General features: G+C 38.7%; 1 protein-coding gene and 2 pseudogenes across 1 annotated transcript; 2 read left to right on the top strand and 1 right to left on the bottom strand.

Annotated features, from left to right (window-relative positions):
- The first annotated feature begins 68,185 nt into the window (after nt 1-68,185).
- Nucleotides 68,186-77,420, top strand: LOC136391262 (E3 ubiquitin-protein ligase Topors-like). The gene is made up of 2 exons (XM_066362823.1): nt 68,186-70,221; nt 77,354-77,420. Exons 1-2 carry the CDS (start codon nt 68,186-68,188, stop codon nt 77,418-77,420), a joined length of 2,103 nt encoding a protein of 700 aa, XP_066218920.1.
- Nucleotides 77,421-78,131: 711 nt separating this feature from the next.
- On the top strand, nt 78,132-94,006 carry LOC136391261 (small ribosomal subunit protein eS25-like; annotated as a pseudogene).
- Nucleotides 94,007-94,456: 450 nt separating this feature from the next.
- LOC136391258 (WD repeat domain phosphoinositide-interacting protein 3-like) lies at nt 94,457-112,653 on the bottom strand (annotated as a pseudogene).
- Between the last annotated feature and the right edge of the window lie 31,526 nt (nt 112,654-144,179).

Raw genomic sequence — 144,179 nt, 5'->3', positions numbered from 1 at the left:
GAGAAACGCAAAGCATGGCATCGCTCACATACAGTACTACTTCCAGTGACGTGGGATGCACACCTCACGGCTCAGGAAGCACGTCACATCTCTTGTTACATCTGGCAGTGACAAATATGGAACCGGACATTGACCATCTCATTAGCCAAAAGCAGGCCCGTAGTTCCCATTGAAATACTGGTCAGTTTATTGATTTAAATTTATTTGTTCTTTACTTTAAATATTGTATTTGTTCCTGTTTTGTTTTTTTACTTTAAAATAAGATATGTGCAGTGTGCATAGGGATTTGTTCATAGTTTTTTTTATAGTCTGGCCCTCCAATGGTCTGAGGGACAGTGAACTGGCCCCCTGTGTAAAAAGTTTGGGGACCCCTGTTGTAGAGGCTATATAGGATAGCTACCTAAGGAGCCCTAAAAAACCTGTGCATGAGCCCACATCGAACTGCACTGAAGAGGTATGAAACTGGGAGAGTTTTCCTTTTATTTGGTGAAGATTTCAGATTTCTATCGTCTTTTGTTGCTTTCCTGTGACCAGTCAAAAGTGCACCATGACTTTACGGACACACTGTATATAAACAATAATATAAGAAGTTTATTCCTTCAATAGATAGCAAGAATTTAAAACATTGCTGTAAGTTAGTTTTCTTCGATATTGAACTTTGTAAGAGATGGTATTTTTTTTTCCCTTCACCACAGAGAAGCTCAAATCAAATATGATCAGACCTCTAGTACATAGAAGATAGAGTGGCTTGCACTTTGAATTGATTATTATCCTGTCTTTATTTCTCTATATACACATTTACCACATTTCTTTGTCTTTTTCATTTGACTACATGTAAAATTAGTCAGAAATTAAAGCTGAAATCCCACTGACCAGACACAACGGTTGGTGTAGGGCTCTGGCCCCGAGTCATTCAGCAAGCCATGCTAACATTTCACCAACTACAGCTGCACTGTCTGGATCAGGGGTAGTCAACTTTTTTATACCTACCGCCCACTTCTGTATCTCTGTTAGTAGTAAAACTTTCTAACTGCCCACCGGTCCCACAGTAATGGTGATTTATAAAGTAGGGAAGTAACTTTACTTTATAAAATTTATAAAGCAGAGTTACAGCAAGTTAAAGCATATAATACTAATTACTTACCAAGTACTTTATGTCAGATTTTCGCTAAGTTTGGCAGAATAAATCTTTATAAAACAATTTACTATAGTTAAATCTATCTTTTATTTATACTTTGGTTGCTCTGCTACCGCCCACCATGAAAGCTGGAACGCCCACTAGTGGGCGGTAGGGACCAGATTGACTACCACTGGAACATGAAGTCTCTGGTCATTATAGCAAGAGAGGAGATTCTGGAAAGAAACACATGCTGTTTTTGCTGTTTCAGTCAGCAGGTGGCATACTTCAGTTCACCTTTTTGTTGGTTCATTGGCCAGAACTGGCTGCAAGCCCCACCCACCGAACCCCCAGAGCCAGGGTGTCAGAGAATGGAATGGTTCAAATGAAACACCTGGTGAGCATGCTCTCTCTGTCTCAGTGTATTTTCACCAGGATTTTGAGAAGTATTTTTAGAATGAGAGAGAGTATAAATAATTTACATATTGCCATTTTCATAGGTCAAAAATGGTTAAATATCAGCAGTTTTATATCATTTAGCCTAATAAATAAATGCATCATGTCCTACCTTGTTTACTGAGTTAACATGGCCCCAACCCTCAACAGTCTGCCCAACAGCAGGAGCAAGCCTGTGAACACATGATTGCAGTTCAGCCTCCGGAGAGCTATGACAGACAGAGTCATACTCAAAGTGAGAAGTATGACGGGTTGTGTGAGAGTTTGTGAAGGGGGTGACAGTTGTTAATCATTGATGGGCATGGCAAAGAGAAAGTTACCAACTGCTAGATAGAAGGGACGACATACAAAGAGACAAAGAAAGAAAAATAAACAGCCATGTTTAGAAAAACCCCAGTAACATAAAAATAAGTAAGAAAAAAGCTAGTTTGAAATGAAGTCATAGGCTCTGGCCAGTTGGCTCAGTGGATAGAGTATCGGCCTGGTGTGCAGACACCCCAGGTTTGATTCCCCATCAGGCCACACATGAGAAGTGACTATCTGCTTCTCTGCCCCACCCTCTCCCCTTCTCTCTCTCTCTTCCCCTCACACACCCAGCGGCTCGATTGATCCAAGCATCAGCCTCAGGCACTGAGGATAGCTCGATTGATTCGAGCATTGGCTCCAGACGAAGGTTGCTGGGTGAATCCCTGTCGGGGCACGTGCAGGAGTCTGTCTCCCTATGTCCCTTCCTCTTACTTAAAATAAAGAAAAGGAAAAAAATGAGGTCATAAATATAGACGGGATCTGGCAAGAGATGATGTTCTGAGTCATGCAAAAGAATTTTCTATTTTGGCTGATGGCAGTCTGAAGTTACTGAAGGCCTGCTGTGATGGGTCAGATCTGTCATTAGGGGATGAGGAAGGAACGACACTGCAGGAAGCACTGGATGCCTTACGGAAGAGAGTTTCTTGGCTACTTTTGTGTTCCTTTTCAATGTAGACATGTTCTCTAAATTTCATGCAGTAAAACTCTCACGGCATCTGGTAATCAAGTACTACAAAAACCTAGGCAAGAAGAAAGATGATGGGTATGGTATAGAACAGGTCTCTGGCTAATCATATTAAGGAGGAAAATGTCGGGTGGAAATATTTACTGTGCTTGTAGCTTATTACCTGAACCCAGTGCACTGACATTTTCCTAGACTCTTGCTATACTAAACAAGAAATACTATTTTTGGAATCTTATGAGTTAGATAGGACCTTAGAGGTTTCAAGGGTCTAGACTTGTTTGTTCTCTAGGTGAGAATTTTCTTTATATTTAATAAAATTGAAAGCGGCCGAGTCTTATGCTTGAATGGGTCCCTAAGAAACTAATTTATTCTCAAGACAGATCATTCCATTAAAGAAAAGTGAAAGTGTTTTGCTGTTGTTTGCCATTACAAAGAACAACACTTGAAAAAAGGAAAAAATAAAAGGAGAAAAAACCCCCCACAAGAGTCTGGCTCACAACCTCACATAGAGCCTTTTCTATTTTAAACAGAAAAACCTATCCTGACACATGACTCACCATAATGAGAATAAATGTTACTTAAAACTATAATGAACAATAACCACACCACCCTTTTAATATTTTTGGGTGTTTGGGAGAGAATTCCTATCAGCATGAAAATAAATCTCTATACTGACCTCTTGTGTGGAAAAGTTTATTAGGAAATGTCAAAATGAAAGAATAATATTTCAGTCTTTCCCAGTTGAGAATAATGACACTAATGGATCTTTGGATGTGAACAATCAACTGGCCCACATAATAAAGTAAAGGGGATTGTATTTGAGTGCAAATATCTGAGGATGAGCAGCCTTAATTCTTCATTAAAGTCACTACACATTCAAACACCCACGTTCTTCATTTCTAGTGAATTGCTGCTCCCTCCATCTCTCAGCTTTAAGCCTGAATATTCCTTCACTTGTTACCTAATCCTAATTAAGTGGCATTTGCTATCGCAGGGAGAAAAGTCGTCTCTTTTTTATTGGCCAATAATCGGTGTATTTAGTCAGCTTACATTTATAAACAAAACAAGCATTTAACACAATTCCATCCAATATAGCTCCATCCAATTAATCATTAAAGCCAATACTTTGGGGCATATACTCTGCACCTAGAATGGTTTAGTCATTAAGCCCTTGAACTCAGGAATTAAACATTTCATTTAACATCTCTACATCTTACTATTTTTCTCTTTAAAAAATGAGAATAACTGTGTCTATGTCACAAGAGAGTTTTGAAAATTAAAAGATAATTCTTTTTTTATATAATTTTTATTTTTTTTAATGGGTGACATCAATAAATCAGGATACATATATTCAAAGAAAACATGTCCAGGTTATCCTGTCGTTCAATTATGTTGCATACCCATCACCCAAAGTCAGATTATCTTCTGTCACCTTCTATTTAGTTTTCTTTGTGCCCCTCCCCCTCCCCCTTTCCCTCTCCCTCTCCCCCCTCCTCTGGTAACCACCACACTCTTATCAATGTCTCTTAGTCTCACTAAAAGATAATTCTTATCATGCATTTGTGTTGGTGGCTTTCCATCTGCCGCCTTCCCTCCCTGCCCCATCCCACCCATTCCCTGCTCTTCTCTGCCCTTTTCTGGGCTTCGAGGCCGATCCCTACCCACCACACCATCCAGACTCCCCGGCACTGACCAGACTGGAGAAAAGGGGAAGGAAGTGTTTGGTCTTTCTTCTTTGCTTTCTCCAAACTTGAGTGTCCTGGTTCTGGCACATTCTAGCAGCAGATTTGACCCTCCTCTTTCCGTTCCAGGATGCCTCCTCCACCGTGACTGCTCTCATCCTCCACCGTGACTGCTCTCATCCTCCACCGTGACTGCTCTCATCCTCCACCGTGACTGCTCTCACTGAACCCAGCCACACTATTCTTCCTCTTGTCCTTCAGGCCCAAGGCCATAATTACTGGCTTTCACTCATTCTAATTCCTGGTCTTTTTGGCATCCGTTGTTGATTCTCTTAACTTTGCACAATCTTCTATAAATAATTCCTTCATTGAAGGACCTTCCGTTGAAACCACCTGGGTAAGTTTTGTTTCTTGTGGGAGCTTGATTGAGGTGGCCTGTTACCAGCTGAGTGAACACCTGGCACATAGTTTATGCTCACTAAATGTTAGCTATTTCCACCTTATTCGTACTTTTGTCAGGCTTGTTTGGTTCTTCCCATTGCTCAGTTCAATGAAATTTTTTAAAGTTTATTAAATGTTACCTGTTGGGCAGATAAAATGTATTATGCTCACTTTGTTAAAGATGGAGGCCGTCGCCCAGGTGATATTAATGTGTGTTGAGAATCCTTGTAGCCTGGGGCTTGGTTTTGGGATTAAGCCTTTCCCACCCTTTTTGATGTGGGGAGGTACAATCCCATCATGCCTCAGAGAAGTGACTTTGTATTAGAGACTTCCCTATTTTGTATATTGGATTAGAGGTTGTGAAGCTACAATATAAAATGGGGACGGAGCGGGAGCTTGCGCTCTTGGTTCTTGGGATGATTAGCATGAGAGAGCAGAGGGAGCAGAGCAGAGAGCAGCAGAAAGAGGCCATGTGGCCAGGAGAAGCAGCCAAGATGGCAGAGTGCTGAGTGAGATGCCAGTTTGTGCAGAGTTTGTATCTGGGACAAGGAAGGAGATGGGGAACTGAGGAGAATAAGGCTGGTGAGCTAGAAACCTTTGATTCTAGGAAACTCGGATAAGTCAGTGGCTTTGTAAGCACTGAATGTGAGTGGGTTTTGGAGCCCAGTGTATGTTTTTACTTGCCCGCCGGGTGCAAGCTAGGATTAAAGACTATGGCCCACCAGTTTGTGGCTCCGTTGTTTCTTTACCGACTGTCCGAATCCAATGCAGACCTGCATGGGCCGGGCTGCTATGATGGTGGCCCTGGCCGTGGCTTCTGGCTTTACATTACCTCATTTGATCTCAAACATCCATGTACTGTAATTCTGAGGCTGGTGGATTAGGGACAGACACCCACCAATCTGAGACTTACACCAAGAAGGCGACAAACATTTGTATGGAAGACTTTTCTCCCTTACCTTTCTGAACTAGTTGAGAAATAGAGTCTGGAACTAAGGATCAAAATATCAGGTTTATTTTTGGTAAATAGTAAGCATGACTTTTTAAAATAAATTTTTTATTTTTGTTTTGTTTGTGAGATTCATTTAAATGTGAAAAGACCCGCATGTAACAGCAGTTCTTTCATTGTCTTTCTGTTCTACTTTATGAATATACTGTACACCCACATTCCACCATTTATGGATGTTTGGGTTTCCAGCATTTGGGGGCTTTTATGAAGAAGGCTGCTCTGAACATTTCCATATATACATGTATGTATATTTCTGTTAGGTATGGAACTGCTGGGTATGCATATGTGAAACTCTGATTCTGCCAAACAGGTTTTCAAAGTGGTTGTATCAATGCATGAAACTTCCAGTTGCTCCACGTCCTCGCTCACACTTGGTACTGTCGCTTCTCCCTTGCAGCCATCCTCCTGAGTATCTGCTGGTGCGCTATGGTGGTTTTAATTTACTTTTTCATGATGGCTGATGAAGTTATGTGTGCTTTTGTTCCAGTTTTCTGGTGTTGTATAACAAATCATCTCAAAATTCTGGCATCCCTATTGGCCTCTTCTGACACAAGCAACGAGGGGAAGGGCTGCTTGGTTGCCACTGGGGGTGTGTGTGTGGAATTCTAGTGACTCTCAGTGGGGAGGTGGTCACAGAGTGGAAATGAAATTCCCAGCCCCGTGCTAGGTCTTCTCTGACACCACCTAGGCTGGCCTGGGGGGCAATGGGTCCTTTCTCTCTCCACTTTTCAGAGTCTTCTTGTGTTTATTTTACCTGTAACACCCAGGGTTTTTCACTGTACTTAGTAAGAAGAAACAGAAAGAAATGCATCTATTTCCTCCTAATCAACCAGGTTCATACTTTTGGTGGAAAAAAAAAAAAAAAAAAAGAGACCATTGCCTGCATTCAAGATTGAATGGGTTTCTTGATCCTTGTCCTCAAAATTGAATTTACTTACCATGTCAAGGACAGAACAGCTAAACAATATGAGGCTTCCATACAAGTACAAAGCCAGCCCCTGCTAGGCTTAGTACAGGGAAGAGCCAGGTGAGAAGGGGATAAATGTGTGTAACCTTGTAGAGTAGCTGGATCCTTACAAAAAACCAAGGACTTTCCCCCTGGTGACCTTCCTCCATTCAGTTCGGGCCTTGCTCCTATGGGTGGCCTGAGTGATGAGGAGAGGACAGACTATTTTCTCCTAATAATTTCAAGACAGTGGTAGTTCCTATTTTATGGTCAGATGCAGGGGCCGTGAAGAGAGTGAAAAATTGTTCTCCCTTACAATCAGGAATTGAGGAAAAGTGCTTTTGATATTCAGATCATCTCAACAAGAAAAAGCCTTTTGGAAATCTATGTTTATATAACTATATACCACTGAGCTGGCAACCACCCATTTATCCGTACTGGGCTAGAAATTGCCCCCTGATGGACACTTAAAAGTTTATACCATGGTTTTATACCACAGTCCTCCTAATATACATTAGACTGTTCTGCCCGCCACTCCTCTGCCTGTGACTCTGAGGCATTGTTGCTGAGCTAGTTCATGCCCAAGGGCATAAGGTTACACTCTTTTCAGAACAGTAAGAAAAGCAGGCCCTTGGGAGACTGTTCCACTGTGCAGCAAGGCTGGGGGAAGGAGCACAGTGCTGATGACACGATGGTAAAGATGACAGGGATGCAAGAAGAGACTCGGGCACCTGAGGCAAAAAGATGAAGGCCGAGCTCAGGGGGAAAGTGGCCTCAAGCTCAACACTGGAAAGTCCACAAGGCTGTCTGATGCTCATCCTTGAAAACCTGAAGCTGTCTTGCATGGTGCATACTCTAGGTGAGAAAGTGCACATTTTTGAATACCTTAAGTAGGTTGGAATTCTGAGGTTCCTTTAGACCTATGTTCTTCAGGAAACCATTCACCACATTTGTGCAATCATCATTTCACATACCACACACATGGTATGTAGGTATATACATATATACAAATGTATGCCCCTATATGTATCCATCACACACACACATATACTTTTTTTTCTTTTTGTGACAGAGACAGAGAGAGGGACAGATAGGGACAGACAGGCAGAAAGGGAGAAAGATGAGCAGCATAAATTCTTCGTTGTGGCACCTTAGTTGTTCATTGATCGATTTCTCATATGTGCCTTGACTGGGGGCTACAGCAGGCCAAGTGACTCCTTGCTCAAGCCAGCAACCTTGGGCTCAAGCTGGTGAGCCTTGCCCAAACTAGATGAGCCCATGCTCAAGCTGGCGACCTTGGGGTTTCAAACTTGGGTTCTCCGCATCCCAGTCTGACGCTCTATCCACTGTGCAACTGCCTGGTCAGGCCACATATACTTTATATAAAAATATTACTATAATCAGTGCACTGTTATGCAACTTGCTTTTTTCATTTAACAATAGTACACAGAAATTTCTCATAGTTTTTTAAATAATTGAATAGTATTTTATAGAAAAACTGTTCTATTGAGACTAGTTTGTGCTTAATTTCTGTTTTTATTCATTCAACCATTTAATAAATTTTTATTGATTTCATATTATGTGTCAAATTTCTGCTAGATTCTCAGGAGATTAGTGAACAAAACAAATACATTCCCAGCCCTTCAGAATCTTAGATTCCAGTGAAGAGAAGGGGGGGGGGAGTCAACCAACAATTAAATAACAAACTACAAATTGTGTTAAATGCTATAAAGTTAACACAGAGGGAATAGAGATTGATAAAGTATTCAGGAGAGATTTCTCTAAAGAAGTGATATTTGAGATCCAAAGGCAAAGAAGAATCTATTTGGAAAGAGAATATCAAGCATGGGGTAATGTGCAAATGTCCTATGGCAGAAACTTGACACACTAAAAAAAGGGGAAATGCCATGGTCGCTAGATGCTGAGAGAGGTAGAGAGCAGAACAAGCTATTCCAATGTTGCGAACCAATGCAACTAGTATTTTCAAGTCCTGAGTGAGAATGGTGTGGAATTAAGAAAACAGACTTAAAGAATTAAAAGATGGGGCCAGAGGGCTCTGCAATTGCTGCTAGCAGAAACAGATCTCCCTAGCAGAAAAAATAGCCCTGCTAGCAGAAACAGGCTGCGCCCAAAACCCCCGCATAGTTCTTTATTTATAAGGCAAAGTGAGACATTAGCAAATCAATAAGATCTTTTCTGATTACAGTTTCTAAGGCAACCCAAGAATTCTATCTACCATGTGCAGAAAACCTCCACCATACATTAACATATACAAAGAAGCCAGTCTTTCTGGTGGGTAGGATGAGCAAATACAGCTAACATGGAGGTGTGTGGAAGGGCTTAGCCTTTTGCAACTTAATCAGGCAAGTGAGGTGGGGGGGTTGGGCAGCGGCCAGTTCCCAGCACCTCTGTCCCCTAGAAATCCAACCTCTAAAAACTCTGTTGATTTTTCGGTCCCTGACATTCCAAAGGAACCACATTGTAAGAACCAGATGATGTAGCACCTCATATGCTACAGTAAGATGTTTAGAACTTACCTTCCATGAAATGAAAAGTTATAAAGTAGTAAACTGACACGGCATGTGTTATGTTTTAGCTTTATTGAGATATAATTGACATATAAATTGTGTAAGTCTAAGATGTAAAATAATAGCACACATTTAAAGTATAGAATTTGTTAAGTTTTGGTAGATGCATCTTGCATGATTGTAACCATTATTACAATCAAGACAATGAACATACCCATCACTTCCAAAAGCTTTCTTATCTCTTTCATAGGCCCTCTGCCCTGCTCCCCCACCCCACTACCATCCCCGGCAACTGATGATCTGTTTTCTGTCTAAAACTGTATATAAAGGGTATTAGTCAGTGTGTACTTATCTGTCTCCCAGGATGAGGGTGCTATGTACAGGCTCTTCTTACTTGTTAGATGATGTTTTATGACCCCAGCTGACCCCGCTGACTTCCTTATAAAAGAAAACCAAGGGGAGAAATAGGGACCCAGAACACCCTGGGAGCAACCATTAACATCACATGGTTACAGCTTCATCATTTAAATTTCAAAAATACCTGAATCTTATTTTAAGAGACGACTACTTTGATCTTAAGGGTAGAAAAGTATGTACACTGACAAGTGTGAAGGTCTAAGAATGTCAATGCAACTTGAAATGTCCAAAAGTAACTGAAAAGATTTTATGCTCATGAATAAGTAACTGAGTAATAACTTACCACAATATAAGGATATATGCTACATATATTGCCATTAAAATATTAAGGATATATGCTACATATATTGCCATTAAAATATATCGTGAATTTAATTTCTTTTTTAAAAAGCAAGCTGAAAAATAGAATACAGGACATGATTTAATTTATGTAAAATTATCCACAGAAAACTCTTAAAACTTCTTTTTTTTTTTCAGGATCCACTTCTTTTTTTATTTTATTTTTTATTTATTCATTTTTAGAGAGAGGGGAGAGAGAGAGAGAGAGAGAGAGAGAGAGAGAGAGCAAAAGAGGAGGGAAGAGCAGGAAGTATCAATTCCAGTATGTGTCCCGACCAGACAAACCCAGGGTTTCAAACCAGTGACCTCAGCATTCGAGGTCGACACCTTATCCACTGCACCACCACAGGCCAGACCCACAGAAAACTCTTTACTAATATAAATATAATATTACAAACTATCTACAAATGTATAATGTATCCTAGAAGGATAACCACCCAATTGTTAATAGTGGCTCTTTTTATATTTGGATGATGAGATTCATGGTAGTGATGGGGGGTTCTTTCTACTATACAGCCTTTGAATTTTTTACAAAACTAATATATTCCTTGAAAGCAGAAAAATAAACTTTGCAGAATGGGGACGGAAACCAGCAGACAGTGTTTTGTTGAATTGTACACTTGAAACCTGTATGATTTCGTGAACCAATGTCAGGTTACCACAATAAATTCTATAAAAACGTAATAAAAATTCTCCCTAAATGCATGAAGAAGGGCTTTTGTACCAGCCAGACTGACTCTCAGTTCAGCATTCAATTTAAAGATATAAGCATAGAAAAATGTTTGTAAAGAGTTCCATGTAAAAGTATTAACAGTGTTTATTTCTAGATGATGGGATCATACAATTCCTTTACATTTAAAATTTCTGTATTATCAACATAAAAAAACCTGCAAAACCTATATCAGTAATACCAATAAAAAATGTCTTCCATTTTGAAAGTAAAATAGGCTGTAAAGGCATTCTAACCTGTACCTCAAGTCAATAAGAGGAAAGAACACTTCTGTATCTTTAGATTGTAATAAAGAGAAAAAAAATTGTTTTTAACTTCTTCTGGTATAATAATGGACATATCTATGCTTCAAACTTCTCTTTCTAGTCAGCATTTAAAGGCTTCTCTAAATATAATGGTTATTTTTGTCACAGAAATGCCAGCAATTGTCATAGCATGGGAAATCAATATCAAACTCTCTAATTACAGCACTAAGAAACTCATTCGTTGTAATGAATCCTCTACTGTTATTGAAGAACCAGTGAATTTAATAAGAGTATCTATTCATAGTCAGTTATTGACCTCAAACTGCCAAGTCATTTAGGACAAGAATATAGGGCAAATAAAGAGAACTTGTTAAAGACGCTATGAGTATGAATAGCCATCCTCTACCTCATTTAAGCCTATAAGAGGAGTTTTAAACATAATGAATATGAGAGCATATCATCAAATGAATGAGAACCCTCTACCAGGGTGCAGGATTGGAAAGGTATGTGACAAAGTCAAGCCTTAACCTCATTCCTTACTGAGTAAAGCATCAGGGAGGTATACGATTTTAAATCATCTTTTGGCTGATACAATATTCAACAACTACAGAAAGATTCCCAGAACTGAATGATATAGATATATTCTTGAGATTTCTGAGAGATTTAAAAAATAATGTCTTCAAACACAGGGACCATCACTTAATTTCTTTACAATTATAGTTTATAGTTAGGCAGAACAGTAAAATGACTGAATATATAAATTGTGGATTTATTGACTAAGTAATATGCTAAATAGGTACAATAGCAGTGTGGTGCTATTGCCAACATTATTAAGGTGTTCCTGCTTTGATCTACTCTAATTGAGCTTCCATTCTTTCTGGTCCTGACACTCCTTTGCCATGATCACCAATGACCTCCAGTTCGCGAGAACCAATGGTCCTTATTTTGAGCTATGTTTAACAGTTTTGTGTAGCTTAGATTGCTGTCTTTTTAAAAATTATTTTCTTTGCTTCACAACTTTTACTGATTTTGCTTTCAGTCTCCTTTGTTGGCCTCTCTTCTAATTAATCTATAAATGTAAATGGGCATAGCAACCAATCTTGGCCCTTTTTCTTACCTTTCTCTTCTTTTTTTTCCTTTTCTCACATCCCCTTGAACTCAACTATACACTGATTACTCCCTTTTGTTTTCTTACAGCCCTGGTCTCTCCCTGTATACTGAACTCAGTTACCCAACAACTGTCTACTTGACATCTTCAGCTAGGTTTTAATAAATACTTCAAACTTAACACACCTCAAAGAGAGAAGTTTTGACTTCTGACTCTGCTTCTAACCCAAACTGACTGTACTCCCAATACATGATGCCACCTCCCACCCTCTTTCTTGAGCCAAAAATGTAGGAATCATCTTTGATTCCTTTCTTTTCCTCATTGTCTCACAACCAATCCTCCCTCAACTCGTGCGAGAATTAAAAATATGAACTATGTCCTCTCTTGTTTCTCTGCTTCCAAATTATCACTTTAGTTCAACTCACCATATTTCTCCTACTCAGTGGTCAGCAAACTCATTAGTCAATGGAGCCAAATATCAACAGTACAACGACTGAAATTTCTTTTGAGAGCCAAATATTTTAAACTTAAGCTATATAGGTAGGTACATTCCTTATTGAGGTAGTGCCCGCACGTGGTATTTTGTGGGAGAGCCACACTCAAGGGGCCAAAGAGCCGCATGTGGCTCGTAAGCCACAGTTTGCCAACCACTGTTAAAATGATAGTCCTATGCCTTTTCTGATTAGCTGATGTTTTGGTTTGTGAAATAGTTAAATGTCCTTTTTTGGGAGTTGATTAAGATTTGGAGGGGATGGGGAGACAAAGCCTTCTATATCTTTTATCTCAGTTATTTTTTTTTCTTTACTGCCACTAAATCTCTATAAAATGCCTGCATCCAAGTGTCAAAAACACTTCAACATCTCTGATTTAGTAGAGTTTTCTTTTTGCACCTGACACCCCAAAGCTAATGAATCAGCTACACTTTGTATCTTCAGGTGTTAAAGCTATTGCTATGATTAATGACACTATAGCATTTGCCCTGGATGGATCCTCCCAGAGAGTCTGGGATCTGGAAGCATATGGGCAGGCTGGGGTGCAGGTGGAAGGAATTATTCACTCTTGCAGATCACCCCTAAATGACCCCAATGGTGTTCATCCGTAAAATGAGCCCAGGTTGTTAGAAACCTAGCTTGTCACCTGTGATCATGTGATGCTGATTTTATAAGAATTATGATGGCATAGTAAGTGATGAATAATGACCTGGAACCTTCTGGCAGTGAGACATATGGAATTTATCTTAATGCTTACAAGCAAGCTCAAAATGCGACATGATGAATTTTATAGATGATAAGAAAATTTAAATTCCAAGAATATCCCAGCATCAGGTCTTCTCCTGGACTGAACTCAGATACAAACTACAGATCATAGGAAAATGAAAAGAGGAGGCTAAAGGAGATGGACTTGATGTTTATAGCTCTCTGAGTTGAGACTGCTTGTTGTTGATTCTGCTCTGACCTAGCTACCTTCCTTTCCCGTATCTCCCCTTACTTCTCTATAAATAAAAAGAAAGGGAAAAGTTTTTAAAAGTTCTGAGCATCTATCACATTACAGTAACAACTAAGCCTATATTTTAGGTGATGTTATTTCATCTTCATCACATTTCTATCCATCCAGCTTCATACTATCCATGTCAGTAGTGAAAATTTAGGACTTCCAGAGGTTCAAGAGTTTTCTCAGTGAGGTAGACCTGGAATTAAGACCTCAGCAATGCAAAGCTGAAATTAAGAGCAAATACTAAGGTTTTATAGAAAAGTTCTGCCTCAAGCCTGCAGTGTCATTTCTTATGGCTGAGTAGTAGTATTCCATTGTATATATGTACCACATCTTCTTTATCCAATGATCTAGCAAAGGACACTTTAGTCATTTCCATGTCTTGGCCACCATGAATAATGCTGCAATGAACATAGGGGAGCACATATCTTTACAAATTAACATTTTCAAAATTTTCAAGTAGATATACAGAAGAGGGGTTTCTGGGTCATATAGTAACTCTATTCTCAATTTTTGAGGACCCTCCATACTCTTTTTTTTTTCATAGTAGGGTACAGAGAGTCAGTAGGGTACATATGTTGACAGAAGAAAACTTGACTTTGGATGGTGGGCATACAATGAAATAGACAGATGATGTATTACAGAATTATACACCTGAGACATATAATCCTGTTAACCAATGTCACCCCAATTGGTTTAATTTAAAGAAGTCTTCAGTGTCAATTTCTGCCAGTTTCTAGCCTGCCCTATAGATTTCAACCTTAGGACTGCAACATCAACTCCTACCTGAGTTTCTGCCTGCCTTGCTTGTATTTTACTTGCCAGCCTGTACAATCTCATGAACCAAGTCCTTAAAATCAATCTCTTTATCATCTATCATCTATCTATCTATCTATCTATCTATCTATCTATCTATCATCTATCTATCTATCTATCTATCTATCTATCTATCTATCTATCTATCATCTATCTATCTATCTGTCTATCTATGATTGGTCTGTTTCTCTAGAGAACCCTGGCTGATTGAGTGTGAAAGTTTTTTATTATAACATCATTTCCCAGTCTCTGACTTATGATGTTAGTTTTGTAGCCATATTCAGACTCCAGCTTGACCCAATCAAGACAGTCTGTTTGGCCCACTGGCCCACTTTGTTCTGATTAATCCCATAAAGACAGGTAATGATGCAACCTGCTCAAAACCAATGCTATATTGTCCAAGGTTACCCTGTGCCTTTGTGTATACTGCACTAATTTTTATTTGACATCTGTCAAATAGGCACACCCTAAAAGAAATTCAGCAAGAAGGAGGTGGAACAGACAAAAACCAATGTATGAAGCATTTTGAAGTAAAACAGTGACAAATCTATAAAATTTCTGGTTCATATTTATGTGGCAGTGATTTGTTTTACATAAAACCCTCAGTTTAGGAAACTTTATTGAAGAAATTCTCCTCCTTATTTATCATATTTTATGAAAGTTCAAAAGTGATTCATAATACATCAACTAAAGGTTAATTAACCCAGGTTAACAGAAAATTATTGTCATGATGCTTACTTAAATTGAGAATTACTTGTTTTATTTTTAGCCTATATAACAACAAGACCCTGCTACATTTGAACTAAGAACTCTTTTTTTTTTTTCTGTAGATAGGTATGACAGCATGTTTTGCAGTTTGACTGACTCCTTCAGTCATGCATTTCTTCCCCAAATGTTTATTGGGAACTTTTGCTGTAAGCATTGTGCTATGCTCTAGGACTACCACCATGAGCACCAGGACCTGGTTCTTTTTCCTTTTCCCTCATGGACCTGACCAAATGAGATACAGCCCAGCAATCAGACATTGAGGGGAGCAAATGTTGTGGGGAGGTTATATTGCTTTGGTGACAATGGGAAGGTGGCTAACACATACCTTGGGGATCAAAAAAAATCTAAGAGTAAATAAGAACTGAACTAGGAACTGACAGATGGTAACAGACTGGTGAAGAGAGAGGGATATTTGTTTCAGGAAGAGAGACATTGACTGGGTGAAAGCCAAGGGCTGCACGAAAGAAAGTCATAGTATGTTCGAGAAATGAAGGATGTATCTGGAGCATATAGAGCAATGGGGGGTAGGGGGGAAAGTGGGTAGTAGGAAATGAAGCTGAAGACATTACTTACAAAGCCAGGTAAAGGCGTTTGGAGTTGAACCCGATGGTGATCTAGCCTGGAGGGCCTTGCATCTCAGACTGGACCAGCAACATGAGCATGGAAGCTTATTCCGTGCTCAGCCCCGCCCAGCCCTAAGTAATCAGAATGGCATGATGACAAGAGTCTCCTGTAATTCATATGCACATTAAACTTCAATGAGTACTGATCGAGAGCCACTGAAGGACATTTATCAGGACAGGTTGAAACAGAGCCTTGATCCAGCGCAACTCCTGCTGTGGGTTCTGGCCTGACTTGGAACTTGGTGTTCCAGGACCTTCCCAGGCAGCTCCACCTGGAAGACCTCATGTGCTCCATTCCCCTTCACCCTCACCCCCTCATTCTGCTGTAGACTCACCTGAGTCAGTAAGGTACCTTCTCAAGGAGCTGTTTCTGAATACAGGAAACATGTTTTAGCTTCAGAGACTTTTCCATGGCTCAGGATTCTGCCTTGAAAACTCTGCTCCAGATATCTGCATGATTGTTGCCTCACTTCATGTTACTTGATGCTCAAATAGCACCTCCTTAGAAGGAACCTCAAGACCTCCTATCTAAAATACCTGCCCTTTACCTTACTTAATTTGTATCATAATCTATATCACTATATATGTTATATAGTCATTGTTGTTGTTTTTTTTTAATAAAAAGGTGCTTATTTGTTTGCTTATTATTGGACTCACTTATTATAAATCCCATGAAGGCAGGGAATTTTCTCTGTTTGTTGCTATATAGCCAGCACCTATGTACTCAATAGATTATTGCAGAATGAATGAATGAATGATTAAACAATTAGAGGGTTAGTTAGAAAAAGAAGAATCAAACACTAAATTATGTAAAGCCTAAAGTGATCTATCACTGACTCCTCCAAACAAACCTTCTTCACTCCACATTGCAAATGAACTAGATAGAAACCCTCTTATGCTTAAGGGCAGAGTGGGAGTGACAGGAAATTTTCTGACACTCAGAAAGTACTGTAGAAATCCTCGGAATATTTAGGGATCCTAGGGTCATGAATAACTGATGAGTCTTAGAGATTAACAGGAGAAAGTTTTGCTTGATGGAGTAGAGCTGTAATTTGATATAAAATGCAATTCACAGATCTTAACTGTAGATGCTGATGGATATAGATGTATACACCCACCTAACCACCACTTCAATGAAGATACAGAACATTTTCATTCCATATTTATTATTTTGATGTCTTCCAGATGAACTGACCCTACTATCTTTATTAAATGTCCTCTTTATTTTAGGTAATACTCTTTGTCTTAAAGCTTGGTTTGAAAAGCTTGGTTCAAGTTATAATTTATGTAGAATGGCTAGGGGTCTCTTAGTATTCATCTTACACCTAAGAGTTTAACATCAAAGACCCAATACCCAGGAGGACAATGCTCTTGGAAACTCCTCCATTCAACACAGGTAAAGTTAGGGATCTCCACGTGCCTTCTTCAATCCCTCCTTCAATTCTTCAATTTCACCTCTGTGCATTTATGGCTCTGGCCTGTCTACTCCCCTTCTTATATTCAACCCTATTTTTAATTTCGGATTTGATAGCTGACATGGTATCTCTGTTTTTGGCCTTAAATATGATCATTTTTACCCTTTAGGCTCAACTGGTTTCTGGTTTCTCTAGGTAATTACTCTGTTAGATTCCCCATCAGCTTGTTATAACAAGCTAATATTGCTCTAAATCAGGGGTCCCCAAACTGCGGCCCGTGGGCCGCATGCAGCCCCTTGAGGCCATTTATCCGGGCCGCTGCACTTCTGGAAGGGGCACCTCTTTTATTGGTGGTCAGTGAGAGGAGCACATTGACAATCTCATTAGCCAAAAGCAGGCCCATAGTTCCCATTGAAATACTGGTCAGTTTCTTAATTTAAATTTACTTGTTCTTTATTTTAAATATTGTATTTGTTCCCATTTTGTTTTTTTATTTTAAAATAAGATATGTGCAGTGTGCATAGGGATTTGTTCATAGTTTTTATCTAGTCCAGCCCTCCAACGGTCTGAAGGACAGTGGACTGGCCCCCTGTGTAAAAAGTTTGGGGATCCCTGGTCTAAATAGACAACACAGCTTTAGCAGGGTTCCTGGGAGGAAGGATGGCTGTTGGAGACAGTCAGCCCTCGGTTTTGCAGGTGAAGCATGACGATCTTTCCCCTAGGTCAGGGGTCGGGAACCTATGGCTCGTGAGCCAGATGTGGCTCTTTCGATGGCTGCATCTGGCTCACAGACAAATCTTTAATAAAAAAAATAATAATGTTAAAAATATAAAACATTCTCATGTATTACAATCCATTCATTTCCTACTGCTCATGTTCATAGTTGCGGGTGGCTGGAGCCAATCACAGCTGTCCTCCGGTACAACACCAAATTTTTATTAGATAATGTGTAATGTACACGGGTTGTTGTATGGCTCCCATGGAATTACATTTTAAAATATGTGACTTTCATGGCTCTCTCAGCTAAAAAGTTTCCCGACCCCTACCCCAGGTGGTATTTAGTGATAGTCCTAATCTAAGCACACATCCTGGTTCCCATGATTGACTTTGAGTGTTTTCCAAGATTCTCTTAAAACATATCTAAAAATCAACTTGTAGGCTTGGCCACACCAAATCTTGATTCTTAGTGAACTCTCGTAGAGTGTGATTTTATGTCTAAGTTCTGAGAGTAATATACTTCATTTCACAATTAAACAGATATTTGGGGATTTCTATTTTGCCAGACAGTGAGTTAAACAAAAATGGCATCAGTTAAGACAAAAGAGATAGGCAAACAAGTCATTATAATGCACTTTAAAGAGTCCTATATAAGTAAACACCAGAATATACTTATTCTGACAAGCACCAAAGTTTTCCAGTGGTGCCAGGGGCAGCTTCTGGTTTTGTTTTTCAGACTTACACTGTATTATATAAAATCTCTATGTGTATGTCAGAAAGCTCTGTGAAGACATGGAATGGTGGAGAGAACACTGAACTAGGAATCAAGGGGCTCAGGATACTGTTGCAACTCTATAACTAAGAAGCTTTTTTTTTTTAATCTTCCATTGATTTGAGAGAAGGGGAGAAAGAGAGAAGCACAACTCATTGTTCCACTTAGTTGTTCCATTTAGTTGTGTACTCACTGGTTGCTTTTCGTATGTGCCCACCACGAGGGTAGAACCCATGACCTCAGTGCACCAGGACAATGCTCTACCCGCCCACTGAACCACCTGGACATGGACTAACAAGCTTTTTAATCTTAATAACCTTGTATTTCTGTCTTCCCTCAATAACTAAAATAGTAGGGGGTTGGTGGTAAACTAAATGCGCACTGACCCCTGGTGCATCTATTTTTTCTGTGGCTTTAGCACTGCCAAGTCTCCCAGGAAATGTTGAGGAGAGTCTTTCATATGTCTTCACAGTGACTTTGAGGCACAGAAAGTTGTTGCTCAGCAGTAACTGTGTTTCTGGACACAGACACACTGACAGACTAGGATTCCCAGCCCCCCTGCAGTTAACGAGTCTTTGTAACTGAATCCTGGCCAAGGAAATGTAGGTAAACAAACATGAAGTACACTTTCCAATCCTGCTGGCTTCTAAACTTCGAGAGTGCATTATCTCTCTCACTCTCTCTCTCTCTCACACACACACACACTTTGCTTATCACTTGACTGTTTGTAGGGGCCCAAGAAAGGATGTCAGTACCTTAGAAGATAGAGAACCTAGAGGGAGAGAAAGAACACACAGCCTTGGTTCCTAACTGACCATGGAGAACGGAACTCTCCATGTGCTGTCCCCTAGACTGTAATGTAAGTGAGTAATAAATCTTTACCTAATTTACCATCTGAAATGTTGGGGTTGTTTGTTACAGCAGTTAGTCTAATCTTTTATCTAAAAATAGTATATAAGAAGAACTGAGAATTCCCTACTTTTTCCTTACCCTGAAGGGGAATATCGAGTTAAATAATTTATATACCACTTACTCATTTTCAGAGATCTCCTCAATTATAATTAAGAAATTGTCACAATCCCTCATGGGGAAAGATGTACTTCCCTTCTCATTTTAGGCTACAGAAATTTGGGCGATGACAAATGAATCGCAGCTTACCCAACAGCACTGCATATTCTGCCAGGGTATAGGATTCATTTTTAAAAATCCAAAGTTAGAACTACCATTTTTTTTTGAAAAATGCCCAAATTTATTAGAAGTGCACAAATGACAGTTTCCTTTGCTCAACATGTTTTAACTTTACTAAGGTGCCCTTCTTGATTAATGTCACTTCTCTTTCTGACCACTGTGCCACATTTCTAGATGAAGCATGTGACTATGGAAATAGCACAGTCATATAAAAAAAATCAAAGAACATAATTTTTAAATGTTTTTTCTTTATTTTAAAGTCCTTACATACTTTCATTTCTAAAACAAAATTGAAATGGTAATTTTACATCTATGAAATGGAATGTCTTCTAAATAGGGCTTTTTGTCTCTGAGATATATTGGAGATGAAAAACTGAAACCTTCATATTAATTGATTATAAGTTCTTGTAAACAGTCTTCAACGCCAATGAGAAAAGAAAAAAAATACATTATTCAAGTCTCCAATGCCTTCCTAAAAGAGTGGATTCTGGTAACAGGAGGCTCTTTTCCTTGCTAACTAAATGATGTCTGAGGTCAGCTCAGCGAATAATCCTGTGTATATTTCCTGGAGACTATCTTGGCCCGTTACTCAGTCAGGCCTGTACCCTCTGATAGACTGGGATCTTGCTCAGTCTTCCTTCAGCCCACTGACTCTTATTTCTTTAGGTTTAATTTATTGCACAATTTATAACAAAGAAAATTGAAAAAGAAAACAGAAACCATGCCACCATCTTAAAATGTTTCATTTCTCTCTGGTCCTGTTTACTCCTTATCTTCATAAGTCAACACTATATATAGTTGGAACTACAGTATACATACCTTTTTTTTACAGAGAGAGAAACAGAGTCAGAAGAGGGACAGATAGGGACAGACAGGCAGGAAGAGAGAGAGATTAGGAGCATCAGTTCTTTGTGGCAGCTCCTTAGTTGTTCATTGATTGCTTTCTCATATGTGCCTTAACTGGGGACTATAGCAGAGTGAGTGACCCCTTGCTCAAGCCAACGATCTTGGGCTGAAGCCAGCAACCTTGGGCTTCAAGCCAGTGACCTTTGGGCTCAAGCCAGTAACCATGAGATTATGTCTATGATTCCACACTCAAGCCAGCGACCCCGAGCTCAAGCTGATGAGCCCGCGCTCCAGCTGGATGAGCCGTGCTTAAGCTGGCAACCTCGAGGCTTCAAACCTGGGTCCTCTGTGTCCCAGCCCGAAGCTCTATCCACTGCGCCGCCACCTGGGCATGCTACATACACTTCTGTGTTCTGCTTTATACATTTTCTTTTTCTTTTTTTTCTTTTTTTTTCTTATTTTTTTGTTTTGAAGCTGGAAACGGGGAAAGACAGTCAGACAGACTCCCGCATGCGCCCGACAGGGATCCACCCGGCACGCCCACCAGGGGCGACGCTCTGCCCACCAGGGGGCGATGCTCTGCCCCTCCGGGGCGTCGCTCTGCCGCGACCAGAGCCACTCCAGCGCCTGGGGCAGAGGCCAAGGAGCCATCCCCAGCGCCCGGGCCATCTTTGCTCCAATGGAGCCTTGGCTGCGGGAGGGGAAGAGAGAGACAGAGAGGAAGGAGGGGGAGGGGATGGAGAAGCAAATGGGTGCTTCTCCTATGCGCCCTGGCTGGGAATCGAACCCGGGTCCCCCGCACTCCAGGCCGACGCTCTACCGCTGAGCCAACCGGCCAGGGCCTTTATACATTTTCATATGTGTCATGCAGATCTTTTTGTTTAAAGGTGGAGTCCTTAAAACCACACAATTAAATGTTGCCAATATTCCAAAAGATTGATATAAACCTCAGGTTCTTCTTTTCTTAATATAGTAAAGACTGCAGTGTTTTTCTTAGAACTAGGCTCTGTCTAGTTTGCTGTGTGAAAACTGTGATCTGGTGCCCTCTTCTGTCTGTCTGGTTTGGAATGTGCCTTCTAGCTGATGCTTCTACATAAGGTCTTTGTCCTCAACAGCCTCCTGCTTATTTCTTCAAGTTTGATTTCCCAGCCCATACTCTAAACTTGGCCACAGACTAGATTTTTTTTTAAAAAGTAAAATTAAAAATCTTGGTTTTAATCACTTCCTATGGTTATCTAGAAGCTCATAATTAACAGGTGAATTATGAAAATCTAAGTTTTTAGGTGGGGAAGATTTACATTAACTATCACAATAAAGTTGTTGCATTGAGCATAGAATATGAAATCTCATTGAATTCCATAGAATGTTAAGAAATAGGCATTTTTCTCCTTCCTTCCTTCCTTCCTTCCTTCCTTCCTTCCTTCCTTCCTTCCTTCCTTCCTTCCTTCCTTCCTTTCTTCCTCCTTTCTTCCCTTCTTTCCTTCCTCCCTTCCTCCCTTCCTTCTTTCCCTCTTACCTTTCCTCCTGTTTTTTTGAGAAGAAAATAGTGCCACAGGATTTCAGATGTATGAATATATATCTAATTTTCTCTGTATCTCCCACAAGATCAAACAGATACTAATGAATGATAGCGGGAAGAATCTTGATACTGTTAGTTGTGTGAAGCTTATAGCAGCCATTGAGAAAATAAAAAAGAAGTGTATTGCTGAGAATGCTGTTGAGAGAAATGTTCGCTGTCAGTTATTCTATTTTGACACGATAATCTCCTTTAAGAAGTGTTCTGAAGGTCTTGCTAATTGTTGAAACCAGGAGTTGAGCACAAGAAAGGTTCATGAAAATAGTTTGTTTACTTTTGTATATTTTGGAAAATTCCTTAGTTAGATATTTTAAAAATAAGTTATGTTAAAGACTTGATATTCACGATGTGCTTAGTGTGTTTAATTACTTAAATTGTGTGTGACAACTCAGACAGTGATTAGTTATGGAGTTCTACTTTGTGCCAGGTACATCGTCTGCAGTGTTCACAAAAATTAAGGGATCAGGGAACATGCAGATACTCCAGTACTTTCAGCCTTTTGTAGAGTGCATTTTCACCAATGAAATAAATGTTGGTTTTGCATCTAATTTGCATAATCCAACAACTTTCTTTGACTTGTTGTTTGCCTTTCTGATGTTCTTGTTTAATAAAAAAAAATCAAATGATTCTTTTTTTATTGCTTCATATTCATTTTGAAATATCCCCTAATTTTTGTAAGCAGTTTATTTGTGTTGCTCTCAGAGAAAAACTGCTTCACTGTTGTCCCTCAACTCCTGGCAAGAAAGAGGACATGGGGGAACGGGTCAGATCCTCATGAGACGAGAACAGAATGGCAACCAGTTAGCAGACAGCAGTGGCACAGGTGCTCCTGGCATTGCAAACAGAATTTTTTGTTCATGGAATATCTCCTCGGCTTAGTGGATCTGGGAAGTCTGTCAAAGTACTGAAGAAGTATCTAAATAATGAGAAATAAAACATCCAAGTTGTGATTATTGGTATTTGGATGTGAAGTGTAAGTTTCTAGATCCAACTGCCAAGAGACCAGTTGGTGAAACTAGAATACAAGATAAGAGGACAAGTAGCAAAAAGTAAAACTTAGGGGGGAAAAAGGGCAAAACATAATAAATAGTAAAAAGCACAGGAAAATATATATAAATAGTAAGATAAAGCACCAAGGGTAGCTATCATGATAAAGTAAAATGCATTGTTAGGCAGGGAATAACATTCTAAATCAACAGTGAGGGCAAAAATGATGCATAAACAACCTTTACTTACTTAACTATATAAAATTTATAAATTTTTGCTCCCATATTATATTCAAAATAGTAATGGAAAATCAAATTAGGAAGAAAAAAGATATATAATGCATATAAAAATATGGTATATATGTTCTTAATAAAGAGATATTATATCTCAATAAGAAAAAGACAAACATGGCAGTTAAGAAACTCAAAGTCATGAAGAGAAGAAGCCATTCACATAAAGGAGATGTGCTAACAGCCAACATATAATATATATGGGGATATTTTCTTCTTTACCAGTGAGGTTGTCTGTTGTTCTGTATATTGTTCCCTTTGGAGAAACATGCTTCCTCTATTCCACAGGGTCTTGCCCAGACTGTGCCCCTCTTAACACAAACTAGGACAATCAACACTCTCTCCAGAAGAAAGTCCAAGCTCAGCTGTTCAAACAGCATCACCTTCAAGAAATTCTCCATTGGTTCATGTTATCTATATCTCTAGAAACACCCAGTTTCCACAAAGATCAGATTGTTCAATTTTTTTTTTAACAATTTTTTTATTTATTCATTTTAGAGAGGAGAGGGAGAGACAGAGAGAAGGGGGGGGAGGAGCTGGAAGCATCAACTCCCAAATGTGCCTTGACCGGGCAAGCCCAGGGTTTCGAACCGGCGACCTCAGCATTTCCAGGTCGACGCTTTTCAATTGTATTTTTAATGTTGCAAGCTATCTGGTGTTCTTTTAAAAAATGTCTTCCCTGGAATGAAATATACCTAATATAGAAAATAAGAAAATACATTAAAAGTAGGGCAAAAGGTACTACTTTATAAGTATTAAAATAAATAACAGCCAAGAGTTATTAGGATCCAAAGGACAAAAAAAATGTACCTTCTCATAAATCTCTAAAAACTGCTGCAAATTTTCTGGAGATTAATACCTTATGATTTCCTCTTATGTAATATTATTTATATTAATTTATAAGAATAAAGTTTATAAATGACTATACAAATAATACATTATACATAAAGATTTATAAAATTGAAATGTTACAAATGAACCAAATGTTTAATGCTACAAAAATAATTAAAACATCATTATTTAGCTATCTGATTAAATACATTGTAATTATTAAAACAAGTTTTAGAATAACATTAGAAACTGTTTACGGTGTACCGGTGTACCGTTAGGGAAAACCAAACAGATTCTAAGATATGCAGTATGATCTCCAGTTGGGCAAAACAGCATATATTTGCACAAAAAATACTGCAAGAAGGAAATATGATATGCTAATACAGTGTGTCCATAAAGTCATGGTGCACTTTTGACCGGTCACAGGAAAGCAACAAAAGATGATAGAAATGTGAAATCGGCACCAAATAAAAGGAAAACCCTCCCAGTTTCTATAGGATGATATGGCAGCATGTGCGCATGTGCAGATGATAACATAACACCGTGTATACAGCGAAGCAGGCCATGCCAGTCGAGATGTGGACGGTACAGAGAAAAGTTCAGTGTGTTCTGTGGCTTGCTAAATTCGAATCCGTGACCAAAGTGCAACGTGAATACTGGCACGTTTATAACGAAGCGCCACCACATAGGAATAACATTACTCGGTGGGATAAGCAGTTGAAGGAAACCGACAGTTTGGTGGAGAAACCCCTTTCTGATAGGCCATCAGTCAGTGATGAGTCTGTAGAGGCTATACGGGATAGCTCCCTAAGGAGCCCTAAAAAATCTGTGCATGAGCCCACATCGAACTGCACTGAATAGGTATGAAACTGGGAGAGTTTTCCTTTTATTTGGTGCAGATTTCAGATTTCTATTGTCTTTTGTTGCTTTCCTGTGACCGGTCAAAAGTTTGCACCATGACTTTATGGACACACTGTAGTTTTTGTTTTCTGTTCGTACTTTTAAAATTCTATTTTTCCTAAAAGAAACAAGTTTCACTTTTAAAATCAGAATAAAATTAAAAAATTAAAAAATTAATGAGGATAAAGGGATAAATGATGATGGACAGAAACTGGACTTGGGGGTGTGAACACACAGTATGGTATACAGAAAATGTGTCTCAGCATTGTGCACCTGGAACCGGAATAATTCTGTTAACCAGTGCCACCCCAATAAATTCAATGAAAAATAAATAAGTAAATAAATAAATAATGAAGATTCATGGGGATAAAGATATCCATATTTTATTTAATAAACATGCAGTTTTGTGGTCAGATAGTAGTACCACTAACTTCATCTTTTTAATCTTAGTTTTCTTATTTGTAAAAAAGAGATAATAATTCTACTAATCTCCTGAATTGATGAAATGAGATAATACACTAGTCATTGTGTCTAGCATCTAATAGGGTCTCTCAAAATTTTAGCTGCTATTATTCATTATAGTGGCTTCCTCATATTTAGATAATTAGAACTATTTGGTATGTGGAATATTTGGTTTTTATTTCTCAATTCCCTGGTTACAGTTTTTAGTTAACTTTGATGCAGTGCTTTGAAAATGTGTCAGTCCTATTATAATAAATCCTGCAGTGTTTTGAAAATGTGTCAGTTCTAAGATAATAAATCCTGCGATAGTGTTTAGCACAAGTGCAAACAAAGGCGTCAGCCTCCCCTGTGGGTACATCTCAGTAATCATGGCATCAGCAGCAACATGCTTTTTGATTAGATCAATTAATTCAGGCAGACAAGATATTTATTTTGCATTTTTCAATTTTTATGCTCCCTGGTGACTTCCTGTTGTTAAATGCTTGCTATTGCTCTTACACTTTTTTCATCTGGACTACTGAATGGTGTAATGAACTTTAGATTACTTATACGAGAGTAATTTATCCAACACCAACTCACAACTGAAATCATGATCTATGAGAGATGAAAGAGTGAGGTACTAAAAAGGGTTAGAGAAAACATGATCACATAACTTTTCAAACCTTTTTTAATACTAAGAAGTATTATACAATGATGAATTAGAGATTGGGAAAACTGAACAGTTTTTTATGCTTATTATCCACTTGAATTTTTCATCTTTGATTTTTATGCAAGTCATTTGTTTGTTTTTATTGACCTCTTCCTTTCTCTCCCTCTTTTTATCCTTCGTCCTTTCCCTTCCTCCTCTTTGTTCCCCTCCCTTCTCCCCTTATACCCTCCTTTTCTGGATCATAAGAACTCAGAAGTATCACACAACTCAGCAGCAGAAAATGCACCCAAGTATCAAAAGGGTCTATAGCCAGGAACTAGAGAACAGAATACAGAGGTTGGCAAAAGTAGGTTTACAGTGAGTACACAAAACATAGTTTATTCTTCTATTACTATTTATTTATTAACTATTGTATTATTTATTATTATTAAGCTACTTTTTCCCACCCCCTGTACATTCTAAATGCCAAAAGGGGGTGTCCGTTAGGGAGTGCAATCTATCACAGCCTCTTTCCAGGCATTGCAACAGGCAAGGAAATGCTGTAGAGAGAAAATTCTACCGAGGTGTTGCTGGGGGAATGCGGTTCCTCCACGGAGCTGTAAAGAAGAGCATTTCAAAGACCCATGTATAGGAGGATGAGATATAGTGGTAAAGCTTACTGGAGCTGGAACAAATACAAAGGACTGTCCCCAGGCACACAGTGTTAAAGTCAAGCCTTGTCTTCACCAAGCCGAGAAGAAGGGCCAGCATTACCCGGCATCAGCAGGGCATCCGAAGCCGCCGTCGTTCAGTTTAGTCTATGCCAAAGCTCAGTCCAGCTCAGACTTTGTCCCCATCCATCTAGCTTAGTCTGTTTCTGGCTGCATTCCAGCCGGAGCTCCCTATGCTAACACTTGTCATTTAAGAACAGCTGATGTACAGACCCTCTGCACTGAAGTCTGGAGAATGGCTTTTTAGCAAGTTGTGCTGGCACAACCCCAGCCACTGCCCTGCCATCCAATGAGCTTTGCTTCCCAACAAATCTGAACCAGTGCTATGGGGCACTCTTCCCAGGGTGCTGTTTCAGCTCCAGGGAGAAGTGACTGCTCCTAATAACTGTCACCCCTATATTTTTAGAGTTTTCTTTACTTCTTATAGACCAAACCCTCATTACTCCAACCACTCATATTGGTTTATTTAAAAAATTATTTTCTGTTCAGGCCAACCTAAAAGCCCTATTTCTCACATTTTTTAAATATTATTTTATTTCTCACATTTGTTTTTCTTTTTTATATATAATTTTTTTAGACAATTAATTTTAATAGGGTAACATTAATTAGGGCACATACATTCAGAGAAAACATCTTCAGGTCATTTTGACATTTAATTATGTTTCATACCCATCACCCAAAGTCAGATTGTCTTCCGTCACCTTCTATTTGGTTTTCTTTGTGCTCCTCCCCTCCCCCACACTGTCCCTCTCCTTCTCCCTCCCAACCCCCGTAACCACCACACTCTTGTCCACGACCATGAGTCTCAGTTTTGTGTGTCACCTATGTATGGAATCATACAGTTCTTAGTTTTTTCTGATTTACTTATTTCACTCAGTATAATATTATCAAAGCCCATCCATGTTGTTGTAAATGATCCGATGTCATCATTTCTTATGGCTGAGTAGTATTCCATAGTATATATGTCCCACATCTTCTTTATCCAGTCTTCTATTGAAGGGATTTGGGTTGTTTCCATGTCTTGGCCACTGTGAACAATGCTGCAATGAATATGGGGCTGCATGTGTCTTTACATACCGATGTTTTTGAGTTTTGGGGGTATATACCCAGTAGAGGGGCTGCTAGGTTATATGGTAGTTCTATTCTTAATTTTTTGAAGAACCACCATACTTTCTTCCATAATGGTTGTACTACTTTACATTCCCACCAACAGTGACTGAGGGTTCCTTTTTCTCCAAAGCCTCTCCAACACTTGTTATTACCTGTCTTGCTGATAATAGCTAATCTAACAGGTATGAGGTGGTATCTCATTGTAGTTTTGATTTGCATTTCTCTAATAGCTAGTGAAGATGAGCATCTTTTTGTCTATCTGTTGGCTATTTGTATTTCTTCCTGGGAGAAGTGTCTGTTCATTTTCTCACATTTTTAAAAACAATTTTTAAAACTATTTTGGCATTTTGGTTTCTAACATTGTTAATTATTCTAATATTAATAGCATAATAATATTAATATGAAAAGTTAACCACTATGATTTTTTCCTTTTTGATTAGATTAGCATATCTCATTGACATTACTGATATATATATATTTTTTTATAGTTGTCAAGATATATAAGTATTTTTATTTATATATGGTAACAACTATACAATTTGTATCAGAACTAACTTTAAATACAAAATTATTTTTTAATCTCTTTACTACAGCAGTAAAATCATCCATTGGATTTTTTTAAATTTATTTATTAAATTTAATGCAGTGACATTGATAAATCAGGGTACATATGTTGAGAGAAAACATCTCTAGATTATTTTGACATTTGATTGTGCTGTATACCCCTCCCCCAAAGTCAAATTGTCTTCTGTCACCTTCTATCTGGTTCTCTTTGTGCCCCTCCCCTCCCCCAACCCCTCTCTCCTTCTTCACCCCATCCCCCCTCCCCCTACCCCCCACCCCTGTTGTCATCACATTCTTGTTCATGACTCTGAGTCTCATTTTTATGTCCCTTCTATGTATGGATTCATGTAGTTCTTAGTTTTTTTTCTGATTTACGTATTTCACTCCGTATAATGCTATCAAGGTCCATCCATGTTATTGTAAAGGATCCGATATCATCATTTCTTATGGCTGAGTAGTATTCCATAGTATATATGTACCAAAGCTTTTTAATCCACTCGTCCTCTGACGGACACTTGGGTTGTTTCCAGATCTTCGCTACTGTGAACAATGCTGCCACAAACATGGGGGTGCATTTCTCCTTTTCGAGCCATTCTATGGTGTCCTTGGGGTATATTCCTAAAAGTGGGATAGCTGGGTCAAAAGGCAGTTCGATTTTCAGTTTTTTGAGGAATCTCCATACTGTTTTCCACAGAGGCTGCACCAGTCTGCATTCCCACCAGCAGTGCAGGAGGGTTCCCTTTTCTCCACATCCTTGCCAGCACTTATTCTGTGTTGTTTTGTTGATGAGCGCCATTCTGACTGGTGTGAGGTGATATCTCATTGTGGTTTTAATTTGCATTTCTCTAATGGTTAGTGATGTTGAGCATTTTTTCATACGCCTGTTGGCCATCTGTATGTCCTCTTTGGAGATGTGTCTATTCATCTCTTTTGCCCATTTTTGGATTGGATTGTTTGTCTTCTTGGTGTTGAGATTTACGAGTTCTTTATAAATTTTGGTAATTAACCCCTTATCAGACGTATTGTCAAATATGTTCTCCCATTGTGTAGTATGTCTTTTTATTCTGTTCTTGTTGTCTTTAGCTGTGCAAAAGCTTTTTAGTTTGATATAGTCCCATTTGTTTATCCTGTCTTTTATTTCACTTCCCCGTGGAGATAAATCATCAAATATATTGCTCCGAGAGATGTCGGAGAGCTTACTGCCTATGTTTTCTTCTAAGATGCTTATGGTTTCACGGCCTACATTTAAGTCTTTTATCCATTTTGAGTTTATTTTTGTGAGTGGTGTAAGCTGGTGATCTAGTTTCATTTTTTTGCAGGTAGCTGTCCAATTTTCCCAACACCATTTGTTAAAGAGACTGTCTTTACTCCATTGTATTTCCTTGCCTCCTTTGTCAAATATCAGTTGTCCATAGAACTGTGGGCTTATTTCTGGGTTCTCTGTTCTGTTCCATTGATCTATATGCCTGTTCTTATGCCAGTACCAGGCTGTTTTGAGTACAATGGCCTTGTAGTATAACTTGATATCAGGAAGTGTGATACCTCCCACTTCTTCTTTTTTAAGATTGCTGAGGCTATTCGTGTTCTCTTTTGGTTCCATATAAATTTTTGGAATATGTGTTCTATATCTTTGAAGTATGTCATTGGTATTTTAATTGGTATTGCATTGAATTTATAGATTGCTTTGGGTAATATAGACATTTTAATGATGTTTATTCTTCCTAACCATGAGCATGGTATATGCTTCCACTTGTTTGTATCTTCCTTGATTTCTTTTATCAATGCTTTGTCATTTTTCGAGTACAAGTCTTTAGTCTCCTTGGTTAAGTTTATTCCTAGGTACTTTATTTTTTTGGTTGTAATTGTGAAGGGGATTGTTTCCTTAATTTCTCTTTCTGACTGTTCATTGTTGGTGTATAAAAATGCCTCTGATTTCTGAGTATTGATTTTATATCCTGCCACTTTGCTGAATTCATTTATCAGGTCCAGTAGCTTTTTGACTGAGACTTTAGGGTTTTCTATATACAATATCATATCATCTGCAAATAATGATAGTTTTACTTCTTCTTTTCCCACTTGAATTCCTTTTATTTCTTCTTCTTGTCTGATAGCTGTGGCTAGGACTTCCAGGACCATGTTAAATAAGAGTGGTGAAAGGGGACACCCCTGCCTTGTTCCTGATCTTAAGGGTATTGCTTTTAATTTTTGCCCATTGAGTATGATGTTGGCTGTGGGTTTCTCATAGATGGCTTTTATCATGTTGAGGTATGTTCCCTGTATTCCCACTTTGCTGAGAGTTTTGATCATGAATGGGTGCTGGATTTTATCAAATGCTTTTTCTGCATCTATTGAAATTATCATATGGTTTTTCTCCTTCTTTTTGTTTATGTGATGAATCACATTGATTGATTTACGAATATTGTACCATCCTTGCCTCCCCAGAATAAATCCCACTTGATCATGGTGTATGATTTTTTTCATATATTGTTGGATCTGGTTTGCTAATATTTTGTTGAAGATTTTAGCATCTATATTCATCAGAGATATTGGCCTATAATTTTCTTTCTTTGTGTTGTCTTTGCCTGGTTTTGGAATCAGAATTATGCTCGCCTCATAAAAGGAGCTTGGAAGTCTTCCTTCCTCTTGAATTTTTTGAAATAGTTTGAGAAGGATAGGAGTTAGTTCTTCTTTGAATATTTGGTACAATTCTGTTGTGAAGACATCGGGCCCTGGACTTTTCTTTGTTGGGAGTTTTTTGATAGCTGTTTCGATCTCCTTTGTTGTGATCGGTCTGTTTAGGTTTTCTGATTCTTCCAGATTGATTTTTGGAAGATTGTATGTTTCAAGGAATTTGTCCATTTCATCTAGGTTGTCTAGTTTTTTGGCATACAGTTCTTCATAGTATTTTCTTAAAATATTTTGTATTTCTGTTAAGTCAGTTGTTATTTCTCCTCTCTCATTTCTAATTTTATTTATTTGAGTCCTCTCTCTCTTTTTCTTGGTGAGTCTAGTTAAAGGTTCATCAATCTTGTTTACCTTTTCAAAGAACCAGCTCCTAGTTTCATTGATCTTTTGTATTGTTTCTTTAGCCTCTATGTCATTTATTTCTGCTCTGATCTTTATTATTTCCTTCCTTCTACTACATTTGGGCTTTACTTGCTGTTCTTTTTCTAATTCTTTTAGATGCAGGATTAAGTTGTTTATTTGAGCTTTTTCTAGCTTCTGAAAGTGTGCCTGTAGTGCTATGAACTTCCCTCTCAGCACTGCTTTCGCTGTGTCACATAAATTTTGAGTTGTTGTATGCTCATTGTCATTCGTTTTTAGGAATTTTTTTATTTCTTCTTTGATCTCATTCTTAATCCATTCATTATTTAACACCCTGCTATTTAGTTTCCATGTGTTTGAGAATTTTTGAGCTTTTCTGTTGTGATTCATTTCTAGTTTCATGCCGTTGTGATCGGAGAAAGTGCTTGATACGATTTCAGTCTTTTTAAATTTGTTGAGAGCACTTTTGTGCCCTAACATGTGGTCTCTCCTAGAGAATGTACCATGAGCACTTGAAAAGAATGTATATTCTGCTGCTTTAGGGTGAAAGGTTCTGAAGATATCTATTAAATCGAGTTGATCTAGTGTTTCCAATAAGTCTGCTGTTTCTTTGTTAATTTTCTTTCTTGAGGATCTATCTAGTGATGTTAGTGGGGTATTGAAATCCCCTACTATTATAGTATTGCTGTTGATCTCGCCCTTTAAATCCATCAAAGTCTGCTTTATATATTTAGGTGCGCCTATATTAGGTGCATAGATATTTATAATAGTTATATCTTCCTGTTGGATTACTCCTTTATCATTATGTAGTGGCCTTCTTTATCTCTTACTATATCCTTTGTTTTAAAGTCCAATTTGTCTGATATAAGTATTGCTACCCCAGCTTTTTTTTCATTTCCGTTTGCATGAAACGTTTTTTTCCATCCTTTTACCTTCAATCTATGTGTGTCTTTTGTTCTAAGGTGTGTCTCTTGTAGACAACATATGTATGGGTCCTGTTTTCTTATCCACGCAGCTACCCTATGTCTTTTGATTGGATCATTTAATCCATTTACATTTAAGGTTATTATTGATATGTAGTTGTTTATTGCCATTTTCTTCTTTAAAGGTGTATTCCTTTTTTTTTTTTTTTTTTTTTTTTGCTATATTCTTTTCCCACTTTGATCTGTTTAAACCAGGCCCCTTAATATTTCTTGCAGCATTGGATTGGTTGTAATGAATTCCTTGAGTTGTTTTTTGTCTGGGAAGCTTTTTATTTCTCCTTCGATTTTAAACAATAGCCTTGCTGGATAAAGTAGTCTTGGTTGTAGGTTCTTGTTCTGCATTACTTTGAATATTTCTTGCCATTCCCTTCTGGCCTCAAGTGTTTCTGTTGAGAAGTCAGATGTCATCCTTATGGGGGCTCCTTTGTAGGTGATAACTTTTTTTTCTCTTGCAGCTTTTAATATTTTCTCTTTATCGCTTAGCTTTGGTATTTTAATTATGATGTGTCTTAGTGTAGGTTTCTTTGGGTTTCTCTTTAATGGAGTCCTCTGTGCTTCTTGGATTTGTGAGAGTTTCTCTTGCATTAATTTAGGGAAGTTTTCAGCTATGATATGATTGAACAAAGTCTCTATCCCTTGTTCTTTTTCTTCTTCTTCAGGAACCCCTATGATACGGATGTTATTTCTCTTCATGTTGTCACAGAGCTCTCTAAGAGATTCCTCTGACTTTTTGAGTCTTTTTTCTCTTTTCTTCTCTGCTTTCATGCCTTCATTCCAGTTGTCCTCTAACTCGCTGATTCGATCCTCTGCTCTATCTATCCTGTTTTTAATTCCTTCCATTGTGGTCTTTATTTCTGATATTGTATTTGTCATCTCCAACTGATTCTTTTTTATACTTACTATTTCTTTATTAGGTTTTCAAACTGCCCCTCCATTGTTGTTCTAAGATCCCTAAGCATCCTTACAATCATTATTTTGAACTCCGCATCTGGAAGTTTGATTATTTCCATATCACTCAGTTCATCTCTCGAAGGTGTCTCTTGTGGTTTCATTTGGATTGCACTCCTTTGTCTTCTCATCCTCTTTTTTTTTATTTTTTTTTTATTTGTAGAGTTGTTTGAGTCTAGGCTTGGTGTTGTCTGCCTCCTGTTTTCAGTTGTGTTATTTCTAGGTCTTCTTGGGTTGGTATCAGCTGTTATCTGTAATCCACTTTCGGATTTGGGCAGCTTTGAAGTCTTGATTTGTTTGTTTTCTTAACAGGTGATAGTCTTGTTTACTGATCTCAGCATGGGGCTTTCTTGAAACTGTATCCAGGAATGAGGTGGGTATAACCTGAGACTCTGAAGGCCTCTTTAGCCAGCTAGACTCACTGGGGGCAGGGTGTTTTCTCAGCTTCAGTAGGGGGAGGTGTATCTCAGATCTCCATGGAGACCTGAGTTACTGCCCTTCCTCCCCACTTCTTGTTTTCAGCTGTGTCTTGTTGCGCTGATTGGAGCTGGAGAGATGTCCGGAGATCTCTGATCCGGAAGCACTTCAGCTCTGTTTTGTGAAAGGTTCAGTCCCTCCCCCAGCTATGGCCGCGTCCAGCACGGATGAGTCAGCCCTTTTAGCTCGTCTCCTGCATTCCTTATCCCCTCACAGTCTGTCCCTCTCCCTGTCCTCTCCACCTGGGAGATAAGCTGGTCCTTTCAACACACCTCGCTCCCTGGTTGCCAGGCAAGTGGTTGTGAGCAGTAGTTTCTGCTCCCCTCCCTCCGAGATCCTCTCTGGGCTCTCAGCCCCACCCCCCTCTCCATTCCAGCAAGCAGAGGAGGTTCAGACGCTCCCTACCAGGACTCCTGTGATTTCCTCTTTGCTCCTTGGTTTTTGAGAGCCGTTCTTGCAGTTCAGAGTTGGTTTTTCATGCTGATTTTTCCTAAATTGATTTGTATTCCAGTTTGGTGGTAAGAGCTGGGCGTCTGTGCATCCACCTACTTCGCTGCCATCTTTCTGATATATATTTTGAAAAAATTTTATTTATTGATTTTAGGCAGAGGAAACAAAAGAGAGAAAGAGAAGGAGGAATAGGAAGCATCAACTCATAGTTGTTGCTTCTTGTATGTGCCTTGACTGGGCAAATCTAGGGTTTCGAACCAGTGACCTCAGCATTCCAGTTCGATGCTCTACCCACTGCACCATCATTGTCGGCAATTACTAATGTTTTGAACCAAATAACTGTTTTTTATGAGGGGCTTTTTTATGCATTATTTAGCAGCTTTCTTGGCTAGATGCTAAGGCTCTAGATGACAATCAGCCCCTCCCAAAGTTGTATAGCCAAAAATGTCTCTAAACATTGTCAGTAGCCCCTGGGGGCCATAATCACCTCTGGTTGAATTGGATAATTTCCTCCATAAAAACAAACAAACAAAAAACCAAAATATCCTTCAAAAAACTGTGTAGTCCTTTTATCCATTTGAAGTATATTTTGATTATAGAATGAAAATAGAAGCTTATTTCATTTTTGTTCTACATATATAAGCCATTGTCTCCACATAGATGATTGAAAAATGCTTTCTTCACCATTGATTTAAAATGTCTCTATTTTGTATTTCTTACACATATTAGTTTATGCCTTAGAAGTATTTTTAATCCATTAATCTCTCATTCATTTATAAAATGTTTTAATTATTTTAGCTTCATATCATATTTTAAAACATCTGAGAAGTTTGGGTTTTATAATAACTCTTCTTTTTCAAAATTTGCATACATATTCTTGTTCATTTATGCTTCCAAATGAGCATTTAAATGGTTTTCTGAAGGCCTTTAAATATTTTCTTTAGATTTTAAATGAACTACCTTAAACATATTAATCATAATAAAAAGAAATGACATTATTTTTAAAGAATCTCTTTTCTTATACAAGAAGATGGTCATTTATTCATTTATCCCTTATGTACCTCAGTGAATCTTTATAGCTTTCTTCACAAAAATCCTTTATATTTCTTAAGTTTATTTCTAGGTAATTCTTGAAATTAGAAATAAGATTATTTGTTTTTAAGTGTTCATTGCTAGTTTAAATGAAAGTTATAAAATTTCACATATTATTGTGTTTCTGACTTGATTCAAGTCTTATGAATTTTATATATTTTTCACCTAATTTTCTTGAGTAATCATATCTATTTCAATGTAACAATTTTATAATAATATAAATTTTCTATGGAGATATTATTTCTTCATAAAAAGTAAAACCATTATAATTTTCTGAGAGCTTCATTTTCTTATCTCATTCAAATATTCTCAGAGAGCAGTACTGAAAATCACACACTGGAAGGAGATAGGCAATAGTTCTTCCTGGACATAAAATATAATGGGTGTGTTTTTCTATCTTTTCTCCCTCTGTGGACTCAGAGGGCCAGTCCCAAGACATATGTTTTTTTGGAAGATAGAAAGTCATTGTCACTTTAGTTTGGTTTAACAAACATCATCAAATATGTTTTATACATCAAATTTGGTCTTAGATCTGGGAAGGATTGAAAATAAAGAGGTTGTAGTCCTTATCCTAAAGGAACTTATTGTCCAAAAGTGGAAAGGACACATACATAATTTCAAAATGATATGGTGCTTGCTATGAATGTGGAATGCCTAAGCTGTGGTTACTGAAAGAGCTTAAATGAAGGGGCGTTAAGCCAGCCCAAGGACAAGGACGGATGGAGATCAGTGAACGCTATTCCAAACAGAATTGCATCCAAGCTGGATAAGAATGATTTAGCCCAGTTAACTGTGTATGGGGTATGAATTGGATGGGAAATAGTTGAGAAACTAGGTATAGCAAGAGTAAACTCATTCATTTATGTGGTTGGGGGAGCAGAGACTGATGTGGTCCAGATTTTCTCAAGTTCAAGGTCAGGAGTAAGGGACAAAAGCCTTTGAGAGTTAGAGAACAGATCCAAAATGTTTTTACGTGAGGCTAACAGTACTTAGACTTAATTTTGTGGGAAATACAGGGGCTACATGTGAGGTAAGACTGTCAGAGGTGATCTTTATAGGCAGAGCAGAGTGGTGACGCTCTGAAGGGTGCATTCATGGATGCGAGATGGACTAGATGTAAGCAAACAGAAGGTGACTACATCACGAAGAAGGTTATGACAAACTGAGCTGGGTTATACCAGCAAAGGTGTGGATTAAGAGAGAGACTTTAGAAACTGGCAGGATTTAACTAATTGGATATTGTTATGGGTTTCTAGTGTGTCAAGTTATCTAATCTGGACCTATGTTTCTCAGAATTCCCCTTGCTGAATAGTTGCAGGTTTGCATGAACAATGTGAAACATTTTGTGTGAGATTTGGAAGGCAGAAGTAAAATAGCAGTAATATTCTTTTTATGCCACAAATATCAGTTGCAGCTCAAACCCACCGTCACTGCTGTGCTGGCCACCTGACAGGCTGGATCAGCTGCTGGCTCAGCCCCTTCAGTTCCTGCTGGATTTCCTGCAGTTGCCCAGTGCAGACCCAACTCCAGATGCAGAAGGGACAGCCAGCTCCCACAATGCCTAGGGTCAAATTCCTATATAAATGCATGTTCTCTTCATTCCTAATTGGTTCTATTTTTCTGATTAAATCCTGACTGTTACAGATACAGTGAGTGATGGAGTGTAAGGTATCTACAAACTCTACAGGTTTCTGTTTGAGTCATTCAGTGGATAATGCAGAATATATGGTAACAGAGGAGACATGAGTTAGTATGTAAACAAAAAATTGGCTTTGAAATAGTAGGTTTTATTTGCATAAACATGCATGCAGTGATACCCAGCTTGTTTAGTAAATAGTTGGTTACATTAAGCCCGGAGGAGTGATCAAAGGTGGTGACAATATATTGAAGTTATTATTTTATAGGGGCAAGTAAATCATGATAATTGTTGAGGTCACCCAGAGGAAAAATTAAAAAGTAGCAAGAGAAGTGGAGAAGGCACAGTGCGGAATCCTTGGAAAAACACCAATATTCAAGATGTGAGTAAGGAATAGACCAATGAAAAGACTGAGAATCGATGATTTTTTTAAAAAAGGTAAAAGAAGAATGAGCAGAAAAGATTATAAAAGAAACCAATCATTTAAAAAGATTTAAGAAGCAAGGTCCACTATATCATTTATAGCAAAGACGTTGTTTGGGTTTGTTAATAAGGAGATTACTGGCCAGCGTCCCTCAGCTGAGCTGTTTTCCTATAGTAGCAGGAGTACACGGTGAATCACGATGAATGAAGCATTGAAGAACAAGTATTAAGTGGAATAATGGTTGAGAAGGGAGCAGAAAGCTGAATACTAGTATCTGGGGTTTGATATGGAATCAGGAGGCCTTTCGTTAGGGATGGAAGGTCCATACATTCTAAAACAGTGGTAGTAAACCTGGTCCCTACCGTCCACTAGTGGGCATTCCAGCTTTCATGGTGGATGGTAGTGGAGCAACCAAAGTATAAATAAAAGATAGATTTAACTATAGTAAGTTGTTTTATAAGGATTTATTCTGCCAAACTTAGTGAAAATCCAACATAAAGTACTTGGTAAGTAATTATTATTATATGCTTTAACTTGCTGTAACTCTGCTTTATAAGTTTTATAAAATAAAGTTACTTCCCTACTTTATAAATCGCCATTACTGTGGAACCAGTGGGCAGTTAGAAAATTTCACTACTAACAGAGATACAAAAGTGGGTGGTAGGTATAAAAATGTTGACTACCCCTGTTCTAAAAGGATGGATCTAGTGGAAGGAAAACAATGAACTAGGGGGAAAGGTGTTACAATCGATAGAACAAACACGTGTGAATTGAGGAAACTGAGGTCAAGAGCCTAAGGAAAGGGGTCAGCTCTGAAGAGAACAACAGTGTAAAACTGGAGAAAAGTGTGTCATGATATTTGCAATTACAGATAAGTTTGTAAGCAGGGAGGTGTGTTCTATTTTCCTGATCACTTCCAAGTGATCCCCTGAAATATGAATGAGAAAGGGGTGTGGTAGGACAAGAGAGAACTATAATTTTGGAATAGTCCCTTGGGGAAATGGAGAGATCAACCTGGTACAGGAAGTAATCTGGTTTTTGGTGGATTATCTAGGGAAACTATGTTAAGAAAGCAGAGCTTTGACATGGGCATGCATTGCTTTGCAAAGATGCCGTCTCTGAAGAGCAAAGAAGGCCCTGCTAGGGCAAGTGGGGGAGCAGGGGACCTAAAGTGATGCCCACTTCAACAGGAAGGGACACATTGATTCCGTTGGAGGGAGCAATAGTATAAAAAGGTAAGTAGGACACGGAGAAAGGGAAGCGAGTAAGGCAGATGGCAGAGCAATAGATGTTTTAGCAGTAGAGCTTTGTGAGAGGCAAAGAAAATTGTGGCATAATGTCCAGGGGTGGACAAGAGAAGGTATAGAGTTGTTTTCATAGAAACAGATATGCAGGTTATGATTATTACAGAAGTTTTATTAACTCAAAAGGATGTCACAATGGCACAGTGCACTTAGATATATAATCTTGTGTAAATGCTCAAATAGCCAGCCTTCATTATTACACATTCCTATAGTCAAGCACCCTTTGGCACAGAGTTCTTACCTACTTTTGCCTACCCCTGCATTTGGTCCTTAAAACTTCCTCCTGTATGCTAGCATGTGTCCCTATGCAGTTATGTGGAGCATGACTACAGGCATTCATTAGCTCGTCCTATGAGTATCACTGAGTATCCACAGTGCGCTGGGCCTGGGATAGGCAAAGAGGATACAACAGTGACAGATATGGTCTTTTCTCCTTGGAGGTTTAGTCTAGTGTGAAATATAAAAGTTGTTTAAGATGCTTGTGGCTCCTCGCTTGGCTATGTCTGAGTGAGAGGTTTAGAAAGTTTATACAAACCTTTCTTGGTCACATATTGTCAAGCTAAACCTTCTTCTTTGGCACTACAATAAAACCTGAGAATGGGAGTCAAGATAGGACAGGAAAAAAGCAAAACCAACACTGCAGTTTCCAGACAGTTTTGCGTGAAGAATGCATTCCAGGAGTTAACCTGTGACCTCAGACACACCGCACTCCTGAATGCTCACTTCATGGGCCTGTGGTGTTACACGTACACCAGTGTGGCAATGGCAGATAATATACAAAATTACCTTTCCTGTATTATGATCAGCTTTCCTTGACCTTTTTTTGTTTGTTTGTTTGTTTTGGAATAAAAATACTCAATTTCAATCAATCTAAATGAACAGTTGTGTTTTCCTATTGAAAAACTGATCTAAATGCTGTCATCGCTGTTCTAGGCAAAGCCCTTAAAAGCTAGTCTGTAAAATGGATTCTCAATTAGGAGTCCCTCTGGGATTAACCACAACAGTCTAGTTAATTATGAAATAACTTAACAACCATCTAGCTCAGAACCCATATATTAGATTTTCAAGTTGCTAAATAGCCTACTGTAATTAGAAATCTTAAGAGAGATTTAAGCCATGCTGATATAAAAACAAACTGTTTTAAACTGTCCTGGCTTAATTCATAGCAACCTGGTACTTCACCTGGAACAGCTTTTGCCCTTTCTTCGCCTGTCTATATTCTACTTGTCCTTGGAGATTTGCCTCCGAGAACATAACCTCTAAAATACTTTGCCAGAATCTCTTCCCAGGCTGGGCTAACAGCCTCTAGTATTCCTTTCTAGTTTACCACATTACTCAAAAATAATCTACTATGTGTTTGTCAGACCAGCTCTTCAGGGTCAGGGCTTTGTATCTCCAGGGAAATCGTAGTCCTTGATTCCTAGTAGATTTAGTACATTTTTTTTGTACTATTGTATTCCATTTTGTTTAATGAACAGTAAGCTGCAGTGAAAACTTGTAACTAGACATCTTATTCATGAAGAAGACACTTTCCTATTCATTCAACAAATATTTATTCATCAAGTATCATGTGCCAAACACTATGAAAGTTGTTGAGAATTCGACAATGAGTTCAGAGATACAGTCCCTGCACTCTCAGAGTTCATAGCATACGGAAGCTAGGGGCTAGAAGCTGATGCACTGTAGGAGTATAATAGTTACCATAAAGGTTTGCACTATGGCCCTCTCACCATTCTTCAATAATCCTTGTCTACTTCCACATTTATTAAAGCCCTTAGGGGAAGAAAGTCATTTAAAGTAGAGTGACCAACAAAACTGCTAATTGAAATTGTGAATATGTGTTATTTGCTTCCCATAGGAAGAATATGTGAAGAAATTGAACAAAAATTGGAAAACTCTAGAAGTCATGACTCTACACTCATTTAACATATTTTTAGTTGAGTCCTGGGCATAGAATATAACTTGTCTGAGGTCAGCAGACAGGTTAGTGTAGGAGCCAGAGAACATCTCAGATCTCTTTGGTGCTCTTTATATTTGAAATGTTTCTTATGAATCATATTTTAGCTTGTTTTTGTAAGATTTTTCTTCTTCTATGGAAATATGAACATCTTAGAACTCTCAAAACATTTATTCAATAAGTGATGTTGAGTATTAGCCATGAGTGAAACATATATGAAGCTACATATTACATTTCCTGCACTTAGAGTTGTGCTTAGAGTTTTCTAAATTCATCTACAAGTGCATGTGACAGTTATTATAACCAGTAATATTTTAATTCCAAAATGCTCTCAAGAATAGTTTTAAATTAAATACCCAAACTTGAATAACAAATTAATATTTTAGGTCACCACATAGAATTAACATTAATTGACCCATATAAAGGAAAGAATAGACCTTAAAGATTGACTGTCCTAAAACAATATGCTCTAATAAGCATGTTCAACCTCAAATGATGAACAAGAAGAAAGGAGTTGATGGACCTCAGAGATAAAACATGGAGATGGTAAGCTGAGATAGACATCTCAAACAAAAATTACATCACTTTACTGGCCCATGGAATCTGAAGGTTCAGTTTCAGAGACATTAACTTTATTAAGAACTTTCTTCGTGGCAGATGCTATGTTATTTAATTACAGCACCTTGCTTAATTAAGGTGCTGTAAGGGTTCAAAGAGATGCCATGGCTTGTTCATCTCCCACAGCTAGCTGGGACCAGAATGCAGCCCAGGCCAACTTGTCTCTAAAGACTATCGGCTCTAGTTCAAATCTTTATATTTCTCATTAGAGAGGTTGCTTTACTTTCAAAGTCACATATTTTTATCATATCAAATTATCAAAGTTATTTGGATAGAAGAAATATAAAAGCCACCAAAAACAACGAAAATAAAAGTTCCACTTGGAGATACACACACACACACACACACACACACACACACACACACACACACAGCCTTGAATCCTGATAAACAAAAATTTCCTTACAGAAGAAATATTTCAACAGCAAAACTTACTAGGAGAAATTATTCCTATGCAATTATATCTTGGGCAGTTATTGAGACTCATAGCTTTATGAAACATAGTGACTTGATGTTACAAAAGAGTAAATCATTTTATTTGGGAAGTAAAGATGTACTTATAATTGGTTGAAGACTTAGAAATAAATTTGTTTAAAGTTTAGCCATACTCTTTAAAAAGTGGTATTTTTTGCTACACTGTGTGGGTGTGTGTGTGCATTTAAAGATATGGACTATGCCTGACTGGGCGGTGGCTCAGGGGATAGAGTATCAGACTGGGATGCGGAAAACCCAGGTTCGAGACCCCGAGGTTGCCAGCTTGAGCGAGGGCTCATCTGGTTTGAGCAAAGCTCACCAGGTTGGACCCAAGGTCGCTGGCTCAAGCAAGGGGTTACTCAGTCTACTGAAGGCCCGCGGTCAAGGCATGTATGAGAAAGCAATCAATGAACAATTAAGGTGTTGCAATGTGCAACAAAAAATTAATGATTGATGCTTCTCATTTCTCCATTCCTGTCTGTCTGTCCCTGTCTGTCCCTCTCTCTGACTCTCTCTCTGTAAAAAAAAAAAAAATAATAATAATAATAAAGATATGGATTATGAGATTTGGCCCAAATGTAGATATGCCCTTAAAAGAAAAAAATGTGTAAGACCCAGTACAGAAGGAGTAATTGTACTAACAGAAAACCTTCACAACATCAGGAACTTCTGGAGGACAACACCATTGACATCATTTCTCCCTAGAAGTTCTAATGATGTGATTTGCAGACGACAGCCCTGGACCACCATCGGCAGGGAAGGTGCCCCCTCCAGAAACAAGCCTGGGCAGTGGTGAGTGGGCACAGGAGTGGGTATGTGCATGCACAAAGAAAAGTGCCCAAATAAAATCATTTCTTTTTCAATATGTGCCATCTATATGCCGCCTGAAATTCCCATATAAACAGGTAGGGGTAAGATATTGAAATATAGTGTATGAGAATAGATATTTACGCCCTGCAGCTCAGCTGTTCCAAAGAATGTCTTTTTGTTTGTTTTCCATAATTTAGCTGATCTTTAACTGAAGCCACTACTAAATACAGTAATTTTAAGACCCGGTGAGTAGCAAGAATCTAACTAATAAAATCCCTTAGCACCATCAGCACTTCTGTATTCTAGGTTTAAACTGTGTTTACAATTTGGTGAACAGGGTAAATATTCAGCCAGCTCAAGGGGCAAACTCTCCATAAGAGAAACCCCCTTCTTTCTGGGGGTACAGGTAGGTTCTGTGTTGTGATGGAGGTGTTAGTTTCTGTTCTGTGTGAGCTTCCAGGTGGTTAGCACGTCCTTTAGCTCTCTGGCACCGGTCTTTTATGCTCTCACTTTTATCCAATGATGATAAACTGGTGTCTCCTAGCATCTGGGCCTCTAACGGTGCCCGTGCTCGGACCTGCCATTGCTGTGGCCTATCGGGTCTGTGCAGCTGGCCCTGGTCACCTCAAGCACAGCACTCATTAGATGCACCTGCTTCTCAGCACTGCTGCACCTCCCTGGCGCCCCTGAGGTTTCCCTCTTGGATATTTCACAGTGTATGAACAGCTGATAATGCTTATTTCAGTCCATCAACTTAGACACCTCTTTTTGCCCTGACTGCCCACTATTCCCTTAGCATATTAGATAAATTACCACATGGGACGAAGGGCTTTTCTGAAAGGCTGGCAATCTATTTTCCAGGCTATGTACGAGGGAAGCCCAACACTTTCCCGGAGTACTCCCCACCTGTCCCACCCTGTGCCAGCCTTGGCGAGTGAGGAGTTCTTTCCTCTGTTTCTTCTTACTTAAAATATAAAAATTTTAAATGCTACATAGTAAAGATTATAACAACTACAGATTTTACTGGCAACTATTTCCACACTTTCTCCTTACCATCTATACACCCTTTTAGAATCGACGTTTCTATTTTATATGCGAGACATTACACAAACTATTTTATGTCAAATACATTATTCTTCAAACAATAATTTATAGTTTATAAAGTTCACAATGATAGTTAAACACCCGTTTTTAAAAAGGACACTATGAGGAAAGGAAGCTTGAGAGCAATGGTCAAAAAGGATGCAGCATGAATGGAATTGTTCAGTATTACTGAAAGGAAATCAGACGCTATTCCGCTTTGGTGCATTATACCGACGGAATTTTACCTATACTACCTAAGCATAAGTACACTTTTACCAAGCAATATTTTCCCCCTGTTAGGCATACTGTGATTTTTATTAAGTTACATCTGTCTAGGACATTCAGGATAAATCTGAGAATGAAAGATGAATGAATTGACTGTGGCTATTTATGGAACATAATCAAGAGCTTGCTGAATCTGAAAAGATAAACAGTATACTCATTATACCTAGAAGAGGACATATTTCATGGACCTACAGTTGTCTCTCATAAATTGGCTTAGGTCTGACAGGCAGCTGGAAAGTTAAATTCTAAAGCTAAACAGAATTCAAATGCCATCATTGATCACCAAATTAACACCAGATTCAGTTTCTCTGAAAAGTTGTAATTCATTTTAATACATTTAATTACTGTCTTTTAGCCATTATTAATCATGTCTAGGAAACTTGCCTTCACAAATTAGGAAAGCTGCCCTTTAATTCTACTAAGCAGCAGCAGAAAGGCATACTCATTATCTGTGTCTACAAACTAAAGCAAAGAGATTTTGATTATTATGTGAATCAGGATCTAGGTACACTACAAAATAGGGCAGATTAAAGCTCTTTCATTACTGAGCACACACAACTCTCATTTCTCTGTCCCCTTGGAGACTATCTTCAAAGTGTACCAATTATCTTACAAAGGGGCACAATACCATCTGCAGGTTGAGACAGAAGAAAACTGATGTCAAGAGATACAGCAGTGGATACCTCAGCAGTTAGCTTTGGGATGCAACCTAGGTGCAGCCTGCTTTGATGAATGACATGTTAAGGATATAAACAAAATGTTACTGTGGATATCTGTTTTTTAAGGCTAGTCTAAAATGCCACCTTTGGGAAATGAACGTTCGGTTGCTGTGGTTGAAAAGCAGATACTTTAATAAAGAGTTATACTTTGAGCAAATACAGCAGTTCAGGCAAGATAGTGGACTCAGCTAATATGAAAAAGAAAACTTGCTATCCACACCTAGAAACGTTGGATAAAATATAACTTCAAAAGAGACTAATCGCTGAGCTCAAAAGAAAACAACAATGAGGGTGGGGAGGGAGAGAAGAGGTTGCTAATTGCCAGAAAAGAAGAGCAACTGAAAATCAAAATGGTCAGTGAATGCACTGGAGTGGTGGCTTCCCAGGGTGTGCGGCCAGCTTCTTACTGCGTCTGTGGAGTCAGGAGAGGCTGTGGGTCTGGCCAGGGTGAGGAGTTGCAGTCTCATTTTAATAAGATTGAAACCAAGTAATACAGCATTTTAAAGAAAGGTGTTTTAGGCCCTGGCCGGTTGGCTCAGTGGTAGAGTGTTGGCCTGGCGTGCAGGAGTCCCGGGTTTGATTCCCAGCCAGGGCACACAGGAGAATCGCCCATCTGCTTCTCCACCCCTCCCCCTCTCCTTCATCTCTGTCTCTCTCTTCCCCTCCCGCACGCAGTCAAGGCTCCATTGGAGCAAAGTTGGTCCGGGTGCTGAGGATGACTCTGTGGCCTCTGCCTCAGGTGCTAGAATGGCTCTGGTTGCAATGGAGCAATGCCCCAGATGGGCAGAGCATCGCCCCCTGGTGGGTATGCCGGGTGGATCCCGGTCGGGCGCATGCGGGAGTCTGTCTGACTGCCTCCCAGTTTCCAACTTCAGAAAAAATAAAAATAAAAAAAATAAATAAATAAAAAGGTGTGTTAATTCTGATGGATAGCATGTATATCCAGTAGCTTTTGCATACAAAGAATTCAAAGAGGACATGACCTAAAACTGATCTTTGAGAGATTAAACAGGACTTCTATAAAAAAATAAAGTGAAGAAGAGAAGACATTCCAGGTGAGGAAATTTCTACCCATAAGCAAGGAGTTATTGACTGATTGCTAAAAGGGAAACTCTTATGATAGAGGATCTCTTAAGTGACATCACGGAAATGGCGCCGTGAGCAGCGCGTCCAACAGATCTCCCCAAAATCTCAACAAATTTATCAATTAGAAACAGAAAAATTTATCCTCGGAGCATTCTGGAGTTCCACACACACACTGAAAGCAAAAGGACTGTTGCTGAGGAGAGAGCACACCTGTGGTGAGTCAACCCACACGTGCAGCTGCCCGCCCACACTCGGGGACCGCAGCCTGGGCACTGGCAGCCGCCCCAGCATACCCTGAGAAACCGCGCGTGCCCCGTGCCGCGGTCCCCGACCACTGGCGTGCGGAGAAACCCCACGCGCGCCCCGTGCCGCGGTCCCCGTCCACTGGCGTGCGGAGAAACCCCGCGCGCGCCCCGTGCCACAGTCCCCAGCCACAGGCGTGCTGAGAAACCGCGCGCGCGCCCCGTGCCGCGGTCCCCGGACACTGGCGTGCGGAGAAACCCCGCACGCGCCCCGTGCCGCAGTCCCCGTCCACTGGCGTGCTGAGAAACCGCGCGCGCGCCGTGCCGCGGTCCCCGGCCATTGGCGTGCGGAGAAACCGCGTGCGCATGCGTGCGTGCCCCGAGCCGCGGTCCAGGAGGGGCGCCAAGGCTGTCTTTCCTAGTCAGGAGATTCTCTCTGTTGGCGGGGCAACTCACCCAGCCATTCAAGCTCACAATCAAGCGCTGGGGGGAGGGGCGCGCAGCCAGCCTGAAATACTTTCTGGAGCACAGCTGCGGATCCAATCACTGAAATTAGCTTAACCCACGAAATCTACGCACCCACGGGGCTCTAATTGATAAGATCTCTCCCAGTTCAGCGATCCAAGACAAGAGGCGTGATATTTTTCAGTGCCTTTCGCTAAAGGGGCGGGGGCAACTTCTGATTGACAGAGCCTCCATATTCAGGGATATACCTAACAAGAGGGACTTGGCAGATATTAAGATCCATAAAGCAAACAGCGACTAGTGCTTCTTCTTCCCAGCCAAAACAGGCTACCAAGTGTGGAAAGCCTGGGTTGAGTGGTCCAACTGAATGATAGGCGCTGAACAGTCACCTTGACAACAATTGACTCCCAGCCCCACCTGATTACGCTGGAGGCTCTGACTGCCAAAGCCTTACCCAGAGCCTTGCGCTGAGTGAGGATAGAGTGGGGATTTCCCAGCTCTTTGAGCCTCTTACTCCCCAGACAGAAGCAGTGGCAGCCTCATAGCTGGATCACCAGGCTGCTAATTCAGGAAGGGGGGACTAGGAGAGAGACTCCAGGAAAGCAAACTCTCTCATTGTTGGACTCTGCAAACGCCAATAAGCCTTGACTACCAGCGAGACTAAAGCCAATTATATGACATTGCCATAGAATCCCATCAACTGCAAATTCCTACCTAAGAGTGACACAGGGACAGAACCTGGGGTATAGAGTCACCGACCAGGAAGAGGGGGAGAAAAGAAAAAAGGAAGAAGTTAACCTCTCAAAATCAAGAAAAATCCACAGACTTTATAACTTGTTCAACTAATTCTTTGTTGTTGTTGTTTCTTTCTTCTATCTTATTGCCTTTATTATTATTTCTATTTCTTCCACCTCGGTCCTTTTACTCTCTGCCCATCTTATGCTACCCTTTTCTTGAACTACACTACCCATGAGTGTTACATTTTATTTCTTTTCTTCATCCTAACTCTCCTTTAGGGTTACACTCCAAAACCCTTAACTCTCACTCTCTCCCCTTTTGTTTTTTTTTTTGTTCCTTTCCTTTTTTTCTTCCTTCGTTTCTCTCTTACTCTTATTTTTTCCTTTCTATTCATTTCTTCTTTTCTCCTTTTACTTTTCCTCCCATTTAAGCCTCAATCATGAACAAATTATTTAATTTGGGACTCAAGTTTTTGTGGGGGTTTTTTTGTTGTTGTTCTTTTTTTTTTCTTCTTCTTCTGCTTTTGTTCTTGGTTTTCCTCTATTTGTTTGTTTTTGTGGCATTTTGGGCACTTTTTACATTGCTTTTTAACTCACTAGCATTCCTCCCAACCCAAAGTTTCCATTGTATTTAGTCTTCGCTCCACTTAATACAACAGATTTTTACTTATTATTTTTATTTTTTTATTTTTTAATTATTGTTTTTTCTCTCCTTTTTTCTGTTTCCCTCTCATCCCTCTCATTATATCTCTTAGTCGACCATCACTTACAAGCAAATCATTTTATGCTTGTCTAAGATTTTCTCCCCCCCCCCTTTTTTTTTTTGTATTTAGTAGGTCCCTACTCCCTTTTTTGCCCCTTGAACTCTTCACCCCAAATTAGGCCCTCCATTATAGGCAGTTTTTGTTCCATTTAGCATAATATAATTCACAGGTCATCACGATATTTCCCTAAGGAGGTGAGAGGGGGGGGAAGAGAAGAAAGAAAAAAGGGGGAAATAATAAATTATTACTTTTTTTTTTTTTGTGGAGTGTTTTCCTTTTCTCTTTTTTTTTCTTTCTTTTTATTTTTTATTAATTCCAATTAACACTATCATCAAGACCACCTTCAGATGCCAATAAGAAAAAGGAAATCGAACATTATGGATACAAAAGACAGAGAGGTAACACAAATAGATGTGGAAAAATCTATGGAGAAAAGATTTAACATATTGGAAGCCTTGGAGCCAAATGACAGAGAATTTAAAATAGAAATCTTAAAAATACTCAGAGATATACAAGAAAACACAGAAAGGCAATTTAGGGAAATCAGAAAACAACTCAATGATCACAAAGAATATATTACCAAGGAAATTGAAACTATAAAAACAAATCAAACAGAAATGAAAAACTCAATTCAAGAGCTGAAAAACGAGGTAACAAGCTTAGCTAATAGAACAGCCCAGATAGAAGACAGGATCAGTGAAATAGAAGACAAGCAACTTGAGGCACAACAGAGAGAAGAAGAAAGAGACTCAAAAATAATAAAAAACGAGAAAGCCCTACAGGAATTGTCTGACTCCATCAGAAAGAATAACATAAGAATAATAGGTATATCAGAGGGAGAAGAGAAAGAAAATGGAATGGAGAATATACTCAAACAAATAATAGATGAGAACTTCCCAAGCCTATGGAAAGATAGAGGATCTCTAAAGCACTGATGGCTCTGACATTGTGGGGACCTGTGATTTAATGCTGGAATTGTGGGTTTATATTTAAATAGGAGACTACGAGGCTTCTTCTATTGCTTTCCTCCACCAACTTGAATACTTTTAGCACTTCCTTACCATTTCAAAAAACAAAAAACAGAATGCTCCCATTCAGGGGATTAGTTTTTGTTTACTCCCCCAAATTCTTTTTGCTCCTGTTTACAGTGTGCCACTTAACATGTAATGTGTAATCTTCATATGAGCCCTATGATATGGTAAACTATAACTCAATTAGAAAGTAGTTAGTTGGCCCTGGCCAGTTGGCTTGGTGGTAGAGCATCTACTTGCTGTATGAATGTCCGGGTTCAATTCCCAGTCAAGGTACACAGGAGAAGCAACCATCTTCTCCTCACCCTACCTTTCCCCCTATCTATCTCTCTCTCCTCCCCTCCCACTGCCATAGCTCAAATGATTTGAGGAAAAGTAGGGCTCAGGCACTAAGGATGGCTCTATGGCCTTGCCTCAGGTGCTAAAATAGCTTGGTTGCTGAGCAACAGAGCAGCAGCTCAGATGGCAGAGCATTACCTGGAAGGTGGGTTGCCAGGTGGATCCCAGTCAGGGAACATGAGGGAGTCTGTCTCTGTCTCCTGCCTCTTACTTAATAAAAAAATTAGTTTGTTGTTATCTTTAGCTTTCTGCTGATATTTGAGATATTTCAGATTTAGAAAATGATTATTCCTTCCTGTTATATGATGAAATATAATATATTTTACCAATGTCTTATTGAACATGAAATAGATTCCTGTCTCTCTAAACTGAGGCAAGTCTCCCATGAGCAGTATGATCTCATTAGAAGGCAAAAATAAGTATCTATTTAGAGCTTGGCCAGAGCCTTGTGCTGCCATGATCTCCCTCCACATATGTAGAGAAAGAAGATAATTAACAGTTTTGCTAAGTGCAAGTAATTATAACTAACCTGAATTTTAAAAGTCATACGAGCATTAATAATTCAAACTTACTATTCTTGTCCCAATCTTCACTTTTAAACCTTCCTTGCTTAACAACCACAATAACACATCAACAAATATTGGTAAGTAGTCACAAAAAAGAGCCGTTTGTCAATCAATAGACTGCCTGCTACAGATACAAGTTGACATCCACCATGTTATTACTCTCCTGCTCTGGTTCCAGTTACTTCTACTACACTGATTATGTTTCTTTCTATTAGGAATGAAAACTGATATGCATGTTGAGCACTGTCAAGTGAATTCTCATATTCTTATTTTCAGATGAAAGTATTAAGGCATAAAATATTTTTGTTTCATGGCCAAGGCCACTGATTCATTAAAGAAAATACTAAGTTTTGAAAGGCTTTCTCATTCCCAACTGTACCACAAAACGTAACTTGTATGGAAGTCATAACAATATAAGCATTTGCTGTTGCTTCAGCATTGCCTTTCACTAATGTTTTGAAGCAAGTGATGTGGTAATTAATAAATTTCAACAAAATAAAGGAGAAAATCAATACATTGGAAGATAAGGTAATCCAGAAGAGGGTGAATTCACTGTAGGAGAACCAAAAAGAGAAACCCCATAGTTACAGTTTCATAGTAAATTGAAGTAAAAGATAAAGAGTACACCCATCCCATAATACCTAGGAGACAAACAATCCAGGTCATGATGAAAGGATGGCAGCTCCACGACAAAGGAAGAAATAAACTAACAAATAAATAAGCAAACAAAAAAAAAAGCCAACCCTGATGTAATAGAAAACATAACCAAAAATGAAAAGTAATTGAGAATAGTATAAGATCAAGTAATATAAGAATAAAAGAAAACCAGAGAAACTGATGAAAATAATTATACAGATCATCAATAAAAGAATTAAAATAATAATATGAATATCTAACAGAGCAGGAGATGGAGGATGAATACAGGGTAATTGATCTAAACACTCATCATTGATATTGAAGAGTTAATTGAATTATTTAACTCTATGGTCAGCAGAAAAGAAGCTTATTAAAACAATAGCGAGAAACTAACATCATTTTTGAGAGGGCGAAATAACCAGATTTAAGATTAAGATTCCAGGAACAATTCCAAGACCACAAGGCAAAATTAGTCGATGAGGAAATTTCTACCATGGTGACTGCCCCACTGAATTCTAAAGAAAACCAAAATCACCGATGATCTCAAAACTTGCCATCCCACCCCTCATAGCAGAAAAAAATACCCAGATTCAAGCCCTTTTTTCTCAAGTCACTTACTTCCAAATAAAATTCTCATTCTACTAAGTCTGATTGGATGAAATTAAGTCACATTCCTTCCCCCATACCCCCAACCTGCAGAAGAGGCTGGGGAACTGAGTTTTCCTGTTTTGATTTGGGGTAGGGAGGATTCAAATGCCTGGAAATTCTCCAAACATAGCAAGTGTATCTGAAGGTGCTGCATAACCAGGAAATTGAACAAAAGTACCATTTATTGTCAAAATTAATTTTTAAAGGAGCAAAAACATATTATTCACAACATTGAGATAAGCACAAAAACTATTAAAAAAAAAGAAACAGTTTGAAGAGTTGCACTAGGGACAGCGAAACAGAGGGTTGAAAAGGAAAATAACCATAGCCTGACCAGGCAGTGGTGCAGTGAATTAGTGTCCATTGGCCAGGACACTAAGGAAGAAAGTTCAAACTTTAAGGTCACCAGCTTGAGTGCGGGCTCACCAGCTGGAGCGTGGCCTCACCAGCTTGAGTGCAGGGTTGCCGTCTTGAGCATGGGTTCATAGACATGACCCTATGGTCACTGGTTTGAAGCTCAAGGTTGTTGGCTTGAGCCCAAGGTCACTGGCTTGAGCAAGGAGCCTCTCACCTCACTCCAGTCAAGGCACTTATGAGAAAGCAGTCAATAAATGACAGAGGTGCAGCAACTATGAGTTGATGCTTCTCATCTCTCTCTCTTCCTGTCTGTCTGTCCCTCTCTCACCAAAAAAAAAAAAAAAAAAAGGAAGATAACGAGAAGGTCTTTGATGTAACTGACATCACCAGCAGACTTGACTTATAAAATTAAAGATTGGAAATAAAGGAGTAAAGCTGGGGACACATGTTTATGTAAGCTAGTAAACAATGAAGTAGAAAATTAAACAGATCTTTCCTGAAGCAAATATTGATTACAATATAACTAAATGTGGACAGATAAGGTGTAATTTAAGCAGAAGAGAGCTTCAAAACTAAATGGCTTCTTTATTTTAGACAGTATCTAGAAAGCTCATATTAGTGTGAGAGAAGAAAGAAACAGAGGTACCCGGGCATGGAGGAGTTTAGAACTGGAACAGAAGACCAAACTGTCTGAGTTTTAAAGAAATGTCAACCAGGTAAGTAAGTATAGAGTTCAGGGAAATTATCAGTTAAGGCATAAACTGAGCAACCTTGTAAAGGACAGTTTCCAAAGCTAGAATTACTGCCTCTTCTAACAGGAATTTCATTCTGCTCTGAATAGCAGTTATCGGAGTCATGACACACGTTTGTTTGGCCAAGACTTTCCTCTGATTGGCCGAAGCCCTTGCTCTACTGGTAGTTAAATATTTTGGACCCCACTCTGCTGTTTTTGACACCAGCTAGCTTATAAATAATGGATTCATATTTTAATTTTTATTATTTATTGATACATAACTTACATATAGTAACCTGCATAAATATTTAGTATACAGCAAAATGAGTTGGCACATATATAAACAATCATGTGAGCATAACCTAAAGCAAGATTTTAAATGTGTCCAGCATGCTCCCAGTCAGTATCCCTCAAGTAACCACTATTCTGACCCTTATAACCATTAATCAATTTTCTGTATTTTTGTGTCTGATTTCTTTCACTATATTATGTGTACGAGATTATTTCACGTTATTGCTTGTATTAGTAGTTCATTCTTTTTCATTTTGTGTAGTATTCCATTGTCTGAATGTACCCTAAATGATTTATCTGTTCTATTGTTGATGGGCATTTGGATAGTTTCTAATTCTTAGCTATTGGGAACAAAGATGTTATGAACATTCTTTTACATGTCTGCTTGTGTTGGATATTTACTCAGGAGTGGAATTGCTGTGTCACAGGATGTATGTACGTTTAGCTTCAGTAGTTACACACACACACACACACACACACAAACACGTTACTGTCTTCTCTAAAATAATGTAACTCTCATTGTGCCTTATCATCTAGGTTCACATTAAATTAAGAAACTTTCTTACAATATCGTCCACATATGACTTTCCTTTTCTACATTTGACTCTCTCCTATCCCTTCTCCTTTCTTTTTCTCTCCTCATTAATTTTTTACTCCTGTCTTCTCTAACCCCATTTTCTTCTTTTTAGACAAAAGTGAAAATCATCATTTTCTGCTTTTTTGCTCTACCTTTGTAACAGGGCAAGTTTTTCAGTTCAGAAACATGGGAATATGAAGAGGAGCAAAAGATGCCACTCCAAAATAAACCACCTTTTTGTCACATTGATTATTTGAGCTGATTATTTTTTAAACTCTGAAAACAGTAGAAAATACTCTTTTGTAAGATATATTTACATTTATAAGAAAAATCTCCTTTTGCAACTGTACCAAAAAGAGAAGGACTCAAAATCATTAGACACTCTCATCAATTGGGAAGGCAAGGACTAAATGTGTATAACTAATGACTTGGGCCATTTTGGAGTTACCTGGTTTTCCCAGGTCTCTCCCATGTATACAGGAGGTTATGTGCCATTTAGTAACATGTATACCTAGCACCACACTTCTGCTTGTTTTTCTCCTGTTGTTGTTGTTGTTATTATTATTATAGGGGTATCTCAGCCAAGAACCTAGAAAGTAGAAGAAAAATTTATGTTTTTCTCCCACATATATAAAGGGATGTGATCTAAAGAAAAGAAATGAAGATAGGAAGACCCACATGGGAAGATAAGAATGAGAAATTCTCTGATTATGCTCATCTAGACATTTCTCAGGGGTAGAACTCAAGGGAAACTGTCTGCAGTAGAACAGCTGACTGCTGGGAGATGGGGAACTACCATCTGTGAAAAAGACTGAAGTTCTGACCAGGAAACATCCCTGTGGATTCCAAAAGAGAGACTTCAGCTTATGTGTGAAAATGCAAATAGAGTAGAGTGGCAAAAAGAATCACAGTTTGCTGCTGGTGTTTGAGTAATTTTATATATCTGCTATTTTGCCTTAAATAGAAATAATGTGCATCTTTAACTCACTCCATGTTATAATAAGATTACCTCTGAGCTGTGGAATGGAATAGCCATACTCCAGTTTGGCTACATACATCTGACACATACCTGTATTTATTTTCCTTTGCTGTTCTAACAAATTGCCCAGATTTACTGGCTTCAAATAAGCAAATTTATTTTCTTACACTTCTGGTGGTAGGAAGTCCAAAACAGGTCTCACTAGGCTAAAATTAAGGCGCTGGCCAGAATGGACTCTTTCTGAAGACTCTAAGAGAGAATTTGTCTCCTTACCTTTGCTAGCTTCTAGAGCCCCGTGCATTCCTTGGTTCACGGTGCATTCCACCGTCTTCGAAGCTGGCAGCTTCAGCTCTCTCTGTAACTCTGATCTTCTTGCTTCTTTTGTTCATTTATTAGGACTCTTTTGATTACGTGAGCCCCATCTGAACAATCCAAGATAATATCCCCATTTTTAAAACCTTAATTTAATCACATCTGCAAAATCCATTTTAACCCCCACCTCTTTTTGTTTTACAATGAAAGGTAACATGTGCACAGGTTCTGGGGATTAGGAAGTGGGCATCTTTGGGAGATGGCATTATTCTACCTATCACAATGGTTCTCAGTAACTTCTCTTCACAAGAAAGATGTTTCCAAAGGGGGCTCAACCCTAAAGTTTTTCTCTTTACATCCCAAAGAAGACAAGTTTCTACGACAGTTGTTCTCAAACATTTTGAAGTCAGGTGCATTTAAAATCCTACAAATAATGTAGGCATAATATATACAAATTTCTGAGAAATATGTTATAATAGTTAAGTCAACTATTAAAGAAAAAAATATAAAGTCCAAGAGTGTTTTTATGGTAATTAAACAAAATAAATATGACAAAATTAAATTTATTCTGACATTAAAAAACATTTTTATGTTACATTTTTTGAGTTATGCTTTTTAGAATTCATAAAAAAGAGGGCTTAAAAATTTTAAAAATGACAAAAAGTTATCTTTTTATTATATATAGATACATTCTTAGTAAGATTTAGTAAATTTGGCAGGTCCCACCATGAATATGTTAAGTTTTTTCATTCTTGTGTTTATGAGAAACTGAGCCTGATGTGTCCTAGCAATTTCTTCAATGTTTGGGCATATATTTTAAGGGCAAACTCTCATTTCCTCATCAATACATTGAAGAATTGCTCTCTTTTTACCCTTAATTGTGTTGAGTGCAAAAAAACCCCACCATACATATCACCTTAACTTTACACCAAACAAAGGATAGAAGGAACTTGCCTCCAGTATTTCCAGGGAACATGGGGGGTAGTGTAAACAATCCAGCACCACAACTTAACAGCCTTTTGCAACCTAATCAGGCAAGTGAGGTGAGGAGATGGGCAGACTGTCAGCTTACAGCCAATTCCCCACACTTCTGTCCCCCCAAAATCTAAACTCCAAAAACTCTGTTGGTTTTTTGGTCCCCAACAGGCACATATTTCTCTGGAATACCATAGGGCTCACCTGGAAATCTTCTAGGGTGCACCAGTGTGCCCTGGCACATACTTTGTGAAACACTGTTCTACGACCTTCTTACATTGCCCATAACAGAAAATGAGTAGCCATTTCTCAGTGACAGGTGGGAAAGTGAAATAGCTTAAGTTCCAGAAATGCACGCATAAATCCTGTAGTAAATAAAGACCAGTGTGATTCTCAGGAAGCCTTCATTCACTCTCTCTGCCCCTTCCTCCAGATTTGATCCCAGTGTTCTCCTTTGGCTTTCTATTATAACCTGATCATTTCACTATCATATCACATCTCAGTTTGAATCCCTCTTTTTACAATGTGCCTCCCACACTAACATGAGAGAGCCTCAAGAGGATGTATATCCCATGTATCTGTCTCAGTGTCTAGCACAGTCCTTGACCCACATTATAATAGGGGACCTTCATGGCTGGGGCTTCCAGAATCCACAAGATCTCTAAATGTATGAACCAAATACTGGGTACATGTGAGAAGGAAAAACATCCTTTTCAGCAATGCCATTGTATGAGTATTCTGATTATCTCTTGCTTCACTTTTGGAGGGAGAACTACACATGTTCTTAGACATTTCTGACAGAGTAAAGGTTTAGCTTCACAGAGAGCTGAATTGAAGATGGTATTTCATTTTTGAGTAGCAATTGGATGGCTTAATGGTGTCACTCTTGAATAGCCACGGTTACTTTTTCCATAATGAAAGGTCTAATTGCTTTGGGTTCCGATGTCCATTTTCAAGCTGGTCTAAGGCTTTAGTGTCTGTCTCCATTAGCCTTTTGCTGGAAGTATTTCTATGATACTTTCAGTGCCAACTGCATTACAAAAATGTTGATGGCCAGTACCCTGGCCCATGGTAATTGGGTGCTTTCAATGTTAGAACTGCCAAGCTGTTAATCAGCTTAATATAAGGACTACACATCCAACATTTTACTTTCATTTTGATCTGTCACCATTATCTTCTTTTCTAAGACAATGTCTGCTAAGTGTTTTGAGAGGTGCTTGTTTTCACAAAACAATCACCCTGAATTAGGGCGTTACCAACAGCTGCCTCAAGTGAGAGCTGATTTAGTTCATTACTCGAAGCATGAACCAGAACATTATTGGTGCACCGAGAATTTATGGGAAAATTCACTTTTGCTACGCTCTGACAACAGCGCAGCGAATCAAGGTGGTGCTCTGGGACTAAAGCAATTTCACTATTCATAGAACTTTGATATCTAATGGCTTCTTGATTAGCAGAGAGAAGCTACACATATTAAGAAGCAAGTCAATAGAGAAAAGGAAGTTAAGCTTCTCATAAAATCACTGTGAAAGTTCTGATATGTTTTTTTATTCCCCTTTGTCTATTCTAAAATGTTGACAGTATTATGCAAAAGTTTGACTGCAACAACTCTGCATTACATGAGATTAGGATTGCTAATTCATGTTCCAGTTTTCATCACTCATTTTACTGGTAGATTTGAGGATTCTGACTTGAGTTTGCTGAGCTAACAGTCAGGTAAATAATCATTAAAATGGAAAATGGCATGGTCCTGACAGTAAAGTCTTTGAGCACATTTGGAACTCAAAAATGGCTAAACTGCCACTTAGCATGAGTGATACCTTCTATCTTAAAGGAGATAACCTATGTATCATAATGCCTAGGGTAAGTAAACAATGCATGCTATATATTATAATCTTCATCAATGATAGTGATAAAAATGCTAATAACTGCAATGACAATGAATTGTTGTTGACACAGAGAGACAGAGTAATGCCTGATTCTCGGGATTATTGTTAGATTAGCCTGGCCCAGAGCCCTGCATAGTGAAATGGGTTTGAACATAGAGGATCAGGAGACTTGAGTTCTAGACCTGTTTATCACACCTATTTCTATGGGTTTAAGAAAGTCTAATTAATTTCTCCGGGTATCAGTTTTCTCAATCATAAAACAGGGATGAAAATGATTATTAACTGCTAGTTAATAGGTGGTAGAAATTTTCTAAAACCAGATTGTGGTGATGGGTGTGCAACTTGGTACATTTACTAAAAGTTAGTAAATTATACAGTTAAAACAAGTGAATTTTATGGTGTGTTAATTGCCTAATAAATTTGTTAAACGATAAAGATTCTTATTTCATACTTTCAACAAATGAATGGGCATATCCTGTTCTGAGAGTTCACAATCTCAAGGAGTAGATAAACAAATACATTGGCAATTACTCTGCCTTTCACTATCATGTAATCAGTACTTACGGCAATTACTCAGTTCCCAGGCCCTACTGTAAATGCTTTATACACACTAACCCTTTGTATTCTAATAACTAGTATCATTCCCCTTTCACAAATGTGAACTCTGTTGTGCGGACTACTGGAAGCCACACATCTAGGAAGTGGTGCTGTGATTCAGATGCAGGGCTTTCTGCTCCAGAGTGTGTTCTTTTTATCTAGCACCCCCAGTGGCTTCTTAACGTTACAGTGATGAGATCACAAGGTGTCATGGAGTACAGAGAAAGGCCACGCAACAAACTCGAATGGTCAGGAAGAGACCCTCAATGGAGCTATAAAGTACGTGCTGAAGAACTGAGTAAGGTTTTGCCAACAAAGAGATGGAGGTAACATCACAAATCGGAGGAAAGAGAATACATAAAAACACAAATGCAAGCACTCAGAAGGCTGTCGGCTCTGAAAGTCTCAAATCTGGAAATAGATGGAAGTGACATGAGTAGAAGTAATCTAAGGAGGGAGTTTAAAAAAATCTAATAGAAATAGTAAAAATGTCCAAATAATATGTATTATGTTGTAAATGTTTCTTTTTAGCTTCCTTTTTTTTTTTAAAGCTTAGGTAGCTGTTGCAGATGCAGCAAAAGGAGAACATGCATTATTATTTTACGCAGTACAATAATACTGTTTTCCGGGGAGGTTTTCCTGCCTGAGTTCCCTGGTGTGGAGAGCACAGGAAACAGCGACGGGTCCTGTCTGTGTACAGGCGGAGTCGCTGAGACACCATCGTCATTCCAGTTTCAGGCAGAGAGCAGGAGCGGGATGAGAAGGACAGAAGGTGGCGAGAGTCCAAGCAAATCCAGTCTACAATCAGTGGGGGGCACTTTACTGAGGTGGCCTCATTTGCAGACACCCAGCCTTAGAGCACCTTTACTGAGAGGATGAATTCTAGAAGCAAAGTGCTGCAGTTTGGATTTTTTCACTAACGTTTTAAATATCTTGTTTTTGATTATATCCTTTTCTTACTCATGATTATTGTTTTTAACATTGTCTCTTCCATTTATTGATCAATTCACCCATTTTTCTTGCTCCTATTTCAGATCTGTTTGCCTCTATCTTTATTTCACCTTTGTTTCTGTACTTTTTTATTGCTCTTTGTTAATTTATTAAATTAAAATTTTAGTTTACTCGTTCGCTTTGTTTGTGATTAGTCAATTAGAGCTTGAAAAGTAATCAGTTTGTCTTTAAGCATAGCTTTGGTCACAGCTTTCAAGGTTTAATACATGGTTGTGACTAGTTTGATGAGTAATAACAAATTAGTGAGCTATACACATGAAATATTTTTTCTTTAATTGTTAAATTTAGTCATGATCTAATGACTCTCCTTTTAGATATATTTGACATCTTAAGTTTTATACCAGTTTTGATCATCAATATGCAGTCTAGTCTTATATTTATAAGGTAATTCTAGTGGTAATTTGGTAAGTATAGTAAATAAAATACATCAACTCAAATAACCACTGTGTGAAAGTAACAAGAAATATCAATATAAGGAAAAGATTCTTTCATGGAAAAAAAAAAAAAGGCATACAAATCTATTGAAAATAAAAAGTCCTGAGGATGTTTTAGCTTACTGTATAAAATTAATAACATGTATCCACAAAAGAGAAGAATCTTTTAGAGGGAAATCACATGAACAATTACTCAAAATAAATAAGTACAGGTTACATTCAAATTAGATTCAGAAAAAGGAGGAATTCCAACATTTTATATTGATGGAACTCTGGGACCTTAAATCCACCAACACTGACAGATTTGCTTTCTACTTGACTCTGACCATCAAAGAATACCAGCAATGTCACTGTCACATGTATTGTTGGGAAAGCCTGAGAAACATATGACTTTGGGAAGAAAGCACAAGCCCTTGGAAGAATGAGGCAAACTCAGTTTGGGCAGAAACAGGACTGACCAATCTTAGTGACATGAACATGGAGCTTAACAAAAGATAGCAGGGAATACGGAATAAGTCTGTAATGAAACAAAGTGAACTGAATGCAGACCGTGGTTGGTGAGTTGGAGGAATGGATAGGTACTCTGCCATTCCAGCTCCTGTGTTCCTAACCTACTGTGGCTTCTGTGCCATCCAGCACCATGCTGAAAATGGCGATCAACAAGTAAGCAGGTGAACTCCAAGACGTTTCCTAGAAGGTTAGGAAGTTCAAACCATTCTGAATTCTTATACACACTGAGGTGGTCACACAAAGGTGGAGTTTACTGACTCCCACAGTTCACACGAATGTCTCACTCCTCTTCCATTTATCTCCTTAGCAATACACCCCTTAACACTATTTATGAGGCTCCAGAGGTGAAGCCTGACTGAAATGTGGACCCCGCTTGGGTTAAAGTCGCTGCTAGCACACTCTGAGCAGGTGCTCTCTGAGCAAGTGTGGTAAATAGATTCTGCATTGCTCTGGGTGCCTCTCCGTGTGTATTGATGACTACGGCCCAGGAGAATGAGCAGGGCCTGAAGACACGAAGAGAGATCAGATTAAGTGTGGCAAGGCCATAATCTGTCACAAGAAACATCTATTACTGCCACACAGGGAACCAAGGTTCTAGCAAGGCCCTCTATGCTTGGAAAAGGGTTTCTACTTCAAGGCTGACAGTTCAGGACTCCTTAGCACAACTTCACTTGTTCCCTCCAAGAAAGCTCTTTTATTCAAATTTGACAAACTAATTACTGCTACCACTTAGCTTTGAATGACTCAATTATGGCTGCAGTCGCTTGGTTTAGTAATTACTAAAATTATGGTTTGGGCCCAAGTCCAGTTCAGCCTTTCTTTTCTTCCCCACAGAAGCAGAGAAAGGCACTTTTATAGGAAAATAGATGGTGATTCAGGAGCCAGGTTGTAACAATTTATTTTAAATGACCTCAGTCAATGGGAATGTAAAACTGAATAGCCTGGTTTGACAATAGGGCTAAATTTTTTTCTTGCTCTTTAAGAAACCTGGTACACTGTTAACTATAGGCTCGGTTTCCACGGATGATTCCAGTCTCTTCATGAATGAAGCAAAAACAATTTGCCCCTTTTACTCTTGTTCTTATACTAACCTTGTTAAAATTTACTATTAACTGGCTATTAATTCGTGATGTTTTGAGTTCACTGGAGCAAAGATTCCAGGTTCTTTACACCTCCTTTCCAGGTTGGTTTGGAAAAGAAGAAAGCAGTGGGGGAGGAACAGACGTCAGAGATTCCGAGGGCCTAGTTTTCCGTGGTTTGGAGGCTTGATCAGTTTTATCGCTGCAATCGCTGGGCATATAGAAGATAATGTTTAATGAAGTAAAGAGCATTGGCAAGTTTCAAATTATTTTTGTTATTTTTGTCTTGCATAACCTCAATTAAGTCACTTAATGTCCATCGTATTGATTTCTTCGGTCTCTAAATGGGGATTAATTCAAGTGACTTCCCTTCATGGAGTGTTTGTGATAATCAGTTGGATGCCCAAAGGAAACAAACAAACATAAAAACAAATGCAATGGATAGAAAACAGTTAAAAACACGGCAGACACGAAAGCAACTATAGCAATAATCATTTTAAATCAGAAGGGTCTAAATACACCAATAAAAGACAGAGCCTGACAGAGTGGGTAAACAAACAGGACCTGAATATATGGTATCTATAAGAAATCCACTTTAAATCTAAAGACTTAGATTAAAAGTAAAGAGATGAAGAATGAGGTGCCATGCTAAGACTAATCAAAAGAAAGCTTAGGTAGCTTTATTAATTTCAAACAAAGCAGACCTGAGAACAAGGAAATTTTTCTGAGACAAAGACAGATGTTCTACAGTGATAAAGGGGTCAGTTATCCAAGAAGATTTGCACCTTATGACAGAACAGCAAAATCCATGAAGCAAAAACGGATAGAACAGCAAGGAGAAAAGGGCAAATGCATCGTTATCGTTGAACTTTTAAATACCACTGCTTTTTCAGTAATTGATAGACAAAACAGGCAGAAAACCAGTGAGGATATGGTTGACCTGGCCCACACTATCAATCAACTTGATCTAATTGACATTTATAGAATATTCAACAACAGCAGACTATACATTCTTCTCAGGTTCACATGGCCCATTCACCAAAATAGAACATATTCTGGCTCATAAAACACAACAAATTTGAAAGCATAGAAATCATACATAGTATTCTTTCCGACCACAGTGGAATTGAACTAGAAATTAATAAGCAGAAAGATAGCTGGCAAAGATCCAAATATGTAAAGAATTAGGGTCCATAGGATCACAGACCTGAAAACAAAGCATGCACCCAGAAAACTGTGACCATGGTTTCCTTTGTGTGTTGGTGAAGGAAAACCTTGGAGCGAGTAGCTCTGTTCTGTTAGATATAAGGAGGAAAATGTCAGGGTTGGGATGAGATTTTATTACTCTCCCTGAGAATTAAATCAGGAAGAATTCTTTTGTGTCTCCTTGCAGAATCTGTGCTTATTCACAAATGTAATCAAGCCTCATTATTTGTGAATTCTGTATTGATGAATTTTTCTACTACCCTAAATTTATTTGCAACTCCAAAATCAATGCTGACAGTGTTTTCCTGGTTGTTCGTGGACACAGGCAGAGGGGGGAAAACTTTGAGCCACTCAACTCAGACAGTCCAGTGAGGTTGAACAGGTGGTAACCTGCCCTCGCATTTCAATCCTCATACTATAAACAAGTCTCCTTTCCGCAGTCTGTTTGATGCCATGCCTTTTTGCATTTTTGTGCTTTCTTTATTGATTTTGTTGTTTAAAATGACCTCCATGCAGAATGCTGAAATGCTGTCTAGTTTTCCTAAATGCAAGAAAACTGTGATGTCTCTTCTGGAGAATGCTAATGAATCAAAGAACAACATGTCCTTTAACAGACAGAAATAAAACAAGGTTATAAACAGACACAAATAAAATAAGGTCATGTATTGTTAAGTAGATAAAAATGTTAGTGGAGGCTTGAGGAATCTAATCCTGTATGTTCCTTTAAGAGCAATGGTTCAAAATTCTCTGATTCAGTGTTTGCTATGACTTTATAAAACAAAAGTATCAAATAATGAGTATCAACTGTAAGCACAACTGTTGATACTTACCATATACTAGGCACTGAACTTTGTACTGTTAATGGAAAACTTACTCAAATAATACATATGGGCCTGACCTGTGGTGGCACAGTGGATAAAGTGTCAACCTGGAACACTGAGGTAGTCAGTTCGAAACAGTGGCCTTGCCTGGTCAAGGCACATATGAGAGTTGATGCTTCCTGCTCCTCTTCCCTTCTCTGTCTTGCTCTCCTTTCTAAATTGAATAAATAAAGTCTTAAAAAGTAAAAAAAAAACAAAACATATGAATTCTTCCAATGTGCCAGCCTTTTCCCAAGTAGTGAGAGAATGGTAGTGTATAAACAGAATCCTCACCCTTTTTTCCTCATGGGACTTATAGTCTAGTAAGGGCAGAGAAGAAACAGAAACATGAATGTATAATATATTGGTGATGATAAGTGCTATGGAGAAATCTTTCCTGTCCTAGAATACAGATTCTGTAAGTAAAACTCAGAAGCTATCTAAATTCGCTTATAAAAAACAAATTCAAATGAAAAAAAGTCAAATTGAAGCTCAGATTTTTTGGCCTCGAAACCCAATGCCTTTCAACTAATTTATACTTGATCTTTCTCATGAATGCACATACTGCAAATTCTTGGTAGAACTACTTCTACCCCCAGTAAAGAAAAGTCTATTCTCAAAACACAATAGACTGTAGAGCAATGGTTTTAACACAGAGGCCAATTCTGCCTCCCCAGGGAACACGTGATAATATCTTGAGACATTTTTGGTTATCATCTTAGGTAGAAGGTGATACTGGCATCTAGTAGGTAGACCCAGAGATGGTCTTTAATATTCTACAAAGTAAAGGAAAGTATTATTTAGCCCTGATAACACTTAGGTGCAGAAATTCTGCTCTAGAGCCACGGAACTTGGAAAAAGCAAGAGTAGCAAGACTTTCAAGTAGGTAGTTGAGGACTTAGATGGGGAAATAAAGGATCTGATTTCTTGGCTTCTAATGATCAGATTGCTTGTATAGCATCATCCTGCCCTTGTCCATTTAAGACCTTCCTAAGTCTGAAGTGCTCCAACTCTGGATACCAAGGCATCCCTATCTCAGCAACCTCTTCCTTTCTAAGCTGCTTCAGTATTTTGAGTATTTAGGAACCCACAAGTGACAATAACAAGGAAAAGAAAGGAAGAAATTGATGGCATAAAAAAGAAACAACAACAACAACAACAACAAAAACAATGGAGAGATAGACTAAAATATAAGCATCTGTGAGAAAAACTTGAATGGCCCTCTCTCATGCTCTTCCTCCTTCCCTTCCTCCCTCTCTTCCTTCCCCCAGTTCTCCCTTCCAACATAATTGAGGATTTTTATATAGATGCAGTTATCTCTTAGGGGCACTTTATTACTAATAAGCATTGTATTTTACAAAGTACTTCTTTTTTAATTTTAAGACTTTATTTATTCATTTTAGAGAGGAGGGAAAGAAAGAGGAGAAGGAACAGGAAGCATCAATTTGCATATGTGCCTTGACTGGGAAAGCCCAGGGTTTTGAACCAGCAACCTCAGTGTTCCAGGTCAATGCTTTATGCACTGCGCCACCACAGGTCAGGTACAAAGTATTTCTTAACATTTGTTATCTCGTTTGAGTCTCTCCCTAAGTTTCATTTCACAGGTGAGTAAACTGAGACTGAGGGAGCCCATGTGAACTTGGCTGGGGGACTGAGCCCCTGTCTGTACTGTTTTTCCTTTGTGCAATGCTGACCTCGGTATGAAGGTTATGGGGATATGATATGGGTTCTGTATTGCCTCATAGTTACAAGGGTATTAGAGATGGTGTTTATTTGGGTTATAAAACCAAACAAAACATATTTTTTTAAAAAGGAGATGCATTATCTTATGAATTCATAGTGAAATCTACTCAAAATTATACCAAAAGGAGAGTTCTATTGAATTGCTATTAGGTACCAAGCAATAACACCAAATTGCTCATCTAATTTCCCAAAATATCCGATGAACTAAATTAGTTTCATCTTGGATCTGAGAAAGATTGAATAACCTTGGTACACACGATTAAACTTAAAAGAAGCAAACAGCGAGTAAAGAAAAACAAAAGAGGAAGAAAAGAAAAAGGAAAGTATTTTGAGTGACCTTCCAAATACACTGTTTGTATTAATGAGTATTTAATGCCCATACACTTTAATAATTTTGATCCAAAAATTTAAAGAATTAAGATTTAAACAACTTAGATGATTAACCACCTTGCATACATGCTAAGAGTTTATTCATATCTTGCATTTAAAGAGAATGTGACAATGGTCTTATTAATAATTTAAATTCAAATATTCATATTACACTAAAAATCCCCCTTTAAAGAATTCGTTCATCAGGAAACCTATATTTCACCTCTTGCTCCCTCTCTCCTCTGAGTCAGACCACTTGTTACAGTGCCAGCTCTGACTGGTCTATTAGAAAATTAAAGCGTTCTGGCAACTTCTACGTCACGGGTCTGAAACCTCTTATTCAGGGCTCTCATCTAATGTCACTGTGGGAAACCTACGGTACTGGTACCGGGCTTCACTGAGAACTCGGAGCTGTCCCACTCCCCAGTCACAAAAGAACTTGCTGTGTGTTCTAAGTTCTGTCTCCAAGGCAAACAAAACAGAGGTGGTCTGGTCCACTCCAACCAAATGAGCCCAGCAGCTAACGCGCAAGAGCGTGTGGACACACGGAGATCCTCTAGGAGGTAAATTTGCTACATAACGTAATTCCCATCTTTTTGCTTTTTAAAATGAAAGGAAGACTTCATGAAAGCATTGTCTCTGGAAAGGATAGCGTGAAACCTCCAGGGAAGGGACGGGGAAGATGTACATTTTGTGTACTCATTTTGTCTTCTGATCCTCTTAGGAGCCAAACTTGCTGTTATTTCTGTGGACTCATGCTTATTATGATGGCTTATTTGTTAGTGATGTTTGATTGTTAACTCATTTAAAGAAAATTTGTCATGAAACCTGAGTTTCAATTATGTTTCTCCAGGGGAGAATGTGTGTTGGCCTCTGCCAGTTGCCTGAAATCACTGCCTATTTCACCATAAATGATCTTTTGGAGGTTTTTAGGAAAACTCATGGTTTGGTTTTAGTCAACAGACATCCTTGTTTCTGGCTATAAAATCTCAGCTAGGGTTTCTTGCTAACTCTTGTGCGGGTGATTACTTTTTCTTTCTAGTTTAAAAAATTTATTTAGAAAATTAAATTTAATGGGGTGACATTGATCAATAAGAGTATAGGTTTCAGGTGAACATCTCTATAGCATTTGAACTGTTGATTGTGTTGTGTGCCAATCACTCAAAGTCAAATCACCTTTTCAGTGAGAATGTAGACATTTGGGTGCACAGATAGATACATGCAGGGGCTTCCTGTTAGATATTCAGCCTTGGAAAGAGTCTGTTCTTTGTCTTTTGTCTATCAGAACTGAAGCTCAGCGCCACCTGCTCTGGGCAACTAAGTGATCTCAGAGTTCTACTCTCCTCTCTGGATTCTTATTTGTCTTTAATTTTTTTGTCTCTGAGAACTCCATTCATTTACTCTGAACACATATATATTTGCAATTAGCTATATTGACAATTATACCTAGTGTTATTTTGTTATTCCTAGTGAGACAACTTTTCTTTCTTTTTTTTTTTTAAGATGAGAGGAGGGGAGATAGTGTGACAGACTCCTGCATGTGCCCTGACCGGGATCCAGACCACAACCCCATCTGTGGTGATGCTCAAATCAACTGGGCTTTTTAGTGCCTGAGGCTGATGTGCTTGGGCCAACCGAGCAATCCTCAGTGCCTGGGGCTGACACTCGAACCAAAAGAAACACTGGCTGTGGAAGGAGAAGAGGGAGAGGGAGAGGAAAGGGGAGAGAAGCAGATGGTTGCTTCTTCTGTGTGCCATGACTGGGAATTGAGCCAGGAAAGTCCATACACCAGGCCAATCTCTACCCACTGAGCCACTGTCCAGGGCCATGAAACAGCTTTATAGTTTCTAATAATCAGTGCTTTTCAACTGTCAGTCCGCAGACCTGTACCAGTCTCTGCCAGAAATTCCATGCTGATCCGTGAAAGAGTTAACCCCCTTCATGTTGTATGAAAATGATAACCCTAATGATTTTAGCTTAATTTGCTTATGCTCAGTGTGATTTCTGTCTTAGCAGTCCCTGAAATAATTCTCCTATTTTCACTGGTCCCCAAGTGATAAAAATGTTGAAAACCACTGGTCTAGTTCACAATACTGCCAGAAATTAATGATTACTCTCTAAGATTTTATAATAGTCTATCACACTTCTATATAAATGAACTTTTTCAGTTAACAATATATTCAGCCATCCTTCTCATATTAGATTTTCTTTTGCTTTTTTTTTGAAAGGCTACAGAATATTAAATACTATGGATAAACCATCATTTAGTTAACAAGTTCCCTACTAATAGATATTTAAGTTGTTTTCAGTTTTTTGTTATTATAAAAAAAATCAATTACCATACATGTGTTGCAGATTTGTATATCTAGATAAAATCTTTAGAGTTAGAATTGCTAGGTTAAAGGATATGCTACTTAACAGCTGATGTTGACTTTCTATTTGCTTTCCAGAGTTTGCCACAACTAATTTGAGAAAGAGAGAATCGGTTTGCCGGAATCTTCACTGCCTTGTCTATGCTGGGTTATACTGATCACATTATTATTAATTTGAGGGCATAGTTTGTTTCTTAACTTTATTCTAGAATTTACTGCACGGAGACAAACACAGTCCAGAAATTTGCATGTAAAGTTTTTTTTATAGATATTTTTCATGACAGATGAAAAATTGATTTTAGTCAGTTCCTCTCCCAGATGAGTGTGCAACATAATCTGTTCAGGACAATGGTATCAGATTTTTCATCTGACTGTGACTGTTCTAACTGCTTGGAAAGCGCCCGCAGTGAGTCTGATTGCAATCCTCGGTCCAGCAACAGTGACAATAATGACTCTTTCTATTCAAGATCAAAAAAGAAGTCCAAGCCTTCATCTGGCAGGCAGTGCTGCCCTTCTCTCGGCCATCGCGCCAGGCCAGAGAATGACCGCAGAGAAGACACAGTGAGTCTTTCCTCAGAGGAGGGGAGCTATGTCGAGTCTTCTCAAAATAATCGCTGTGGTCTGAACCCAGAGGGCATCGCAAGAAAAATCAGACCTTTGAGAGAGCTGACTTTTGAAGAATTGGTGAGGGGGTTTGGGGATAACAGGATGCTTCCACCCAACTCCATGTCCATGGGACACTTTAGAGATCAGGTGGTGATGAAGTTCAGAAGAGCTCTATATAATTCTGGAATATGGGTGGCACATGTCCAAGGCCACAGATTTGAAAAGCACTTTTCTGCTAATTATTTCAAGAGAAATCCTGGTTGCCGACGCCGGCTGGTCCCCTGGCTGAAGCGGGAACTGACAGCTGTGTATGGAGATTATAGCTACACAGTGAACACCCTTCTGAACACCATTCTCCGTCACATGACAGAACATGATCTGGACAGCGAATCCTTTATTCACCTCCTCGAACCCTATCTTGAACAACACACCCACCATTTCCTGCATGAGTTTATCAGTTTTGTTCATTCATCTTATAACATGGAGACTTATGACCAACGTGCCATCTATCAATATTCTGCTTCGCCATGGGTAAAAAAGGAGTCCATTGCATTGGCTCCTGAATTGCATCTGCCTAAGGATCAGGCTCTACTGGCCAGTCTACATGATACAAGTTCGTCTGAAAACACCCATGGCCAATGGAATGAGCAGAGCCTTCTATCAGGCTTGAAACAGTTTCCAAATGGTAATTCCTCCCTGAAGAGGTCTGAAATCCCAGTAGTCCATCATAAAACAGCAAGCAAATCCCATGCTTGGATCAAAGACACACCAGAAGTAGATGATCATAGAGGCTCAATTTCTACTAATAACATGCTCTTGAACTGGGCTATTCCAGAGGAAAGGGACCCAGGCTTACCAAATTGCAAACAACATGTTCAAGAGAGGAAGACAGAAGAGAACAAGTTGCTTGCTGGTCATGTCCTGGGAAAGGGTGAAACAGCTGCACACACCTTCAGTTCCCCAGCAAGTTCTAATCAGGGGAAGCAAAGGAAATACAGTCTAAGAGAAAGAAAGGTATTGAGCCCTGACCAGCATATGAATGTCAAGAAAGATGCAGAAAAAAACAGATGCTCAGATTCTTCACCAAAGATCTTTCAAAGACGACTACCCAGAGGAAGATCCTTGATAAGTTACAAATCCATAAAGAGGAACCCCTCCTGGAGTTGCGTTTCTGAAAATGACCTTTCTTCTCTGAGGGATGGCAGGAAGCTGAGGTCTTTTAGAATAAAGAGGGTGAACGGCAGACCTCTCTCCCAATTTGCAGAAGCTGGTTCACACGCCAGCAGAAGACGCAGAAGAGTATTCAGGTCTCGTCCTCGCAGATCCAGATCTTGGTGCGTCAGACTTACAGAGAGGTCTGTCAGTAGAGAGTCGAGTCGTCCCTCTCTGAGAGGAAGACACAGAAGTACATGTCGCATGCAGAATATACGCTGCGAGATATCAAAAGAAAAGGGTGTGCATTGCTATGAATCAAACCATCAGAGGGCTTGTTCAGCCACAGTCCAATACGGGAAGCTTCTTTCAACTGCTGGGAAGAAGCCCAGGTGTCCTTCTAAAAGTGAAGATGCTTCCCGAGCTGGAAGCCACTGTAATAGTCCCACATGCCTACAGATTGAGAAACAAAGATCCCCAAGCAGACAAGAGATGAAGAAAAGAACCACATTTCCTAGAGCTAGAAAAACAAGAGCGGTTAGGGACAAAAACAACAAATGTCGATCTCCGGATATGCGAACCGCTGAGGAAGTCAGTGATCAAGCAGGGGATCTGAATGCCATAAGGCAAGTGAGCAGTCATTCTGCGTGTGTACCAGCCTGCAGGAGGCAACCCCAAAAGAAAAGGGGTTGGAGCCTGCAGAAATATCACTAGGCAGAGAATGAACAGAAAAGAGACAAAGTATCAGAAACACAGAGGTACAAATTGTTCTGAAAGGCAAATCTGCCTCTCCAACTCACCACCCAGGATCTTTGAGAGGATGTGTGTAATCTGGAGAAGATGACTAAAAAGATGCATCCCCTCACTTTGTAATTGGAAATAAACACCCAATGATTAAGTTCAAGGTTTCTATTGGAGACAAATGCATATTATTAAATTGGTCATATATGCATATAAATATTATGTCCATCTAATCTTTCCTTATAAACTCAATTCTTCAAATATTTGACTTATTTTCTTAGGTTACATATTTAACTATGGAGATTGGCTGCCAGAAGTTGCAAACACCACAGAGACTACACTAATAGGGTCATATGTTACTTCACACAAGTTATGCATATTATGTATAACTAAACAGAAGTGTTATTATGAATATATACGTATATATATTCCAGACCCAGATAATAAAAATGCATAGTCACTGTCTTAAGGTGTAGTTATTGCCTTCAAGGAATTCACAATCTAGTTTTGGAAATATATGCAAATAAATAGGAAAAAAGGAACTTCAGTGGGATATTTAGCACTACCCCCTATCTTGCTACCCCGGAAACTGTACCTCCATGTACCCAGACATCTAGATATCTTCATTAAAAGATGGCATGTTTTTAGATAACTCTAACTGCCTACCCACTGTAACCTCATCCAGCAGTGGTAACTATACCTAAGTCAAGCTAACCATAGTATTTTGCCCCTCTGGTCACATAATTGATGAGTCCAGTGGTGGTCAAATCATAGTACTCCCCTCAGATTTTCAGACTCGTTCTAACAAAAAGGGTCATTCCCCCTCCCCAGTGGCAGTTGGTAAAAAATTTAAAGTTTGATGAGTGTTTAGAGCTCTATTTATCAACTTGTGAAGAAAGTCATTTTGAGGTAAGAGAGGAGAAAGCTACCAAGGAAGGCAAACCATGAAGCAGAGCCTTGTGTCAGGACCTGGGTTTTCTAACACTTGAGCTACCTCTTTTTTGCTCCTCACATGGTCTTATTTTCTAACTTTTCTTTAGATTTTGAGAGTCAATGCATTTCCTCTCTGCCTCTCTTATTAAACTGCGATTTCCAATCACTTGCAATCAAGCAATTCACTATGAAGTGGAACAGTGGAAGTCTGTGACAGAACAGACAGGGAGCAGTGATGCTCGTGGGGCGGTATCTGAAGGCTTCTTGGAGAAGTGACATATTAGTGTGATCTTGAAGAATGAATAGGAGTTTTCCAGGTGAAGGGGTTTACAAGGGCTATCAAGAAAAATGGGCAACTTGAAAAAACAAAAAATAAAAATAATATTTTCCAGCACTTTCCCTGCAGTCTAACTGGGAAATTCAGAGATACACTGAGAAGGGAGCCAGATGCCAGGTTGTGAACAGGAATGAAAACTGGCTTTTCTGGGTCAACAGCAGTCATGAAGCACCTAAATGCAGCACAGGACTCAAAACTCAAATTCATAGATTTTAAATAATATTTTGCTCTAAAAGCTGCCTCTTGAGTATCTTAACTATTTTTCAGAACTGTTAGAAAACCTGTGTAACAGATAAAAATGTGTTCCAGTACATTCAGTGATATACATTGCCATATATAACATATATCTCCGAACTTTCATTAAGTTCGATGAGCAGTTCATTATCAGCCGTAAGCTAAACCTTTCATGGTAAAAATTCATGGGAATGTATGGAAAATCCTGAAATTAGGAAAAGAAAATCAATTGTAGTGGTCCAAGGTCACCCAATTTAGCTGTACTTACCATTAAAAAAAAAGTAAAATATAATTGTCCAAAGCATACGTATGGGTCAATGATGCTAGACTGCAGTCACAGATATAGAGAATTTCTCTGGGTAGAAAAAAACAAAATGAATATCTAAATATCTTCCTAGATGTTCTCTAGGAAAGTATATTTCTCTAGGTGATTTGGAAAATGAATTTTGCTTCGTTTAAGGAGAACGTTACAGGGAGGTGATTTTTGCTTAATCAAAGAAAGTCTGTTCTATAAGTGTGGTCATATGGTTTATATCAGGGTAGACCTATGGTAGAAGAGGCCAGTTGTGAGAAGGAGCTGTCATCCTTGGAAGAGTTTGGGTTTGGCTGGGTCCCCATAATGTGGGAAATTTGACTGGATGTTTTATAAATTCCCGTTTAACTCAAAGATTCCAATTCATTAGAGTCACAGAAATTTGCTAGTGAACCAAAAATATATCTTTAAACAGTACAACAACTTAACTTTTCTGGGTGAGAAAAACAAAAACAATTCAATGATATCACAGTAACAATAATTAATATTGAGAGTTTACTATTTGTAAGATGTACACACACATACAACTCTATGAGGTACTACTATTTGAATCCAGATTTTATAGTTGTAGGAAATTGAAGCTTACTGATGTTATTTGCTGAAGGACACAAAACTAGTAAGAGCTGCAGTCTGGATTCGAACCCAGATGGCCCTATCTCCAGAGTCACCGATCTGAAACCCAACTTGACATTGCCTACTTTCTTGTTGGTCTCTTTCAATTATCTTCTATCTTTCATATTCTGTGGTGAACACATTCACACACATGCTATGTTATCTTATCTTTAAAACAAATAAATAAGATTGGTTTATTTATGTTTGTGTCTTCAATGAGAAAAACAACTTTCAAAGAGATCGTATCATAACAAGCAACAGAGTCGAGAGCCAAACTGTAGGTCTAACTGCCCATGCTTTGTGTTTATACAGCTTATCATGGTTGACTGAGCTTTTCAAATCTAACTCAAATATATCTATGACCCTTACCTAGTTTTCTCTGCTACTGAAAATACTTTTTCCATTCAAAACCCAGGATACTAATATAATCATGCAGGGTAAGGTATTAAAGAGTTGCTTCTACTTATTTATAAAGATAAAAATCAATTCCTCTTTCCCAAGTTCACTCTGCATTGTTCTTTGGATGGTAATAGGTTCATCTCAGCCAGATGGGAGGATGCAGGTGAATTATTTTCAACACATGTGCTTCAGCTCACACAGTCTCTTCTATGGCACGTGCGTCAGCTGAAACTCTGAAGCCGAGTCAGCTTTCACATCTCCCCTTGACTCTGGTGCTTTTTGGGCTGACACTCCTTGCGGTACATTCTATTATCTAATGACAGGCAGGTAAGGAGAAATGAGGTTTTCTAAAGATACTTGAGTCACTGTCAGGTGGGAATATTTTAAAAAATGGGTTGTTAAAGCTTAAATCTTTCTATCATGCATATTTTAGCTAATGTGTATTTTTAATCCCCACAGCTACAATCACTGGAACCATTAGTTTATCCTCTTAACTGGGTTTCCTGCCTCTGGGCTCTCTCTCTAGATTATCCTCCACACTGCTATGGTCATTCTAGTGCAGTGGTTTTCAACCTTTTCACACTTGGGAACCAGTGAGAATACAAGAATTATTTTGAGAACAGCTAAGACAGAAATCACCCTGAGCATAAGTGAATTTGACTAAGATAATTGGGTCTATAATATTCATGCAGGGTGGTTAACTCTTTCATGGACCAGCACAAAATTTCTGGTTGACTGGTCTGTGGATCTGCAATTGGAAAACACTGTTCTAGTATAGACACTTATTCATGCAATTTCCCTTCCCAAAATTCTGCATCAGTTCCATGTTGTATCCCCCTGGCCCCAATCTTTTCCTGTATTGTTTTGTCCTAAAAGACAAAACACATAAAAAAGACATACCTACATATATACCCTGCACAAGGACAAGAACATACAAATACACATCGCTATATCTGCATACCTCCTTTCTAATCAATAGAATAGACTGTAACTTTTCTGCTTTAGACAAATATATTTCCTTCAAAACAATCATTCCAGTGCCTTCCCTATAGTAGGTTTTCAATTAACATATTTCCTCTAATTGGCCTGGTACTGTTGAACTGCATGATTGTGGGTAAGTTAGTGTCTCTGCAATTGAGTTTTCACTCACATAAAGTAAAACTGATTGGATTACTTCTGAACCACTAATCCGACGTCCTATAAAACAGTATCGCTGCCTTACATCTGAATTTTCTCATGCTTCATGTCAGTGAGCTTGACTGGACTCACCTTCCACACTCACCTAGACCATTTTTTGTTCTTGTTGTTGTTATCACATTATTGGCATTTATGGTGGATTTTGAGTTGGTGGCTAGCCTGTAATATAATTTGGATTTGGCAACATTCTGCTAGAGGATCTTTTAGGTTTCTTTTAATTTTTAACACTCTATAAATCTTTGATTTGGGGGGAGCTAATTAATTAAGTTAGTCACTTCAAAGCAACTACTGAGCTACTAGAAGTATTGTACTGCTATGTTCTGATAACAAATTTTATTATATTATTAAGTAACCCTAAGTAAAATTTACGGACACTGTTTAAAGATATTGCCATAGGCACTTTTCTCTCATTGATATATCATTTATTCATGTAAGTTATACAGTTTCTGAAAACAGGCACCTTTAGCAGTTTCAGAAATGCTTAAATGTAAAACTGCTCAGGGAGTTGACAGGTGTATTTTTTATGTTAGGCTTTATAACAAACAAATATGGTATCAATATTATTTTTATGTACCAAACACTATGCAAAATCATTTTAAAATATGAAGATTCTGCAAAGACACGTATTTATCAAGAACTCAGGAGAATAGTGCCTGGTGTTAAAATAAGCAAAGAACAGATGCAGCAGCCTAGCTGCTGAGGTAAGACTGATCAGTTGCTCCCCAGCTTAACCCTGTAAAGCCTCCCCAGGTTCTACTGTCTACTGTAACAAGTTCTTTGCTTTTTTCCCTCCAAATGTGACCCAAGGACCCATGATGGAATGGTTTCAGAGAGATGTTGTTTCCTCACTCAAGCCAGGCAACTGTCCACCTTCATGCCGACCTCTAAGCTTAGAATGTTCTTTGCCCCACTGTTGTTTAGTCCAGACTTACTTTCTAGAATTCCATTCCTTTTCATTGAAGCTATATTTGATGTTTTCCCGAATGTCACGCAGTTAGAAGTGTACGATTACTCCCTTTGTGCTCCCACACAAACTTCTACTGTAATAGCTAAAATACTTATTTTGATGTTTTATCTTACATGTCTGAGGCCATCTTCCCCTTTATCTTGCTCCAAGAATGAGAGCTTCCTTAAGACAAGGGCCAGCTTGATACACAGGAGGGACTTAGTGAACACTGAACGGACGAATACATGATAAAGGACACTGAACAAAATTTTAGATATGGATAGAGTAGGATCTCCAGTTGAAAGAGCCATTATTCGAAAAAAGTGACTCAAGTAGGGCCCCTGCCATGAAATCCAGTGTGATCCATTCCAATCACACTCCTGTATAGAAATTAAAAGTCAATTTTCCTCAAAGAAGGTAATTCTTAAGGAGATTTTAAAGGATGCCCTTCTACAACTACTTACCTATGAATATGAAATATTCTATGTACTACATCACATGATACTTTCTACTGGACAAACACTCAGAACCTCAGTCTCCAACCTGAATCAGAACTTCACTTTAATATTATCCCCAGTGACTAATGTGCATATTATTTTGAGAAACACTTCTTTAAAATAACAGTGGTGGGGCTGAACTCCAGCTAGAAATTATGCTTTTATCCAAAATTTAAAAATACATATCTGCCAGCAGGTACTGGCCAACAGTCATGACTATAATAAAAAGAATTTTAGGTTGAACAAAAATATTGAGGTAGTCTAAACAGAATCTATGTAATTGTTCATTATTTATAGCCCTTGAGGGAGTTCCTCTTCAGAAATCTAGATAGGCAGGTAGGTAGGTGGCCTAGATGGATAGAGATAGATAGATAAATTAGATAGATAGATAGATAGATAGATAGATAGATAATAGATGATAGATAGATAGATAGATAGATAGATAGATAGATAGATAGATAATAGATGATAGATAGATAGATGATAGATAGATACAGATAGGTAGACAGACAGACAAACTATATAACTTATACATTATATGTGTAGGAAGCACATGAACTATTCTACACATGGAATATACGTGAATATAAACTCACAGGCAGAAATTCACTGGTGGGTATGTTTATGAAGTTCATTAGGATTAAGCTCTAATCAAACAAAGATAGCCTTAGGAAACACAACTTTAACCAGAGTGTTTACAAAGTATTTAAAGAAGCAGTATAGCAGAGTGGCTAGAAGCTAGACTCCCGAGCCAGGCCGTTTGGATTCAAATCCTTATTCTATGCTCAGTAGCTCTGTGGCCTTGAGCAAGTTATTTAAAACAACTTTTCCTCAACTTCCTCATCTATATCTGAGGATAATATAGCACCTAACTCAAAGGTTGTTATGAGAGTCAGTATATGTACAATACTTAAAACAGCACCTGACGGATAGTGCTATATAACAATAATATACGTATATATATATACCGTATATCTGGTGCTATATAAAGATAATATACTTATATATATATTTGTATCATTTATTATCATTATTATTATAGTAAAGACTTGGCATAGGGGAGGACACAGGTTGGTTTGGACACAGGAATTGACCTACCACAAGAACTGAAGCCAAAGGACAACGGAGGGCGAACGGGCAATTGTGATGTGAAAACTGTGACTGGCAGTTCAAGCATAAATAATCAGGATGGACACTTAGGGGGTCGGGCTACCATAAAGGGAACAGAGGGACAGAGATAAGGAGGAAACCATCAATTATTGGGCACATGCAGTATGCCGGGACAGTGACAACAGCCTTCACATGTATCAGCTGTTTAATCCTCAACTCACTGATAGGTCTGTTGTGCTAACCCCATACTACATAGGTGGAAACTGAGACGCAGGAGAGCTAAATGAATTGGGATTCAAAAAGTAGGTGAGAGCTCTTTTTGCTCGATTTGAGCAAAGGGGTGCTTAGATTTAACAATCCCACATGTCACGCTTATCTAAAGCAAATTCATTTGTTTAATTAGTAGGAAATGGGCTAATTCTTTCCAATATGATTTAAGCTCTTCTAAGGATGATGAGGATGAAGAAGATGATGATGATGATGATTATGATGATGGCGGCAGCTGACATTTAAACACTATCACAGTGCTAAACACTATACCAAACATATTGCTGTGCTTATTTCTATTAATCTTCCCAAGAATACTTCGAGGAAGGTATATTATTATGATTCTTGTTTCACAGATAAAGAAACCCAGGTGCAGAGGACTTAGGGAACTCTCCCAAGGCTACACATGGACAGTGCCAGAGCTGGGTGCTTAGCCCAAGCGGTACGAGCCAGGGTCCATGCTCTTACCCATCTCGCTGTACTGTCTCCTGTTAAAACAGCAACAACCACATGTTGGAGGAACATGGAGGCAATGAATTTATTTATGTTTTTAGGACCTTGTTGCGAAATATTGGGAGTACATGCTCCCAAATTTAATTCTCACCATCATGATGTGAGGTGGGAAGCAGTTTTGATGTGAGACTTTAGGAAATTGGGAATTAAAGTTTAAAACTGACTATTTAAATGGGGAAACAGAGGGCCCTAAAAATAACCACATTTTAGTTAAGTTAGAATTCAAAAAAATAAATCTCTTGATAAGGAATCAATAAACTTTTTCTATAAGGAGCCAAATAGCAAATATTTTTGGCTCTGTGGGAACACAATCTCTGTAACAACTGGTAACCACTGCAGCATGAAAGGAACCAAAGATGACACGTAAATAAAAGAGTATGGGTCTGTACCAATAAAACTTTATTTATAAAAATAGTTTGGTGGGCCAGGTTTGGCCCATGGTCCATCATTCTCAGATCCCTGTTCTTGTTCTTGACCTTCAGGTAATGAAAATAATATACTACTTTTCACTTATGGCTACCAGGTCGTACAATTCATGATAAAGAAAATATAGTACCATTTAGGATCCTCTTTCTTAAGAATTAAATGAAGCAGAAAGAGTGGTTGAACTACAGAATGTTAGTGCTACAAAGGGCTGACTCTGCCAACGTCTACCAATTACAGGTAAATGATGAACCATTAGAGCCAGCAATACTATCCTAGAGAGGATCTTAAAATTATGAAAAGAAGTGAAAGCTAGTTTCTTCAAAAAACAGCTACAAAGTGAGGTGTCAGATGGAGATCATAGATTGTATGCCCCCCGTTTCCCTTCCCCATCTTTCATCCTCTCACCAGGCATTTATAATAACTCCATGATGAAAAATTACTGTCATTTCGTCTTGAAAGATATACAGCATCCACGTGCGGGCCAAGTGATTTAATCTTGATTAGTGCTGTCTGAAGGCTTGTCAGATGGGCTAGCGATTGGTCATATATTTTGCAGCACTGCTATTAAATCCACTGGGAATTAACATGTTAAATCCATAATCATGCTTTATTACCTGTATAATCCTGGGTGAACAGCAAAATGAAGTTGATTCATTTTTCTCATGTTCACCAAAGTGAAGTCATATTTTCCCCCTTAATTAGTAATTAACCTTTATGGCTCTATTAAGTATTTTATTAAATTTAAATGAAATGTTTATTGGAGAGAGTTCCTGGGAAGTGTAAACCACAATGACAGTGCGGCCCTGGTGATGTCCTGTTTCCTGGAACTTCTCTAGTAAAAAGGTTCATAGTACAAGGAGTTCATTTTTTATCACAAAGTACTGGAGCTAGTAACTTAATAGGCAGTGCAGTATAATAAATAAGCAAGGACTTTGGAGTCGGATAGACCTAGGACCAAATTCATGTCTAATTGCTTAGAAGCTGTGCGACCTAGGACAAGTTACCTAATATCTCTGATTTTCAGTTTCCTTATATGTAACATATGAATAATAAGTATGCCAGACTTCTGAGGACAAAGGAGGTAAATGAAAGAGTGGGAAAAATATGTGAGGCAGCCCATTTACAGGGCTAATTTTTATTAAAGTTTCAACTTGGGGTTAAAGCAGGCGAGGTTGGCACGGCACTCACATGGAAAAGAACATGGAGGAAAAGGATGATGTCTATTCCTTAGTTCTTTCTCCAGTCTTCAGCTCCACGAACTAGAAATGAAATGAACTCTGTGAAGAGAAAATACACGGCATAGACTGCTAATATACTTAATTAAAAATCCCTAGGACTATAGTCAGCCTAAAACGTCACCTTGCATAAATTAGAAAAAAGGTCTCCTTAGGGCAGAGACAGTCTTGTGGGCATAGAGCTCGACAAGCAGAGAAAGTTTGTGTAGAGAAGAAGGCTCATGGCTTGGTGGGCAGAGCATGCGTTGGGTATCAGCATCCCTGGTCTCTCAGTGGGCACCCTCGTTCAGACCACAACCCTCACAGCTGCATGTGGGGCCCTGAATCCCAGTTTCCACTGGGCTTTTGGTTGGAGACAAATTTCCCAGGCTCTGTTGTACTAGGAGTGGTCACATGAATTAATTCCAGCCAATGGGATGTATGCAGAAGTGATGTCTATAACAACTTCTAATCATCTCCTTAAGGGAAGCCCTTTATCTGGGATATTCTCTTCCTTTTCCTTACACACACACACACACACACACACACACGCACACACACGCACACACACACACACGCACACACACACACACATGGATATTAAAATGGGACTTTTCTTATTTACAAAATTTGGACTGCATCCCTGAAGATAAAAACACCCATACATTCTAAAAAAGATTATATGTGTGGCAAATCACCTCCAAGTCTGTGGCTTGTCTTACATTGGTTGTTATTGTTTTTTAATGGTGACTTTTGAAATATAATCATTAACATTTTTTTGTTGTTACAAAAAGAAACAATGCTTGGAATTACATGTTCATTTTATAAGGGCAATTCTCATGATACTGTGGGGAACTAGAGGTAAGGGCCTGAGGCCAGGAAACAGCACATTGGAGGCTGTGCTGTCCACACAGTCTCTAGAGTAATGTTGGGCAGGCAACGAACCTCCAGTTACATATGGTGATCTAAAAATTGAATACAAACCTTTCTGTTTCTTTAACATCTAATTTTAAGTTCTCTCTCCCTTTTTAATATGCAAGTGTAAGTTCATGGCACAGAAACAATTTTTTAAGCAGCTAATAATATAATTGTGTACCAGACATATATGTACTTCCTTTGCTTCACAGTTTGTAAATTTTTCATAGAATGAAGTTTATTTCATTGCAAATTATAAAACACTGAATTAAACATAAGCCTGAATGCCAAAGGAGTAATAGAAGAATGTCAAATTTTTGCCTGCTCTTGGTTAAATTTAAATAAAATTTGCTGGCCTTTAGAGATGGATACTTAAGACTTACCAATGACTAATTCTAACATGAGTGTTCTACATATTCAAAGAAATGTTTAAGGATGTAATAACATTTTTGTTGGAGCATCGACACCTATTTACTGCATTTGCTTCAAATCCTATGTTTATTTCTCAGGTAGTCGTTCTATCTTAGGTTTGGATGCTTGAGGTGCACAAATTTTACTGCTATTTTTAACATGAACTCATACCCCAATCCCTAGCTTGTACAAATGACTAAGGAATCCCACTTATTGGGATTGCAATGACTATTTACGGTAACTAAGTGTCAGAGCAGTCCAGTGACCCTATTACTGTCTCCTCGCCTGAGTGATGGAGTCATATTTGTCACATCATTTCAAAGTGATACCTCTTTACACCTGACTGGTTTACCTTGGGTCAATATTACTGACAAATGACTATCACCTTCAATACCAACCACTGATAACACTTAATGTCCCTTATACTTGCAAAAGATTAATTTAAATTTCCGATGTACTTGCAATCCAAGAGAAGTCATGCCAAAGAATATATTTAAGTTTCTTGAGTGCCCAGAACTGTGCTACCTAGAAAACATATAAATTGTGTAAAATAATAGCTCCATTTTTTGAATGTCTGGGAGGGGGCTGAACATTGCACATACATTATTGTAGCTCCTCCTCTCAGGCAAGTTAAAAGGTAAGTATTTTCACACCTATCTTATAAGTGAGGAGACAGAGACTTGGAGGTAGAACTGACTTAGTTCTGTCTAATCCTGATGCTTTTGCTGCTAAGTACCTGGAATAATCTTAGACAGTATTCCTGCCTTTCCTGGTTGGCCATATCCTTTAGGAGATAAAAGGAAGACCCATGTAGCCATCTTATTGGCAATATCTTTCTCATCTCCCTCTCTATCCCCACACTCAAGTTTCACTGGACATACCTTATCTAAGCAAGTGTACACTAAGCAAAGCATCAACATCGATCAGCACATCCGAGTCTGCCATTTGTGCTTCCCATGTTTCTCTAGCCTCATCCCATGGCCTTTTCCTCGTATACATATGGCCATGTCTGCCAGACCCTTGCCCTGCAGTAGTGTCTTGACACCAGATCAGTCCTTACTGGAAGACATCGCAGGCAATTATTCTCTGTCCCTGGTTGGTGTCTCTGGCCCTCCTCTTCCCCACCATGCTTTACAAACTCCAGGATTCTAATATCTCCCGCCTTTGTCTCTATTCTGCTGCTATGACCTGCTTTAACCTGCAAAGTGAGATTCAGTCTCCGAAGCTTCCCTATACCTGTGCTACCCACAAACATAAACCATTAGATATTTTGTGTGTGTATATACATTTTAGAATTTTTAATATGCAGAAGTTTAAAAAACCTACCTAATATTGTTTCTGGTTCCACAAAGTTGAGGAGCATTCACCTGAAAATCTCGGCTTGTGCTCAACCCTGCCTAATTAATTGAGCTGATGACTGCCCATTGTCAACACGAGAGTCAAAGGCCTTGCATACTGTGCTCCCCACTGGCCTGTCTGATGCCATTTCCTGTCACTCTACTCACTTATCACACACTCTGACCACAGAGCACTGTGGCCAGTGCCCCTTCACTCGGACCTCCTCTGCACCTGCAGCTGGCCCTGCCAGGAAGGACTTCTTCCGGGAATGCCATCATCCTTCAAAAATCAGCTCCTGTTTCATTTCCCTCTCAAAACCTTCCCTGATTCCCTCAGGCTTCATGAGTAGCTTCTTCCATTGTGCTCTGCCTAATAGTCCTTCATGTCAGACTCTCTTAAAGCCCTGTCTCCTGGTATTATAATCATATTTATGTGCCCTCGGCTCCTGCTTGAATGGGATGTTTTTAATGGCAGGGCCAATGTCTTGTTTACTCCTGGTCCCCTCAGTACTTCCTGCAAGTGCCTGGTTCTTTGAGAAAGTATCCCCAAATTTGTTGAAGGCATGAATAAATAAGTACATGGATAAAAGAATCAATATGTTTGAGATGAGGACAAGTAATTATCATAACCACGTGTCACGCATCCCAAGGCCCAGAGTGTGAATGACAGTTACAAAACCTCCACAGCTATAACGTCCCTCTTTGCATCATCTTGCTGGAGGAACCTGGCATTTCATACCAATTTTTTTCGACCTCCGGATGTGGAAGAATTGCTCTTCCCCATCAGGGAGAGGCAGTGTGTCAGTCTGATGTGTATTCTGTAGCAGAGCAGTCCCCTTCACAAAGTGATTGCTTGTCAGCCTGTGACACATTATGGCAGGTGTCACCGCAAGCCAGCTCTATTTGGCACAGAGGAGAGTTAATGAAGGAGTGAATGGGGAAATTCTTGAAAGATGCAGACAGTGTGGCTGGGAGTTGGGGGATGGAAAGAAGAAGCCTCCTTCTCTCACACATGAGAAGGGGTTCACTCCCAACCTTCGAGGGGGACAAGTTTATCTGAGAAGTGTGCTGTCCCCATCTTCTTGGGAACCTCCCTACAGGCTCTTCTGCATGGGGCTTGTCCTCTTTCTCCCCACATTCTGAAGCAAGCAGCCAATGTATTCCTGGCTATCGTGTTAGTATTAGAGCCAGCAAAGACAGGAGACTCTCCTTACCTGTTTTTAGAGAAGAGGGACCCATGGTTTGTGAAAACTAGATGGAGACTCTCTGATCCTTGGAAATCTATTTTGCCTATGAGAGGATTCTCTCTCTTTCTACTTCCCTATCTTTGGATAATATGACATCTCATATCTGGAAAAAAAATGTCCCACTGACTGGCATTGAACATTTATAACTATATCTGGTGTTGTATAAGATTAAGATACAGGCTTGTTCTCCAGGAGTTTATAGTCGATGGAGAAGCACACAAGTGAACCAATGATTACAGTGTGATAAGTGTGATTTGTGGAAGAGCTAAAAACAGGGCACCACAAGAACATGGTGGGGCCTTTGAGTCAAGTTCTGTGGTTACAGTAAAGCATCCTAGGCAAGGCAGGGCGTGAGCTGAACACTCCAAATCACTGATAGTTAAATAGGTTGAAAGAACAAAAGGGGCCAAGTGAGCAATATGTGTGAAGAAATGGGCAACATGATACTATTTTGGGAATTATTTGATATGACTGGCATGCAAGCTGGGAAGTAGAGGGGGGGAGGAAATATGCAGGGGAGTTGGGTTCAGACAAGACTGTGATGGGCTTGGTGAGTAATGTTGAGAAGCTTCGACTTCAAGACCTCAGGGGGGTGGCTGAAGACCACAGCCCAATAGTCTACTCTAGGTCAACGAATGGGGCTGTGGCCACAGAGAGGAACTGAGGGGGTAGTGATGTGTGTCTCTGAGTTTTGATTCCCAACATGGAATGAAGCAAAGAGCTGGATTTCCCTGCTGTTCTGACAAGGAAAACCAACAGCCTATTCACAAGGCCAAAGGCCCCAACACACGAGCTACTAATATCGTGATGTTAGACAGAGTACAACTGATTTTACAACCTTTTCAATCAAATCAATTCACTTCCACAAGTCCCCATTTGTTTTTACTTGAAAAGCTGGTCCAATAAATTTATCTCATAGATTTTTTTTTTTTTGCTGAGTATTAAATAAATTAACAAATGAGAAAAGTGAAAAAGGTTTAACAGAACATCAGATGCATACTTGGTATTAAACAAATTGTTTATAAAACTTAAATTGTGACATATCTATCAGAGCTCTATACCAACACTCCCCAACAAAATTTTCTGAGCTAATGGAAAGGTTTTATGTCTGTTCTGTCTAATGCTACAGCCATTAGCAACATGTGTCTATGGAGCACTTACAATGTGGCTAGTGCAACTGTGGGAACTAAATTATTAATTAGATTTTGTTTTAATTAATTTAAATTTAAGAAGCTACATGTGGCAAATGGCTAGCATATCAACAACACAGCTTTATTTTCTATAAAGTCTTCATATAATTACAAAGTTTTATTCTAAAAATATATATAAAAAATAAGGTTGTGATTTCTAATTTTGGTAACCCATTAGCAGGACATAATAGTTATTAGTATTCTACTCTATTTGCCACTAGGCATTTTGAAATCTCTTGCATAAAAATAAATTTTTTCAAGGAAATAATTGTATTTTGACAACATGTTTGGGTACATGTTATAAAATAAATAAATTATTTATTTCAAAAATAAAATTCCATGACAGCATCTATAATATGAGCCCATTTACTTTGAAAAGATATACATCAAAATTTTAACACTTTATCACAGCAATGTTGGATGATATATGATTTGCGTTATCTCCTCACTAAATATTTTATAGTGCTTGAATTGTTTTAAATAACAAGTTTTAATTTTATAATTTGAACTATTTTGCTTTTGTGGTACAAAATAAAGAGGGGGGGCATTAACCAATAAAGTTCCAGAAAAAAACAGAATAAGCCCCGGACCACCCACAGAAACAGTGCCTTCATTTATGTCTCCATTTAGGGCATTAAATTTTGTCTTTCTATCATGAGTAGTGAATCACATTTTGATATAAAGTGAGGGAGACAGAAGTTAAAGCAGCTGGTCTGAGGTCTATTAACTCTCTTTGCCAAGAGTGTGCTACTGATAAAAGCAAAGAGGGCAGGGACCCAGGCTAGTCTCCTTGTCAGCATGATAATTAGACCTGTTGGCAAATGATAAAATGATATTTGCTAGGAGGAGAGTCTTTAACTATAATGCTGTTAACAGGATGTGCCTGGTTATGTAATGCTCAGAAATTAAACCCATAATCTATAAATTTATGATATATAGTTCCTATAAAATGGCAGGAACATTGAAAGGAAACCCTTGACAAATTCAATTTAAAAAGAAGGAAGGAAGGAAGGAAAGAAAGAAGGAAGGAAGGAAAGAATGAAGGGAAGAAAGAAGGAAGGGAAGGAGGGAGGGAAAAATGTGGCCCTTTCCTAACATCACTCATCAGTAAAAGTTAAGTGAGCGTCCAGGCTTTACCAGGAACTGTCCATGGTGCCGTTTACTCAGAAGTCAAGACACAATCCCTGTTTTCAAACAGTTCATAATCTGAAAGGACTCAGTGTTGCTAGTACTAAGATATAAACATGGGTGCTATGTCAGTACATATAAGAGGCAGATACTAGTCTGAAAAAATTATAGAAGGTCTTCTCAAAGTGGCAATATCTTAGAAGATGTTGAAGTTATGTTGATAAGTGGCTGTTGGGTATTTTGGGAACTCTGGAAAGATTAATAGTAGAAAAGCACAGATCTAATGCAAAGCATGACATATGGAGTAACTAAAAGTAGGCCAGGATGCATATAGCCTTGTTCATAGGAGAAGGAGATCAAAGATGGACAATGAGGCAGGAAAGGTAGAAAGGACATATTGGATTTTTTATGTTACTTCAAGAATTTACCAACCATACTGAAAACAAAGGGGAGCCATGTTAAATAAGACAGTGGTACACACATAGTAATATTTTGGAATAGTTATTCTAGAAGTCATGTGGAAAACTGATTAGGAGAATATAAACCCAATTGATCTCTGCTAAGAATGTGCTGTGGAGAAGTGACCATATTATTTCGCTCTTCAGAAGGAGAGGAAAACTACAAGCTACACAGTCTTTGGGAATTGCTTAGAAACACATTTTCTGACTCAACATCTCTCCACACTCCTTTTTCAGGGGAGAAATTGGAATGGAAGGCATCATCTCAGTTACAGGCTCACTTGAAACCATAAAATTTTCCTGTTGCAGTAAACTTAGAGCTACTCAAAACTGGAAAGTGATGGTTTATGAAGACAGAGAGAGAAGGGAGCATTTCATTTTAAAAATGAGTATTGATTTTTTTTCTTATAAGAAAACATGCACATTGTGGACAGTATAGAAAATTATAAGGAGAAAAGCAAAAATGCCTAGTGATCCCATCTCCCCAGGTTATTGCATAGATAACATTGTGAAATAGTTCCTTAGAATCTTTCTTCTAATTGGGTGATGCTGTATTTAGAAGATAAAACAGGCCCTGGCCGGTTTGCTCAGTGGTAGAGCGTCGGCCTAGCGTGCAGAAGAAGTCTCACGTTCGATTCCCGGCCAGGGCACACAGGAGAAGCGCCCATCTGCTTCTCCACCCCTCCCCCTCTCCTTCCTCTCTGTCTCTCTCTTCCCCTCCCGCAGCGAGGCTCCATTGGAGCGAGGATGGCCTGGGCGCTGGGGATGGCTCCTCGGCCTCTGCCCCAGGAGCTAGAGTGGCTCTGGTCGCGGCAGGGCGACGCCCCGGAGGGGCAGAGCATCGCCCCCTGGTGGGCAGAGCGTCGCCCCCTGGTGGGCGTGCCCGGTGGATCCTGGTTGGGCGCATGCGAGAGTCTGTCTGACTGTCTCTCCCCGTTTCCTGTTTCAGAAAAATACAGGAAAAAAAAAAATAGAAGATAAAACAATTTGAACCACTTAACCTATTGCAGTATTTTAATAGAATCCAGTTCTAATATTCAAAAGCTTTCTTATACTTTCCATTTCACATGAACAAAATATCTGCCCTTCTTTGGAGTTCCTGAGCAACAAGAAGCTACTTTCTCTCTCTTCTCAATGCCTGTCTGTCCCTATTTTCCAAGTTCGTTTCTTCCCTCCTCCTCTCCCCTCTTTGCCTGTGATCACCACATTATGCTGAATCTTTCAAGCTTCTGCTTTTAGAGTTCCCATGATGCCTTAGTTGAATTGAAACTGTCTCCCAATAGAAGGGTTTTTTTTTTTCATAGAACAATATTAAGAATGTAGTAAATAATTTATATTTGAACTTGACCCTAAAGGTCTCTCCTCAGAATATAAGAACAATTAATGAGAGCAAGGGCAGAAAGGACTTTTCGATCTCTGTATTCCACAGAGATATGTGGTACCAATTATTTAAATCTGGAATAACCTTACCCTTTTAGTTCAAAGGACAGGAGAATTTCAGATCTACTTCAGTGGGGAACTAGCTTATGAAGAAATCAAAGTAGAAAGTGGAAAAATAGCAAGGACTTGGAAATCCAGATGGATTGAGAAATAGGATAATTCCAGGAAAGATGAAAATTCTTCAAATAAAAGTCCTCATTAAATGACTGACTAAAGCATTATTCTTGCTTTTGTGAATAGTGTAATATCTAGTGTAGCTCTCCTTAAAGAACTGGTCTTTAACAAAACTATAACAGCAAGGTTCTTGTTAATTAAAAATCATCATATTATTTATTTCTGGATTTGGCAAATCAGAGTCTGAACCATGCTTCTAGAACAGTGCCTAACAAATAGTGTATTCAACAAATGGTGAATAAACTAATAAATACTGGATTGGTCTTGGAAGTATTTGAGCAACTAAAGTAAGATTAGTTTTAGGAGGCAGAACTGTTCAGGCAGTGACATTCACGACAGGTGTCAGCAGTAAGATGATTCATTGTCATTTAAAAGGATGGGGTCAAACTCTGGGGCAGTGCTAAATGAAAAACTAAAATTGGGTGGCCAGGATGCTGGGGACAGGAATAGAGCCAATTTCTTGGGAAAAGTAAGATTGTAGGGTCCACAATGCTGAGGATCACATCAGGTGGTTACATTGTTGTGTTTCTAGCTGAGCACAGTGTGCCAGGCATAGAGTAGCTGCTCAGTAGACAAGATTTGTTAAATGGATGAATAATGAACCCAGAAGGGAGGCCAGGCATATATATACATACGAGTGTGTGGGTGTTGGCTCAGAATTCTCAGTTAGTTACAAGGCAGCAAAGAACACTTTATATGCCTAATGAGTAATTGTTGTCCTACCATTTTTTATAGGCTTAGTCACACAAACAATAGATTTCACCCTGGGGTATTTCAAATGGCCTGCATATCTTCTCACAGAAACTGACAGAACTGAGTCTGATCACATGTGATTTGAAAACAGTTTAATATACATATAGTTAATATTGTAATGGTGAGCTTATATTTATAAGATGTGGTTCCTTTATTTTTTAATTTGATATAGAAAAGTTAGACAAAGTCATCATTTCTTCTTTCTACCAGCTCCCTATCCAGCTGGAAGCTCCTCACATGCAGGAAAATACATTTCCTGTCTCTCCGACCTCAGGAGGCAGAGCTGGGACTGCCGCACAATAATCATCAGCACACATGCATTTAATTGAGCTGAAATCCCCGAGGACCGCTTCCTCCCAGTGTTCCAGGCCTGGGGGCTACTGCTAAATTAACAAGCTGTTGGGTTTAACAGATAGATTTCAACCCCTCTCCCTTCACCCCAATCTAGTTCTGGAACATTCCTTCACTTGCCACCAGTAAGCTAGCCCACCTCTAGATTCCCCGTTCTTAGGAAAAATGAGTGAAAGACTTTAAAACATAATCTTTTAACACTAAATACCCAAGACTCTTCAGATACATTCCCTCATTTGAGATGTTTTTGTATTTTGAGGGAGTGTCTTCATAACAGGTGGATTCCATTTCATGTTGATGTTGATCGCACTGAATCACTGTTACTGAAGTGTGCATTCCCAGCCCTAACCACGACCTCACCGACCTACAGACCCTCCACGTGCACTCACTCAATCGGTCCCGACTCTTAGTCTTACAGCATCAATTCGTAGCATACCACATATAACAAAACTATAATTGTCCAGTCACTATCATTCTCATGAAGTAGGACTTTCAGAACACAGAAGTCAAGACTGTACACTCTCTCTCATGCTCCAGCCACATCAGCCCATAAGAATTCTGACTTCAAGTTCAAGGTAGACTTACTTTCCTTCCAAAATCTATTGCAATGTTAGTAAATAGAGAATAATCTATATATAGCCTCAATCTGAGAATGGAGCCATTAGAGATGCTGGGGAATTTCTATAATATGAAAAGCAATATGGACTGTTTTGTCTGACAAATCAGACTAGAGAATGTAAATAGCTCGGAACACAAAAATTTGTAGTTGAAAAGGAAGCTGAGACACTCAAGTAATTAGGGAACTGTGGTCAGGATAGCTAGCTGCATTGTCTCACCCCTTCACCTCGAACACACGCACATGCGCGCGCACGCGCACACACACACAATGTAAATCAGGCTCCAGTCCTGATCTTCCTTCTCAAACAAAGGCCTTCTGCCAAATTAAAACTAGGACCTCTAATAAAGATGCTCCTACCCCAGAGTTAAAACCTTCTGTATGGTGTCCTGACTATGTTCTCCTATTCCCACAGATTAGGACCAGTTGACAAATTCTGCCCACAAATAAAGAGCTCAACTCATCACCCCAAACAGTTTTATCTGTGAGCATTTGCCATTTTTGTTCCCTCTGTATGTACCTCACCTAATACTCACATGGCTCTCTTCTTTCAGGCTTTATTATAAAGCCTTCCATGAAAAACCTGTGGAAAACAGTCACATCTCTTTCTCCATTCATGGCATTCTCTATCTCCATTACTTTGCTTTATTTTCACTGCCTAAGACTGTACTTTCAGGGATCATTCCTATAGCTTGTTATTTTCACTGCCTGACATATTCTTTTTGTTCGTTTAACCAGCGTCCCCCTGCTGAAATATAAACTTCATGAGTTCAGGACTTGATTTTGTTGACCACAGATTTCCCAGTGTTTATGACAGTATCTGGCATTTCGTAGGTGGTCAACAAATGTTTATTGAGTGCGCCAATGAATCCACTCAGAATACGACAAGAGAACTTAAGTCGCCTGCTGTTAAGCAAGAAAAGAAAGCAAGAGGTCTAATTTGATGGAGAAATTTACAGGGCCCTGAGCATAGTGTCTTCATAAAAGGTGGATCCCATTAAACATATAGCAATAAAAACCCACTGGAATCATTTAGTCCTTCTGCCCACCAGGTAAAGCAACAGCATTCAGAATTTCCAGAAATAACAGAGATAGAGGCAAGCACATCATAGCACAAATGTGAACCCAAATAAAATGTAGCATGATTTTGAGCAATAAAAGGATAAAATGAAAGAGACATTATTTGACTTGCAGCCTTAAAATATTCAGCCTCTAGCAGTACAGGTTTGAGGTCATAAAATTGTTGACTGTCTTACTTTCTCTGACTATATGACCCAGACCTCCAGGGCAAAGAGGACTTTCCAAGCAGGGGCTGAACAGATTGTTTTATTCCCAGGGCAAACAATAGAGTTCCCAGTGGAGGGATCTTGGTCTTTCCTTAGTCCGTGGCTTTAACAATTATACTGCCAGTACATAGTCACTAGCCACATGTGGCCTTTAAGTACATATAAATGGAATTAAAATGACATAAAATTAAATATTTCCTTTCCACTTGTACTAGTCACATTTCAAGTGCTCACTAGCCACTACTGTAGAAAGAATGAATGAATATATGAATGAATAAATAAACAAATAAAATAGACCAGTGAAGAAATAAAACACTTTAATTATCATATCGTTGGTCCAACAAATGACAGAGACTGGTAGGCGAAAAAGGAGTCAAAGAAGATAGGCCATTTTGCACCTTGGTATTCACATGGACTTAGAAAAGCAACAGCTCGGCAGTTGCCAATAGCTTCCCAGGAAGGAATGCTTATTTTACATGTTATTACACAATCACAGACTTGTCTCCCCTTTGTTTCACACCACTCAAATTCCTGCTAAACGTCTAGACCCATATTTCTGATTGCTCCCTTTGAGGGGTCATTTTTATATGGCGAGGCGACAACTTTTAGTCTTTGTTCTCATTTGGTGGTAACCCTTACGCTAAGACAGCCAGACGTCCTTCCCCGTGTTCTGCCAAGCAGCACGCTTCTGCAGTCAGAATTACGTAAAAGTTAGCACGTAATTTCTGGCATCTGTTGTTCCTGCTATCTCGTATTTTCTTTTTTGAATTTTGGAAGAGTCCTTCAGATTGAGATTTAATTATTTCCAAAATACAATTAGAACTGCAAATTTCTAGTCTGCTTGATTAGCTACTTTATTTCCCATCAAGATTACATATCACTCTCTATGGGAAGTCACTATATTGGTTGTATACTGAATAACATTTATGTGATCATAATTTTGTAAATTCGTCTTATTGATTTTTTTTTAAAAATTTAAACCATTAAAAAAGCATCAGATTCATATTATACTTATAAAAGGGAATGTAAAGTCAAGTTGGTAGATTGAAATCACTCACAGAAATAGGCAAATGCTAAAAAATCAGCTTCTCCTCCCCCACCAATTAGTCAGTTTATCAATGAAACACTGGGTATGAGATTATGCAAATTTAAAATGTAATTATTTAAATGATAGGTATCAAGGGATAACCTAAAGGATGACAAAAATAGAAATATATATACTACTTAGAGCTATAAATAAAGCCAATAGAAGATCTATGAAAAAAATATAGATAAAATTAGAAGGGAAGAAGTAGTATAAATAAATTAAATTCCTAATCTTTCATGGGCTAAGTTTATAGCTATTATTTAAAGTTGATATATTGGGGAAAACAGATATCAACATATTATTTAGAATAATTGTGCTAAGAGATGGGGAGAGAAGAACACATTTTTTTTTCATTTAATATTGCTTCATACTGCTTGAACTCTTATTATGTATGTATGTTAGTTTAATAAATGTAAAATTTCTGAAACAAAACACATATTCACTACCACATTGGCTTTGTTCCTCTAAGTGTTCCTTTTTATTTTATTTTTATTTTTTTATAAAGTGAGAGGTGGGAAAGCAGGGAGGCAGAGAGACAGACTCTGAAATGCGCCCTGACTGGGATCCACCCGGCAAACCCCCTACAAGGTGATGCTCTGCTCACCTGGGGCCACTGCTCTGTTGCTAGGCAACTGAGCTATTTCGGCACCCAAGCGGGGTAGGCCATGGAGCCATCCTCAGCCTCCAGGGACAACTTGCTTAAACCATTTGAGCCATGGCTGCAGGAGGGGGAGAGAAAGAGAGAAGGAGGAGGGGGAGAGGTGGAGATGTAAATGGTCACTTCTCCTGTGTGCCCTCACTGGGAATTGAACCTGAGACTTTCACATGCTGGGCTGACATCTACCACTGAGCCAACCCACCAGGGCAGCCTTCCTTATGGCTCAGTGATTTGTTATTGAACGTCAACTGTTAAAGGACAATAAGGGAAACAAAAACATTTATTGGGCACATACCATGTGTACTATCCTAGAAGTTTCAATATTCATTAATTCTTAATCTGTTAAAGCCTTCTAATCCCTTGTTGAAATAGGTATAACACAGGAGCAGTCTTAGAATTTAAAAACCTGAAGCAAAAAAGGCTTCTATCTGAGGCATCAATTTTGATACACCTACAACAATTTTGGGAGTACAACTATCATCTGTGTATAAAACTGACTTTGTTAGTGATGTCAGGGTCCAGGCTACATTGCTCATTGAAGATCCTTTCATTGTTGTTAAAGAATAAAGACTGTAAAATAAGGATAGAAGGGGCAAATACATTATTCTTTGATCATGCTTGGCTGGCCACAGGTGGGCAAGCAGATTGACCTGTCCATCCAAACTCAGTAATTCCTCACTCCTTCACTTTTTGTTTATGACTTTATTTCTTCACGCTTGGTAAGAGCAGAAACTAAATCACGGCATTTCTTGGCTGAAAGGCAGAATGAAACAGCTGTGACCCTTGAGATAGTGTTTACTTTGCTGCCTCCTGATACACAGTAAATCACTTCTGTTGGACATGGTTGATGGCTTTTGTTCATACAATCGTCTGTCCCATCTGCTCCATTGATTGATCAAGAGGCAGAGAGTGGCTGCTTTAGGCTACATGTATTAGTTCATTCATCAAATGTTCATGAGAACCTACTATCTGCCAGGTACTGAGAACAAATCAGGTACCCCTACCCTCAAGGTGCTGACAGTCTACTAAGGGAAGACAAACATGTAAATATTAACCATTACACAAGGAGCATAAGTACTAGAAGAGGTATGAATAAAGTGCATGAGAACACAAAAAATAAGAAGAGTATTTCTGCGCAGGAGAAAATGGAGGAAGGCAAGGTACAGGAAGGTTTACATATAAAAATGATATTTAACTTTTCTCTGAGCTCCTTCTGAGGATGACAGGAAGAAGAAAGATGTTAGAAAGTTAACTGAGAAAGACATAGACCCAGAGAACAACTCTGGGGCAAGGCCAATAAGAAGAAGTGGTCCAAAGGTACAGTTTGGGACAAGCTCAATCACCTAATCTTGTTTGACAAAGTGACATATGACAAGTTTGATAAGGAAGTTCCCGCTATTAGCCGGTAAGCCCAGCTGTGGTCTCTGGGAGAAGGAAGATCTGCGGTTCCTTGGCCAGAGCTTCCCTTCAGGAGCTCCTTAGTGAAGGACTTGTTAAGCTGGTTTCAAAGCACAGAGCTCAAGTAATTCACACCGGAAACACCAGAGGTGGGGACGCCCCAGCTGCTGGGGAAGGTGCACGAGCAACAGCCGGGCTGGTGGACGGCTTCACGACAGAGTGAGAAGTAAAACCTAGAAATCAGCAACTGTAGCACAGATATAGCCCATAAAGCAGGGGACCCAAACTTTTTTACACAGGGGGCCAGTTCACTGTCCCTCAGACCGTTGGAGGGCCGAACTACAAAAAAAAACTATGAACAAATACCTGTGCATACTGCACATATCTTATTTTAAAGTAAAAAACAAAATGGGAACAAATACAATATTTAAAATAAAGAACAAGTAAATTTAAATCAACAAACTGACCAGTATTTCAATGGGAACTATGCTCCTCTCACTGACCACCAATGAAAGAGGTGCCCCTTCTGGAAGTGCGGCGGGGGCCAGATAAATAGCCTTGAGGAGCCGCATGCAGCCCGTGGGCCGTAGTTTGGGGACCCCTGCCATAAAGAATAGTAAGCTGAGCAGACATAGTGATGCACCCCTCACATACCCCATTTAGGGCCAAACACTCAACCCCGGCTGCCAGCAGAGCTACCCGCTACAGGCTCAAAGCTGAGTCTTTTCCCTGGCGGGCCTCGTGCAAGGCTTTTCATTTTATGCTCAGGTGTTTGGACATTTAAAGCAGGAGTTGCTATTAAATTACTGTTTTTCTGGGGAGTAACATAATCACAATTGTATATTTTAAGAATAATTGGTTGCAGTGGGTACATAGGAGAGAAGGAAAGGACAATAGAATAACATGGGTAGCAAGAGTCACAGGAGCAAAGGGTAACAAGGTCACATGAATTTGGTATGTTGTTTCTGGACTTTGAAAGGGAACAACTTCAAAAAACCCCTATGTTCAGTTAGTACTGACCTTGAGCCCCAGAACTAAGTGCTTAGAGGCTAACAGTTTGAGAAGGAGGCAATAGATCTGCAGATAACATATCCCTGATCACGACTGCAGAATGCCGTAGGAACCTGGACCATATGGCCTGGGTTTGATCCCAGCTCTGCTACTTACTAGCAATATATTTTTAAGCAAGTTCTATGAACTATGTCTGCATTTTTCTCATCCATACTAATGATACCTATCTTATGGAGTTACCAGGAGGGATAAGTGCATTAATAACTGGGAAGCATTTAGAAAAATGTCTGGCACATAGCAAATGCTTAATAGTGTTAGTTATTAACAGCCCAGCAGATTTGCAAATGTTTCATATGAGGAGAGCTGTTTTTCATTTATGGGAGCCTGGAGATCTCAAGGAATGATGAGGAGAAAAATAATATATTAAAGTTGCTGATGAAAGGTGGAAAGAATATACTGCTACCAGAGACTTCGCCCTCTGCCCAGCCTCCAGCCCCTTTCTCCTCTCAGTTCCTTAGTGAAAATGGCGAGCTGGAAGAGGGAATGTCATAGGCTTTGAACTAAAAGGGGCCCCCATAGTCATTTTGCTGAACCACCCATTCAAGACGAGGCGCCTACTACAGCCTGCATCATCATTCAGTTCTAGCCCTGAACTTGAACACCTCCAGCAATGGGAAACTCACACTGTCTACATCCCCAGACAGCCCACAGTATAGTGGAGGGCACAGCCATGAACTAGCAACTATGTACATATATAACAGCATAATAAATGGTATCATGGAGCCAAGGGTGTTATAGGAATGAATAAAGATTCATTTACCTTGGGGTAAGTAGGCAAGGTTTTACTAAGACAATTACAGCTTCGATGAATCTTAAAAGATGAAGCTTTGTTTATTTTGCAAGGCAGAGAAGCTGAGGACATGCATGTGATGCAGAAGGAACAGCCAACAAAGACCCAGAGTCTAGGAAGAGCCCAGACTGAAAAATCTTGAGAGCTGGAACAGAGCTTGAAGAGTGGTGTAATGAGAAGAAGGGGCAGAAGTTGCAGCAGTGAAAGTAGGTAGCAAATCCTTCAAAGCTGTGCTAAGGTCTTTGTAACTATCTTGAAGGCAAGGTGAGACTGAAGATCCCTAAGAAGAAAACATAATCAGATTGGTATCTTGAAAAATGTTTGTGGCGCTATATGGGTGAAAGGGGGCAGGACGACTGCCAAGCCTCCTGGACACATGAGGGAGCAAAGTCTCTGAGATACATTTAAAACCAGAGTGAAAATGTAAACACAATCTTCTGTGCTGCGGGATGACGCTCTAACCAACTGAGCTATCCGGCCAGGGTTGCAAACACAATCTTAATTTTTAAAATGCTACATCCAAGATTTAACGCAATTGAATGCTTTCTTCGGAATTGTGCATATAATCAGGGAGCTTTCATTCAGGGATTTTTCTGTTTACTTCTATCTTGTTTATATTTATTTCATCCAGAGCACTATTTGGAAGACATGTAAGTTCAGAAGGCATGCTTACCTTTAAGCCCAAAACAAATAGTGAAGTGAAAAATTCAAACTAAGAAAACTTTTTATTTTAGGGTGAATGGCTAGAAAAGCAAGTATATATTGTCTGAAAAGAATTACTCTGTCAATCTCTACAAATGTTTCTGTTCCTGTGAAAAATCAGTGTGCATTACACAACGTATGTGCCCATCAATCTCTCCCAGTTTGAGCTGAGGATTATTCTGATAAAGTTTCCTAGAAGAATAACAAGTGCTAACATGTCACTTCCTAAAACTGAGAAGCTTGTTTCACAAAGGTAAATTTAAAGCACAGGATGGGAATTAAAAACAAAACAAAAACTTTATCACAATGCAATATATATTTTAGAAGTGAAATGCATTAACAGTGTTTCAGAGGTTTTTCTTGTCCTGAAGTTATTGGGTATTAAAGTAAAATTTCAGTGTCCGTTAAGGACACCTGGGTTAACATCAAGACCAGGAAGTCCATAATCATCATAGTATACTCATGCTTAACTTCTTCGTTATCTTTGTTGCCCAACTGAGAATTTGCTGTGCTGATTATAAATGTGTGCAACTTGAAATCAAAAACACAAAATTATACACTTTATCAGGAACGTGAAAAAATTAAACATACCTCAAATAGTACCCCCAAATGTAGAGCCTGTATATTATAATGGGGAACAAAATTTTTGTTGCATGCACAAAAACACTTGTTCTTACCTAATTCGAGTGTGCTGATTTCAAATCTGACATTAGTTTTTCTCTTGTAAGCTACAGTTTTTTGCAATTCAAGATTTTAGGTTTTCATCCTATTGTAAAATTTTCAACATTTAGTTTAACATAATGAAATAGACTGTCCTCTTGGGCATCATCTTTGTGAAAATATAATAATTTATATAATGCAGTAAATACACTAATACACTGAAAGATATGATTGCATCAGAATTTGTCTACAATTTCTAAATAGAACATATTAAACACTTATATTAATCATAAAATTTGTGCAAAACTTATTTAAATTCTATTCAGGCAAAAATTTGCGTTTGTAGTTCTTGTGTTTGTGTACTTGTTGAGGACAATCTCGTTTGATGCTCCAGCAGTAGTCTGCCATCATATTTCTGTCCCATCGCCCCTGATAACGCTCTTCCATTGTCTTCAGATCTTGATGAAAGTGTTTTCCCTGCTCATCACTAACAGCTCCAAGATTTTCGGGAAACTTATCAAGGTGACTGTTCAGAAAGTGAATCTTAATGCTCATGTTATATCCAATGTCGTGGAAAGCCAACAGCATCCTTTGAGCCAGAAGTTCATAGTTTTCTGCTTTTTTGTTGCCAAGGAAGTTCTTTGTAACTGTCACAAAAGACTGCCATGCTGCTTTCTCCTCCTTATTCATCTTTCTGGCAAATTCTTTGTCACGTATGAGGGTTCGAATTTGAGGTCCATTGATAACATCTGCTTTTATCTTCTCAAAAGACAAGGCAGGAAAAGCAGAAAGAATATGTTGAAAGTATTCACTTCTCTATTCAAAGCCTGAACACACTGCTTCATTAAACCAAGTTTGCTGTGAAGTGGGGGGAAAATGATCCTGTCTTGATTAACTACAGGTTCATTCACAATATTTTGCATCCTTACTTCCAGAGCTTCACGTTTCAGCCACTCCTTCTGTGTCCAGTGTTTGTCCTGAGCTCGGCTGTCCCACAAACACAGAAAGCAAGGATACTTCATGAAACCTCTCTGTTGTCCTAGCAGGAAATTTACCATTTTAAGATCCACACAAATGATCCAGTTTTGCTCCACATACTTCAGTAAGTTGAGGACAATTTTTATGTCATAATCTTCTCGCAGATGAGCTGAATTGGAACCAATTGGAACCGCTGCATAAACATTACCATTGTGTAGGAGAACACATTTCAGACTCCGTTTAGAGCTGTCAAGAAATAGCCGCCATTCTGTTGGACTGTAAGCGGTAACACCTAACTGGCTGAGAAGACTACTGCTATCATGACAGTAAACAAAGTGTTTACCTTTGGAAAAAAAGTCCACAAAAATTTGTTCACGCTTCCTGAAATGGGATACTTTAGCTGACCGGTGAAGTACATTCTTTTGTTGAAGCCTGGAGGCTAATAACTCAGCTGCTTTCTTTGATAGGCCCAAATATCTTACTAAGTCATTCAATTCGGGTTGGCTAAACTGCTGAGGGGTTAATGACTGCTTGGCATCAGAAGAAGACCCTTCAGATTCTACAACCATTTCCTCATGCACCTTATCAAAGTACACTTGATCACCATGTTCACTTTCTTCATCCTTAGACGAAATAAAACCATTGAAAATTGCATTTGGGAGTGTCTCAGAGTGTGGGATAGGTCGTATTGCTGAAGGAATATTAGGATATGCGATCATATGCTGTTTTTTCTTGCCAATGCCCTTTGTATGGATCAGACAGAAATAACAGTCACTACTGTGGTCCTTCGGTTCACGCCAAACCACGGGAATACCAAAAGGCATTCCTTTACGTTTTCCTTTTGTCCAGTCACGAAGCATTTCCTCACAATTATGACACAATATGAGGAGCCCTATTTGTGTCTTCATAGCCAATGGGAACTTGAAAATAGGCAATATGTGCATGTGTCACAAATGATGAAATATTGCACCTTTGATGTTGAAGTGTGTAACAGCCACATATGTAACAGAAGGTGTCAGGACTATTCTTATATTTACGCCTACTCGAAGAAGCCATGATTCAATTTTAAAACAAAATAAAAGGGTGTTTTTATTATATAATAATATTTTACATTTAAAAACAACTACATTTATGTAAAAGTGATGTTTGTAAAACATTAATTGCCTTATGGTTATGATCAATGCAAGAGTCATTGCCCTTTAACTCCAACTTAAAAACCAATGCATGCCATTAACTGTAACAAAAAGAAATTAAAATTTCATAAAATCTAGAGCATGCACCAAAAAATGGATTTCAGATTTGGAATCAGCGATGCAGAAATATATAAAAACAGTTCTAAAACCTCATGCAACAGAAAATTAAAAAAAAAATTGTTCCCCAGTGTTATTGTAGCTTACTCAATGTTTTAAAAATGGTAACATGCCTTTCCTTCTCAAAATGTTAGTGTGAAGCTCTTCTTATAGATGTTGGAAGAGGAAAAGGTGGTGAGAGAGAGACGTAGAAGGGTCAGGCTGACTGAGGCATTACGCTCGGCAGCAACCGAAACCCCCGGAGAGCCCACTCGGGTAGCACTTAGTTGAAAGAGATGTTGAATATTTTCCTTCATGTGTGCTAAATTAAATGACTAATTTCTAAAGGTCCACACATGACTTCTTTTCCCTACGCAAAGCATAGAAATTTAAGTTTAACACTGAACAAAGCCCATTCTCCTTATCCAGGAGACCCAGTCTATCCTGGGTAGACTGACTCCTTTGTAATTCCACAAAACGGGGCTCTTGGGATGTGTCTGGGGGTTTGCATCAATTCTAACAACCCCAACACAGAAACAGGGAAGGGTAGCATGCAGGATGCGTGCACACGTGACTGCACCGTGTCGCAGGCACGGATAGGGCGACAATGCTGAACTGACACGGGGAAACGTCCACTTTGTGTTTTCTAGCACAGTTGTTTTTGTGCTTTATGTTCACACTGGACAAGAAACTTTTCTTCTTGTTTAAGGCAAGCTGCTGGTATCATTCTGTTTAAATTGTGTTATACTGTAAGAACTAACATTGGCCCTTTCTTCACTAGACTCAGTATAAATGACAGAATATGTTGCCCCCCCCAAAAAAAAATGCATTAAATTTCTTTAACTCAGTTTCTAAGTTTGTGTGAGTCATCCCCGCATCTCCAGATTTTAGATGTAAAGGACAGAGTGGAACCACTAAATCTAAACTTCACATTTGGACTAAGAGACAAGAAGCTGACAGTCAGGCACATATTGTTCAAAGCCCTGGTAGTTATCCTTTTCCTTTCACACTGGAAATGGGAAGCCTTCCTCAGGAAAGCAAAGGACCACAGATGGCTTTGAGGCCAAGGTCGTCGGTGCAGACCCACAGGATCCACAGTGCGCCCACATGAGCCCCAGGGAAGTCTCCGGGCCCAGCCAGCACTCTAACAGGCGGTCAGCGTGGGTGTCTATGGCACGCACCTGTGAAGAACCACAGCCTGTCACTGGTCATTTCCAGAAACTGTGTGCTGATGTCCTGGGTGCACTCCTGCCTGAAGTTAAACAGGAATGTGCAGAGAGCTGCCTTCTGCACAAATTGAAATGACAGCATTTGACTCTGTGCCAAAAGCTCAAATGCATGGAGAGCCCGAGGGAACTTGAAATTTGGGGAAACTTGATTTGGAACTGGAGAATTTTGTAAGGAAATTGGCTGACACCAGACTAGACTGTTCATTCCTTTTTTCAGGATCTTTGGCAGCAAGGATGTGCACTGTGCCGTGGTCACTAGATTCACAGATGGGGATGCATCCTGACTGAAGTTAATGCAATCAGTTTTTGCTGCCTGAGATCCCCTTCATAGTTCCTGGATTACATGCCTTCATGAAACAGCAAATGTTTTTATTAAGAGTCTCTTTTTCATATTGCAATTCTTTTCCCTACAGGTCAAGATCAATGCAGCTGAGGACACCTTTGTGTGGGAATGTCCACAGGCAGCTCCTTGGGGCTGACTAGGGCCACAAACTGCACATGACTCAACCGGTGTCCAGGGAAGACCGGGATGAAATTGCTATTATGATGACATAAGAAACAAAGACCTTTACATTTATAGCAGGTTTAAAAGACATGCTACTTATGTGTGTGTATGCAAACACCTTAATTGTGGGGTCCAAAAGGACGACTATTGCCTGACCAGGCGGTGGCACAGTGGATAGAGCATTGGCCTGGGAAGCTGAAGACCCAGGTTCAAAACCCCGAGGTCGCTGCTTGAGCGCAGACTCACCAGCTTGAGCACAGAGTCACTGGCTTGAGCGTGGGATCACAGACATAACCCCGTGGTGGCTGGCTTGAAGTCCAAGGTTGCTGGCATGAGCAAGGGGTCAGTGGCTTGGCTAGAGCCCCCTGGTCAAGGCACATATGAGAAAGCAATAAATGAACAACTAAGGTGCTGCAACTATAAGTTGATGTTTCTCATCTCTCTCCTTTTCTGTCTGTCTGTCCCTATCTGTTTCTCTCACTAAATAAAGTAAAAGAAACAAACAAAAAAAAAAAAAAACAAGGACCACTATTGTATTTCATAATAACAACCTTTCCAGATCACTCAAGATTATCATTTTATTTGGAGACCTTGAAGTAGGGTCAGACTGTCCCCGGGCCACTGGGCATGCCTAGCAGAGAGCCCTCCAAGCGCCCGGGGCATCCACCAGGAAATACAACAGACAGGCCGAGCTCCAAGAATTGTTATGACTGCTCTTACTTTATATATTAAAAAATAAATGTTATTGACATTAAATTCCTTTGAAGTTAGGATGATTTCATTTACAGCAATGCCAGTGGGATTTCTGGAATTGTGTCAGAATGATCACAAAGTTCACTTGAAAGAACAATTGTTCTAGACAACCAAAGAAAATGTTAAAAAGACATGACAAGGGGGTATTTTCCCTACATGGTAAAAAAAAATGTTTTATACAAAGCAGCAGTAGTTGGTATAATGTGGTACTAGTTAAGGAAGAGTTAGACAATGGAAAAATTAGAAAGTCAAGAAACAGACCCATGTAAATATGAATAATTTATAATATAATAAAGGTACCACTTGAGATCTTAGAGGAAGCTTGAATAATAATAAATATCAACACTAGAACAACAAGCTAATCATTGAACCAAAATAATGTCTAGATTGCTGAAGAAAAATTAATATTTCTTTAAAAACTCATTGAAATGTTTTGGAAAGAACTTCTTAAGAAAATATGTTACTAAATTCAGAAACAATAAAGAGAAGTGATGATTGGATTGGGAAAAAGAACACTCAGAATCAAAATTTAATGAAAAATACAGAGAAAAAAATATTTTTTGTAATAGTCATAATATACATAAACTTTTCTTAAAACCCAATCAGAGAAAGATAAAAGAAAATAAAAATATCACAAAAAAGATTCAAAGGTGGGCAAAAGTAGGTTAATAATAACAACAAATACTATAATAATTAATAAATAGTGATACAAGAATAAACTCTGTGTTTCATGTACTCACAAATGTCCACCTACTTTTGCCCACCCTGTAGATAAATGGTCGAGAAAAAACATTTTGAGCACCTCTTATGTGCCAGGCACTATTTTAGGTGCTAGGGAAGGATCAGTACAGGAAACAGAAAAGGCCATTGTTCTTACGCTAGTGTATTCAGATTCACAGTAATAGACATAAAAAACCAAATATATAATGTGTCAGCGGGTAATAAATGCTATGAAAAAAGTAATAAAACACAGTGAAGAGGTAGAGAACGCTAAACTTAGATTAGCTGACATTTGAATAAGGACCCAAAGGATGCAAGGGATGGGGTGTGATGAGATCCACAGGGGAGGAGCACTCTGAGCAGAGATGACAGAAAGGCCAATGGCCCTGAGTCAGGTGTGTGCGTGGGGCCTTAGGACCAGCAAGGAGATTGAAGAAGCTGGAATGGAGTAAGGCAAAGAAAGAGTGGAGGAGAGAAGATCAGAGAAGTAACTGGAGGCCAGATGACCCAATGCAATGAGAGTAAGCAAGGGAATTCTTCAGCTGTGAAACCTGTGTCCCGGTTCTACAAGAAAACAAGAGGTTAGACTGATTCTGTACAACGCGGCTGGTCTAAGGGGAAGGGAATTCTCACAGGCAATAACCGCCAACAAATGACTAAGTCAGGCTGAATATCTGAGGTCTGCTGATAGGTAGGAAAGCATGGAGGCAGCTCGGGGCTAAGAAGGTGGGTCTAGGGTTCTCTTGAAACCCCAAGTGGTTCAGAAATCATTTGCCTGATACACATATTTTTAAATTGAAAGTTTATTTTTTTGAAAATATGTTAGAAAATATCAATGGATGTTCTCACTGTGTAACCAAGCATAAAGAATAAATATCCTCCAATTTGCTTCTTCAGTTTCTCTGTTTTTCTTTCAAAGAATATGCATACAGAGGCTTGCAATGGCTTGCTGTCAAGAAAATTAGTAATTTAAATTTTTCTCCTGGATTTAGAAATGATTCAGATTATTTGGCAGCTTGACTTCTTCCAGTTTGTGTTACATTTGCATTTTAATATAGTGTCAATAGACACAGCGATCGTCTTTGAACATTTCATTCCTTTCCTTTACAGAGTAGTTATTCTGATCAGAGGATAAAATAACAATTTAAAATGAAGCCTCTGATAGAAATCAGGCCAACTGATTGAAATAAATTTAAAAGGAAATCTTACCTCAAGATGTATGTGTAATAGAGGGAAATGATACACTCCTGCTGTTTCCGAAAAGATGAGTTACTACGAGTGCTGCCTAAACAAGACTTGAAACTTCAAAATATTAGCATATGAAAAAATGTAGAGCTTACCCAAGGGGAGAAAAATCCCTGCTATATAAAAGTACTATGTCATATTCACTATATATATGTAACCTTAAAATGATTATATAGTTAGTTGTTAATTCATAAAATATACTTGTGAATATATTCTGTGCCAACAGCTGTGCTTGGCACTCGGATGGCTCAGTCTCATGGGGAAAGATGGTAACTGAACTAACTGTGTCATAAACATGATGAAAGAAGCAAGCACATGGGGGTGGGGGAGTTACTGTAAAAAGAAAAGACTAAAGAGGTGGAAAAGGCTTCTTGGGAACTCTGAAAATTAGGATTTGAAGGATGGCCCAGTAGGAAAATTGTTGTAAAGGGGTCAAGGGACTTAGCTTCCAGTAGGTACTCTGCTATTAAATGAACTTGTGACTTGAACGGGGATGGGACATGTGCTTGAAGGGAAAAGACAGGAAAAGCAAGAATGTTCGGAAAGTAAAGCCTGCTTAACAGAGCTGAGCTGGGATAGATGAATGACGAGAGCCTGTTGCTCTTTGAACAGTGATTCCTGGGAAGCCGCTTATCCTGGCAGGATTGAACTCGAAGAGGTAGTGCTGGCAACTTTCCTATCTTTCCTGTACATCCTCTCTTGTCGATGGACTTTTCCAACTCCTCCCTAAAATTTCTGAAAACAGAGTATAACCTAATCCATTGAGTTTCAGTGGATGTTCCCAGAACATCCTGCAACACAATCACCCAAGGTTCTCACTAAAAATGCAGAACCCTGGGTCTTACCTCAAGGTGGCTGAATCGAAATATCTAAAGCTGAAATTAGAAGAACTGTATTTTAACATCTTTATTAGGTAATTTACTTGCACTAACTCATTCTGGTCCACCCATTCCGTCCTCCCTGCCATCCAAAGAATCTGACTCCCATCTTTGCACATCCAAACGAGGACACTGTGGGGACTAAAACCCATGGCTCTATATGCTCAATTGGATGGGGTTCCACTCCGTTGTATAATTTTCCATTTTAGAGCAAACAATTTAAACTTATTTTGTTCTTCCAGAAACAATATAAAGTAATTCTTATTTTTAGTAGTTAAGAAGCAAAATAGAAACATAAGCCATTGACCCTATAATACTTTGATTTTATCTGTGAACAAAAATATTCATGAAAACATAATAAAATGTCAGTCATTTTTGCCTTCACGGGGGTATGATTGCTGGTTTTATTCATCTTTCTCTTTCCCATAGTTTTTATCCTCTAAAATAAGCACATTTTTATAATGAAAAATAACACAATTACAATTCTACCTAGAATAAAATTAAAGTTGAAATGTGAAAGCCGTAAGTGACCTTAAAGAACTTTCAAAGACCCTAGTAAATTCTGTTTTAAAAAAGATTTAGGTCTTTGTTGGCTCTGGTGTCTCAGATGGTAGAGATATGCTCACTGATATCTGACCTCATTTAATTTTTCAAACTGTCCTTTGATCATCAACTTTGCCCTACTTTTCCTGGGAAATTAAGTCATCAGAAACTCTGACTCAGGGACACAAAGGGTTTGAAAGGTTTCAATGTGAAGGATGAATAAAAGTGACAGGGATTAGTATCTGTTCACCTCTAAAACTCTATAAATCTTCTTTATGAAAAATTTTAAAGGCAAGCTTTAAAAGTTGATGAGGACAAAAAGAAATGCAGATATTTTTCTCAAATAAGAATAAGGTAAAAATTTAAAAGATTTTGATTTTCTTTTAATGACTGTTTTAATTGTGAACCAAGTGATTTTTTTAATTTTTAGGTAATATTCTCTTATATACACAATTTAGAAAATAAAGAAGGATAATAGTTATCCATACCATACTATATATTAAAACTACAGTGTATTTTTATTTTTTTTAGCAAGCAAGAAAGAGAGCAGAGAGAGTCCAACAGACCGGAAGGAAGAAAGATGAGAAGCATCAATTCTTAGTTGTATCACTTTAGTTGTCCATTGATTGCTTCTCATATGTGCTTTGACCAGGGGGTTCCAGCTGAGCCAGTGACCCCTTGCTCAAGCCAGTGACCTTGGGCTCAAGCCAGCGAGCATGGGATCACATCGATGATCCCACGCTCAGTGACTCCACACTCAAACTGGCAAGCCCACGCTCAAGCTGGATGAGCCACACTTAAACCAGTGACCCCAGGGTTTCAAACCTGGGTCCTCAGTGTCCCAGGTCGACACTCTACCACTGTATTTTCTACAATCCATGTATAGGACTGTAACTATTGACTATAATAATTTAGATTAGTATAATTTTTGCAATATTTCAATATACATATTTCTTACGTTACAAAGTAGATATTAGAAACATCATTGGACCATAAAGTATCTAACATTAATCATAACAGAACTGACCTGTTTGATTCATCTTATGAATCTGCTTCAAATGATCTAAAATAGTCTTTTGTTTTCATGACACATTTAAACATTCAAGAGGATCTGCATTCTGTTTTCTGTTGTCCTATTATACATTCATGACACTTATGGGAAACAGTGATAAGGGGGCAGCATAAGTTTAAGTGAAGAAAGCTTCCTTTTAGTCTACCTCATGGATGGAGATTTGTATTTAAAAAATCTTACAAATAAACAATATCAGGTTCTTAAATAGAACACTTAACTTACTATAACAGGTGAGCTGACCACATTTTTGTGAAAGTACTAATTGGAGGGCTCTTCCTACTCCCCTGCCCACTCTAGAGGCTGCAGCCCCCTCGAGTCCTACAGAATGTAGAGACTAGATAGCTATTGGTCTTGGAGAATCTTCGGAAACTTCTGTTAACCTGAGCGTTGGAATATTTCCAGATAAACTTGAGCGCTCTGAACATCTGGGTACTGACTTATCACCTAGAAACCTCTCCATTTATCCCTCAACACATCTGATGGCATACAAAGCTAGGTAAGTCCTGCACTTGGAGAAAGAGGAAGGCAAAATATTCTGAGATATATCACACAGCAGGTAACTACTGGTAATACCTAAGAAAAGTCTAGATAATAGGAGATGCTAGTAATGCCTAATCTTGGAGATCAGAAATAACAGTCCCAGGAAATTGGAGTCCAGTCCCCCTGATCTTTCAGTAGAGAGTTTATTATAACTCCACCAACTTTTCAGTTAAAATCTTCGCAAAAAACACCCTAAGCAGTTTTTATTAGAATTTCCCTTTACTTTCTTATAGTGACACATTGCTCTACATTTGAACTTAAATTTTCTGACATCAATCACCAAGTAATTCATACAGGGCTTTAGAAAAGATAAAACCAATTTTTTAAATTAATTTCAATGGGGTACATTAATCAATCAGGGTACATAGGTTCAGAGAAAACATCTCCAGGTTATTTTGACATTTGATTATGTTGCATATCCATTATGAAATTTGATTACGTTGCATACCCATCACCCAAAGTCATGTAGTCTTCCGTCACCTTCTATCTGGTTTTCTTTGTGCCCCTCCCCTCCCCCCACAACCCCCTTCCTTCCCCTCCCAACCCCCAGTAACCACCACACTCTTGTCCATGTCTCTGCAGTCTCATTTTTATGTCCCATCTATGTATGGAATCATATAATTTTTAGTTTTTTCTGATTTACTTATTTCACTCAGTATAATGTTATCAAGGTCCATCCATGTTGCTGTAAATGATTCGATGTCATCATTTCTTATGGCTGAGTAGAATTCCATAGTATATATGTACCACATCTTCTTTATTCAATCATCTATTGAAGGGCTTTTGCTTGTTTCTATGTCTTGGCCACTGTGAACAATGCTGCAATGAACATGGGGCTGCATGTGTCTTTACATACCAATGTTTTTGAGTTTTGGGGGTATATACCCAGTAGAGGGATTGCTGGGTCATATGGTAGTTCTATTTTTAATTTTTTGAGGAACCACTATACTTTCTTCCATAGGGGTTGTACTACTTTACATTCCCACCAACAGTGGATGAGGGTTCCTTTTCCTCCACAGCCTCTCCAACACTTGTTATTACCTGTCCTGTTGATAATAGCTAATCTAACAGGTGTGAGGTGGTAGCTCATTGTAGTTTTGATTTGCATTAAGATGAAACCAATTTATAAGCAAGAAGAGTGCAGGGCAGCTCCTTTCTTCCTAAAATTTTTTTTCCCTTAAGTGAGGAGTGGGAAGGCAGAGAGACAGACTCCCGTATGCACCCTGAACGGGATCCACCTGGCAAGCCCCCTACTGAGCAATGCCCTGCCCATCTGGAGCTGTTGCTCCATTGTTGTTCGGCAACCGAGTTACTCTACAGTGCCTGAGGCAAGGCCATGGAGCCTTCCTTAGCACTGGGGCCAACTTGCTCCAACTGAGCTATGGCTGCAGGAGAGGAAGAGAGACATAGAGAAAGAAGGGAAAGGGGAAGGGGTGGAGAAGCAGATGGTTGTTTCTCCTGTGTGCCCTGACCAGGAATCAAACCCAGGACACTCATATGCCAGGTCAATGCTGTACCACTGAGCCAACTGACCAGAGCTTCCTTGCTAATTCTTAAGTTCAGTTACATCATGTTGATATTTTAAAATCAGCCACAACAAACAGACCTCATCTATGGAAATCAACAAATATTCAAACCAGAACTCTCTCCTCAGCCCCAGCGTGCTTGTTTGACCATCTGATCACCACTAAAATGTATGGCTAAACTGTGGGCATAATCTGATAATCGTGCACTTGGTGGCCTTGATCTTAGCATAGATGTTCTTAATTGGCAGTTCCTGGCAGTGTGATTCAGAGCTGACACACAACAGCATAAGCAGCTTGAAAAGAAACATGAAAGCCAAATCTCCCCTTTCAGGAGCATTCCAAAGTGACCCAAAGTATAAAGCGTAGCAAGCCCTCTCCCTCCCTTAATTCAAAGGAGAAAGAAGACAAAAATGATGAATGAAGAAGAGGTGGTGAAAGAGGAGAAAAAGAGGAAAAGAAAAAATAAGGAGAATTTAAAAAAGGGCTTGTCAAAAATCCTGCATTTTCCACAGTAGCCAAAATGCACAGTCATTATTCATCCTTTGTTTCAGAGGCACTTTTACTGTGGATTTTACTTCTCCTTTCTCTTTTTTTTATACCAGTATTAAGTATCCTGCAAATACCTTATTACAGTACAGAAGGATTCTGGACCATGCTTGCTTCTGCACCTCGCAATCCAAGACTTCTATTCCTCTGAGGACCCTAAGCTCCATTAATGAGTCATAATAAAATGTTCTGTTTCCAAGAACAAGTGACACAAATAAGGGATTCTCAGATGCAGAAGAACAAGTCACAGGCAAAACAAGATTAGACAAAAGAGATTGAACTTGAATCATTTTGGAGAAGTTGTTCAGATCCGAATCATTATGAAGTTGCCTTGCAGAAAATTAAATTTCTTATTAAACTGCTAACTCGACTCTAATTTCTCAGAGACCCTATTGTAGTCGATGTCGTTTTAGCACTAGTGAAATATTCACATCATTTTAAATACATTCTATTGAAACTTTCTGAATATCAGATACATAGCTAAATGAGATGTCAAGATTTCTCTCAGGCAGTTCAGATTAGATGGTTTCATAAAATTACATCACTGGTGCAGCACAGACTCTGCATTCTCAAGATATATGACGATATCTATAAGTCCATGTAGACTTTCAAGTATTGTTGGAGTCCCCATGAATCATAACCAAAAAGATGGTGAAGGTGAAACACTGGTACTGTAGTTTGCGATTTTACCATATTTCAGGTGCATTTCTGCTTTGACACTATATTCAGACAAGCAACAGTAAGTAGTTCTCAGTTACCCTTGGTAATGTCACAGAAATTTTTCTAATAAAAAGCAGAAGTAGAAAACATAAAAGGTAAGTCCCCAGTCATACAGGAATTTTGTTCTGTTTCATTCATTGAAATAATCCTATTGCTTAGGACAGTACTTAGGAGAGTAGCTACTAAATAAATATTTATGAACTATTGAATGAATAGAAATTTTGGATTAGTAACCTTACTCTTTTTGTTTGGGTTTTATTGTGGTTTGGTAGAACCTGCCAGGATTGTATTTTCCATGGTAACTGTATATTTCTGCTATAGGAAAGTAAGGGAGCTCTGTAGTCACAACTCATGATTCATAATTCTACTAATTAACTGCATTTTCATAAAAACCTCTTTTCATCTACACCAGGTTCATCATGTCAGCAAACCCCTTTGCTAAGAAACATAGCTGAAAAATTTTTTATCAAGAGGCTAATATTTATAATCCTGTTTATTAAAAAATGTTTAATCTTATTTCCAGCTCTTTTATTTTATTTTTTCCCAAAAGTATGGCCAATCAAAACAAACAACAAAACTGGGTTTCAGTTTTGAAGCGAATGGCTCATCTGCTTTGTGGAAAACATACCATCTCTTTGGAAGACGAGAGCTAGTATGTCAATACCCTCCACTCCTATCCATGTTTCACTCCTTAACCTCTAGCGCCTATTTCCTGGGATTACTCCCTAATTACATACTAGAGTCAAACCTTTATCTCAGAATCTAACTTCTGGGAGGAACCCGGGCTAACAAAATGACCTTCTGGTTCTCTTTCTGTTTTACAGCTAGACTCCTATTATGGTTCAAAGGTCAATCCCTAAATCTTTTTACAGTGTAGGACACTAAAAATTGTTGTTGATGTGTCAGAAGCAACAGGTCACAAATCAAATCTGGCAATGGAGAGTATCAAGCCATGTGATTTGAGCTCATATATTAAAATTGTAACACAGTTTTCTCTATAATTGTGCCCTGATCAGAATCCACATTGTTCTGAACTACTTCTAGGGTGGCAGTTGCTATGGAAGGTCAAACCTTGTCTCTGGGTTGCCCGGGAAGCCTCTAGAGTGAATTTTGAATTTTCTTTCTGAACTGATGTTAAGTCAGAGCAATTAAAACTCTCAAAATTTGATAATTGGCTTAATTTTTATGTAGATTTTTTCATGAAATATGCGGAAGAATGAGAGTGGGGATAATGAGTGATAGTAGGAAATACTTAACTATATGACATATTTTATTCCCAAACTTGGTTGTACATCAGAATCACCTGGAGAAAATATCTGTTTTTTAGAAATATGGATCCTTGAGCTCCACCCTAAAGGTTCTGATTCCACAGCTCTAGGCCCAGATCCTGAGATATATGTTCTTAACAGCTTCCCAGGGGTTTTTGATTCACAGCCACATTAGGGAAACGGTGACATAATAATTCATGGACAAGATTTTAAGAGAATTTCTTAACTAACCAATAAATTTTTCTACCATAATGTTGGAAGCTCAGGCATTTTCTAAATCACATATTCTTATTTACAAAAAAAAAAAAAAAAAAGTCTTAACTCCTTAACTTGGAAAAGAAAGTTTAGAATTTAATTTTCAATATCAAAGGCATAATTTCATATATGTTGATCTTTCTGAAAATATACATGAGAGTTCATTTTAACACGCTGCCATTTCTAGACATCTATAGGCACGCTTGGTTAAAAAATTATCTCTAGGTGTAGTCATGTATAATAGAAAATGTACACAGTTAATTATAAATACTTCATCAGCTAATTAGCATTAATTCACTGTACAATTAAGACTTTGATTGACACGGGTAATTAAATTATCCTTCTCAAAGATGCATGTTCCTAAAATATTCATTAACTTGTTTCAACCACAAAACTAATGTTCATCAAGGATTGCCCCATCAGAGGTTTATTCTCTGGCACTATGATTGGCCCATATGCAGGTGCCACTGCTTCTCGCAAGCATCCATGCCACAGTGGTAGAGAAGATCTGGAGCACCAAACAGAAGGTCTGCAGACAGGTTGAAAGGAGATGCTCCCAGACTACACGTTTGTATGGCACTTGTTGATGCAACAATGGGTAGATTAAAAAGTGAGCCAAAAAGACCAGAGACAAGGCACAAAGTTGCCCAATACTGTCATGAATGTTCAAGAGGCTGCTAGTCTCCAGTGAGTCTGCAATTTAGAGATGTGAGTTCCCAAGGCTTAGTAGTCTTATTTATGTACTGAAATGTTTTCAGAGTTCTCCTAATTCCCAAAAGTAACATGAGGTTATGCTCCTTAGATACTGTTAACATTGGAAGCTTCCATATGACATCAGCTCCCTTGCTCCATGTCAATTTCTTTTTTTTAAACTTTTGAGTATTGTTTTTTAGATTTTTCTTTTTATTTATTCATTTTAGAGGGGGGAGAGAGGGGGGAGGAGCAGGAAGCATCAACTCCCATATGTGCCTTGACCAGGCAAGCCCAGGGTTTTGAACTGGTGACCTCAGCATTCCAGGTCAATGCTTTCTCCACTGCACCACCACAGGTCAGGCTCCATATCAATCTCATCCCCATCCAAGACTTATTTTTTCTGGTCCTACTGAGCATTATTTTGTATTTCACCTGTGACCAATGAGAAGCTAATTAATCCCCAAATCTATGGTACACAGTTAGCAAAGAAACAAGATGTAGAAATTATAGTAGGGGTCCCAGGCACCTGCATGATGACTTTGGGAAAAAGCCTCCTCTATGACAATAAGAGACACTAAGAACACTCTTACACCAGGCTCCTTGGGTCTAGGGCACACAAGTAAAGTGGTGCGGTGCTTATATTATTCTGAAGATTCATGTTCAATGATACTTGCGGCAGAACCTGCCTTAACACTTTTGCCTGACTTGTTATGATTACCTACTATAATTCTGGAAGATGGGTCTTGCTCCTCTTTATCCCTGCCCCCAAACATTTCTCGGAGATGATGATGTACTTTCTTTGCCTGATGTACCTTCACCACTATGCACTTAAAAGTCAAGTTTCCATCCATTACCAAGAACAGCTCTCTCTGAGAATCAGCCTTCATTACTAGTCCATTGTTTGGACATAGTCTCTGATGGAAGACTCCTTTTCTGTGGACATTGGCTCTGTATTTGACCTGTGATCCTGGTTATCTCTGTGTTAATCTTCTTGCCTTTAGCTTAGTTGTCTCTTCATTCCTAACAGGGCATGAGACCAACATCTGGAAACACATAGCTTGATCCTTTGCTGGAAGATTTATTACAGGAAATTGTGCCTTTGTGTATTTCTGTTGTGTGAAGGGATTCAATATTTCACAGAAACAGAATGAGTAGATTCACTTTTTTTTTTGAGGTATTACATATTACTGTGCAGGAACTCCTCAAATTGAGGCTGATCTAAAATAATACAAGAGCAGAAAGGCATTATTCACTCCATTACCATTCTTTTTGCTGTTCGCGCAGATCTCTAATCCCACCCTTTAATCAATCGTGTTAATGATGGCTCTGCTTCTGTGGCAATGGGCTCAAAAGGGAAGGGGGGAGAATATTTTATTTAATATAATTGAATAACTAAGGGAGTATTTGACCTCAGATATTGTTTCTCTGAGTGTTCAATCAGAAGCAAATAGACATTTCTATCTCCATTTCCTGGCCTTGCTTTCACAATGTTAGATTTATTTTCTGTAGATCCCCACTCCAACCCAGTGGTTTTAAAATAACTTCAGCTGTTCTGCTCCCTGCATACTATTGTGCAGTGGGAGAAAAACAGTATTTTTCAGGATTCAGTAAAATTTTTGAGCATTATTGAACACTATTCGCTTATGTATTTATATTAGACTGAATTGAATTGTTATGAATTGAATTGTTCCCCCTCCAAATTTCCATGTTGAAGTCTGAACCTCCCCTCCCAATTTCTATGAATGTGACCTTATTTGGCAATAGGGTCATTGCAGATGTAATTAGTTAAGATGAGGTCACATGGGAGTAGGGCAGGTCCCTAATCCAATATGACGGGTGTCCTTATGAAAAAGATAAATTTGGACATAAGCACACAGGAAGAATGCCATGTGACAAGGTAAGCAAAGATTGGGGTGATGTAGCAGAACCCAAGAAGCACAAGAGATGGCAGTAAACCACCAGAAGCTAGGAGAGAGGCGTGAGAGAGATTCTCACAGCTTCCAGAAGAAACTAAACCCTGGTGACACCTTGATCTTGGAACTATAAGACTGTAAGACATTAACGTCTGTGTTTAACTCTCCCACTTTGTGCTACATTGATATGGTTGTGCCAGGACTAATATATGGATCAGTCCCCATGGTCAGGTGACAGAAAATTCTGGCCAGAGTCCTGGCAGGCCCGCGACACCAGAAATGAATGACAGCACTGGTACAGACTGAGGGGAGGGGTGACTCTCGGGGGCAGATTAGAAGTGTCCTCGTTCAGCCCTTAACTGCACCTGGTCTTTTCTCGTCGGCACAAGGCCCAGTGCTCCTCAGTCCCCTAGACACCGAAGTGCCCATGATTTACTTCCCAGGTTGAAGGTGCACATGGAAGAAATGATAATGTAAGATTCCTGGCAAATACAATGCTATCTCAGTAATCAGAGCAGTTGATCAGAATGTTCTATTTCTGTCCATAATGTATTGAGAGAGATTTTGCTATAGTAATATATCAAAGTAGTAGGTGAATATGTAGTGAAATTCTACAAATATCTAAACTTGGGAATGATACGTAAAAAGACCCCCAAAAAACAAAAAGAAAATTCATTTTGAGTTTGAGACAGATTCTGTGCAGTGCTAATATGTGAGAAGCATGAAATTGTACTTTAAGAAGAGTTGAAGTCACACTGGTGTTATTAATGTATAGGTTGAGATAATAAAGGTTGAGCCATTAGTATATGTATTCATGAAACGAGCTATTAACATACTGTTTGTTTTATACTTAACTCTGTAGGGTCTACTAATTTACAATTAAATTTAAAAATCCACTAGGACTAATGAGCTAATAATTGCAAAGAACTCTGAGCATGGAAAAAAGGCACCAAGGGAAGACAAACTTCTATTTGTGAAAATCGAAACATCTGAGACTTTAATTACATCCCTTGCTAGTTCTGACTTGTAATCAGTTATGGGGACTAGCTCATTAATGCTCTACTATGGGATTCCTAAACAACATATTGAAAACCATTTCACTTATCAAATTTGAATATACTCAAGAGCAGTGTATGTTTAAGGGATCTTATTTCTAAAACTGAAAAAAAAAGAATTTTTTCAAGGCTCTGTGTGGAGATAGGTATGGAACTAGGCTCAGTGAGATGAAAATTTGGATACTGGTTTTCAGTGCTGGACCCCTGAGATTGCCCAAAGAAGCACTAAAGAAAGTGCCGAAGTTCTCCAAGTATGGTATCTGTCAACTGAATGTTCTGGAAAAGATATGAAATTATATTCGTGCACGTATATACATATATGTGTATACATAGTCTCTACTCAAAAATGGAAAGAATAGTACAGTGAACACTCTTAAATCCTTCATTCCAGCATGTATATTTGGATTTATTTTTATAAAAGTTGAATGTAATATTTATTTATGTTTATGTTTAATATTCACATTATAATATTAATTGGTTACATGAGTTTAATTTGTAATCTTTGAGTGATAGGAATTTAGATGGTAAACTTATTTTCAATTTACTCATCTACATATTCTAATATGGTGATCATATAGTCTTTATATAAATTTAAAAAGACAGCCTGACCAGACAGTGGCACAGTGGATAGAGCCTCGAACTGGGATGCGGAAGACCCAGGTTCGAGACCCCAAGGTCGCCAGCTTGAGCGCGAGCTCATCTGGTTTGAGCAAAAAGCTCATCAGATTGGACCCAAGGTCACTGGCTTAAGCAAGGGGATACTTGGTCTGCTGCAGCCCCACGGTCAAGGTACATATGAGAAAGCAATCAATGAACAACTAAGGTGTCGCAACAAAAACTGATTGATGCTTCTCATCTCTCTCTGTTCCTGTCTGTCTGTCCCTATCTCTGACTCTCTCTCTATCACTGTAAAACAAAAAAATTAAATTTAGAAAGACAGCAAAACATCTTGGAAAATCTTTCCTGCTGGGTTATTTAAAAATAATTTCATTAGGGAGCTATCAAAAGTTTCATAAGTTTCATGTTATTATACATTTGAATCTATGTGTAGAGTCATGATCTATGATCAGCTGTGAGTTATAGATACCTGAGAAGGAGTAAAAATGAAGTTTTATATTTCTCATGCACCCGGGAGTCTGCAGGTAGGTAGGATGTCCACGGTTGGTATCTTGACCCGACAAAATGCTGAAATAAATACTCAGACTGCTCCTATCTTTCTGTCATCCTATTATGTGTCCCGTCACATGGTCCTAAGAAGGGTCAAGTTTCAGTATCAAGTCCTCATTCCAGTGACAAGGAAAGAAGACAGAATCTCCCAGTTAAGTTTGCATAGTAAAAGAATTTTATTTTTTTTCTTTTCTTCTTCTTCAAAATCCCAACCAAATGACTTCAGGTCACATCTCAGTGTTTGAAACTAAGTTACATGGCTCTGTGAACCAGTAAGCAGAGCTGGGAAATGCAGTCTTTTGTTGAGCACAATGCCTCCTCCAACAAAATTGAGTGTGAAATACATCATTTTATGTACCACTAAAAAAAAGAAAGGGAAAAAAAGCTCCTTCCAATGAAACTATAGAATGATTTTGTTTCCAGTTAGAACATTTACTTAATAATCATTGAAAAAATACTTTTAGGGTTTTTTTTTTATATACTTTTATCATATTATCATGCTGTTCTGTGTCCAAGACATTGTGCCTACATGCAATGTTTGTTTCCATGGTAAATTGTAACAATCTTTTTGAATATAATGTAAAAAACAATTAAACTCAACATGAGTACAACTATAGATATTTCAGTTCATGTGACAACAGTGAATAGCACTGGCCAAATTCACACAAGATCAGGCGATGAAAATTATATCACGGTGCTTCCTGACCAACCATGATGGCAAGACAGCAACAATGCCAGAAATACGGAACATACAAGGTCACGTTTGCCCTGGAGCCAGTCAGTGTGGCGCCTAAGAATTAAGTAGGTTGCTTCTGCATAGTCAGGGATGTCTGCAACATGATTACTTGAATCTGTACGGCAGTACTTCACATTTAATCCAGGTTCCTTTTTTCAAAGGAGGTGGTGAAATTCTCTTCTAACTAACTATTTAAGAATTAAATGTAACAATTTTCACAAGGCGGGGGGGAAAAATCCAGAAATTAGATGAGGCATTTTAGATTTCATGAGCAGCACAGAGGGAGAGAAAGTGCATTGGGTCCTAGGGAAAGAAAAGACAGATAAACCAGAGGGCAGAGGAGAAGGAGATATTTGTTCAATGCAATCTAGAAAGAAATAAAGACATGAAGTAAAGTGCCCCCGGGCATTGAAATCGCATCCCTGGACACGTTCGGGGCACAAAATTGAGCTGAGTGTGAGCACTGATGGGATGATAAGGAGCTTGATCTTTTGCTGCGATCCTGAATATGCTTCATCAGTGTAATTAAGGTCCCATAATTCCGCACCTACCAGAGTATCTGGCATATGGTAGTGCTCAAAATTATTTATTGCACTGAATTAGAAAATTTTACATTTTTATTGGGATGAGGAGTTGAGAAATACCCCCAGGATGTTCATAAACATTTTTTTTTCAGCTGAGGAGGTTAAGTAGAAGTTCACTCTTGGAGATTTTTATTTTTTGATCGGGGATGGGGGTGATATTCAGGTTACTCTTTCACTCTGAAGCTTAGGTGGAAACCCATAGGTCGGAATTAGACATGTCTACCAAAACAAAAGAAGCTGACTTAAATGTTACTCGCAATAAGAATAGTCTACTTATCCATCTTCTTATAAGACAAGCATGGGATATAGTCAGTAAAAACTGGATTGTGAATTTATACTAGATGTCATTCAATCGCATTTATTATGCACCTGTTCTCTATAGCTTCCTGAATTGGATCCGGTGGGAAGATAACAAAAGACCGGTGGGGTGTAAAGACAGCCTTGGAGTCGATGACTAAGCCTGTGTCCCGCTCTCCATCCACAAAATCAGTGTCTCTCTGCAGTTTTGACTTCAGCATCTGTAATTTAAAAATCTGCCAGGGTAATTCTGATGTGCAGCTATGTTTAGACTCGCCGAGACTGGATCATTGCTCGAGTTCCTCTCAGCTCTCAAATTTCATACTTGAACACATTCATCATGTATTCTGCAAACCCACTGATTTCACCAGCAGCTGGCAGTTCTGCTAGTTCTCATCTCCCCTTAAATATACAAGCCCACCAGAGCCTCCCAGCCCTCAGAGATGCTCAGGTTCATGAGGTTCTAGCACTAACTAAGGCCCCCCAGAGAAGGAGAGCCTGAGAAATTGCCAGGAGTAAAGAGAAGTGCAAGAGTGTCTCAAGCTGATAACATCATTTCCATCTAATATCCCCAACTGTTTGCCCCGTATTCCTCTGTAAGAGTAGAACTTTGCTGCAGTCATAATAGTGTCTCTGACATGGAAGGAAGGACGGTCCAGAGACCAGCAAGTTGCTTCCGTGGAGGAGTAAGACTGCAGAACCAAAGACTGGACGTAAGGGGCAGCTGTCACATTAAAGAAGACAGAATAACCATTTGGAAGTTACTACATATAAGAAAAAGAGGATTAAATAACATGTTATATTATTATACCAAATAATATATTAATTATATAGTAATCTTTTAATACACAGCCCACATGGCCTGAAGGAAATTGTCGGCTTACAGAGGTGTAATGGTGGGTTTGATAACCCAGAATCACATTAAGGAAGTCAAGGTATAAATATGTCTGCCTTTAAACGTAAGTGAAGTCAGGTATCTCTCTGCGGGTTTTCGGTTTAATTAACCCACTTCACTTTATAAAAAATCAGAAGTGGCATTGTTTTCACAGTAAGAGCCTGTGAGACCGATTGCACAAGCATCAGATAGTCATATAGCACTGTGGCTATAGTCAAAGTAAGAAAGGAGGCTTATACGCTTATCAGAAGTTTCCCAATAAAATAAATATGCCACATAGATTATTGAAGCTAAAGGAGCCTTAATAGATCTCATAGTTCTTAAAGAATGAGCAGGCAATTGCAAGGAGGAAAATTAAAACAAGGGATTCTAGCACATTTAAATACTGTGTTCAGATCCACGACACATCCTGAAACGGCATTGTGAAAGATGGGGAGGGAGTACTTTGGGATGAGGCCCTGATAGAAAAAACCTCAGAGAGAATGTGATGAATTGGACTTTCGCTTCTCCCTTCAGCGTCCCTCCCTGGAGGAGGATTACATTTCATACTCCATTGATATTTTCTTTGTCTATGTCAGAGCAAAGGCGATGATGATCAATTCCGCTAAAGTTTTAAATGCCAGCTTACAGTCCGCTATATATATTTAGACTTCCTCTCCGTTGCAAGCCCAGATTGAGTTTGCGCCTTCAGTCTGGTTCCCTGACTAAAACTAATGTGGAGCAGAGCTGTAGTCAACCAGCTAATGACAGGTACCATGAGCAGGAAATAATCTTTGTTATGTACGTCATTGATTCGGGGGCCATTTCTTTCTGTTGTATAACATCACTTACACTGACTGATGCAAAGTACCTTGCATGTCAGTCTAGGAGTTAGAATTTATACAGGAGTTTGAGAAGACTCACTGAAGGTTTTTAAAGTTAGGAGCAAAATGGGTAAATGACTCTTAAATGAGGAATGAAATGAACGATAATGAGCTATAGATTGGGAGAGGGCACTTCTACTATTAGCAAGCCATAAACAAGTGTGCTTGCTCTATATGGTGTCATTCCTCATATTAACATGTCTCTGAACATCCTCATCTACAAATACAATAAATTCCTTAGAGAACAAGTCAGAATATATGTAGGTAAATAATTATTCTCATATTTTAGATGGTCCCTACCACTCCGTTGCAATTATTAGTATAGGACAATAGACTCATAATAATTATCTTTCCTCAAAAAAAAATTTTTTTTTATTCTAATGTCACTGGAAGCTCTATGTCCTTAAAGAGTCAAGTTAGACTCTCTGCTCTAATGATTAACACCTATAGATGAGAATGGCTAACAAAGATAGCAGTCATCTTATACACCAGGCTACTATAATTATATGCCCAGGTTCCTGTTGGAAAACCAGCACAATCACTGTGGTGTAACATCTTCTCATAAGGAATATATGAACATTAATTAAAACTGTCAATAATCTATCAATGAGATTCACTGAAAAACAAACAATAGAGAAACAAATTTTTTCACAGAAATGTATGTATGTGATTCACATTGATTTGGAGTAATAGAAGACACCTAGGAAGAATTGTCTAGATGTTCCCAAATTCTGGATGTTTACAGTTATGCAGACCAACTGTTGGGCTCTCTGGTGAGTTTTCAGTTTTTCTGAAAATGGAGACATTTTTATTTTGGGAGAAAAATTATTTAAAAAATCAAGACAAAATAATATTCTAACTCAACCTTTTTTCTACCTTTTTATTTCATGGCACACATGAACTAATTACTAAAATTCTGCAGCGCACTAAAAAAATGTTAAAATTTTGACCTGACAAAAATAGGTATAATTTTTATTCATTAACACTGAACAGCTATTTTGTGTTGACTATTGTCATTTTTTTTTATTTGACCATCTATGGGAAAAGAAGTAAGTGCTACTGACTAAATAGGTATCACGTTTTAAAAATTCTTGCCACACACCGGTTGGAAATCACTGCTTTAACTAAAAAGAAGAGTGGAAAGAAAAAGGTTTTAAAGTCACATTGATTGTGTGATTTCACTAAGTTTACCAGAGGAGTCTGTAATGTCTCCCTTCACCTTGTTTAACTGGTCTTAAAGGCTTAAGAAAGTTTTTAGCTCAAATCAGAGCTATCCAAGAGGAAATTTCTCAAATTGCAAAGTAGGTTCTTAGAAATCAAGAAACTTCTGTTCTTTAGTGAATACATTCAGAAATGCAAAAGTCTGAACAATATTTTTTTCTGATCACTATAAAGGCATATTTAAGATCTTCAGAAATATCTTATTATGCATTTTTTCAAGCATGTCTTCTGAATAATTTCAAAATGTAAAAAAAAAGCTTCCATTTCTTCTCTTCTGAATGCAGACTAGTATACCAGCTGAGAGACAACACGTTTGACCTATGCCTGGGAAAAAATGACTAAACACTACTTCTCTTACAGATAGGGATAATCCACTGTGGGGAACACTATGAGCAGCCCAAATCATTCAGACAACAGAAACGATGTTTCTTGTTGATTCTGTTTTCCACCTTCAGAGCACAGGATTCAAAATAACTCCCAAAGAAGAGGCGTAAGATAATTATAGACAAGATTTCAGGAGCTAGCAACCACTCAAACTCATTAAGGAACTAAAGAAATCACAAGAGGTTTGCTGATAAAAACAAATATGTTCAGTAAGAGAGAAAGGTGGAAAAACAGAAGCTATCTCTGAAATTAGAGCAGGAAAAATGATACTAATCCCTAAGAAAGGAACAGAGATAATTTGGTAGAGGAAGTTAGTAAGACACAAAACTTCGACAGACCTAGAAAACTCACTGGACAGATAGACACCTTCAGTGAACAAATTAAAGTAATTATTTTAAAAGACAGAGACTTTCAGAGATTCAAATACTTTCAGTAACCACAGGAACTGTGTATATGGTTGAATTCAGAAAACAGACTCTTTGAAACATCTAAATCCTATGATAGGGCTCCTTGAGAGAGAGCCTATGGATAAAACCACAGAGACACTCCAGGGTAAATGTCACGCTTTGAAGCAAACATTTGTTTTTTTGTTTTTTTCTTCACAAAGCATTTTTTTAGGTTTTGGAAATTATCCTTGTTGATTAATTCATATTCAGTTCATACATTTTCACTATTGTATGAGATTCCATTATATGAGCTCATAATAATTTATTCATTCACCTCCATTACTAAATAATTAAGCTAAGCCCTATTTTAATCGCAATAAACAAGACTGTAAAGCGCTTAAGTATATAACTAAAGAGGAAACTTATGAGTCACAGAAGATGCACATCTTTATTTCCCAAAGAGATGGTTCCAGATAATATTCTCACTAATAATGTATGAGAACTCCCTTTTCATTACATTGTACTTAGGTTTAGAATTGCTTTCTTCTTTTTAAATAGTGGTTTATTCTATAATTCTTAATGATTTATATTTATATGTGCATGTCCAGTTAATTCTTTACTAGTTATATGCATTATAAATGCCTTCTAGTAGTGTGGGTTGCTATATATAGAAGTTTTTAACAATAATGTTTAAATTTAACTATTTATGCTTGTCCTTTTAAAAATTTTTTATGTGTTAATTTCTTTTAGAGAGAGAGAGACATCAATTTGTTGTTACACTTATTTATGCATTCATTGGTTGATTCTTGTATAAGTCCTGACCAGGGACTGAACCTGTAAACTTGGCATATTGGGACGACACTCTAACTAACTGAGCCACCTGGCCAGGGCTGTCTTTTCTGAATCACTTAAGAAATCCTTCCCTACTCGGGTGTCATGATGACATTATTCTGTTTTCTTCTAAAAGTTTTATAATTTCATTTTGCACGTTTTATCCAGCTGGAAATTACTTTTACTTTATGGGGAAGTTTTTTAAAAACATATGGTTAGCCACTTTTCCAAGCACTGATTACTAAATAACTTGACTATTTTTTTCCTTCAATTATTAGCTTTGGTTCCCACTCTCAGCAAGCAGCATTTTGCCCTATATATAACACAAATTGAACATATCTTTTTTTCACATATGCCAAGGAATTTTTAAAAAAGGAAATTTAGAAGCAAAGGTAAGTGTATTAAGAAAAAACAATTCAGTGGAGAGAATTCTTCACTGTGTGCTATGAGTCCCTGCTTCAGTGAGAAGATGTGGAGGTGCCCACACTTCAACTGAAGCCTAGTGAGGTAGCTTTAAGTAAGAACCAAGAGGTATTCATACAACCACAACCATTTAGAGGACATAATGGACTCTCCACTTTAGAAATCTGAAATACAAGAGGCTGCTCGAGATGCTCAAGGAAGGATTCAGTTAGGAGGTAGGTGTACTCTGTATTAGATCAAAGGACCAGATGTCAACAAACCAGACATGGATTATTAGAGAGAGAGCACTGCTGTAAATGTGTCTTAGAAATAACCTCAAACCACCATCTGGAGGAGAGACAGGACTTTACCCGAAAGGAGTATACACAAGAAGGTCCCCTGATAATAATGTGCTCACCAAAGACCACAAGGAGCATTTCAAAAAAGAAAAAGTAGTCCTTTATTCTCCTACCATATATAGAATTTGATAACAGCTTAGAATACTATTATAACCATAAAAAAATATGCTATATGACTGATTTACTCATATTAGTCTGAATGGCCATAAAATAGAGCAAAATAAGAAGGTTCTAACAAAATAAGCTTATGAAAGAATTTTGGTAAAATGTTAAACCCAGTTTATTGCTCTTACAGCCATAATACAATATCACCAGTTTAGTGATCATTGTTAGGTATTCTGTATATCAAAAGTACATAATCAATCCTATGTTGTCACTTTTGTCAACTTCTCAGAACCCCCTGCTGGTCGGCTCAGCTGTAGAGCATTGGCCTGGGTATAAAAGTCCCAGGTTCGATTCTCAGCCAGGGCACACAGGAGAAGCGATCATCTGCTTCTTTACCCTTCCCCCTCTCCTTTCTATCTCTCACTTCCCCTCCAGCAGCCAAGGCTCCATTGGAGCCAAGTTGGCCCGGATGCTGAGGAGGCTCCATGGCCTCCTCCTGAGGTGCTAGAATGGCTCTGGTTGCAGCGGAGCAATGCCTCAGATGGGCAGAGCATCGCCCCCTGGTGGGCATGCCAGGTGCATCCCAGTTGAGCACATGTGGGAGTCTGTCTGTCTCCCTGCTTCTCACTTCAGAAAAATACAAAACAAAATTCTCAGAACCATTGAAAGGCCTGGTCCCCTGTGGCTGACACCTATCCAGAGTTACATCAGAGCAAGAATAAACATAAGCAGGAGCTACCTGACTCCACCACAGCCCCCCTTCCTCTCACTCCCAGCATGCTGAAGCTTGTGGTTTTGATTCTTGCTCAAGGCCAGGAGGACACCCTGACTGCAGGAATGTGTGAACAACTGGTACAAAGAACAGTAACTAGTTTGTAAGTTACCTGCTAGCTTCAGTTCCTGTCAACCATAGGAGCAGACTCTGCCCTTCAGATAGGCCAACTCTGGGATATTTGTTGACCTTCAACCAGTTATTTGAACAAACAGCTTGCATGTAGCTCCCCCTCCCCCTTAGCAAAGACTTCTCAACCCCCTCCTTTTGATTTCTTTGTTCTATTTTTTGTTTATTTCCCCCTTCTCTCTCCTTATTAAAAAACAAACAAACAAACCCTGCCTGCACCAAAAGATTAAAATGGGTTTTTGAAAACAGGAGTCCTCTCATCTTCTCAGGTGGCCGGCACTTAAATAAACCTCTTTCCTTCTCAACAGCACTTGTCTCACGTAATTGGTTTTCACGGCGACAGGCGGGTCATTTTCCAGTTTCACTACTAGTCAAGAAAGAAATATTCTGTTGTCTTATATCTTCCTTGTTCATCATCCTCCTCTCCACATGAACCGTGGAAGTGTCAGAAACTGTGGTCACCATTACAGGAGAGAAAGGATATAGGACAAGTCAGGGAGATAGAGGAGGAACTGGGCATATAGCTGTTTTCCCACTGAAGCTAGCCTTCCCAAATTAGGCCCAACTGGGAAGGTGAGAACAAATATAACAAGTAAAAAAATTTTACTATTACAACAAACATCCAAACACCCACCACTTGGATTCAACATGTTGCTTCCAATGTTATCCTGAGGGTTGACAGTCAGTGATCAGAAGGGAGAGAAAGAGGAAGGAATAGCATTGTAGGTGTGTGGGAACTAGTGTTGGAAGTAGAGACTTAAGTTTTGTGCGCATCTCAGTGGTCACATTTCGTTCGCATGGCACTACGTGGATAGAGGCGAGGAAGCTGAGAGAGGCAATCCCTGGCCAGCCGCTTCAACTCAGCAACAGTTCTAGGTGTGGAGTCAGAGTAGAATGTGTGGTGTTCAGCAGGCTGTCTCACCACATTGGTTTTGTTTTCCTAGCAGTCAGATCTCATGCAACTAAAATTATTCGTATGTATGTGATATGAGTTAATAATCTATAAATTCAAAGTCTTGATTATTTTCTTCAATCAGATATGGCATTACTGAACTGAGACTGTTTAGAGGACTGAAGTGATTGATGTTCTTTTATTAAATGAGAGTAAAGCAAAACAAAGCTGTGGTACCAACCGGGGATTTAATCAAGGAACAAAGGCAGAATTAACCATATAAAGAGTTTAAAAGGGCAATAGAGGAAAAAGGGAAATTTGTTTTTCCTATATCTTTAAGTCCCACTTCTCTGTGCCTTAAGCTTTCAGAAACATATATAATCTTTAGATTTAAATTTAGTATGGTCCTGATATATACTCCAGTGATTTTACATTCAAAATAATTAAAAGGAACAAATCAGCAAGTACCATGTATGCTCATTAAAAGACTTTTTAATGTGTAGCAATAAAATGCAAAGATAAAAGGCAGCTCTAATCAGGTAAAGCCATAGGTGTAGGGTAAAGTGCTTGTTTTTAATTTCAGTGTCTGGTGGTTGGATGTTCAACTCTTTGCCTCTGTGTCCCTTGATTTAAGTGATATGGGGACACAGCATTACCAATCATAACTGATTGTTCACTCCAGTATATTGTCTCTATTATAATTAAAACATATCAACTCTCAAAGTGGTCTGTGCCTTGAAATCTATTTGTGTTATAAAAGTAGCCAAAAAATCTTATTGCATTCTATGGTAAGAAAATATTTATTGCCATAATCAATTTCAAAATATTTGTTGGGTTTGAAGATCTACTAATATAATGCAAAGAATATTTTCTATGCCATATTTAAAACGGATGTTTATATTTTATTGTGACATTTATAAAATGATGACTCAGCTGAACACAGAGGCAAGCATGTACCTTAAGTAGACAAGAAAGAATTAAATTAGGTGGTGGTTAATGTTATGTACCTAGTTGACTGGGCCGAAGAGTACCTACATATTTAGGCAAACATTATTCTGGGTGCTTTAGTGATCATGTTTTGGAAGAGAGTGACATTTAAATTGGAAGACTGAATAAGGAGATTGTCTTTTATAATGTGGATAGACTTCAGCAATCAGCTGAAGGCTTGAACAGAACAGGAAGTCTGGCCTTCCTCTGAGCAAGAGAGAATTCTTGTCTCACTTCCTTCAAGCTGGGACATCAGCTTTTTTCCTGCCTTCAGTCTCAAATTGGAAAAATGTCTATTTTGGGATCTTGAGCCTGCCAGCCTTTGGACAGGAACTATACCACTGGCTCTCCAGTTCTCTGGCCTTTGGACTTGAATTGGAACTAAACCATCAGCTTCCCTGAGACTTCAGCTTGCCCATTCACCCGGCAGATCTTGGGATTTGCCCACTCCCTAATTGCTCGAGAATGCCTTATAAAAAATCTCTATACGTGTTGTATAAATAGATGTGTCAAAGAAATTTTACCAAATTTACCAACAGAAAATTGTGAAGCCCCACTTCATAACAGGATGGACTCTCCCCTGACACATCCTCTGTATATCCATTTTGACTTCAGTGAAATAAGAATTATAACTTGGACTATTATAGAAATCCCTGTTTATCTACAGGGAATAGGTTCCAAGACCCTCAATGGATGCCTGAAACCTTGGATAGTACTGAACCTTATATATGTTTTTTTCTATACATGAATACACTTTATGGCTTCTCTTTGGCATATCTGAGTTGCCAGCATCACTACCCTATGCTTTGAGGCCATTATGAAGTAAAACAATGGTGACTTGAACAAGCACTGTGATACTATGACAGTTGATCTGATGACCAAGATGACTGCCAGGTGATAACGGGCGAGTAGTGTATACGGAATAGATATGCTGGACAAAGGGATGATTCACTTCTGCAGTCAGACAAAACGATGGAGCTGGACATGCAAGATTTCATCATGCTGCTCAGAAGGGCACGCAATTTCAAACTTATGAATTGTTTATTTTTGGAACTTTACATTTAGTATTTTCAGACCACAGTTGACCACAGGAAACTGAAATTGTGGAAAGAGAAACAGCGGATAAAGAAACTACTGTACTTTTCTTTCTGTCAGGATTAACTATTGTGACGTTTTTAATTCTCAAAGAATAAAATGGAAATAATAAGAATGACCACTCTACCCAACATATGAAGGCACAAGAACCAGGTTTGTGTTTAAAGCAAGAAATTCAATTACACGACAATATTTATAATGCACAGGGTACTGAATGCTGCCAATGATCACAAGGGTGAGCTTCAAAGCAGATTTTTCCTTAGTTGAGAATTGAGATGACTACAGATTCCTGAAGAAGACCTAATGAAGTCATGCCTAGATTTCTGACATGGAAAAAGTTATGAGAAATAAATGTTCCTGTTTTAAGCCTCTAGCTTCGGGGATTTTTCTGTAGTTATGGATAACTGCTACACTGAGTTCCTTTAGGGACGAGTCATAGAGGTAGCAGCATTCTGAAGTAGTTCTTGATCATATGCTGTTGGGACCCTCAAAGATATTTCTGGTCCTCTTTCTTCTAGAGTCTTAACTTTTCAACTTTCTTTTCATTCTTCAAGATATCCCACCATACTTTCAATATATGCATTAAACCAGATAGATTTAATGTCTACTGACTATAATCTAAATAGCCTTTAGCTATCCTTGTTTTAGTTTCATGTTACACTTTTATTTTTATCATTACTTCCATTCCTGTAATTTTGAAACGATTTAATAAAACTGCTCATTTTCCATTTTATCATTCTATGAGCACCTATTTGATCTTAGCAAGAAACTAAGTAAACTTGTACCAACATAGCTATAATTAAGAATATAAATCTACAGATGCAATTCATAAGTTCCTGTGACATCTAGACCTGTATCTTTTATGCTGATATTATATTTTCAAAAAAATTAAAAGCCTTTCTTATTTGTGATATTCTATGTGGTCTAGCCAGAAGTCATCATTAAAGCAATGAATGATGGTATTCAGAATGTAGAAAACAATGTCCAGAGAATCTATCAATTAGAAAAAGGTTTTCCTTTTCCAATTAGGTTATTCTGACATCAAATCTATAAAAATAGCTATAGAGCTATGCAACATTACAAAGATTCTATATCACTAATTTAAAATATACAAAAACAAACAAACAAAAAACAATAAAATTCAAGTTGATAACCCAGATTTTGTGGCTCTTACTGTTATATTTTATTCATGTTCTTCTTCAAATCTCTATCCTGATTTTATCAAGTGGCATTCAAATATAGTTTAGAATGGCTTTACATTTGGGGAATTAAATCAAAATAATAAGGTACCAACATTCAAGTGATTTTTGTCTCTCTTAACTTGATAAAAAGTTCCTATCACTATACAGTATGTCTATCGATTCAAAAAATAAATCAACCAGGAAACTATTGCTTTTCCTTGGTTCCATCCCTAGAGAGAGCTAGCTCTGTTCAGAGAGCATTAAGTTCTCTCTAATTAGGTTATAGTGTCAGAGGGTAGAGCTTTGGGGTTAAGGAGGGAAAGCATTTAGCCTCTGAGCTGAGTCATGGCAGGTTCTATTTCAGTTCTGTAGGCGTTTGGAGGTTGCCTTAAGTCATGGTCCACAAGAGAATAGGTTTCGCCTGCATCCACCCACTCACTTGTATCATTAAGATACAAGTTGGAAGGAAGAGAGTAAAGCCTATTGAGAAGAAGAAAACTTAAGGCTGCCTCGTGTTAGCCCAATGGGTCCACAGAGTTCTTCGCTCTCTGATCTACTTCACTACAACTTAGGCTCCATTACTGGGGCTTGAAGAAACAGCCACAGGAAATAACAAAGAATTCCTTCACATAGTCTTATTACCCATTCATATATCGCTCTCTTCAAAATTTGGTGATAAGCAGCCATAAAAACCTGGATGTTTACTATCTCATGTGGCAAAGACAAATAATTTGATGTATTCTGGTGGAACAAGTGAGAATAGTTATTTAATGACAAAATGTGGAGATGCAAAGCATCAAAATAAAAACACAAGTTTTTATTTTATTGTGTTTTATTTTATTCTAACCATTGGAGCTAAGCCATGATCAACCCTGGCCTGGATCCAAAGTGGATCTTTTGAACAAGAACTCTATAAGGAAAAACTCCTTTTACTCTTTCTTTCTTTCTTTCTTTCTTTCTTTCTTTCTTTCTTTCTTTCTTTCTTTCTTTCTTTCTTCTTTCCTTTTCTTCTCTATATTTCTTTCTTTCTTTCATTTCTCTCTTTTCTTTCTTTCTTTCTTTCTGTTTTTAGATTTTTTTTTTTTTTGTATTTTTCTGAAGTGAGAAGCAGGGAGGCAGAGAGACAGACTCCCGAATGTACCCAAATGGGATCCACCCAGCATGCCCACTAGGGGGCAATTCTCTGCCCATCGGGGGTGTTGCTTTGTTGCAACTGGAGCCATTCTAGTGCCTGAGGTGGAGGCCACAGAGCCATCCTCAGCGCCCGGGCCATCTTTGCTCCAATGGGGCTTTGGCTGTGGGAGGGGAAGAGAGACAGAGAGAAAGGAGAGGGGGAGGGGTGGAGAACCAGATGGGTGTTTCTTCTATGTGTCCTGACTGGGAATCGAACCTGGGACTTCCACACACCGGGCCAATGCTCTACCACTGAGCCAGCCGGCCAGAGCCTCTGTTTTTAAATTTTTTATTTATTGATTTTGGAGAGAGAGAAGAAGAGACAGGAACATCGATTTGTTACTCTATGTGCCCTGACCAGGTATCAAACTGGCAACCTCTGCACTTCAAGAAGATGCTCTAAACAACTGAGCTATTCAGCCAGGGTAAACTCCTTTTCCTATTACAATATTGATCATCCTTCTCCCATATTCCAATTCAGTGTCATTTTGGCATCATCATATCCCCATTCTCCCCACCCTCAATTAATTTGATAGTGCCCACTTTGAATATTATCAGAAGATAAAAGTAAAACTTGAATTTGCTTAGAGACTTTTCCTTGTACATTCAGCTTGTGAGTGCTCAACATTTTATAATATTTAATTTTATATTTTGTGTCCTGCTTGGGTCACTTCTACATGTGCTGCATCCATATAGAAAGAGAGAGAAAGAGAGAAATCATATATAGTAAACTAGGAAAAAGGTAAAGACAAGATTCCCCCCCACCCATAACTTGCAAAAAAAATTGTGAGCTGTCAATTTTAATAGATAAGGAAATAAAAAATGATAAAAAGAGTTCTGGAACTATGCATTATCTTAGAGTGGTTGTAATTTCAAGACACTGATCCTTGAGTTTTGAGTCAGAAAATCTCCTTTGATACTGAATAAATCCATCCTTGAGACAGAGGGAAAAATCTTCTTAAATCAGTTTTTCTTTTATTACATTATTCAAGGCAAGCTACCTGCCGAAACAAATACTTTCAACATCTCTGTGGCTTAGTACAATAGAATTTTGTTTCCCTCACACAAAGTCTAACAAGATGGAGGGCAGGATGGGTGTTCTGCTTCAGCTGCCTCAGAAACCTGGGCTCCTGTCATGCAGTCCACTGTTCCTGGGGCCGGAAGCCTCAGCTGAATCCCGTCTGTGACTGGCGGATAAGCCAAAGGAGACACGCAGACGTGGAGGACCACACTGAAAGCGTTTCTGAGCCAGGCCTGGATGTGGTGCACATCACTTTCTCTCAGATCCCCAGGGTCAGATTGCAGTAGCTGAAGAGGCGGCTAGGAAATGTAGTCTGATTATGAGCCCAGGAGGGGGAAAATGGGTTTTCATGAACACACATTCTCTGCCACTCTGCTGCTTACTGTGGCTCAGGTGTTCATATTCATTTCCAAGATCATGAAAAATTTTACTTTAAAATTGCCACCCCTGTGTAGAGGTTTTTGACTTTCAGATTGAAGTATATTTATCCCGAGATCTTTGTGTCTTTTTTTCCCCTCTATCTCAGCCAAGTTCCTAGGGACCTGTTTCTCACTCAATCTTGGCAATACCATGGATTGGGGTAGGGAAAAGAAGAGGGAATCCAGACCCCTGAGGATGCATTCCAGCACATCTGGAGTTCATCAGTACAGATGAAGAGGACTGGGAATGACTAGTATATAACAGCTGTACTCTCTCCTTGCAATGAAGAAAAATTAAATGCATTTATCAAAAATTCGATTGCTGAAGGAAATAATCCAAGGCCTCTATTATCAGAATAGCTCATAGGCAAACAGATAACTTCAATCAGCAGGTAAGAAAGCTGGCAACAGAAACTGTTCTTTGCATTTTATAAGAAAACTATCAGTAAGGAAATCCACTTATTAAAGGTTTTGATCTAGTGGTTAAAGTATGAGCTGTGGTAAATTGTAAAAGAAAGTAAGGAAGACATTCAAACTCAGCATACATTAGTTTATATACAGTCAAGGAGAAATGGATCAAATTACAAAGCACACTGAAGTGTTGAAATCTCAACGGGCCTTTTCAAAAGGGTATTGAGAAACATCAAAGTAAGAAAGAAATGGATTTCTAGAGTTGCTATTGTCAGATTTCATTCTATAGATAATAACTTAAAGATGCAAGGAGTATTTCTGCTGCGTTTGGAACGGAGACAGTTTCTGAAGGCGAGGGAATTCAAGGAAAAACCATGTTTGGAGTGGGGTAAATGCGCACGCTTGCTCTGGGCCCGGAGTGCAGGTGTGGAAAGCAGAAGGCGCTCCGTCCCGTTCTAAGTCTTTTTCCAGCAGGGACAAACGTCAATTCAGGAAGAAATCTTTCCTGGGAGGGAGACTCCAGGCTAAGGGACTCAGGAGTGGGGGCTGATGCTGCAGCTATTGTTAGTAACATAAATGTCAGTTAAATGGCTAAGGCACATATGGTGGTTCTTTGGGGGATGGAAAACTTCAGAAAGAAAGCCAGAATTGGAGAGAGTACAATATGCAAGGCCATGAACTATACTAGTGCTGTTGTAAGTCAAGTTCTCAACTCACGAGAAAGTGGAAATTCAAGTCTGAGTCAGACACTACAGCTACTTAAACAGTGGGGTTCTAAGAACTCTGGTCTAAAGGGAAAATAGAAACTAAGAACAATAGACTAAATATGACACAAAAGAGAAAAGGAAGCATTAATAAAGGGTAATCTTTGTGGACTACCACACACACACACACACACACACACACACACACACACGAGATAAGAAGTTTTCATAAACCTCTCCTAATTAATATATGCAGGGCAATGTGTTTTGCTATTATTTTTTTCTCTCTTGCTTCATTGTTCCCCTCAGAATATAAGAAGCAGAGTGTCACAGTTATCTCTGAGTGAGAGATTTCTCACATATGACGATTAAATTCACAAGCACTGGACTCAGAAACTTGATGGATGTCCTAGAAAAGCTAAATAAACCAAGGAAGTTTTCTCTCTTAAAATCTTTTATTTTTTCTTCTTAGTTCTTCTAACAGCTGTTACCAGGTCTTTGCAGCTGTATATTATTTGTAATAGGATGAGGGTCTGTCTTGTAACATCTTTTGTGTTTTAGGGACATCATTTTTGCTTGTAGAATGCTTTCATTTATGGGAATATGCTTCGATTTCAGGGGATGCCAATGTCACATGGGGCCTGAGTACCTTTGGATGGAGTGTGGGGCCAGTGCTGTGATGTTCTTATGTGTTGTGAGGTCCCTCTGGAACTTTACAAGAACGTGGGAGAGTTTTCTACTTGGAGGAGGTCCTTGTGGAGGCGCTGCAAAGCTCTGCTCCCCCCAGTGGAGGGATGTGGCCCTCAACCAGGACACTGCAGACGAAGAAGAAACCCCCATTTCTCTACCAAGACACCTACGTGAGCTCTCCATTGGCAAAGACTAAAAAAATAAGAATGAACTGCCAGAGAGAAAGTGCTTCTAGACATAATCTAGGACTGTAATTTGTCTGTACAAAGGGAGATAAGTGTTCATGTCAGCTATTCAATCTCCCTGTGGTAGAAAGAGGTTTATAGAATAACACAAAACAAAGGGTTAAGAGTGTTTAAATGAACAGGTTTGGTGGCAAACATAAGGCATTTTAAATTGGTGGCCTTGCATAATTTGGGCTCTGTTGTTAGGTGACACATTTTGTATAAACTCATCTAGTGAATAGGGAGGAAAAGGGGAAATAGAAACTTAGATAATTTATCTTAATATACAGTATGCCCTTGGGGTTACTCAATTGCTTCCTGTACTGACCCATTTTAGAGATTTTGGAGGACAACGCGAAAAGAGATGTTCATATTGGCCTAAGGGGATGATATGCCAGTACTCCCAGTCCCTGCTAGACTATGAACTCTAAGGAAATCAAAATTAGGAAATTTTAATTACACTGACACACTTTAGTTATAAAAATGTGGGTTAAATTGTATTTATGGACACATATACTTGAAGAATGCAAATACTCTGTAGAAAATTTCTTTCTCAGCAAGACAGTAAATTGAAGGTCGGAGAATATATATTTCTTGTAACCACTGGAATATAAATGAAGATGCTAGCCAGATGGAAAATGGCTTTTTGAAAGATGAAATTGTGCTTGCTTTGTTTCTTGTCTATGCTGATTAAGGGACCTTTTCTGCATTTATCAATAATTATTACAACAAAATAAGACTTTCTGAGAAGGATGAATGTCTGATTACATATCTTCTAAATGGAAGAGTTTAAACACATTTGTCAAGCGTGTCTGTGGATAGGGAGTTAGATTTGTTCACGTAAATTATATATTTGTTTTAAAAGTTGATTTTTTCTCTCTCACTTGTAAATGATCTTGTCACTCTTGCTTTCATTAATTCATTATTATTTATTCTGTGGTAAAATGTCTTTTTAGACTGAGACACTTTTGGTCTTCTACAGCAGTCTTTTTTGTTGTTGTTTTTTAAGTCAGTTCCCTCTGATTGATTTGATCCCAACACAGTATGAGTCTGGTTTATACAGTTGCTCCCTGAGAGCTGAAGGAACTCGGACCTGTTCTGCCCTTCTTGCTGCAGTCCCACTGCCTAGCATAAATCAGGTGTCCAGACTTTCAAACCATGTGACTGCATAGGACTTGTTTAAAATCAGTTAGGGGGCCACAGGAAGGCAGAAGGAGGTGTTTCCTGATAACTACCAATCTGCTTCCTCTCCTAGTGGCTCAGTGGTATTTCCAACTGACCATCGAACTGAAGCTCATAAAGTTAATACAAGAAAGAATCAAAACTAGGGACAAACTGACCTCCGAGGCTGCTTAGGCTCCCCTCAGTCCCCCATTATCTCTGGTTCGCTAAGAATGAGTCAGCATCAAGGATACACATTGGGTCACCGTGTTTGGTCCATAGGATGCTGTGTCTTTTGTAGTATTTACTTTCCTTCCACAAAGCTGAAGGGGTAAGAGGGCCTGGGTTGGTGATGCAGGCACTGGTTATCGGGGGAAGATAGACATTCTTCTCTCCGCTCATTACAGCAAATAATTTCTAGATGGTTTATGTTCAACTCTACCATGTGTTTAACCTTAGATTTGCTTTTTTTAAAAATCATACTGATAAGGTCCCTTGCCTTACCATTTATGTTGGAGGTTATGATGATTTACAACAGAAATCATCTCAAAAAGATTCATCCTGACTCATCAAACATTAGAGTAGGTGGCACGCATCTTATAGTAATAGTTAGGCCAAGCCACCTAAAATATCACTTGTATCAAAGAAATGTCCCTGAATCACTTATTCATAATTAACCAGGTCTTACCTTGAAGCGTATTGCCAAGCTTGTATCTCTATATCGTATTTACTTTATTCAATACACTCTTATATCCTACTTACTATATACAAGACACTGTTCTAAGAGTTTTAATAATATTAACACAGTTAACTATAAATTTCTAATGCTATTATTACTCCCAATTGGAAGATGACAGAATTGAAGTTCAGAGATATCAGGTAATTTTTCAAGGTTACAAAGCTAGTAATTGTCATCTATGTTATTCCTGGATATGTCATTACTTAGTATAGACGGGGGTGATGGGCTAGTTAGTGCAAAGACCTGTAATTCTAGTGTTAGAAAGCCTGGTTTCTCATTCAAGTTCTATCACTTGCCTGTAAAATCTTGGGTAAGTCTTTAAACTTCTTTTAGGAACCAGATCCTTCATTTGCAAAAGTGGATTAACATCTACTTCACACGGCTCCTGAAACGATGAGATGAACCACTCAGTATTAATCATTTTTTATTATAAAGTTTACAAATATCAAACACATCTTCCATATACCTTATGTCTTCTGACCCTCTAACCTCCACCAGTCCCTCTTCTTCTCCATAACTCCTTATTTATCACTATTAAAAAAGTTTTCCCTATTGGTGTGAAAGCTCTTTTCTGCATTTCTTGAATTTTTAGCCCTATTGTAAACATTCTCTTATGCCCTAGGCTCAAATTTATGAATATTGCTCAGGTGCAGACCCTGGACCCTTTAGTCAACTACAGCTTGTATTACTTGTCTCAGCTTCATAGATAGCACTCGAGCTTCCACAAGTATCAGCTTTATAAAGACTGTTTTCAAGTAAGATTTCAGCAGCCATCATGTCAGACTTTCAATTCATTCGAGCCTCATTTATTAGGTATGATAAATATTTGGATTTTAGATCCTGGCTAAATAACCAAGTGTGTCTTAAATTTTAATCTCAGTTACCTACAGATATTTGAATTAGTATTTGATACTTATTTTGAGCTATCACTGCTATCCCTGGGCCTTTGCAACTTAATTAGAAATATGTTTCATTTCCTTCCAGCTTAACCAAAGGAGAAGCATTGACTCATCAGGTAAAAGGTACTTCAGGTCAAAGAGACTGAAACTGGAATTAGCATTAATGTAAATTCATTCCTATATGACTATATCCCCCAATAAACCATCTACTGCCTCTGACTTCCCACTACTACATACCACACTGAGGCAAAATTATTGCATTATTTACATGAATCTTCTTATATTCAAACTAAGTGGAATTTCCCTCTCCCGCTTTAGTCCCCACTCCCTGGTATCATATACTATCCAAGTTAGCTTTGTAATAATGAAGAATTGAATTATAACCCTAGATTCTACCTAGAGAGCTTTGCTTTCTTTTCAGCTATATTCTAGATCAATTGTTGAACTCGAATGGTCCTTCAAATCATCTGGAGAGCTATTAAACATACAGATTCTGATTCAGTCTGTCTGCAATGGGGTCTGAGATTCTTCATTTCTAACATGCTTCTAGACATTAATGTTGATGATGTCCTGGAGAGCGCATTTTCAGTAGTAAGGTTCTGGGTAATTTCAATTCATATAATTATTCCAACTTACTCCTCTGCATGTCTTGAATTTTTAGCCCTATTATAGCCATTCACTTAAGCCCTACACTCAAATTTAAGAATATTTCTCAGGTGTAGATCTTGGGCCATCTAGTCAACTACGGCTTGTATTATTTGTCTCAGCTCCGTAGTTAGCATGTGAGACTTCCACAGCTACCCTAAACACAAGAGGCAGACCTTCAGCCACAGCGAATGCTGACATAAATCATTTAGTTTGAGTCCCATATTTTCTTTGTATTTTCTTTGAAGAAAAACACATGATTTTTACATTCTCTGAATCTCTGAAAAAAATGTTCATTATGTTAATTAGAAATATGTTTCATTTCCTTCCAGCTTAACCAAAGGTCAAATTATTTATGCATCTCTCACTTCCACTGCATTTCTAACAAAACTGTATGTTTTGTTTTCAAACATATTTAGGTGTTCAAATTTTTCATTTCTATCACTATAACTTAACACTGTTTATTTTATATATTTTTATAAAGTTTTAACAAAATGAGCATCTTTTTATGGGTATTAGAATTCTTATATTCAGATAGATTGTATGAAAGAGTAATCTCCCTAAAGGGGTAAGATATCATCAGAGTCAGTTTTCTTTGGAACAGGCAGTTCCTAAGATATGAGACCAGGAAAATAATAGGAAATGATAAATGATTAAGGCAAAACTTTGGTATGAGGCATAACTTCTATTGGCTATCTCTCTAAGTCTTGATCTAGTGAATCTAAACTTCTAATATAAATATGCTTTGATATTATTATACAATATAATAATTTATGTTATTTGCTATATTGCCTTTTATCATTACTAAAGTCTCACCTTTAAAAAGTCCTTATTTAGGCCCTGGCTGGTGGTTTAGTGGATAGAGCATCAGCCCAGCATATGGACATCCTCAATTCGATTTCCAGTCAGAGCATAAAGGAGAAGGTGACCATCTGCTACTTTCTCCCTCAGTCTTCTCCTTCTCTCCTTCTTCCCCTCCTGCAGCCAGCTCGATTGGTTCAAGCATGGCCCTGGGCACTGAGGATAGCTTGGTTGGTCTGTGCCCGTCAGCCTCAAGGACTAAAAATAGCTCAGTTACTCGAACATCAGCCCCAGATGGGGGGTTCCCAGGTGGATCCTGGTCAGGGCAATTGTGAGAATCTGCCTCACTATCTCTGCTTCTCTCACCAAAAACAAAAAAGTTCTTATTTTAAAAACTTTAACTTGGTTTTAGATAAACAATGGGGAATTAATGACAAGGAAATAGAAAAGTAATAGAGGCTCAAAGTTGGTTAAATAGAATACAGATTTGGTAAACTTTAAAGTCAGAGACTCTAACTATGATCCCAGATTTCCATAGCAGGTGCAAAAACAAGGACCCTGATAAGCATATGAACTGGCTCATATCACTTGGTGAGTGATCGACACATGCAAGGAGGTTAGTGAAGACTCATGGAACATCTATCCTTCTTTAACCTTAACACCCCAGATTGTATCCATGCTACCCAAGAACTTGTCTCCCCACCTCCTACCACATACATATGGAATAAAACAGAGGAAAAAAGGAAGAATTTTTCCAATTATGGTTATGACTAAATATCTCAAAGAGACTGACTCAACTTGAACGAGAGTGTTTTAAACTGAAAGAAATAGAGCTGCAGTGGACAATTTAATTTTCTCTTTATGGCCATGTAAGAGTTGAAGCTCAAGAGCTGGATGAGAGCCATTACAAAAATACAATTTTCTTTGTTTTCACACCAGAGACATGGCATCAATATACCAACCCGCTGCATCTGCGTCGATCACAGTTAACCTTAAAAACTTTGCCTTCCTTTTACTGAGTCAATAGCCAAAAAGTCCAATATTGCAATATGCTATTGCCTGTCAGTCCTCAACTTAAACCCTGAGCAGCACTTAATATGTTTGATAATTTTCTGCATAGAGAAACACTCTTCTGTCTTGGCTTTGATAATACCACCTTCCACTGGTTGTTCCTCTCAGTTCCCTTGATGAATAATCTTGGAGCTCAAACTTGAATCTACTGCTCATACCCTTCACGCTCTTACAAGGTTAGTCCTCAACACTAGGTGCACATTTAAATCACCTAGGGAGCTTTATCAACTACTGATACCTGGGTCCACCCACCAAAGATTCGGATTTAATTGATGTTGGGCAGTCTGGTCAGATATATTAAAATTTTTGTTAGGTGATTCCAATGTGTAACCAATAATTAGAAGCACTTTCCTAGATTGTTTCTCTTAGTGATAAATATTAGTTTTTATATTTCTGTCCCATAATTCTTCCCTGAAATCAGGATTAATTCATTCAACTGCCAGAATTCTGGGGACAGTATGGCAGAATAGTTCAGACTGGATTAAATGTCCTGCCAATAGCCATTATAAACTCTGGACAAATATATCTCTAAGTCTCTTTCTGTTTCACTCTACACGTTGACTATATGCAGACAGAAAACCGAGCTGATATCATTCTTTCAAGAATGGAAGTGTTGCCAGCGGAGGTAGGGTTCTTCCATGGAGTTGCTAGAAAAACATTTTGGGTGCCCGCGCATGGAAGGATGTGTACTGGACAGATTATTGGAGCAAAGATAAAGGACTGCCCCCCAGGTGTTTGTTGTCTCATCCATGACCAGATGGCTCAGCTCCATCTCATTATGGAATAAGTCTAGTCTCTGAGGCCGCAAGCCCACACTCGTCCTTACCAAGCTTGAGAGGACCAGGACCCAAAGATGCTATGCCATTATCCTGGGCTCTGGCAGTACAGCATAGCCTCTGCTCCCAGCTGTGCTCCAGCTGGCCCTATGCTACTGCGCTCAGGTCCACAGCTGGAGCAGTGCTTGGACCCTTGCTTGAAGTTACGAGGTGGCTACAGAAAGAATGTGCATGAACAAAGGGGGAATAAATGAATGAACACATGCTACCTAGTCAGACCTTTGTTAAGCTTTGATTTTGTTACCTCAGACTTGGGAGTGGGCAGGCTTTCCTTCAAACTAATCAATCTCTTTTCTAGTCTTTTGCAAGCTTTTGCCAGTTCCCCTTGCTTATGTTCCCTATGCATTTTGATCCAATTTCCCAGTTGTTCTAGGCTAGATTCCTCTCCCTTTATGTTGTATTTTGGCTCCTACTGTGCATGACTCAAAATTTTGCATCCTTATCTGGTTCCTACTGCACATGCACACACCTCCCCCTGCATGATCTTGGCTTCTGCTAGGCATATGCCCAGCAGAAGAATTTCCCCTTTATTGTTTATTCCACCTCCCCATAATACAGGCAAGTAGACTGGTTGTCTTCCAGGGAGATTGGAAAGCTGGTCCTTCATCGGAGGGATGTTAATCCCTTGATGAGAATTTGGCTATCCCCTCAGTATCTGAAGCTATAACTCTCAGACTAATGCCTGATTAAGTGTAACTTCCAGACTTCTGACCAGTCTAGCTCCCTTCTCAACTTTTAGCTGGCTATATTGGGTGAGATTGACATTTAACTGGCTTTTCTCATGATAGCACTCTCCAGTTTGCTCTGTGACAGGAGATAAGGTTTAAGCAGAAAACGGAAGTCTGAGGTTAGAGTTCAGGGCTACTAGAATTTGGTCAGGACAGGTGAATGCATGAAAGAATGAAACCACAGAAAGGGCAGCCTCCAAATCTGTATGTGAACACATATAGAGTGTGGCTCTAACTAAGTTAGCAATAAACAAGAGTTAGAAGGCAAAAATAATGAACAGGAATTTCAGTAGCTGCCTGGGAGCTGTCTCCAAACTGGGAGACACAGTTTGGAGTTCAAGTCCAGCCTAGTAAGAGAAATTAAATCTAGGACTTGTCACTGATACTCCAGGAAGGCCACATCTTATTTGGTTAGGACTATTCCCAGGACTAAAGTCTATGCCTTGGAACTGAGAGAAAAATTGAATTGCAAACACTTTAACAAAACTAAAAACAAAGCCTCCACAGGATCAACTTGATCCACCAGCAATTTAATTGTTTCTTAGAACTAAGTTAACATATTTCTGAGGAGGGTTACAGAATCTGAAGTCTCTACAAAATATTACTCAGTGTACAATCAAAATTATTAGACGTATGAAAAGGCAGAAAATTGTGACCTATATTCAAAATAAAAATAAGTCAATAAAATCAGACACAGATATTCCAGCTATTGAAATTAGCAAATAAGAAGTTAAAAACAACTATTATAAGTATAATATTTACTAGGAAAAATGAATATGATGAGTAAAGATATGAGTTTTCAGAAAATATATGAAAACTAAAAATGAACCAAATGGATACTCTAGAACTGAAAGAACATCATATCTGCAATTAAAATAGAATAGATACTCTAGAACTGAAAGAGTATCATATCCCAATTAAAATAGAATGGATACTCTAGAATTGAAAGAGTATCATATCCCAATTAAAATAGAATGGATACTCTAGAACTGAAAGAGTATCATATCCCAATTAAAATAGAATGGATACTCTAGAACTGAAAGAGTATCATATCCCAATTAAAATAGAATGGATACTCTAGAACTGAAAGAGTATCATATCTCAATTAAAATAGAATGGATACTCTAGAACTGAAAGAGTATCATATCTCAATTAAAATAGAATGAATACTCTAGAACTGAAAGAGTATCATATCTCAATTAAAATAGAATGGATACTCTAGAACTGAAAGAACATCATATCTGCAATTAAAATAGAATGGATACTCTAGAACTGAAAGAGTATCATATCCCAATTAAAATAGAATGAATACTCTAGAACTGAAAGAGTATCATATCCCAATTAAAATAGAAAAGCTTTCAGAAGAAAAGCATCTGTTAAATTGAAGACAGGCCAGTAGAAATTCCCAAAGTCAAACACAGATTTTTAAAAATTAAAAAAACAAAAGATTTAATGGACAGGGCCTCAGTGGCTTCTGGAATAGTACCCAGAAGTCTAACATATTTTTGTAATGGAAGCCTCAAGGGCGGGGGGAAGACAGGTAATAAAGTAGAACAAACATTGAAGAGATAATGGTCAACTATTTCCCTAATCTGATGAAAAACAACAATCAATAGATCCAAGAAATTCAGCCAATATATCCAAGTAGGATACATTCAGCAGCCAAGTAATCATTTCAGTTTCAGTTACTCATAGATCTTTAGACCAACAAGTGTGAAAATGGGCTTATGATATATCTTTGACACTTCCCACCCTTCAAACCTGCCTGATCATTTCCCAACACCTCTCACGTTAGTACATGTATCACACATCTGTATTGGTTTCCTGTGACTGCTAGAACCAATTACCACAAACTCCACGGCGTAAAACAACCCAAATTCCTTTTCTTACAGGTTTAGGAGCCAGAAGGTCAAAATGGAGTTCACTGGGCCACAACCCAGGTGTCGGTGGCCTGCACTTTCTCCATAGGTTCTCAGGGAGAAAGGCCTGTGTCTTGGCCTTGTCCAGCTCTCAGCGCTGCCTTGATCCTCTGGTTTGTGACCCCTGTCCTCTATCTTCATAGCCAGTGAATAGCGTCTTTGTCCTCTGACACTGCTTCCCCCTGTTTAGGTCGCATGGTGTCCTTCTCCTCTGTGTCCAGTCGCCTTCTGATAAGGGCAAAGGTGATTCCGTTTAGGGCTCACCCAGGTCATAGAGGATACTCCTCCCTATCTCTGTTTTTCAACTGCTGGTCCATAGACTGGTGCCAGTCCGCCAGAAATTCCATTCCGTTCTGCAAAAGAGTTAACCACCCTGATGTTGTATGCAGACTATAGACCTAATGATCTTAGTTGAATGCACTTGTGCTCAGGGTGATTTCTGCTTTAGCGATCCCTGAAATAATTCTCCTATTTGCACTGGTCCCAAGTGTAAAAAGGTTGAAAAGCGCTGTGTCCCCATCTTGAGATCCTTAACTTAATCATATCTGCAGGATTTGTTTGCAAATAAAGTAACATTCCCAGGTTCCCAGGATGACCACCTGGCTGTTCGGGCATCCATTATTCAGCCAGCACACCATCTTTTATTGCTCCTCTCCCTCCCCAGCTTTCATTTTTACAAACGATTCTTTTTGATTCTACCTGAGAAACTCATCTTGATTCTATCCACTTCATCTCTACTCCCATCCTTCTAATTGAAGATGCCACTAATTATCATACCAACAAGGCCGCCTGGGTCTGAAACACACTTCTTTTTAGACAGTAGCTCAAATAACTTCCCTTTTAAGAAAGTTTTAATGACAATAACCAAAGAGCTTCAGTTTTACCCTTTTATCGCCTTCAAAGCACTTGACACATTTTAAAATCAACATATTGATTGTTTCCTCTATCAGTTAGGTTCCATCAGGGAAAATAAAAATCCTTTTTGACTTCTCACAGAAGAAACTGGTTACACTTGTATTGGAAAGCTAGAAGAGCAAACATGAGGAGGGGTCCTAGAGGAATAATGCAAAAGAGGGATGTTGCCCATAGATTAACACCTGCAGAAGCAGAAAACTCCCTGAGGGTTATTAGAGAACAAAAGAGAAGTGTTGTTATTGGAATTCAGGAGCACAGTCACTTTGGGGGAGGCTATCCTGCAGAACCACTTGGAGAAATAATCTAGACACACAGAGAGAGGAAGAAAAAGAGCATCTTGCCTCCTCATTTTCTATTTCTCTATAGCACACACATGCAAGTTTCCTATGTTGCCAATGAAGAGCCTGTGTGGGCCATACCTTGTGAATGAATAGGGATCCGTCTCTACGTGGCCTGGCAACAATAGTGAGTAAACAGTGTCCAAAGATTCTTAATCCCCAACAGTAAGTATATTTAGAAAACTCCTTTTTCAAAAGCATCAGATGCTCTCTGTTTTTCACTATCCCCATCTACCTATAACAAGTGCTCTGGCTGTTCCTTAATGCTGTTTTAGAGTTACACTTCTTAAGAACTTTTTAAAAATAAGTGTGTGGAGGCTTAAAAGGCAGGAGTACACTGGGGTGAATTTATCTTGTTTCCTAATAAACAAAACTTACTAATGGCAAAACCACGTTGTAATACTGCAGGGAGGGATCAAAATGAATTCCTTCCCAGCACCGGAAGCGGAGCTCATTATAGCAGGAGCCCTGTGTATGATCTCCATTGGGGATCTTGACCTTTACAACAAGATGTTAAATAATTAGAATTACCATAGCAATGGGAGCTGAAAATAAGCTGCCTTGTCAGATCCACCTCCTGCACAAAGAAAGCTACTAGCTCGGGAATAGAAACTTGTACTATGAAATACCTACTATGTGCCAGGAATTCTTAAGTGTGTTTATTTATTTAATTGAAAAAACATAGGACTAAGGGTCAGAACACCTGGGTCTAAGATCCCAACTTGGCCTTTTTAAAATTATGGGATTATTGAAAATGTATTTAACCTCTCAATTTCAGTTTTCTTAGGTATAAAATAGAATAAGAATAATCTTATATAAAATTGTGAAGATGACTTAAGTAAACATGTGCAAAGTTTTTTGTAAAGCAGCTATATAAATATTTCTGCTAAAAAGTTTAAACTGCTAATTAAACAGTTCTGTTTTTAAAATGGTTATTATAAGTATTTTTAAAAATGTCAACCTTTAGGCGTTTGGCTGCAAAATAAGATGGCAGTTAGAAATTAAGATGGAATTTTGAAGGTGTTTACAAAAACACAGGAATGCCTGAATCTTCTTCCGCAAATCGCAGTTTATCCCTGAAAATTCTACAGGGAGACAGGCGTGGGGCAAAAAGCCAGTGGGAAGTAAATAGTACTTTATTATTACCTGTGTAAGTACCTATTCACTTCTAATGCAAAACGTCGACAAGGCTGAGTTGGAGGTCTGTAGTTCTTTGCTTGCATTTTGGCCAGTTTCAAAACTTGGAATATTACTACCTACTAATCAGCCACATGACACAGAGACCTGACACCCTGACCAGAATACTTAGGTTGTTTTATGGAATAAATAAGAAATGATGGACTTCCTCCCAAGAGCACCATAGAGGGAAGAAGTGAGAGAGAACTAGTATAGAGTGCTGATATTTCTGACAGAGTATTCTACCATTAGCAAATGTGGACAAAATATATGGTCCAGAATCTGGTGA

The sequence above is a fragment of the Saccopteryx leptura genome, chromosome 2, assembly GCF_036850995.1.
Source record: "Saccopteryx leptura isolate mSacLep1 chromosome 2, mSacLep1_pri_phased_curated, whole genome shotgun sequence".
NCBI classification, from domain to species: Eukaryota; Metazoa; Chordata; class Mammalia; order Chiroptera; family Emballonuridae; genus Saccopteryx; species Saccopteryx leptura.
This window is presented reverse-complemented; position numbering and strand designations above follow the sequence as displayed.

Coding starts and splice junctions, on each gene's coding strand:
- LOC136391262 (XM_066362823.1), top strand. CDS start 68,186: ATGGTATCAGATTTTTCATCTGACTGTGACTGTTCTAACTGCTTGGAA. Junction 70,222..77,353: donor GGGGATCTGAATGCCATAAG/GCAAGTGAGCAG, acceptor ATATGATTTAAG/CTCTTCTAAGGATGATGAGG.